The sequence below is a fragment of the Anolis sagrei genome, chromosome 1 (genome assembly GCF_037176765.1).
Source record: "Anolis sagrei isolate rAnoSag1 chromosome 1, rAnoSag1.mat, whole genome shotgun sequence".
Classification (NCBI taxonomy): Eukaryota; Metazoa; Chordata; class Lepidosauria; order Squamata; family Dactyloidae; genus Anolis; species Anolis sagrei.
In genome coordinates, this window is record NC_090021.1 from 294723456 (window position 1) to 294867634 (window position 144179).

Sequence of the window (144179 nt, forward strand, 5' to 3'; positions counted from 1 at the left end):
CGAGACTGCCTCCATTTGGAAACCAATGTCCTCACTGCAGAAGAATATGTAGATCAAGAATAGGTCTCCACAGCCACCTACGGACCCACTACCAAGACACTACACTTGGAGGACCGTCTTCTTCAGACAACGAGGGATCACCTAAGTAAGTAATATAAACCTCCCTAGCCTAATTTCCAACAGACCCCTCAACCTCTAAGGTTGCCTGCCATAGATGTGGGTGAAACATCAGGAGAATGCTTCTAGATCATGGCCACACAGCCCGGAAAACTCACAGCAACCGTACACTAACTTTCTCTTTGTGTCTTTGTATCTGCGTTAAGTCCATGGATAATGTATGTGATATAAATGTAGCAGAATTTTGTTGTTTATTTTCAAAATTATATGGTATCTCTACTAGTTACGTTTCAACTCTTCTATCTTTTAAATGTGCAATAAATATCATTTTTTTCGTTAAAAAACCACACAGGTCCAAGAAAAAAGTATCTTAAAATACCAATTTTGTTTTTGAACTCACATATGTTATAAGAATAATACCTACCTTATGAATGGTTTCCTTTATGGGAAGATTTCCGATAATTCTGATTTGTTTTTTGCCTTGAAACATCACACTTTCTCTTAAATGTATTATCTAGGTTTTCCAAAGTTTGTTAGTAATAGAAACAAGGCAGTTTGTTCAATACTGATAAGCAACTTCAGGGTTGCTTGTGCGAGAAACCAAGACTTATATAGCGGAAGGAAATTCTTTATACCTTTTTTATCTTTTCTACCTTGCACTCCTTTTATCATCGTTAAGCAGGCCTGCTACACTGGAGAAGTTTCACAAAGTCCTTTTTTGCAGTCTCTTTGTGACTGGGGTGTGTGTTCTGACGTGGGAGAGAAATGAAGTCAAGAGATTTAATATTTGAAATTTATAAACAGTAAAAAAAAAAACCAAAATACAAAAGACTTCATGGGGTTGACAGTGCAATTGATTTTACCTCGACAGGTTTTGATCTCAGAAGTGTAAATACATATGCCACAGTAAGACATTAGTTTTGAGGGCTTTTTTAAATAGATATGCAAACAAAGAAAAAATTCTGTTTCTTTGATTTCATTAAAGCCTCGGGAAAATTTACAATTTATTCATGTTATGACACACAAGGTATGTTGGCAAAGATCCCAGTGCTGCAAATGCAAGCAGGAAGAAGAGAAAACTTCAGTCTGAAAGGGAAGCTTTGTTAACAATATATAACTTGGAACTTTCTTTCTCGCTCTCTCTGTCTTCTTTCTTACTCACTTGTTCTTTCTGCCTCTGTGTATAGAAGGTGTGCCAAAACAATGTTAATAATAACAGCATATCTATTTTTCCTGCATTTAGGAAATATTTTCCATATAATTTAGGTCATGGTCTTATATGTCCTTAATTGTTCGTCCTATTGAACTGAACGGATTTTTTAGCAGACACAAAAGGGATTGCGCTGTGAATCTTTAGCTGAAGAGATGGAGGTTGAACAGAACCGCAGCACAAGGCTGCAGGAGGGAAACTAATAGGATATAACTTTGTCTTTCTCTCTTTCTGAAAGCTGTCGAGATGATAGCTACGATTCTAGTGAGCCTTTGCACTACACATGGCTGAGCTGCCATAAAGGCATCAGAGCCAATCTTCCTAGATAGGTTAAAAGATGACACTGTGGTATTTTAAGCAGGTATTATGGGGCGGGATTTCTCTCATTTTATGGGGAAGTGAATCAAAGTCTGATTTGCTACACCAGGTATCACTGGTGCATCCTTCTTCCCAAGCTTTGGGTGCCTTGTGGGTATTGAAAGCGACGCATCCCCCGGGTACGAGAGAGGTGATCTGAAGCAAGCTATTCTCCTTCAAGGATGCTCTGCTCAATCAATTACCTCTCATTGGCATGCCAGGCTCTATCAAAATACCATGATTGAATAAAACATTTGATCTGAAATAAATGAATGCACTGATTTAATAAAGGTTTCTAGAGTGTTGTATTATAGTTCCCCAGATGAACACTGAATTTTCAAAATGTGGAAGCGTTTCAAGTGGCCAAGTTAAATCACGACCGGCTCCTTGCCAACCGAAATTACTTCTACAAATCCAGTTAAAATGAATCTGTTCTGCTCTTTCTGATTAGACTCTGGTACTTATTTTTAGATAACCTGTTTTTACTATTATGTCTGTGTCTAGCACTGGGAATTCATATTAGGAAGAGTTGACAATTTATTAATTTATGATGTCTTTTCTTACATTTTAGTGTTTTTGGCAGGCTAGCCAGTGTTGATGTATTCGCTAAGCATCCCAGTTACTAAGATCTTGAAAACCCTTTATTCTATGGTCTATCTATCTATCTCATCTGATAAATGCTAGATAATTTTTATACATTGTAAGTTCAGATACATGAGAAATGAACCCTGCTATGATACGGAAATGTGCCCTTGTCTGACGGCAAGGCTTGCCTTCTTCCTCTTCACCTCAGCCCCCAAATTTTTTGGACATACTTTTTTATTTTTTTAGAACTACTCTTTTCTTCTTTCTTCAAAAATAACAAAAAGGGAAAAAAGAAGGGCATGCTAAAAAAAACAAAGACCTAATGGATTAAAATGCATCCAAAAAAATTGGGAGAGTGATGTGGAATTTGGATGACAAAATGTCATCCAAATTTCCATGTAACAACTGAGTTCATTTTTCAGCTATTTTTCTTTGGGCTTTTCATAAATGCTTCTGAGCAATATCAAGTTAGAGAATGTGCTTTTATGTAGTCTGTTTGATAATAGCATCAGTATTTTCAAAAAAAAATATCTCTATTTTGTATAAGGCTCTGGTTCTTTTTTCTTTCCTGTCTCTCCAGTTTCTTCTCTAACATTTTTTTCTTTTACTTCCCCTCCCTATTTTATGCAGTCTGCTATTTAACCAGTATTCTACCATATAGGAAAAGATTTAGCAAGACAATCTAAGATTCCCTTTATGTTTTATCATTATTATACTCTGATACCATTTTAACTGTCTTGGTTGTTTCCTACAGAATTCTGGAATTTGTAGTTAGTGAGCCATTAGAGCTCTCCAGGAGAGAATTCTAAATACCTTAGAATCTTACAATCATAGAATCCTAGAGTTGGAAGAGACCACATGGGCCATCCAGTCCAATCCCCTGACAAGAAGCAGGTTAATCGCATTCAAAGCACCACCAGCAGATGGCCATCCAGCATCTGTTTAAAAGCCTCCAAAGAAGGAGCCTCCACCACACCCTAGGGCAGAGAGTTCCACTGCTGAACAACTCTCACAGAAAGTTCTTCCTCATGCTCAGGTGGAATCTCCTTTCTTGTAGTTTGAAGCCATTGTTCGGCATCTCCAGGGCAACAGAAAACAAGCTTGCTCCCTCCTCCCTATGACTTCCCTTCACATATTTCTACATGGCCATCATGTCTCCTCATAGCCTTCTTATCTGCAGCTCTTTAAGCCACTCCTCATAGGGTTTGTTCTCCAGACCCTTGATCATTTTAGTCACACTTCTCTGGACACATTCCACCTTGTCAACATCTCCCTTCAATTGCGTTGCCCAGAATTGGACACAGGTGCGGTCTGGTATACTGTGGCCAATTCTGGGCACCACAACTGAAGGGAGATGTTGACCTTATAAAACTACATTGCCATGCATTCTGTAACTTGCCCTTGTGGCCATTAAAGTGGTATTGATATGTTACAGTTGTGAAAGAGATCTTTCTTCCATATCCAAGGATTTTGCACCCACAGATTCCATTATCCACCACTTGAGAATATCTCTTCGTAAAAAGCCAATATTTCATTTTGCCATAATTATAACGGATGTCATTTTACTACACCACTATATATAATGGAATTTCAGTATCCATTGATTCAAGGGATGCTAGAACCAAGCCCCAATGGATATGAAAAGCCCACTTTGTTTACAAAAATACCTTCAGTCACCCTCTGGCTTTTAAAAATGTGATTCAAAAAGATTGTCAAAACGAACAGTTATGTGTGCAGGATGTTGCTACATTTCTAGCATTCAGAAAGCTTTATATTTAATATGTGTTTGGATGACTACAATTACACATATCATAATTTTCTTAAATCAGTATCATGGGGGTGCATCTACTCAACCCTATGGACTTGTAGGAATTGAGCAAATGCTGGTGCCTCACCAAATATTTTGATGAGGCACCAGCACTGTTTGGCAGGGAAGGCTAAAGACTTTATAAAACTACAAGTCCCTCAATTTGATAGCATTGAGCCATAGCAGTTAAAGTAGGGTCAAACTGCATTAATTCTACTGTATAGATACTCCCATGGAATACCTTATGCTGTTCCTGCATTGGATCACAGTTAGATCTCTTCTCAGAGGACTTCCATGCAGAAGATTAGGAGAGATTGTTATTACCAATTTATCCTTCCCCATGTACACTATGATAATATCCACACAATTAGGAGATCTTCTGGAATAAGATGGGAAACAGGAAGTAATGGAGTCTGTCCACTGTGTACCAGCTTCACCTGATGGTAATCATAATCATCTTTATTTTTAACCCACCCTCTGTCTCCGAAGGGACTAAGAGTTGACCTCCCTGTTTCATCTGCTAGTTCCAGAGGAAACGGTCGTGCTGGGTATGGGGCCCCATGGGGCCCCATGTATGTCAGTGGGATGCTTAGCATATAAAATGATAGTTACACTGTTAGTATGCCAGTAGTACTGAACCTGCACACTCACCTTTCCTTATTCATCTGAGATTGTTCTCTGACTTTTCTCTCCCTGCAGTTCAGCCATCAAGAACAGGGACCTCTGATCTGTTGACTCAAGGAAAGCCACACTAGAGTGCTTCATGGGTAACTTTTCAGTTCTTTTCATCTAAGAGTCTCCCAAGGAATACACAGGAATCTTTAAATTTTCACCAAATAAACTGATAGTAACAAATTGAGTCGATAATGGATACCTGAAATGAGTCATTGGTGGGTTTCTTGCCTTTGAAAAGCAGCTTTAAAAACGATGATCGTCATACAAAGTAAGAGGCACAGGATAAATTTGGCAGCAGCCTAGAAATCCCTACAAGAGAGTCCATGACAACATCCTAAATCTTGATGGAGAAAGGAAGGATAGCGTTTTGTAGAGCTGGGCCTTTGGTTGAGTGTGTGTCTGTGCTTCTCTGCATGTGTACACACACACATACACACACAGAGAGAGGGAGGTGGATTTCAATAGCTAAACCAGCTATCCCCCACTGGTGTTTGGTTTCAACAGTACAAGATGTGACTCTCTTTATAGCACAATCCCCAGTGCAGACAAAAAGCTTTCCTGGGGTTGAGATCCTGCCGTTCACGTAATTATTTCGAGACAGACAGCTCCATTACTTTAGTGCTTGCACTTCAGAAGAGCAATGGAAACATTAGGAAAAGTTTTTTTGCTTTGATGTAGAATATGCTGCCACTTTTTTGTTATTAAAATAGGAACTAACGTTAAATAAATAAAATTTTGCCTGGAGGCTTCTGAGAACTAATGTTGTGTTTTGACAGTGTCGTGTGTTTTTTCTTACTCCTGAAAGCATTGTGTGAATTAACTCAGGACTTCATGGTTTTTGCTCTGTGCTACATACACTAAAACTCTTTTTCTTTTTATCTATTTTCCCCTTTGCATCCTCTCCCAAGATCACACACAAACTCTCAGAACTTTTATTCATCAACGGTTACTAAATTCTGCTTCCCCACCACTCACATTTCATTTTCCCCCTCCTAAACAGCAGAAAACAACTCATATACTGCTGGGAGTACATGCAGGCTGAGGCTGATGTTGTCCTTTCCTGGACAGTGGTAAATTGCCACTTAGAAACATTTTGAAAAAGAAACTGAAAATGAAAAGAACATGGGATGACCGCTATATTAAATGACTCTACCTTCCCCCAAACCTTCAGGTTAGATTTTAAGGGCACAGTTGGGAGAGAGAAGGAGAGCAAGAGAGAGAGAGAGAGTACAAGAATGAATGTAATTAGATACCACTCAGAAATTTCAGTGGGAATAACCTAGAAGTAAGTTTTATTCAACTGCAAAGGTACATGATTACAGTTCAGTGAGTAAGTGCCATTGAACTCATTGAGTAGATACATTTACTTAATTTGAAGAGATAAGTTTAGAATTGTATTGTAAGGAGACAATACAATGCACACTTGGGAATATGTCACTTTGAATGGGTAACTATAATAATATATTGACAAGGAATATCAGCAGGAACTGGGTTGCTGTGAGTTTTCGGGACTGTATGGCCATGTTCCAGAAGCATTCTCTCCTGACGTTTCACCCACATCTATGGCAGGCATCCTCAGAGGTTGAGGGCTCTGTTGGAAACTAGCCAACTGAGGTTTATATATCTGTGGAAAGTTCAGGGTGGCAGAGAAGCTTTGTCTGCTTGACAAAGCTTCTCTGCCTGGATATTCTAGAGAGATATAAACCTCATTAGCCTAGTTTGCAACATATCCCTCAACCTTTGAGAATTCCTGCCATAGATGTGGGTGAAATATCAGGAGCGAATGCTTTTGAAACATGCCCATACAGCCCAAAAAACTCACAGCAACAGAGTGATTCTGGCCATGAAAGTCTTCGACAACACATTCAGCAGGAACTGCTCACAGAAATTAATCCATAGATGAAAGTTGTATTTAATGTATTGTCGAAGGCTTTCATGGCCGGAATCACTGGGTTGTTGTAGGTTTTTTCCAGGCTATATGGCCATGTCTCTACCTCTGAGGATGCTTGCCATAGATGCAGGCGAAACGTCAGGAGAAATGCCTCTAGAACATGGCCCTATAGCCCAAAAAAACCCACAAGAACCTCATGGCCATATAGCCCGGAAAAACCTACAACAACCCAAAGTTGTATTTGCTTGTTACATTTATCGTGAGGTTTTGATAGTGAGTTCATTCTGTTGTACATTGGATGTCTTGATCCATGCAACAGCCAAACCTAAACTTTGTTTTAATTTTCACAGGCTTGTTGCATCAGGAACCAGATAAGACAACATAACATTGCAAGGTAAAATGTTAAAAAGAGAAGAATCAGAAAGAAGACATTATTTGGTTTAATTGCAACTTCATATTTTGTCAGTGAAATGGAACATACTTTGTCCAGCTACAACTCTGCTACAACTACTGACCTTTTTTTAGGTTAGACATGGGAAACCTGTGTTTCCCCGATGTTTTGGATCTATAAATTCTACCCACTCCATCAGCTTGGTCAATGAAGTAGCATTACAGGCATTGCAATTCAAAAACATGTGTAGGGCAGCATATACCTAAAACTGCCTGGGGTATGTTCTCCAACTACCAGAGTGGCAAATTGTAAAATAAAGACAAAGTAGAAGATAAGGAGCCCCCGGTGGCGCAGTGGGTTAAAGCACTGAGCTGCTGAGCTTGTTGATCAAAAGGTCGCAGGTTCGATTCCGGGGAGCGGCATGAGCTTCCGCTGTCAGCCCTAGTTTCTGCCAATCTAGCAGTTCGAAAACATGCAAATGTGAGTAGATCAATAGGTACCGCTCCGGCGGGAAGGTAACGGCGCTCCATGCAGTCATGCCGGCCACATGACCTTGGAGGTGTCTACGGACAACGCTGGCTCTTCGGCTTAGAAATGGAGATAAGCACCACACCCCAGAGTCAGACATGACTGGACTTAATGTCAGGGGACTACCTTTACCTTAGAAGATAAGGGGTAAGACATAGTCCTAAAACCGTATTATTCAGCAAAAACTAATTCCATATGTAGAACCAAACTTCAATACTTTATGCATTACAGGACATGCTGAGTCCATGGAACTATGGGGATACAAACAGGAGTAAAGATAGGTCAGACCTCACAACCTCTGAAGATGCCTGCCATAGATGCAGGTGAAACATCAGGAGAGAATGCTTCTGGAACATGGCCATACAGCCTGAAAAATTTACAGCAACCCAAAGATAGGTTGTTTCTGAAATAGAGTCATAGCTGGGTTGGGGCATTGTATTAAATAATTTTACATTAAGTATGAGTTTCAAGCATTTTCACTTCCTGTTCAGACTCATGTTCACTGCAAGTACAGACTTAAATAATATAAAACTGGATTCAGCAGTCTTTGGTTCATGTTCTAGTTTCCAGAGCAGCTGAAAATAAGCTTACAGCATGGGGTCCCTTCAGATATTTACAAATAATTATCTTATCACCTCTGAGCCTTCTTTTCTCCTAGGTAAACATACCCTGCTACCTCAGCCATTCCTCATGGGACTTGATTTCCAAATCTTTCATCATTTTGCTCACTCCTCTCTGGACATGTTCCAGATAGTCAATAACCTTTTTTGAAGTGTGGTGCCCAGAACTGGACACAACATTCCAAGTGGGGCCTGACAAAGCTGAATAGAGTAATACAGCTTTATTCTTTGATCTGGACACTATGCTCCTATTGATGGAGCCCAGAGTTGCACTGGCCTTTTTGGCAGCCACGTCATATTGTTGACTCATGTTCAGTTTACCGTCTACTAAGACCCTATAGATTGTATTGTCGAAGGCTTTCATGGCCGGAATCACTCAGTTCTTGTGGGTTTTTTTCGGGCTATATGGCCATGTTCTAGAGGCATTTCTCCTGACGTTTCGCCTGCATCTATGGCAAGCATCCTCAGAGGGTGAGGTCTGGAGCTGGGAAAAAGGGGGTTTATATATCTGTGGAAAGACCAGGGTGAGACAAAAGGCTGCTGTAAGATGGGCTAGGTGTGAATCTTTTCAATTGACCACCTTGATTAGCATACAATGGGCTGACTGTGCCTGGAGCAAACTCTTAATGAAAGGTGATTAGATGTCCCTGCCTGTTTTTCTCTCTGTTGTTTTAATTTTAGAATTTTTTAAAACTGGTAGCCAAATTTTGTTCATTTTCATGGTTTCTTCCTTTCTGTTGAAATTGTCCACATGTTTGTGGATTTCAATGGCTTCTCTGTGTAGCCTGACATGGTGGTTGTGAGAGTGGTCCAGCATTTTTGTGTTCTCAAATAGAATGCTGTGTCCAGGTTGGTTCATCAGGTGTTCTGCTATGGCTGATTTCTCTGGTTGAAGTAGTCTGCAGTGCCTTTCATGTTCCTTGATGCGTGTCTGGGCGCTGCGTTTGGTGGTCCCTATGTAGACTTGTCCACAGCTGCATGGTACACGGTAGACTCCTGCAGAGGTGAGAGGATCCCTCTTGTCCTTTGCTGAACGTAGCATTTGTTGAATTTCCAAGGACTCAGCCCACTTCATTGAAAAAATCAGCAATCTCAAGCTAAATACAAATGATAAACTGATCAGCTTCGATGTGGTGTCTCTATTTACCATGGTCCCAGTTGCAGACACCATGGCACTCATCAACCAGAGGTTCCCAGAAGACATCACGGCGCTGTTTCACCATTGCCTCACCACCAGCTATTTTCAGTGGGACAATGAATTCTACGAACAGAAAGATGGAGTAGCTATGGGGAGCCCTCTCAGCCCAGTCATAGCTAACTTCTACATGGAACAATTTGAAAAACAAGCTCTTGAAACAGCAACCAAAAAGCCCACAATATGGTTCAGATATGTGGATGACACTTTCACCATTTGGAGCCATGGAGAAGAAGAACTCAACAGGTTCCTGGAACATCTTAACAGCATCCACCCTAACATCCAGTTCACTATGGAAATAGAAAAGGAAGGAAGACTGCCTTTTCTAGATGTCCTAGTCATCCGCAAACCAGATCAACAATTGGGTCACACCGTCTACAGAAAACCCACACACACAGATAGATATCTACATAAAAACTCCAACCATCACCCAAGTCAAAAAAGAAGCACCATCAAAGCCTTGGCAGACCGTGCAAAAAGAATCTGTGAACCCCACCTCCTCCAAGATGAACTGAACCACCTCAACTGGGCTCTCCAGGCCAATGGATACTCCACCTCAGACATCAGAAGAGCTGCAAGACCAAGAACAAGCCACAAGAATAAAGATGAAGATCCACCCAGAGGAAAAGTGTCCCTGCCATACATCAAGGGAACCACTGACCGCATAGGGAAGCTGATGAGGAAACACAACATACAAACAATCTACAAACCCACCAAGAAAATTCAACAAATGCTACGTTCAGCAAAGGACAAGAGGGATCCTCTCACCTCTGCAGGAGTCTACCGTGTACCATGCAGCTGTGGACAAGTCTACATAGGGACCACCAAACGCAGCGCCCAGACACGCATCAAGGAACATGAAAGGCACTGCAGACTACTTCAACCAGAGAAATCAGCCATAGCAGAACACCTGATGAACCAACCTGGACACAGCATTCTATTTGAGAACACAAAAATGCTGGACCACTCTCACAACCACCATGTCAGGCTACACAGAGAAGCCATTGAAATCCACAAACATGTGGACAATTTCAACAGAAAGGAAGAAACCATGAAAATGAACAAAATTTGGCTACCAGTTTTAAAAAATTCTAAAATTAAAACAACAGAGAGAAAAACAGGCAGGGACATCTAATCACCTTTCATTAAGAGTTTGCTCCAGGCACAGTCAGCCCATTGTATGCTAATCAAGGTGGTCAATTGAAAAGATTCACACCTAGCCCATCTTACAGCAGCCTTTTGTCTCACCCTGGTCTTTCCACAGATATATAAACCCCCTTTTTCCCAGCTCCAGACCTCACCCTCTGAGGATGCTTGCCATAGATGCAGGCGAAACGTCAGGAGAAATGCCTCTAGAACATGGCCATATAGCCCGAAAAAACCCACAAGAACTGACCCTATAGATTGTTTTCATGTGTACTGTTATCAGACAAAACCTCAGCCACCCTATATTTGTACATTTCTTTTTTCCTGCCTAAGACACATCTCTGTATGGAAGCCTTACAGTTTATGTGGTTGTGTGTTTCATTCTTATGAATAATGCAGATAATGGTAGGACGTAACAGTATGTTCACATCATTCTGTTGACTACCACATTTCCCTGTTGTGGAACACTGCTGACACAGACAGAACGGAGCTTACCAGATTTCATCACATGATGCACAGGCAGGGCTCAGTGCTGGCTGTGTCAGTGAAGTGTTCTATGGTGGGGAAGTCTGAGCACAGGATATTACCCATGTTCAGACTAAAAATGCTGGGGACAGCTCATGAGCAAACTAGAAAGGTATGCTTTCTGGCGTGTGATGGGCAAGCTGGTGATGTAGGTGTTGTGGGGTGCTGGGCATCAGGCAATTGATTTGCCCCACTGCTCCACAATTTTCCTTGCTGCTCTACAGATTCCCCACATCAAGGACCTCCATGTGATGAGATTCTGTGTCTCTTCTTTTACTCTAAGGCAGCTCCAGTACTTGAAAGAGGCAGTTGGTCGCTTAATACCTAGGGAGAAGGAGGAGGCTTCCAGACAATATCTGGCTGCATTTCTACAGCTGGAAAAGAGAGCCTAGGTCATCCCTCTGGATCCTTACCAGGTGTGGAATTGCAGCAGGCCTGACCCACATCTACTCCACCAATAAATGGCTTTATGAGCATGTGGCTGACTTTGAACACTGCTCATGGAGGGTGGCAAGCACTGCACAAGATGGTGCTAAATGCCTCTTTTAACATTGTCCAAAAAAGAACATGCGCTTGTGTCGTCCCAGTATTCGTCAACAGGATCCTGACCATAGCACCAATGTATTGTTTTCTGTATATTTTCTATTGTGTACACCACTTTGAAATCTATAGGTGTAAGCAGTTTATAAAATACTGATAAAAATAAAGAAACTATAGAATTTGATCTCCAGCAGATATCCTTTCCTCAATATAGCTCATGCATTTCTATCTGTTTCTGGTTTTCATAATCATTTACATCTCACAGTTTTGGCTTCATTTCTGAAGCCTCACCACTGTGTGCTCTGATCTTTTCTTGATGCATTCACTGGGCAATGCTGCCTCCAAGTGTTCAAGGTGAAGAAGGGCAGATTTAACCATTGCTTAGCAATCTTGTCCACATTACTTATTGAATTTCTACCTGAATGGGTAGAATTATTCAAATAGGTGTTTCTTAAATGCCCATGTGATTTAATGCTCTTGGATTTTCCTTTTGTAATACAACACACATGTAATTTGTATGGAGCATATTATGATAAGTATCTCTGAGATTTTGCGTAACTGACATTTCACAATTGTGGACAAAATATTAGCTGTGAATCGTTTAATTTGCAGTCCTATGCACAATTTAGCTGGAAGCAAGTCCTATTAAAATACTTACTTCCACAGTTATCTGGAAGCAATCTCTGAGTGAACCTTCACAGGATTGTAGTGTTTATGTGCAATTTTTAGGAAATGTAAAATTGAAAAATAAAATCCAGTGGCACTTATTTATATCTAAATATCCCTTATTTGAAATGCTTGGGATCAGAAATGTTTGAGATTTTTGGAATATCTAGAATTGCACATACATTTATATAAATAAAAATGTAATGTTTGTTTGTGGGATTAACATAACTCAAAAACCACTGGACGAATTTGCAACAAAATCTGGACACAATACACCTATCAGACCAACGAGTAGCCATCTCTCATAAAAACACCGAAAAATACAGCACAATAGACTTACAAAGCAAAAAACAAAAAAAAAATTACAACACATGGACAAAACCACATATATATACATGCAAAAACACATATACACACACAGAACACGTGTACACAGATTGGGCCGCAGCAACGTGTGGCAGGGAATGGCTAGTACATAATAAGATATCTTGAAGATATAGCTATAGTCTAAACATGAACCATATTTATGTTTCATATACACCTTATACACACAGCCTCAAGGTAATTTTATATACAATAGTTTTCATACATTTGTACATGAAACACAGTTAGTGTACACCAAACCATTAGAAAGTAAAGGTGCTTTCAGCCACTCATATAAAGAATTTGGGGGTATTTCTGATTTTGGAATTCTAGATGGGAAATGCTCAATCTGCATTTGGTTATATTTTAAAACTCATAAAGGCTTTCACTATCACAGACACAGAATAACGAGGAATGTCATTAAATACAGCCAGTAATTGCATTTTACACAACATCTATTGCCATCCTAGTGTACATTTCAGTTCCTACCCAGCCGCTCTTGTTTTCCCCCATTATTTACAGTAGCTTGCTTTTTCAACAAAGAATCAAACTGTCAGTGCTAAGATATCACCTGGGAGCTGGCCATATTTCTGGGTTTTTAAAGGGTCAAGAAGATTTCCGTTGGGAAGGCAGAATGTAGCATGCATCAGAATAATCCATAGGCATAAAGAATACGGGAAACTACATTGGGACTTGGCCTGCCAGGTCAGAAGCATCCCAGTCCCTAAGATATCAGGAAGCAAATCTGAGATGTTGGGACAGGCCCTGTTGATGTTTTGACTCATATTATTTTCTATGCTTTACAATGAAGGAGGGGGCACGCTTTAACAGATTTGTTTATACCAATTGGTTTTAAGAACACCTGGGAGTTTAGTCCAGACAGATATTCTGAGTTCTATCTTGAAAACTCTACACTTTTCCAACAAGACTCTATTGGCTACTTCTTCCAGAGGTGAACTACAGAGTTGCGCTGGAGGACCTAAACGTTTTCAGAAAGAAAGCTTTTGTTGTTCTCCAGTACAATCTTATGGTCATCTTACAGCAAGTAAACAATAGAGTTGCATCGAAACACAGAGCAGTGGTTCTCAACCTGTGGGTCCCCAGGTGTTTTGGCCTACAACTCCCAGAAATCCCAGCTAGTTGACCAGCCGTTAGGATTTCTGGGAGCTGAAGGCCAAGACATCTTGGGACCCATAAGTTAAGAACCACTGACCTAGAGATTCCTAGAGGCATTCTTTATTCACATTTTTCCAGTTTTGCAGAGCTCTTGTGCCTTTAACCCAAGTGAATATGAAAGGATGATGGTAGTTTGGTGAGCTCAAGAGCTCAAGGGCTGAAAATTTTAAATATCATTCCCTAAACTGCCAATCCCGGGATTTTATAGGACGGAACCATGGAATCACAGCACTATAATTGTTTGGTATGAATGGGCCCACTGTTACATCCTCACCATGTAGAAATGTGTTTCATAGCATTCACGGGTAGTTAACAATGTTTGAAGTAGTCTTGAATTATATCCATTCTGAAATGTTCAGAAGACAATGGCCCAGTGTTACTCTGTGATGTATCAGTAGAAGAGAAAGAATTATTTGGAGGGAAATAGAATGGAAGAAAAAATTAATCTCTCCTACAGCAGAAATAAAAGTAAGGAGCAGAAAGTTGGATAGCAAACTCATATGTGAAGAAAGAAAACTAATTTTTCTACTTTGAAAACCACTGAAGGAATGCAGGTTACTGAAAGGTAGCTTGGAAACAGTAACTGCACACTGTCAGCTCGCTCAAGGACAGAAAAAAAGGGGAGGTAAAACAAGGTGGAGGAACAACCCAGCTTCTGGGTCGATGGGAGACATGTTTGGCAGCCCCAAAGGCTCAGTGCTCTGATAAGATGCGTTCCCTCTAAATATTTAAATGAGCTAAGCAACTGGCATTCCCTGTTGAGCATTCTTTGCTGTTGTTGCTAAGCAAAATGAGTCTAATTTCCAACCTCCTCCTCATTTAAAAATTCTTATAAATTGTGTAAGGCAAACAGATGGCTTTTCAGAAGTCATTTTGAGCTCCTGCGTTCAGGAACATGGAAGCCATGCTCCACAAACCCATACTGAATTGTTTGTGGGCATCCTTGCTAATCTTCCATTCGTGAGGGAATTTTTTTAAACCCAGCACTCACATATCACAATGATCCGCTCTCCTCCTTTTACAGCAACCTTACTACTTAAATGTGTATCGACACATATTCAGCAAAACCATATGGCAAAGTGCTTTGGGGACTCCATTCAGACTACAGATAGAGGCTGCAACTTAGTATGTTCTTTTGTATTTAAAAAGAGTGAGAAAAACACCTCTGTGTTTGTGCGTACGTACATGCATGTCTATATACACACACATATAAACAAACACACACGCACACACGGAGGTGTTGTTCTCGCAATATGTGTGTGTGTGTGTGTGTATAGGAGCACATAAGAAAAAGGACTGAACCTTGTTCCTAAAGTACAAGTAGATAAATGAGGTGGGAATTGAGTGACTGTCTAAATCACTGCTTCTTAAATTGTGGGTTTCGACTCCAAATAGGTTCCCTTAGCTCAGTGTTGGTGTCACACAAAAAATGGCAACAGTAAAAGGTTTCCAGATGCAACCCATTTGTACAAATCTATTAACGATGGCATACAGTATTTGAAGTGGACTCTGCAGAAAATGCTTCAACTGTACTCCAGAAAAGGGAAAATCAGTCTGTTCAGCATGTCTTGCAAATGCAGGTTCAACCCTCTACAATCAGTCTCTGCTGTATTTCACACACCTTGCCTACAACTCCCAGAAATCGCAGCCATTTTACTAGCTGTTAGGCTTTCTGGGAGTTGAAGGCCAAAACATCTGGGGACTCACAGGATGAGAACCACCGCTCTAATGTTTCACAGATGAAAACCATAATACCACTAATAGCAGAATGAGGTCAAGATGGCAAAGATTATTACTGAGGAATATTGCACAAGCTAGGAGAGGCTAAAGCAGTTTGCTTTTGCCTGAGTCTACTGGGAAGAGCAAAGGTTTGCTCCTCTTCCCATGGCTAAGTTTAGTATGAATTCCTCTGCAGCAATTTAAACTGAGTATAAGGGGGGGGGATCTGGCAGAATGAAAAACTGGAACACTTTAAAGCTGTGGTTCTCAATCTGTCCCCAGATATTTTGGCCTGCAACATCCAGAAATCCCAGCCAGTTTACCAGCTGTTGGGATTTCTGGGAATCGAAGGCCAAAGCATCTGGGGACCCACAGGTTGAGAACAACTCCTAAAGGCAGCTGAAAAAAAATAGGATGACAGAGGATTAATTGGGATTGTTCCTGGTAAATCAGGGCAGTTGGAGAATAGGAGGATCTGAATGACTGTGACCCTCAGTTTGAAGCAATTCTTGTGGGGGTGGGGGTTGGGGGTTAAAACATGAGAAAAGTATTTTAAAATAGACTTCAAGCCTTCATCACAGTTGTGAAAGATGAGCAAAGAGAATGTTTTTCATGCAGGTGTGGATGTTTAAGTGTGCATTTGAGGACACATGATTAATAGGTGAGGAAGCGGTACCCCCCAATCTCTACATCCACTTTCACTCCCTGCTAGATTTCCATAACTTTTGGAGTGCAGTTAATTGCTTGCACTGGAGAAAAATTGGGAGAAGGAGAGCACCATAAATCACAAAGGCAAACAGTCAAGGATTTTTCATGCGTTCCTTTCCTATGCAAATGATCTGTAACTTTTTCATGAATCAGGCCCATCCATTCTTGCTCTCTCTTTCTCTTACCTCCCTCCTTGACTCCTTGCCTGTCCCTAGATTCTCGGAATTGCAATCTAAATGGCCCTGAAACATTTGAAGACGATTAATGTTTAGCTTTGCATATCAGTGACCTACCAGCTATTCCCACTAAGGCTCTGATGTATATACTACATTTGATCTGCAGATAGGTGATTCAGAAAGAAGTGGTTCCAGAAGTACTCTGCCCCCCCCCCCCCAATAGAGTACTGGAAAAATACCCTCTGGAGACACAGCATAATAGTAGCTATTTCCTATGAGCATCATACAGGCCTGCGCGACACTTCAGCAAGTTGCCAGCCAGTGTCTTTTGGCTTCCTTCCTGTTTTACACAAAGCATAAATCATTAGGACTGATTTCTTCTGTCTTATTAGCAAGATTTAAGAAGCTTAATAAAATACATTTGGCAGGTTATACAGTTGTTCCTCTTATACCAAGCCAAGGTACTTTTCTTTTTTTTCCTTTTTTAACGAAAAGTATAACCTCTATTCTTTCTGGCAGAGAGCAAAGATTTATAACAAGACCTGCTATGCAAGTAATAACGTTATTTCCTTTGCTTAATTGGGAACCTGTATTGAACCCACAAGAAATAGCTTAACATTTGTGATTTCTCTAAGGGGGCTGTATCAGGTGAGAGCTCCATGTTTTGTGGTGATCTATGCTGGGACACAGCAAATCCTATTACAGAAACGTTTGTGGTTGAAATAATGTGTGTTATGTTCATTCCTGCTTGCAAAAGTGAAATACAGTTGCACAAAAATGAACAGGACCCCACCCCTCATTAGTTGTGGAACACCTTTACTTTTCAGCACTTCAATAGGATTTCATTATCTTTTCTCTGCAAAATGAGATATATATACACTCACACAGGCTTGTAATTATTCTCAAGACTCATTAGTTTATTTTCTGCCTCTATCAACCTATTTTATGGAGGTGGGAGATAAAAGTAAGTTTCTGAAAGAGTTATCTATGGGATTGTTTCTGGTAAATCAGGGCAGTTGAAAAAAATCATTGGAGCTTGGAAATGTTATTTATTTCTTTCCTTTTCTTTTTTTCTTTTCTTTTCTTTTCTTTTTACTACAACTCACCTGCCAGTCTGGGCAAAGGTTGCCCTAGCTGGGAGATTCTAGGAGTTGTACTCCAAATAACATTTTCCAGACCTCAGTTTAATAGTATCGAATAGTATTCAAATCTGATTGAGAAAATCTACATTTTGGTTTAATACCCAGGAAAGAAATCCAAGGTCCATTAATATATTGATTGGAATCGTCCCACTCTTTAGATCAATGTATTTGAAACAGAATTTTTTTTATAACAGAAGCAAATTGAGAACATACTACAAGTCTGGGTTGTTGTAGGTTTTTTCGGGCTATATGACCATGTTCTAGAGGCATTCTTTCCTTACGTTTCGCCTGCATCTATGGCAAGCATCCTCAGAAACGTAAGGAGAGAATGCCTCTAGAACATGGCCATATAACCCGAAAAAAACCTACAACAACCCAGTGATTCCAGCCATGAAAGCCTTTGACAATACATACTACAAGTAGCTTCTGGTGTGAGAGAATTGGCTGTCTACAGAGATGTTGCCCAGGGGAAACCCAGATGAGTTACCATTATATGGGACAACAACAACAACATTTTTTTTTCTTTTCATTGGTAATCATTCCATGACATATAACATATTATGACAATATATTGAGTTAACCAAAGACTATCATCACCTGTCACCTCCTGGACCAAAATTAAATCAAACTTCAGTGGAAGAGTTTATTGTCAGCCTCCATTTTTATGAGTTTCAAGAAGAGTCTGGAGATATTAAATCACCCTCTCTCACTTCAGCTTCCCACCTAAAAAGATATCTTGCTCTAGGGGTCACAGATTTAGCAGAATCAATGTTCTACACCCTTCCCACCAAGATCACCCTGGTTGCCCAGTAGCAGAGACCACAGGATCTTCAAGCAGAAGCCCAAAACTGTAGTGACAGTCTCGTAGCACAAAGTACCCTATTTTCAAACATTATTAACAGGAGAAAATAAACATTTTTACATACTCTGAATCAGGACCATGAAGACATATTAAGAAGGAGTAAAGTAGCAGAAGTAGCTATAAAAACCATTTCATTGGAGACTAGCTGGTCCTGATTAACCTGCAGTATTCCCTGATAGGTAACTCTCTAGCATTTCTTGATGACTGAAAGTTCCTTGTCATAAATTTGAACTAAATGTTCTGGGCGGCAATATTGGAACAAAATCTTTAGTGTCTTCAAAGACAAGAGGCCTAACAGCCTGCAGATATTTGTGACTGAAACTCCCCCAAATCTCTTAACTATTGGCTATTGTGATTGTAGGTTATGGAATGGCACCTGAGAATATCTAGGAGATGCCACATTGCTTATCTCTGCCTTACATAGATCATGAAAGTATACAATAGAAGAAGAGAGATTAGGCAGACTGAACAGGTTTATTCTCAGAACTTCATTTTGTTTATAATCACCCATGTTTCATTCTGTACTTGGTTTTCTCACCTCTCTGCAGCTTGTAGTTGCCACTGGTCCTTTGAAATTTATCACTTTGAACACTTCCCAACAGTATGGGTTGCTGAAGTTTTAATGTCAGTCATGATTAACCATACTTTCTTGCTTCCTTGTATGCCCTAGTAGGTGTAGACAATCCTCTGTCTGTCAAGATACTGCCATGTGCGATAGGTGAAAAGCTACAGTAGCCTGACAAACAGAATTATCACTAAGTCATTTTCCCCTCCTCAAGACTGAAGTCCACCTGTCTCCTCAGGAGATGGAGATACTAATATGTTCTGGGGACTGTTGGCTTGATTAAAATGACAAATCTGGCATGAACAGGTGGCATTCCTACTTTGCTCCAAATAAAGGACTTGATAGTCGGTGGGGAGTTGCAACTCTTCACCAGTAAGTATTTAACACTGAACAACTCTTCATAGAATAGGATCTTGAAAAAAAAATCTTTTATTCCAACAATACATTTTAAAAAGTTTTTTTTTCTTATTTGTGGTTAGAAACAAAAATGTATGCTGCTGAAGAAAATTCAAAAAAGAAATGCAGGATCATTTTGCAATAGTCAATGCACTTTTGAGAAAAAGTTGTAGTTAAGTTTAAGAGTGCATATTTAGGATTGACAAAGTTGGTCTTTGACCTAAAGAAAAATGCTAGAGTGCCACAAAATTTCATAAACAACTGTTACTCTAATGGGCTGTATTAACCATACCAAGATAACAATAACAAAGCAAACAAAAGTGAGTGATGGATGTTAGACAGCATTACTTGACTGCCAAAACTAACAATGTCACTTCAAAATCAGTCTTCACTCTGGCTTTCATCTCTCACATTTCATTCCCATCAACTCCACTGTCAGAATGATTCACTTTTCCTGGCGCTCAGACCACACAGCCATATAATGTCCAGTGCTGCCCATTTCCCTGTCATGAATCAAAAGCGATTTATTAATTGCATCATCTGAAATCATAGCCTGGGATTCTATTGGTGTCTTATGTATTTCTCAATTCCTTTATTGAAGGGGTTGGATATTTTTGTCTGTGAAGTTCCTGTTGCAGCATCATTGTACATGGACATGTATGCATGTTGAAGATAGGTGTTCATTACACATCGTATATTTGGTTACAGAATGTCACAATTTATTAGTAAGATGATGTTGTGCACTGTGGTATAATGACATGAACATGAAGTTATCTTTTTCATGTAAGCTCTCACACATAGTATTTTCATTGACAAGAACGGGAACACTTGCATGTGCTATTTTCTGCTTTGGGTACTATTCACGTTGATGTGAATGAGGGGAATGGAACAGTAGTCTTGTGTATGGATTCATTATGGACATTTGCCTTTGGTTTGTTTGGATGCCTGTAACTGTATAAGCTCCACCACCATTTTTTTACCAGCCATAATGGAACAGTGGCTGTCAAAAACCGGCTGCTTTCGGTGACAAATGGAGTGTGAGGAGAGAGGCAGCCACTAGAAGGAAAAGCACTGGGGGGGGGGGGGGGACATCGCTTCAGTACCTCCAAATCAGGAGAGAAGAGAGGGCTTTTTAAAGGAAGCCCAGACTAGGATACCTCCAGGTCAATCCCTCTTCCTTCCCTGGGAAATGGGAAGCCTCCTTAAAATGCATTGGAAAACTGCCTGCTGCAGGAAGAGAGCACACTGTCTTCTAAAGTAGAAACAGCTTTAACAAAGCATTAAACCCAGTCTCCTCTACAGAGAGAAAGGAAAGGATTGCAGAAATAGTGGTATCTTAACGTTGATACTTTTAATCCAGGTCTTAATGAAGGATATAAGGACAAATAATCCCTAAAATGCTGGGAAGCAGAGCCTTTAGGAAGTCCTCCCCCCCCCCCCCCCCATTGCCACCAATGAGCCAGATAGAAAACTAAACTTTCAACTTCCTGGATTGAAAATGGATTTCTGTCCTCCTGAATTTGGGAGGCTCCCGAAAAACGGATCGGGACCCCCAGTGCATTCTGGGACACCAAAACGGATTGCAGTTTACCTCCTTACACAAGCCTATGGAGTACTATTAGAACTATTGCTGTTCTGCTTGAAGTAGACTTGATGGTGTTACTTCTCAGATTGTTTGTCTGGTTTCACACTCTTTTTATTTCCAATACAAAGCTAATGTCCTTACTTTTAATATGTTCTTGTCCAAAATCCACTTCTCCCTTTTCAGCTGGCTGAAAACTCCCCCTTGCTTTAAAGGACATCCATGCGTTCTTTCCCATAATCCACTCCTCCATCTTCAGCTGATTGAAAGCTTCCATGCCTTAAAAGATGTCCCTTTCTTCCCACTTGCTTCTCCCTACCATAGACATAGAGTTGCCTCTAAGACCATATGAAACTCTTTCTTCCAGACTATAGCAAAGAAGTGAGAACTCTTAAAACAAAGAGCACAATTTATCAGCTGGCATTTCTTGATGCTGTTTTTGTGTCTTCTTGAAGTCTCCAGGCCTGATCTCTCCTTTTTTGAAATCTCTTTTCAAAACACATTTTTCCATTCTTCTCATCTTAATTATCATTTCTCATTTTAATCAAAATGTGTATAACCCTGTGGAAATCTTGAGAGATACCAGGATTACAGATGAATTCCCAAATTAGCATTACTCTTTTGTAAGCAGCCATCACGCCACACAAACATGAGAAATAGTCAGAGAATCCAGAGAATCTAGAAACCCTTAATTGTTTTATTACAGTTTATAATGAAACAATGGCAGACAGAGCATGTCTAAAGAGATACATGGGAACATTGGGTTTCAGGCCAGGAGAGAATTCTGGAATAAATCATAGTTAGAAATGCTGCAGGGACCATCTAGTCCAGCCCAGAATACACAACTAAAGCAATTCTGAAAGATGTTTATCCAATCTCTGTTTAAAGACTTCCAAAGATAGAAATCCACCACTCCGGGGATAATCTATCCCATTATCAAACAGATCTTAAGTAGAGAAGTTGTTCCTAATATTTAGTTGGAATATCTTTTTTTGCAATTTGAATCCCCTGGTTCTTGTTCTAGTTTCTGGAACACCAGAAAACAAGCTTGCTCAATCTTATACATGACATTTCCTCAGGTCTTTAAAGATAGCTATCATGTCAGATCTCAGTCTTCTCCACTCAAACTAAACAATGTCCAGCTCCCTCGGAGTAGTTGTGGTAGAGTGGGAATTGACACCCAAAATATCTCTGTTATAACTGGCAGCTGTCTTTTGTGCATCCCTTCTAGTTTCTAGTTATACAACAGCATTTCTAGCTAATTCAGTAGAGTACCAAAAATATATTGCCAACATCAAGAGTGGCACATAAAGAGTTTATCAAAAAGATTTCCTTCTCCTCTCTTTCCTTCTCTATCTCCTTTTCTATTTTGAGGGGAACTGCCCACAAAAAGTATTTGCAGGCTTATTTTAATAAAAATACTCCCCCCCCCCCCCCGCTCCTCGCCAACATGTAATCTCTTTCTACTGGTTAATATTATCAAGGGAGTCCTTGCCTGACAGAGTGTAATTTAGGATCTATTAAATATGATTACTTGGCCTCGAAAATGATAGATACTGAACAGAATTATAAGATCACTTTACAAAAGAAAGGTTCCTCTTACAGCACTTCTTGTGGGCATAAAATAATGCCTGGGAAAACTCCCAAGGGAATTATGGCACTTACAGGTTACATTTATGAATAAAGGGATTGATTTTTGTATTTAAAAACTGTAAAAATGAGAAGGGTGATGTAGCAAGTACGTGGACAGCTCTGACATGTCTGGAAATTGAGTGGTGTGTTTGCCATGTTTCACTTCCTTTAATTACTTTTGGGATGGGAGAAAGTGCATTCAATTTCATCTGAACCTTCACATTCTGCATTGGAAAATTAATCCATAATGGCATCCTAAAGTTTCTTTCATTTCCGACCACATCTGACTCTTAGTCTGATTGTGCCTGTGTGAGCCATTTGCTTCCTTCCCATATGTCCTTATGTTGATTCTTCTTTCTATTATATTCCATGATTAGTACATAAATGACTTGACTGTTGGCCCAGGTGGCATTAGAGCCTTTCCAGTGTGTAGTTATACTCCAATGTACCATTTGTGGATAAAGCTTAATCCACCTTTGAATGGGAGAGGGCTACTCTCAGCCTTGGGTTTTCACCAGTTAGGCCTCCAAATCCCATCTGTAACCATTGTTTGTATTAGTGCTTCATCATGCCCCATTTAATAATGTTTCTGTACACATCATCCAAATAGAGGGAGAAAATGTGGAGGCAGTGACATACTTTGTATTTCTAGGCGCAAAGATTACTGCAGACGCAGAAATTAGAAGACATTTATTTCTTGGGAGGAGAGCAATGACCAGTCTCGGTAAAACAGTGAAGAGTAGAGACATCACACTAGCAACGAAAATCAAAGCAATGGTATTCCCCGTAGCAACCTACAGATGTGAGATATGGACCATAAGGAAGGCTGAGCGAAGGAAGATAGATGATTTTTAACTGTGATGTTGGAGGAAAATTCTGAGAATGCCTTGGACCACAAGAAGATCCAACCAGTCCATACTTCAGGAAATAAAGCCCGACTGCTCATTGGAGGGAAGGATATTAGAGGCAAAGATGAAGTATTTTGGCCACATAATGAGAAGACAGGAAACTTAGAGAAGACAATGATGCTGGGGAAAATGGAAGGTAAAAGGAAGAGGGGCCAACCAAGGGCAAGATGGATGGATGGTATCCTTGAAATGACTGGCTTGACTATGAAAGAGCTGGGGGTGGTGACGACAGACAGGGAGCTCTGGTGCAGGCTGGTCCATGAGGTCATGAAGGGTTGGAAGCGACAACAATACCCATCGTGAAGCACAACAAGAAGATCTGAAGGACTGTCTGTATAATAAAAGCAATTTTATTAAAAAAAATGCCCCAATATTTCTCATTTACAATGCACTTAATGAGTTAACTGAGCACTGAGATGAACAACATGTTTCTTCAATTGAAACAATGCTAAATTCAGAGAAATGGCTTTCGGGTTGAAGGAAATAGATTTACATATTCTGTGAGCATATATATGTTCACTGCAGATCAACTTCACGGAAAGGAGAGTAAAGGTGAGATTTTGCAATATTGGGTTCAGGCATCTTCTTTGTCTTGTGCCATTTTTAAAAAACATGTATCTGAACCATTCATAAAATTCATTCTCAAGGAATGCTAACAAAATATATAAAAATATCTTTATCTTATAGACAGTGTAGACCATTGCATTGTATTGCAAAAGAAAGAATTGTGATAGATAGCTGAGCACACAAGTCTTGGCGGACACATTGATTAATGAGAATAATTCCTTATTATTCTCGGTCTAGTTCTCCATTGATTCATAGAATTCCCTTGTTTTTAAGTTTCCTGAAAATGAAATCCTGTTTATATTTTACTCAGAAGGAAATTGCAGAGAGGCTTACACCCAGGTAGGTATAGGATTACATCTCAATACATTGCAACTCTACACTGTTGCTATTTAGACATTTGATAACTGAGAATACATGTGTGATGAAACATAGACATTTCTGTAATTTGATATGTCTGGGCATGGCAAAGCTTGAGATGGAGACAAGCAGATATTTGCTACTTAGTTCTTTTGACCTTCCTGTAGAAGGTGTGCATTTTACTCAGCTGAGATTTCAAAGATAGTGCAAACTTATCATGATAATTTCTGGGCCTGAGAGTGTGTGATTTGCCCAACATCACCCAAAGGGTTTCCTTGGGAATCAAATCCTGCTCTCCAGAGTTGTAGTCCATTTCTCAGATCATTTCTCAGGCTGAATCCTGTAATAGTGTAAAAGTGGACAATTTCTTGCTCTCCAAATGTTAGATTCGGGATGAGTAGAGAATCCATTACTCTGGGAAGTGACAATCACTCTTGATTTTAGTGCTTTTGCTCTTTTTGCTGCTTTGAGTTGAAGAAGAGCTTTGCTGATGCTGAATTCTTGCCTTTCAGAGGTTTGGTACCCATAAAACATGGAGCAGCTGAAGTAACAGCTGGTGGCAGAAGCAAGAGCAGATTCATTGACATTTTCTGCCTTAGTTGAATTACATTCCTCATCAATGGCTATGCCCAAGTCGGCCAGTGGTGAGGAATGCTGCCAATTACAGTCCAGTAGGACCTGGAGTGTCATGCTTTAAACAATACTTCTCCCTCATTCCTTCTTCTCATTCTCAAAAGACTGTTAGGAGGGAAAGCAACAGGCTTGAAGCTATTCTTTTTGGAACCAATACTCAGCTGAAAAAGTGCTGCCTCCTAGTTGTAAACTGGGCATGTGAATGCCAACAGCAATCTAGGTTGGTGGTGGAAGTATGCTACTCTCTAGTTTTCTTGGGAATTCCCTTCCAACTCAGCCGAGTTTCATTTCAAAGAGGCCTGCAAAGATCCAAATGCGAGTGAGTGCAAAATCTCTCTCTCTCTCTCTCTCTCTCTTCCTTGCCTCCCTTGCTACTATCGTGTCTTTGGTTTTAACAGAGCTGTAGGTCTATTCTAGTACAGAAATAGATCTTCAGAATGATAGCATCTTGTCACAACGACCAATGCTCCAGTGACTGCTCCTTTGAAGGAGCTGTGCTTTGAAAACTTGGCAGTGAATTGTCACTGGTGGGGAGGGGAGGGAGTATTATATGGAAAGCAGACCTGTTTATTGTTACAATCACATTTGCCTTTGCAAATCTGTCATGGAATTCCTCAGTACTGTACCCTGTCATTGAAAAAATATGTTTTACATGCAAAGCTTTATAATAATGAAGAATAGACCTAGAGCTGTAGGAGTTGCTAAACAAATAGTTTAAAAAAAAACTGAGATAAGGCTCTGACAAAACCTCAAGTTTTTTAAAAAGACCATTGACTCTATCCTACAGGCAGGAGGAAAGTGGGAGGAACAAAGCGGGGGGAAACATCCTTAAGAGTGGGGAAAGATGGAAGAGTCTTCTTCCAGCTTTCCCCCACTGTCTTCAACCAGGTGTTTCCCAACTTCTGAAAATGAAGTCTTCTGACTGTCTTCGTGGCTGTGCATCATGGGATGACCTCAGTAGGACTCTGTTTTGCCACCATACAAAGATGATAAGAAAATGGGGGAAATTTGAGTGTGATAAGGTCACTGGTCTGGTGAAAGTTTCTGGAGAATTCTTGCCTACTATTATGAAATTGTAGCTGCTCCTAACAATGTTGGTGGGTTTTTTGGGTTCTCTTTTTATCACAGTTTTATTTTGAGGAAGCAAAGAAGGCAAAAGTTTGCAAACTCATAGCATAGTTTCCTTGACTGAGTCTCCCCACCTGTAATCTTTTCCTACTACCTCCCCCATTGCCAAGCATTGTCATCATTTCTAATGGGTTGAATCATTCCATTATACATCTAAATTAGATTTTACTATACTTGCATCCAAAAAGAATTCCATACATCTGGAAAGAGCCATGCCACTATGTGTAGTAATGCAAGTGAAACTTCTTTCTATGCAAATGACCTTGCCTACCAAGGCTGAGTTTTAAACCAGTGACATAAACCTTTCTCAGAAGGAACTTATAATGGAAATGCTGGCATTACCTTAGCACTTCAGGTATGAAGGGTGTAATTGAATTTAGGAACAATGTAACTCCTCCATTAAGTCATTAAGTGGATTGCTTCAGTCTATCTGACATATTCAGTAAGTACTCCATGAGTGGTTAACAGTGTCATGAAAATAAAATCATTTCCCACTATTAGCACATTTTATATTGTGTTTATTAAAGCTGAATATAGTATTATAGTTCCTTCAATGCTGTGTCATTTTTGAGCAATTGGAAACACGAAGCTAAATTTCTCTTAGAAAAGGTAATGGCTATCTCCCAAATCTTGGAAATGATCCCTCCGAAGAATAGCAAACATGAGGGAGAAGTAATAAGAGTCTAAAATTCAAGCCTTTGCTCTGACAACCTGTTACCACAATCTGTCAACTGTCTATAATATCTCACCAGGCAACTATTTTTTTTCTTATTCTATAAACTGAAGATGGGCAAAATCCAGTGATGTAAAGAACAATCAAATACAGGAAATGTAATTTTGTATGGACAGTCATGGTATGAAGAATTATGCATTAAAAAAATAGAAACATGGATACGACAACAAGGAAGAAGATAACGAAGAATCACAAGATGTCACCTTGGACCCTTTCATGCTCCACAGTTATAATATTATGAAACTACTTTAACTGCCATGGCAACTTTCTGTGGAAACCTGGGATCATAGTTTGTTAAGACACTAGAGTTCTCTGGCAGAGAATTTGAGATACTCTTCCATAAACTGCAAATGATGCCAAGGCAGTTAAGTTGGAATCAAAGCACTATACTTGAACTCTGTGATCACAAAGATTTTGAAATAGGACAGAGAGCTTCCAATACTGCAAATAAGAGAGCATGCACAATTTATCACACCTTCTCATGAACCTCTTTTACTTTTGCTGGGATTTGTCTGGGGATGAACTAATAATGTGGAAGAAAAGAACAAAGCAAGAAAATTTGCTCATCAATAGGCTGATGTCATGGCTTTTGGAACGGGCTCTCGTAGCACCTTTGATACTGAGAAAAAAAGCTTGTGACATAAGTTTTCATAGACTTAAGTCTACTTCATAAGATGCAGCTTCTGATGTATCTCATGAAATAAAGGACCTGATCACACTCTTCTTCAATCACCAGCGAAATGGAAGGCATGAGAGAAGGACGGCCGAATTGCTGCAAGGCAGGTTGGCGCTTTCCCCCATAATACAGAGGAAAAGCATAGAAACAGTGCATAGCTCCATAGCTACCAAAAAGATGGGAGACTCACCATGGTGGCAAGGAAGCTTCTTGCAACACTTTCTCACCTCCTCACCCACTGATGGGGTGGAGCCTCAGACTGCATCATCTGATGAGATGTATCGGGATCTGTGACCAAAGAGGAGCCCCAGCATAATAAGTGGTAAAAAAAAGCCCTATGTGTGATGAGGTGGCTAACAACTTATGCTTATGCTGTCAACTTCTTACTCTCAGAGCACTTCTATACAGCCTCATAATGCATCTTGGGCCAGCATAAAAAATGCTGGTGCCAAGCCTCATTGTGGCTACAATTGGGGTGCTAAAAGCCGCCTTATTGGCAGGGGATCAGCCATACAGTCCATCCATGCCAACACTGGTTCAACATAGCTGGTCATAGGCAGTGTCCCCTGAGCCTTCTTGCACCCTGCTTCCAATCCTCAAACAACAGGGTTGGATAACATGATGGAGCTTTGTAGCAGGGAGCTCCCTCCCCTCTGTTACATCATCAGCAAGGGTAATCCAGGAAGAGAGCAGCTTCCTGCAATGGCAAAGATGAGGGAGGAATCTGGGTATAGGGAGGCTTAAGAGGCACTGCCATCCCACCTTTCCTGGCCTGCCCGAGTCTGAGGAGCATGAGCGGCTGTGGGGATGCCATCTGGGATTGTGCATAGTGATTCCAGGTGGCAGTCTCCATTGCCACAGCATCCACAAAGGTTTGGAACTTCCTCTAAGATCTGGGTTTTTGCTGGTGTTTATTTAACCTGGGGTAAAGCCGAATTAAAATACTTACCCTGGTTTAAACAAATTTTGGATGCAACAGGCTAATGCTACAGCTACATTGTATTACATTGCAGTGTAGATGAGGTCCAAGTTAGATTAGCATCGCATTACACAGATATAGTGCTATTATATTTATTGATTGATTTATTGATTAATTTATATTTAACTGCTATGGATGGCTCCTGTAGAATTCTGGGGTTTGTAGTTTAGTGAGGCTTAAATGCTCTCTGACTGAGAATTCTAAAAGCCTCTCCCTAAGTTGCACATCCCAGAATTCCATAGCAGGCAGAAGTAACAGTGGAACAGTATTGTTATAACAGTATAATGGGATATTGGCCACAGCCTCAAAGGTGCTACAAGAACTATTTGCATTCTGATTCAAACTATTTCTATTTCTTTGAATTCTACAACTGTTTTAGAAGGATTTGTGTAAAATCATTCTCTTCACAAGAAACCTGAAACCATTTGTGTATTTGCAAACAGAAGTATCAGAGGCTGTATAAAAATCTATGGATGTCTGCCTAGGAAAATTTCATTTGATGAATCACACATCTGATGGTGTAGAATGAGTCTACAAAAGCTCATGCTACAAATTTCTTTCTTTAAACCAGTGGTTCTCAACCTGGGGTCAACAGATGGTTTTGGCCTTTAACTCCCAGAAATCCCAGTAAAGTGACTGGGACTTCTGGGAGTTGCAGGCCAAAAACTTCTAGAGACCCCAGCTTAAGAACCACTGCTTTAAATGGACTTTATTACACAAACCTAATATTCCACCACAGCCACCAATCAACTGTCCAGGAATCGTATTTCCTCATACCCACATTATCCCAAGGCTTGCTGACCTGAAAAGGCAATTCTTGTTTCAAATCCTTTCTAATCCTTTCTTCGAAGATGGAATCACAGAATAATAAGAGTTGGAAGAGACCACAAGGGTCATCCAGTCCAACCCCCTGCCTTGCAGGAAAACAGAATCAAAGCAGCAGCCTCTGATTAAAGATGAGTGGAACCATTCAGGCATGCAGAAATATCTGATCTGAGAACCATAGATTATCATTAAGTTACAAGGATATATAGCACATTTCATGTAAATGACACACTTCAATTGACAACAAGATTGAAGCCCTCATGACAAATCAGCTTAGGTTCTAATTTGTAGCTGATTGTTTATTATTAATATTACTATCATTATCATCTTGTATTAATATTTTAGAAGGATTACTTGTGTCATTTTCTTTCATATTTGAAGCCTAGCTATGACTTCTAACCAGGAAAAGCCCAAAGCCCAGCTCCCATGCCATGCCTGTACATATACATACCTTGAACAGGCAGTCTAACCATTCCTGATACACACATTTTTTTCTAATACTCTATCTAGATAATAAGTAGCATATGTGCCTATTATGTCAAACACTTTTGTGAACTAGAGATATGCTCTGTGCAGGGTAATACAAAACTCTTCATCCAGCAGAATGTAAGCACTGAGTTCTTCAGCAAGCAACTCTAAGCAGGCATCAATTAGAAATGTTCTATTTTTTAATATCCTTTCCTGGATTACTACTGAATCCCTTCCAGCTGAGTGATTCTGAGACCACATAATGATCTCCTCTTTGTTTCAGACACAAAACTGCAAATCCAGCAGGAGAGGAAAAAAGAAGAAACTTTCCACATTTACTACCAATGGGAAATTAATTAATATACTCATTACATTTGAAAGCCTGAATGTACCTGTCTTCCCACTGAGATGCCCACAGTGCAATCAGTGGTAATTTAAAAATCAATTTCTCTTCTGTAGTAATTAAATGTGTCCATTTAAACAGATATAATTGATAGTGCCTGAGACTCATTCAAAACGGGGAACCTTCTGGGATTCTAGACATTAACGGAAATAGGTTCTGCTTTTTCTTCCAAAAACTCGATAAATAGAAATGGCAAGTAAAGTGTTGCTTCTGGACTTAACTATATGCTACAGATGTCACATATTAGATGTCACGTATTGAAAGACATCAGAACATACAGTATTAACTTCTTTGCTATAAGAGCAAATGGCTGAGATACTGACACCTTTATTTTCTGATGGTTCAATGTACCCAAGTTTATATTGTATAAAACTACTTTCAGGGTATTTGTATTGATGCCTTATGAAACATAAAAATAAATATCATATTTAGACTTGGGTCCCATCTCCAAAATATTTCATTATGTACATATATGCAAATAAAGTATTCCAAATCTGAAAAAAAATCCAAAATCCAAAACATTTCTAGTCCCAAGCATTTTGAATATGGGGTATTCTGCCTGTGTTTTGATCATTCAAGCAAAACATCAAATTGTGATTCCCCATTCCTGCCATAAAGTGAAGGTACATAGTAACCAAAGCCAACCAATTTATTTTGGCACAGATGACAAAAAAAATCTAAAAACATTTCTTCTCTTGCCGATCAATAAAATTTACTATAGTTACAAATTAAATAGCACATTTATACAATTTCATGATGCCCTGACTGAAGCCCTTTCATCACTGCCATATAATCCAGATTATCAATGCATCAACAGATAATACACACAGTGTGAGATTATGGCAGTGTGAGTCTACACTGCCATATAATCAAAGCAGACAATCTTGATTTTATGTGGCAGATCTGCCTTTGCTCTCTACCAAAACAGGACAGCGGTAGCTTTAAGATTTATGGGATCTCTTCATTCTGTTCACCTTACAAGGAGCCAATGGTACACTCTCCATATTTGATGTGTTCTTCTGTTTCAGAGCAGAGACAAAATCAGCTTCTGCTACAAGATGCCAGAAATCTCTTTGCACCACCCCCTGGCTTGATCCTGTGCCACATAAACAACTACAACTGCACTTTTACTACATTAAAATCACAAAATAATGTATTCATGACACATTTTACTGGGATTAAACTGTGCTCCTAAAATATTGAATGATTTTAAAATTGTTTTGAATGCTATTGCATTGTGCCATTCCCAGGTGGAATATATATGTTTTCTACTCCAGTCTCTTGCATTTTCTGTATCATTTCTATGGCGGTATTGAGCAGAGCAACTTATATGAGACACAGGTATGTTTAATTCAAATGGACTATACTATTTATCTATGCAGAATCCCAATGCATGCCTGAGGATTTGTTAAATAGCAGTGTTCCACTAGACTATTCATTATCACGCTTTAGCAATAATTGTGGGAAGGGAAATAAGCTTATAGTAGTACAAAAATTTTAAAGAATTTTGAGATGGGGAGATGTTCTGTAAATAAATCTGCAAAACATTTTTCTCTGCTATATTTTGTTTCACAAACACATTTTAAAGAAAGAGGAAGAATAGTACAGCAGGAGAAGAATGGAAGATTTTTAGATGTGGAGTTGTGGACTATTGCTCATTGGGCTTCAAACCTAACAAATGAAGAAAAAATGACTGTTCTCCTGGACTTCAAGCAATTCCTAAACTAAATAAACTGTCATTAGAGCACTTGAAATTGCAGAGATACAACTGCTATAAATCTAAATAAAATTGTCTCAGGATTTCTTGGGGTAATACAAATGATGTCAACAGTTGGGACAACACTAGGTCAGTCATGTGTAGTAACAGTTGTAAAATGTTAACCTGACATTATTGTTGTGTGTCTTTAGATCAGTTTCAACATATGGTGACCTTAAGATGAACCTTTTACAAGAGGTTTTTGGGCAAAATTTGTTCAAAAATTTGCCTTTGCCTCTGAGGTTGAGAGTCACCCAGTGTATTTTTATAGTCAATTTGAACCCTGTTCTCCAGAGTTGTTGTCTAATTTTCAAACTATTATATCATGGTGGCCTACGATATGCAAGCAACTAATTGGCATAAAACAAGTTCATGCAGTGTTTCTCAACCTGGGGGTCGGGACCCCTGGGGGAGTCATGAGGGGTATCAGAGGGGTCGCCAAAGATCATCAGCATATTCTGTTGGTCATGGGGGTTCTGTGTGGGAAGTTTGGCCGAATTGTATCATTGCTGGGCTTCAGAATGCTCTTTGATTGCAGGTGAACTATAAATTCCGGCAACTACAACTCCCAAATGTCAAGGTCTATTTTCCCCAAACTCCACCAGTGTTCACATTTGGGCACATTGAGTATTTGTTCCAAGTTTGGTCCAAATACATCATTGTTTGAGTTCACGGTGCTCTCTGGATGCAGGTGAACTACAGCTCCCAAACTCAAGGTCAATGCCCACAAAACCTTTCCAGTAGTTTCTGTTGGTCATGGGAGTCCTGTGTGCCAAGTTCGGTTCAACTGCATCATTGGTGGAGTTCAGAATGCTCTTTGAATTTAAATGAACTATAAATCCAAGCAACTAGAACTCCCAAATGACAAAATCAATCCCCCCTCCAACCCCAAGATTATTCAAATTTGGGCATATTGGGTATTTGTACCAAATTAGGTCCAGTGAATGAAAATACATTCTGCATATCAGATATTTACATGACTATTCATAACAGTAGCAAAATTACAGTTATGAAGTAGCAATGAAAAAAATATTATGGTTGGGGGGGGGGTCATCACAACATGAGGAATTGTATTAAGGGGTCAGCATTAGGAAGGTTGAGAAACTGGGTTCATGTACTGGATTTATCCTTATTTTTCTTTCTTGGAAATGCATTGTTCCATGTGCATAGATATGGCTTGTTTATGTGGAAAACATGACTGCCTTTTGATGTAGCTCTGTTCACAATGCATAAAATAATCACATATTGAGGTTCTCTAACAAAAGCTTGTATTACTTAATCAGAGGGATTTTTTCTTTCAAAATCGCAAACTACTAGGTAACTTGCCATTTCAGTATTTGCTTAGGGCTTCTAGCTTCCATTGATCTTTTAACCTTTATTCTCAACACTCTTCTTCCAAAACAAATAAGTAAAGGAACCCTTCCTGCATTTAAAGTTCTCATAAATAATTCCCACTGCTTTTCTTGCTAATTTAAATTCTTCTGGAAGTAAATTTGGGATGGCAGTGCCGCCATTTGATGTATGTTTTGTTACCTTGCATGAGCCATTATTTAGGATCTTTGCAAACAAGAGGTCCTGGCTTGATTTCTAGCACTGTCAAACTAAGGAAGGGTAAGTACACACCGGCAGTAAATTCTGTGCTTTGCAAACACCTGCTGAGGACATTCCTCGGGAGATGGGACTTCTGAATTTTTAAAGATGATTATCATATGCTTAGGCCTTTAAATTATGTCTCTAGCTTTCCTTGCTTCTCTCTTTTTCTTATTGTGAATTCTTATATGCAAGCTGCAATGTGAACAACACATCAACAATAGGAAGAAACTAACTGGGAGTATATTATTTCTTAGTTAGAAATCCAATCAAAATTTAGCTATATCGGAGCCCAATATGCTACTAAACAATATAAAACTATGATTAAAATTGTCTTTAATTGTATGCTGCTAGGCATGATACTATCCAATACACAGTTTTGCAGATAACTGGTGGGATTGGTAAAGCACACTTACATTCCTTGTTTCTTAAAAAGATAATTATAGACATGTATTCTAGGTAAGGCTCTGTGTGTTCCTGGAGGAAACTCTCTATTGTTTCAGCAAGACATCTACTTCTTAAAAGAACAATAAATAACACAGGAAGTTAAAAAAGAAGCATTTTTAGAGCTGGGATTGGAAAATGTTAAGCCTTTCTGATTTTGTCCGACATCAGACCTTACCAGTGCCTGTACTAGCTATTGCAGCTGGCAGTTATAATCCAACAACATCTGTAGGGCTACAAAGTGCTCAACTCAGCATTAGAATCTACTCGCATAAGTTTTAGTTGAGGTGATTGGGTTTTTCCAAACAATAGAAATGGAGGTGGCAAACTGACATAGAAGCAGGTACTTTAGTAATGCCCTCTATTTTATGTTGTAATGCAATATGCAATGCCAGTCCCACCACCTATCTACAACAAAGCTGTCCCCTGCTACTGATGTACCAAACCCTTCAATAGCCGATGATAGCACCTAAATGCCACAAGCTGCCTGGTGTGACGATCCCAAGAGCTTCTGTGGCATCATGTCAGGGACATCAGGGGGCAGGATTGTCCTGCTCTCATATTAAAGACTATATTCCTTTTCCTTTTCTTTTTTATTTTCACTGTGAGAAATAGTGAAGTATCTTTAAAAGCTTTTAAAAATTTAGGAAACGTGGCAAAGGCTGAGAGTTACAACACTCATCTTGGATCTCGTACTGCCAAAGTGCTGCAGTTGCACAATGACAGCACCAGTGTGATAATGAGGACCCCATGATGATAACTGGATACTTATCTTACCCTATTGATGCCTTTTAATGTATTGTGTTTTAATTGGTTCGACTCCTTATTTTAGTTTGTTTAGTTTATTTAGTTAGTTTAATTTATTTAGTTTGACCCTTGGTTTTGGTTGTTTATAAGTTATATTAAGTTTATTTTATTTCATGGTTTGTCTTGATAGTTTCTTATCTGTTTTGGCCATTGAATGTTTGCCATTTTTACTTTTGTAAACAGCCCCGAGTTCCTTCAGGGAGAGAGGATGGGTTATCAATAAAGTCTTCTTCCTCCTCCTCCTCCTCCTCCTCCTCCTCCTCTTAATCACCACTATCCCTGATCGCACAAATGGTGTGGGATAGCCGCATCATGCAATAAAGTCTTTTGTGATTTGTAAATGTTTTCCTATTCTAAAACTTCCATGATGAATTTCCAGGGTCTGAAATTTTCACCTGTACTCCTGTTATGGTGCTGTTCAAGTTACTGACATAGGATATGTATCCCATATCAGTTTTTTTGCTGAGGCATTTAAAGAAGGCATAAGGAATATGCATCCCTCCAAAATGAACCGTAGCTCCCAATGATTTTATCATGGGATGTTGTGCTTGCCAAAACTATTTTACAATAAAAGACAAGAGTACATGCAGCTATTAGTATCTATATCTGGTAATCTATATGGCACCAGAAGGAAGACAGGCATTCAGAAGTGTATGACATGTCAGAAGATGTTTCTTTTACAATCTAACTGGAATAAACACTTTCTCAACAACATGAGCTCATAGCCATTCAAGAACATTTCATGTGAAAAATTTAAAAAAGCCAATAGAGATGAAAACCTATGAGCACATGGCAAAATTAACAACTTCATGGTGTTTCTTTCTCAGAAGCTCAGAAGGAATTTAAATTTTAAGAAAACTTAAAAATCACAAAAGGCAACACTCTCAAAACAAGATTTCCTGTAGGGTTGTAGACAGAGGAAAATGTCCCAAGGGCCTCTATGGTATGGACAATTTTGCAAGAGATACATGAATATATTTATTGACTACTCCTTATCTGAAATGCCTCAGATAAGGAGTGTTCAGTATTTTGTTTTTTCTTCTTCACCTTCAGATTTTGGAATATTTGAATATACAGTACATATTGAGATGTCTTTGAGAAAGGACCCAGGTATAAAGATGAAATACACTGATATTATAAATAGAACTTATATACATAGCCTGAAGGTATTTGTATACACAATATTTTGTGCATCAAACAAAATTTGTGTACACAGATTCATGAGAAAGGAAAAGTGTCATTATCTCAGTCACCTATGTGGACAATTTTGTATTTTGAATTCTGGATACGGGATGCTTTATCTGTACTATTGTTGCCTATAGTTTCTAGCAGGGAAATATGGCTTTTCAGTGCTGTTCCCTAGCTCTGAATTCAAGCTATATTTTGAAAATGGGTAGAATTTGAATAGGAGAATAAAGTATAAAAGATGTCAAAAATATCACAAGCAGGTAGATTGACTTATCACTACAAAGCCCACATAGGTATGATTATGGGAAAACTAAAGTCATGTTGGGAAAAGTATGAGAATTTTCCCATTCAAATTTTTTAAAAAATGCAACACTTGAGCAGTTATGATCTCATTGCATCTACCAAGCAGAAATCTGGCACCAGAGAACTTGTCATCCACAAGACAAGAACCACACAAAGAGATTTAAAAATTAATCAGAAAGATAAGCTTACCTGTGGAAGTGTGTTAAGCATGGATGACTCAATGCATAATAAAGATGACTTACTTAATGGTTTATTGGATGATGGTTTCTTTGATAATCCAGAAGCACTTCAATGTACTTTTTTAGCTTTCAGGGAAAAAAATATACATAACAGACATAAAGTGTGCAAATGTGACAGATAGGGGGAAAAAAAACCTTCCCTTTTTCTCCCAAGCTTCAAAGGCATTATCTTGCTCACACAGGACAGAAGCCCTTTGGCTGTACTCTTTTGCAGGAAGACATTTAGACAGTCAGCCCACTTAAAAAGATATCAGCTCGCCCATACTGAAGAGAGACCATGTAAAAGCTCTGCATGCCAGGTGGAATTTGAGAACCTGAATTTACTTGTCTGTCACCTGGGAGATTGCTTTGAATTTAAATCTTTACAAGCTTTGGCTCATCCAAAGACACTTTCACAGTCCTCTGACATTAAAGAATCACAGTCAAACCATGTAGCTGGAATCAAAGTAGAGATAGAATTTGGGGATCTATGTTTAACATTGATAGAAATGACATTTCATTGTGTCTAGGCAATCAAAAGCTGGAAGTGGACCAAAGTGCTGAGCTGGTATGATTTCTTCTCTGGCAAAAGAGCAAAACAGAGCATTCAAGAGGTTTTAGCAATGTAATGCGTGCCTTAAGACATTCAAAGCACTCAAATCTGGCAAACATTATTTGATACAAGCTGCATAGAAATCTTTAGAAAATATGCATTGTTTGTAGCAAAACATTTTCTGCCCTTTAATTTATTTTACTTTTGACAAAAGTAAAGGATACTCTTGAATCTGCAAAAACTCTGGATTATCTTGGGGCTTTGTAGCCATTCTGACAGCTGGATGAAGTCTGTTTTGGTCCAATCCACTGTCCAGAAGAACACTGCCAGCATCCTTTCTCTGTACTGATCAGTGCCAGAAAAGGGAATGGCTTGATCCCATGTTGCCACTGCTGCACTTTGTTTACCACAAAGTTCCCGGAGAATGTCTGGCCATTGAGGTCATGTCTGCTGATATCAGAATGGAGCTTCTGCATGATCAGTAAGAAAGAATGGGTTGATCTACCCCTCCTTCTGATCATGCAGATGCCCCATTCTGACATCAGCAGACTCAGCCAGGCACTTGTAGGAAGCTGCATGGCCTTTAAGGAGCAGTAGCAGTAACATGGAGATAAGGGGAAGTGTCAGCACAGGAATGGGTTGGACCATCTAGACACTGCCCCCAGATCAAGCAAATACATGCTAGATCTAGGGCAGATATGAATAAAAAATACCCAAAGTAACCTGCTTAGTGTTGACTCAGCCTTTGATTCTTAGAATGCTCCAACCACCATTCTGGCTGTTTCTGTCTTTTGCCTTGAGAGACTGAGAGCACATCCACATAGCCCTTTATCACAGGAGCATCCACATTTAAAAAACACGGATGTTCCTGGGCCCCTATCCACACACACACACACACACCCCAAAGCTCACACTTTCTGGGGTGAGTGTCCAGATGTTCTTTCTGGAGACTCAAAGTCCCTCCCCCAAGCGATTTTCACACAAGGCAAGTAAAATGATATTGCAACTGGACCATCACCTTTGCATGATGCCATACACATCCCCCTACTAGTCTGCATGCCATTATACCATCCTTTGCAATTGATATATAAACTTCATCAATCCTGCAAGATTCTCATCTCCTGCCTTAGTGTGATGGGCCATTCCACTTGTGCATCAACATGCCATCAATAAAGTGATATTTGGGACAGAATTCTTCTCCTTTCCCCCCTCTCCCTCACTATCCCAAACTGTCTTTTTTCTCTATGTTTTTCATCTTATTTGGGATTTTTTTCTTTGATTTTTAAAGTTGGAATTGCAAAGCTGATCTAAAATATGAATAGAAACATTATGAACAGCGTGGCAAGGTAGTGTTACAAGGGTTTGTAAAAATATGATTGTGGTATTATGAATAGTCAAATAATTACAGTTGAATGATTGAAGAGTTGCAATATTGAAGGTACTCAGCCTGGTATCTATGATAGCACCAATGCAGTAGAATAGCAAGTCCATGCAATAAAGTCCTACGAAAATGCGTGTATGTTGGATGTGTATATGCCCAGGAGTGTAGCTACTAGGTATGTCTGTACAAAATGAGATCATAGACCTGGAATATTGTGTCCAATTCTGGGCACCACAATTCAAGAGAGATATTGACAAGCTGGAATGTGTCCAGAGGAGGGTGACTAAAATGATCAAGGGTCTGGAGAACAAGCCCTATGAGGAGCAGCTTAGGGAACTGGGCATGTTTAGCCTGAAGAAGAGAAGGCTGAGAGGGGATATGATAGCCATGTATAAATATGTGAGAGGAAGCCACAGAGAGGAGGGAGCAAACTTGTTTTCTGCTTCCTTGGAGACTAGGACGCGGAACAATGGCTTCAAACTACAAGAGAGGAGATTCCATCTGAACATTAGGAAGAACTTCCTGACTGTGAGAGCCGTTCAGCAGTGGGACTCTCTGCCCCGGAGTGTGGTGGAGGCTCCTTCTTTGGCAGCTTTTAAGCAGAGGCTGGATGGCCATTTGTCAGGGGTGATTTGAATGCAATATTCCTGCTTCTTGGCAGGGGGTTGGACTGGATGGCCCATGAGGTCTCTTCCAACTCTTTGATTCTATGATTCTATGACCTCTGCCAAGTAAGAATCCTGCCATCATCCAAATTAAATGTTCTTCTAATCCTAAAATTTCTAGCACTGCAAATAATTTACTTGAGAAAGAAAAGAGGAAGGCAATGTGACCTAGGGAATCTGAACAAAACAAATAGAAGAGTTCTGGGTGTGAATTAGTTCCCATTCTCACTTTCTGCAATGCTAGAAATCTGGGAACTGAATGAAATTTTGGGGGGGGGGGGGGGGCAGAATTTTTATTCAGTCAAAGTTTCCATTCCTGCCTCCAGCTACATTTCTATACATATTTCTATTGTGCCAAATACAGGGTGAAAAATATGCAGATAAAACAGGATGGAAGTATAAAAACATGTTTTGTCATTTTTAATTGGTAAATATCTTGTGACCACTGAGGAAGATTTGGGATTTGATGGAATATTTTGTATGTCCTCTAGTTGTGCTGTTTTCTGAATCCCCCACCTCGTGTTTTGGGGTTCTTTTCCCCTGGATATTTTTTGTATTTGCACAGAACTTGGGTTTCCCCAAGCCTGCTCATTTTTATCTTTTGTGTATAGGTGACATAAATGCAAAATATGATCTTCAACCAATGGCTGGATGATTTGTTTGCCTGTCTGCATTTACACAAGTGGCTTGGTTTTGTCTTTTAAAATCTAGATTGGGCATTATCCTCATATAAGCTCTTCAGATGACATGAAGTTTAAGCACAGACCATCTTTAATTCCCTTATCTAATGGGCTTCAAATAGGTATCCAGTTCATCTGACAACATGGCCTACAGCAGTCTATCTAGTCCAAGGTAAATTTTCAAAGAAGCAAAGTGTGAATTTTAGATACAAATATCAAGGGTGGAATGTTTTTCAGAAGTTGTCCTGAATAAATATTTATACACAAATCAGAACAGCACAGAAGGCTTCCTTTAAAGTACTGAATATTTCAGAAAGCATCTGTTACTAAACTGAGGCATCACGTACAGCCAACCATTACTGTTTAATGAGCTAAACAAAGAAAAGAACTTCTGCTATCTAAAAAAACACACACCAATACATTTGACAAATCCCATTCATCTGAGAAGGCAGAATCCAAGAAACTGAGCCAACTAGCATAAGAGATTGAAAGGCAAATATAAAACATAGCCCAGTCTTTACAATTAAATAAAGCTTTGCTGATATTTTGGGTTACATGCACAACACCCACTGAGCTATTTTAATTTATGTGAATTCGTGACTTCAGGATTTGTAAAGGCAATTCTCTATTGATTAGCACCAGTGTGGTAAATGTGGAAACATTCAAGTTTGGTTTTAGAGATTTAAATGGAAATAACTATTTGGAAAGGAGTTTCATTTCAACATACAGATATGTTTATTTGGGACCACAGCTATGAATGTGCTGTAAGACACCTATTGATACTGGATTGTGACTAGTAAGTAATTTAATGGAAGAACAAAAGCAAGCAGGAGTGTGAGGAACTAGCTCAGGCATGGGCAAACTGCAGCCCTCCAGGTGGTCCACACTCTGGTTACATCCCGAATAGACTACTGCAACGCATTCTACGTGGGGTTGCCTCTGAAGACTGCCCGGAAGCTCCAACTAGTCCAATGCTTGGCAACCAGGTTGCTCACCAGGAGTGCACAATATCCTTGCTACGCCAGCTCCACTGGCTGCCTATTAGATTCCAGGCACAATTCAAAGTGCTGATTTGGCCTATAAAGCCCTGAACGGTTCTGGCCCAGTTACTTGTCCAAATGTATCTCCCGCTATGATCCACCTAGGACCCTAAGATCATCCAGGGAGGCCCTGCTCGTCCCCCCATCATCACAGTCACGTTTGGTAAGGACAAGGAACAGGGCCTTTTCTGTGGTGGCCCCTCAGCTGTGGAATTCCCTCCCAAGCAAAATTAAATTTCCTCCATTCCTCCTGACCTTTCAGAAACAAGTGAAATCCTGGCTATGGGATCAGGTCATTGCAGACTAGGCTAACCTGCTGGAAAAGCGACAGTTTTAATTGACTTGATGGACTGCTTTTAGGATGATGACTCAAATCGGCGACTGTTTGAATGTTTTTATATTGTTTTTATTTAAATTGTATATTTATGCTTTTGGTTGAGGGCACCATGGTGTGCCGGTTGTTGGCTACCCTGAGTCCCTCTGCGAAGGTCAGGATAGGATGGGATACAAATGTCCGAAATCTATATCTATCTATCTTTATAATAAAAGTGAATGTTTGTATGTGGAGGGAGGACCGGAGGGTGTTGTATGTGGCAGCGTTCTGATTGGCTATTTATTTATTTATTTATTTATCGTGTCAGGAGCAACCAGACAGTTGTATTACATTTTTAACAAAACAAACAGACAGACAAAACACAAAGTTTGCAAGCTTGGTAGTTGATTAAATGTCCTTTGACCAGTATCTGGCCACTTGGAGTGCCTCTGGTGTTGCTGCAAGGAGGTCCTCCATTGTGCATGTAGCAGGACTCAGGTTGCATTGCAGCAGGTGGTCAGTGGTTTGCTCTTCTGCACACTCGCATGTGTGGACACACTGATTGGCTGCAATTGTGGTACAATTTGCATATGGTTTCTGATTGGCCATCTTCAACATTCCAACATTCTGAGGTGACAGAGAGAGGAAAAAAAGGGCCTGGGACTGTGGCAGTTTTCTGATTGGTTGCCACTGTGGAACAATTTGCATATGGTCTGATTGGCCAGCCTCAACATTCTAACATTCTCAAGTAGATGAGAGGGGAAAGGAAAGGGATTTGCAGGGATTTGCAGTACCTTCACTCACTTTCTGTGTCCACTGTGGCACTCATCCAATGACTGATCAAGACCAAACTTGGTACACAGAGCCCGCATGACCCACTCTACATCCTACTGCAGTTTGGAGGAGGATGGACCATGGATGATGGGACTTGCAGTACCATTACTCACTTTCTGAGACCACTGCGAGCCATATAAATAACTGATAAAGACCAGCCTTGATACACAATTCCTTTCTCAAATAACCCGGGCAGCGCCGGGTCCCCAAGCTAGTATATAATAAAAGTGAATGTTTGTATGTGGAGGGAGGGAGGACAGACGTAGGGAGGTGTGTGTGGCAGCTTTCTGATTGGCTCTCACTTTCACAGGCCACTGTGACCTGCACGAGCAACGGGCCTGGACCAAACTTGGCACACATAACTCCATGGCCCCCTTTACATCCCGGTGAGGTTCGGGGGAAGGCAGACAATGGATGATGGGATATGTAATACTTTCAAATCCTTCGGTTGGTCTTTATCGGTCTCTTTTGGCCCCCAACAGAGACCTATAAAGACCAAACTTGGCACATAGAGCCCCCATGACCCATTCTACATCCTACTGCGGTTTGGAGGAGGGCAGACCATGGATTATGGGACTTGAAGTACCTCCAATCACATCCCAAAACTGCTGTGACCCTCATCAAATGACCACTCAAAACCAAACTTGGCACACATAACCCCCAGGACCCTCTTTACGTCCTGGTGAGGTTTGGGGGAGGACAGACAACAGATGATGGGATTTGTAGTACTTTCAAACCCTTTGGTTCACAGAGACCACTGCAGTCCACAACAAAGATCGATACAGACCAAACTTGGCACATAATTTGATGGAGTCTTGCATCAATACCGATTTGCCTCCCTTGTCTTCCTATGCTTAGTAAGGTGGAAGACAATAGAAAAAGAAGGTCACATTATAGGTGGGTAAATTCAGAATATATCTACACAGGTAGGAAACCCTAATACTGATGTGGAATACAGAGTGCAGCAGCTGGATGGCCACCCTTACAATGGTGGCCCTGTTGCTATCGTTGCGGCAGCCATAGAGGTCCAAAGAGCTTCCTGGCTATCCCTGGGTGCCTTTGCTGATGTTTGCAAGGGCACTCACAACTTGGGGAGAGGAGAAGTAGGGGACAATCTCCCTTCCCTTGCTGAGTCACATGGGCCATCATGCAAACATCAGCAGTAAAGCCCAGGGATGGCTAGGAGCTCTTTGGAGTTCTGGTGTCATTGCAACAAGAATGACAGGATAGTCAAGGTAAGTATCGCCCCCAATCCTCCATGGCACAGAACCTAGGTAAAGCGAGATGTCCATGTGAAGAGCAGACCCAGTTCCAATTCAGAATCATCCCCAACCGTTTACACTACTCCAAGGTGTGGGGCTGCTCTGAAGCTTAAGGAAAACTCTGGAGCATTCCTCAACTTTATCTACTATGGGGCTTTATTTTTTATTTATTTATTTCATATCAAAAGCATTGCATACATAAGTATAAAACTGATAAAAATGGAAGAAACACAAGCAACTAAATATTTTGACCAAAACTGGGCAACAGAGACTGCACTGTCTGCAGCTTTAAACAATTCTTCCTTTGTACATGAGGCAGGGCATTGCGAACAAGCATTTAGGTGCAGAGTTGTTTGTTCTGCCCCACAGTCACACAAGGAGGAGGATTCTTTTAGGTAGTTTCATTTTGCCAGGTTGTCTTTTGATCTGCCCACTCCACTTCTGAGTCTGCTCAGGGACTTCCAAATTGCCCATTCTTGATTTCTCCCTGGAGGCAGGCCCTTGTGGGGGACCATGCAGTTGAGGTTTCCTGGTTTAACTGCCAAGAGATATGCTCTTTCTGTTGCTGGGGGAGCATTAAGAGGAATGGTAGTTATCAAGAGGTTTTCCATTATTTGAGTCTACTGGGAGGAGGCTGATAGCCATGCAGTGGATGGCTTCACAGTGTTCTTTTTTTTTTTTTTTAACTTTTTATTTTTACAATACAGAAAATACATACCTTGCACACACAAAACATTTACAATTCCCACCACCAACATGAGGATTATTATCTTTCACATATTCATTTCTTTTTGAGACAATCATTATTTCTTTATCTTTATACATTTCCATCCTGTATGCTATATAGCATTTGTATCTTATTTCTTATGACCTGATCTCCAGAATGATTCATAATATAGTTCATTACCCTTGTCCATCTATCTTCCATTTCTCTCATTCGATTTTCATTGATTTTTAAATCATTTAATTTCACATTCATAATTTCGAATTCCATTTGCTCCACCATATAATGGTACCATTTATTTATTGTCCATTTTGATTTATCTTTCCACCCTAATACTATTACTGCTTGTGCACATTCAATTATTGCTTCTTTTATTTCCCTTTTATTTCCCATTTCCTCTCTTTTCCCTAATACCGCTAATTCCTTTGTTATGACCCACTCATTTCCTAATATTTGATTTGCCACATTTTGTATAGTCTGCCAAAAGTCTTATACATATTCACATTCCCACATCATGTGCATAAAGTGCCCTTTCTGGTGACATCCATGCCAGCACTGACTACTCCCCTCTTTATAGTAGTATGCTAATTGGCAGGGTGTGCGATACCATTTGTGCAATATTTTCCTCCTCGTTTCTCGTACTTTAGTATTCCTTTCCATCCCTATTATCTCTACCACATTTCTCATTTCTTGTTCCGAGATTTGTAACTCTGTTTCCCACATAGTTTTCAAGTCCTGTATTGTACATCCATCGGCCTCTATTAGCATTGTATATATTTTGCTGGCCTGTGCCTTCTTTCCTTCCCCTTTTTCTCTTATTATCTTTTCAAAGGCGGTATCTTCTCTCTTAACCATATTGATATTTTCTTTTGTTTTGCAATATGCACAAATTGCTCTTATCTGTAACCAGTTTTCTTGCCCAAGCCATTGTTTAATTTTATTCTCCCTTACCTTTCCCTCTCTGTCATATAATTGTTCTACTCTCTCTATTCCTTTTTCCTTCAATATCTGGATATTTCTATTCATATTTGATTCCTTATCCTTGTTAATTATCCATACTGTTGACATTTTGGATTTTAAACTACTTATTCTCCCTTGCCATTTCTTCCACACTTGCATTGTTCCTTTCATTGGTCCTGTTAATTTATCTATATTTCTCTTATCCCATTTTCTAAAAATTATTTCTTCACAATTAACTCCATTCATTTCCTTTTCAAATCTCACCCATTTTTTATTTGTCACTTGTAATTCTATTGCTCTTTCAATTTGGAAGGCATCGCTATATAGCTCTAGGCATGGGCAGCCCCATCCCCCTTTCATTTCTTTTGCAATTCTCAATTTTTTCCTTACTCTTGGTCTTTTCCCCCCTTCAACCCAATAATTTAGTTTCCTATCCCATTCCTTTAATTTTGCTAAGGGAGGGATTCCTGGGAGAGCCTGAAATAGATATATAATTTTTGGAATTATCAATATTTTCAATGCCCTTATCCTAGACATCTGTCTCAAATTTTTATTCTTCCACCTACTCAATTGTTTTAACATTCTCTTCCATGCCATTCTGTAATTTCCATCTATTATTTTATCAAGTGTCTTATATATCCAGATTCCCAAATACTTAATCTTTTTAATACCCAATTTTAACCCTGATTCCTTCCTTATCTCCAATTGTTCCCTTGGGGGTGTATTGATAAATAATATCTCTGATTTCTCCATATTAACTGATAGCCCTGATTCTTTTTTAAACTCCCTCAAAGTTAATTGAATTGATTTAATCATTTCCCTTGGTCTCTGTGTCAAAATTATTGCATCGTCCGCATACAGGTTCAATCTCAATTCCTCCTTCCTCCCAATCTTATACCCTTCCCATGTTTCATCCGTCCTTATTCTATGTGCTAGGGGTTCTATTGCCAGAGCAAATAACATTGGAGATAACGGACACCCCTGTTTGGTCCCATTTTCAATTTGAATGTTTTCCGTTCTTTGTCCATTCACTCTAATACAAGCTGTATTTTCCCTATATACATTTTTGATCATTTCACAAAAGTTATTTCCCAAATTTAGTTCTTTACATAATCTGTACAAATATACATGGTTTACTTTATCGAAAGCTTTGTACACATCTAACTTTAGAATTGACAGTTTTCTTTTCATTTTTGTCGAATGGCAAATCGCGTTGACAACATTCCTTATTGGCTCATTGATTCCCCGCCCTTTAACGAACCCATATTGGTCTTCTCCTATAATCTTTGGTAGAATAACTTCCAATCTATTGGCTATAATTTTCATAAATATCTTATAATCTTGGTTTGCTAAACTGATCGGACGATATGATTCTGGGAGCTCTGGTTGTCTATCTGGCTTCAAAACTGGAATAATTTCTGAAAGTTTCCATGTTTCTGGGACAATACCTCTCAAATATACCTCATTAAACATTGCTGTCATATATGGTACCAACTCATGCATAAAGGTCTTATAAAATTCTGCTGTGTATCCATCTATACCCGGTGCCTTAAATTGTTTCAGTCCTTTAATTACCTGAATTACTTCTTCCTGTGTAATTTCTTCGTTTAGCATGCTTTTATCCTCCTCATTTACTTTATTCCCAATTTTTATTTCTTCATTTTTCACCTGTTCTTTTTGGTACAAATCCCTGTAAAATTCTCTCATTATGTTTTCTAGTTCCTTTCTCCCTTCTTTCACCAATCCATTTTTGTCTTTAAGTTTTGTTATGCATGACTTTTTCTTTCTCCTCTTTAAATATCTCACCATTTGTTTCATTGATTTTGTACCCCATCCATTGATTCGTTGTCTCACACACTGTCTCATTTTATTCCATTGCACCTCATCCATTAATTCCAATTCTTTCTTTTTCTGCTTTAGAATACTATTTATATTTTTTCTCCTTGTTATTCTCAGTTGTTCCTGTATTAATTCGATTTCTTTTATACATTTTTCTCTTTTCTCTCTCCAACTTTTCCTTATATGGGACTCAATACTAATACATTGTCCTCGTAATACACTTTTAAATGAGTCCCATACCACATCTTTAGATAATTCTCCAGTATCATTTATTCTGTAATATTCTTTTATCTCCTCCTGAAGCTTCCTTTTATATTCATCTTTTCCTATTACCACCGAATTATACCTCCAAATTCTTTGTCTTATCTCATTGCTCAATCCCACAGTTGCAATCAGGGGACTATGGTCCGACAAAAATATTGGTTTCCTTTCTACCTTCTTTATTTGAGCTTTACTTGCTTTGTTTATTAGAATATAATCTATACAGCTAAATTTATTATGTCTTGCTGAGTAATAAGTATCTCTAATACTCTGATTTGCATGTGCATCCACCATATTAAGCTTATTTACATTTACTGCTTTATTAATTTTAGTAGTTAAGTCCAAATTGAAATCACCTGCCCAAATCAATGTCCCTTCCGCATAATTATCCAGCTTCTTTTTTGTATTCAGTATATACTGTTTTGTGTTTCTGTTAGGTGCATACATCACAGCTAATGTTATTTTAACCTGATTTATCTTCCCTTTCACGAATACAGTTCTGCCTTCCCTATCTTTTTGAACATCAAGCACCTCAAATGGAACATTTTCATTAATAAGAATCGCTACCCCTCGTGAGTTCCCTGTCCCCCTAGATTCAAAAATTCTATTCCATGTTTTATCCTTAATCAATTTATCCCTCCCCCTCTTTTTATGAGTTTCCGATAACATCATCACATTTATTTTACAGTCCCTTGCCAATTTCAACAATCTATGAATCTTGAGATCTGCATTTCCATTCAAATTTAGTGCAAGAATAGAAATATCACACATTTGTTTTGTTTGATTTCATTTTTGTATCTCCCCCTTGTCTCTTCAGCTTCCTTTCTTCTCCTCTCACCCTTTTTGCCCCCCTCCCTGGATCCCCAATGTGCCCCTTCCCCTCTGAGTCCAGTGCTTCCCCTTCTCTCATCAGAGAAGGATCTGAAAGAGTTATATTCTCTTCCCTTCCCAGAGTCCTTTTGGTGGCTGCGTTGCCCTTCTCCAGTTCCCCCTCCTGCAAAAAAAAAGATTTTTTTTTTAAACCCAGTTTGTCAAAAGTTTTTTTTTTATGCTTGCATCTTGGATCTTGTCTCCATTCTTCTTGATTCCTCTTTCAGCTTTTGCTTTTTCAGTTCTCTCAACTGTTTTTCTAAAGTTCGTATTTGATCCAAGTCCATTTGCTTCAAATTTCTTAAATCTATAGTCTCTTGTAAATCTTGTCCTTGCTCTCCTTCCCTGTTCATCGAGTCTCCAATAACAAATAAACTCTCAGTCCGCTCGCCTCTGTCTGCAGCTTCCAGCTCTGTTGATGTTATCAGTCCAGCTGGCTGTAGAGTGTCCTTGGCCTTTTTCCTCCCCTTCTTTCTTTTGAGACTTCTGTGGGCCTCTTCGTTGTCTGATTCCTCTGTCTCATCCGACACTCCCCCTTCTGTACAAAATCTCAAAAGTCTAAGCATGGTCTTACCACTAGCCAAATCTGTAGCTTTAAATAATTTGCCATCTTTATAGACAATTAGGGTGGCTGGAAAAGCCCAAGTATAGCGCTGGTTCTTTTCCTCCAGGACTCTTGTAATTTCCTTCATTTGTGCTCTTTTATCTAATGTCTCTGATGATAAATCCAGGAGAGGCCAGACCGTTTTGCCTGCCAAGGTAAGGTCTTTTGTTTTTCGGAGCTGATTATACACTCTTTCCTTCAAAGCCTCTCTTGAGAATTTGATCAAAATGTCTCTGGGTTTTTTTCTGCCTCTGTAAGCCCAGTGCACTCTTTCTATATCGTCTGGTATAATTTGGGTCAAGGTCTGCAGCCAACTAACAATATTTTGTTTTAAATTGTCATTTATCTGAAGATCCTGCCCTGCTGTTCTCAGACGTATATTTGCCCTTCTAGACCGATCTTCCTGGTCCGCAATCTTGTTTAGAAGATTTTGCTTTGCACTTTCTAAATGTTGTTTTAAGTTGGCTATCTCCTCTTTCTGTTTTCTAGTCTCCTCTTCCACCTCCATAAATTTTCCTTCGTACTGCTGCACCTTTGACTCCATTGATCCCAGCCGGGTATTAATCATTTTAACTTGTTCTTTTAATTCATCATTCCCCTTCCTTAAGCTTTCAGTGCTTATCTTAAGTTCATTCAATGTTTGTAATATTTGGTCCAGCTTCTGCCCCCATTCCACTCCCTCCGTCATTATGGAACTCACGTTCAGTTCTTTCCTTCGCTGGTCTTCTGATTTATTCTATGAGGATTCAAGTTTCAGTCACTCAAACCTCGATCTGCTTTTCTTCCTCCTTTTCCCCGACCGGGTCCAAGTTGGAGACAGGTTTACGGTCTTCCTGGGCTTTTTAAAGTAAGCTTTATTTATTTTGCAGTTAGGGAGCTCTTTTAGGCACGTCTATCTTATTTGACGCATGCGCAGCTCCCCCCGGCTTCACAGTGTTCAAACATATTTTTCTCACAATTAGCAGCAACTTCCTGTTGCACATGGCGGGGAGGGGGCAGCACCAGCTAGCTTGTAGAGTCTATCAACAGGTGTAGGTTTGAGACATCCTGTGATTATTCTGCATGTTTCATTCAGTGCTATGTTCACCTGCTTCGCATGAACTGACTTATGCCAAACAGGGCAGGCATACTCAGCAGGTGAGTAAGACAAGGCCACGGCTGATTTTCTTATTAATTTTGGGTCTGCTCCCCATGCACTGACAGTAAGTTTCCGCAGGATGTTATTGCGTGCAGCTACTTTGTGCTTGATGTTCAATGGGGCTGAACCACATGAAATAGCCTTATCCTGCACTGAGTGTGGGAAAAGGCATGTGGGTCATGTAGATACCAAGATGTAGATTCTCATAGGCCCCAGGTTATATTGCCTGGGTAGGTATGCCCTGAATCAAGGAAGACACAAACCTGAATTTGCAAGACCTCAGCTGGGCCTGGAGATCTTTCATTCATAGGGTTGCCATAAGTCAAAGTCAACTGGATGACAATGAACGACAACAGTGTATATAAGGTTCCCTGTTTTCTTTTTCCCAAAACGCAAACCAGGTCAAGTAGCTTTAAGAACAGAACTCTTTCACCAAATGCAACTGTTGGTCCCAACTAGAGTAGACTCAAGAGAACTTAAGGTATATAAGGAAAGACTTATCATGTTCCTATTCATTCAGTGAGTCAAAAAGGAGGACTCAAACTGGACTCAGGTTAGGAACTGCATTATATGGTCAATGAAGACCCATATAATGTAGTTTAACTGTATAGAACTCCATTATATGGGTCTACGCTTGTTGCATTATATGGCAGTTTGAGTTCCTTCCCTGATACTTCCATTCCTGAGAAATCTTTTCCTATGCATTTTTCTAATCATTTTCCTAATCATTTCCTTTCCCTCTTCAAAACATTTCAATGTAAAAGGATTTCTTTCTAAATGTTGAAAAAAAAAAGTTTGTCAGCATTTGTCAATATTTGATACTGTTTTATAATGCAAAGCATTCATGACATCACTAGGTTCTTGTGGGTTTTTTCGGGCTATAGAGCCATGTTCTAGAGGCATTTCTCCTGACGTTTCGCCTGCATCTATGGCAAGCATCCTCAGAGGTTGTGAGGTCTGTTGGAAGTAGGAAAAATGGGTTTATATATCTGTGGATCTACTTCCAACAGACCTCACAACCTCTGAGGATGCTTGCCATAGATGCAGGCGAAACGTCAGGAGAAATGCCTCTAGAACATGGCTCTATAGCCCGAAAAAACCCACAAGAACCTAGTGATTCCAGCCATGAAAGCCTTCGACAATACATATTCATGACATCCCTTAAACACCATGTAATGCATATATAATTTAGAGAATTTGTTTCAAGAATCTCAAAGTGAGAGTCTAATTTAGAATATAAGTTTTAGGCTAATATGAGAACTGATATAAGATGGACAATATATATATATATATATTCTAAAAGAAATTATAAAAAGAAATTGTACAGCATCTGCTGCTACACCAAATGCCCACAAGAGGGGAGCATTGATCACAGCCATTTCCACTAGTTCAGAAACCGTTTGGAGTATTTGGCCTCTAAGGGACAATCAGCTTCTACCTATTGTTAGGGATTATGGGAGTTGAAGTCCAAAACGCCTGGAGGGCCGTAGTTTGCCCATGCCTGTTCTAACCAGCCCATGCCTGTTCTAACCCCCTGCCAAGAAGCAGGAAAATTGTATTCAAAGCACCCCCGACAGATGGCCATCCAGCCTCTGTTTAAAAACTTCCAAAGAAGGAGCCTCCAAAGAAGGATCCATAATATCCATCATGTTTTACAGCCAAAATGCATTATCAAAAATGTTCTATGATCCGAAATGCTTTAACTGCCATGGCTCAGCTCTATGCAATCCCAAGAATTGTAATTTGGCGAGACCTTGTAAAACTACAACTCTCAGGATTCCATAGCAATTGAGCCATGGCAGTTAAAGAGGTGTCAAACTGCATTACCTCCACAGTGTAGGTGGACCCTGAGTGAAAGACAGGGATAGCAGAAGCTCTGGTAGAGTTTAGGACAGGCATGGGCAAACTTTGGCCATCCGGGTGTTTTGGATTTCAATTCCCACAATTCCTAACAGCCTACTGGCAAAATTGATGCAGTTTGATACCAATTTAACTGCTACAACTTAATGCTATGGAATCCTGAGAGTTGAAACTTGGTGAGACCATGTAAAACTACAGCTTCCATAGCAATGAGTCATGGCAGTTAGAGCGGGGTCAAACTGCATCAATTCTACAATGTAGATGCACCCTGAAAGACAGGGATAGCAGACGCTCTGCCTTAGTTTAGGGTGTATCTACACAGTGGAAGTAATACTGTTTGACATTAGTTTAACTGCCACAACTCAATGCTGTGGAATTCTGAGAGTTGTAGTTTGGCGTGGCCTTGTAAAACCACAACTCTCAGGATTAAATAGCATTGAGCCATGGAAATTAATGCTGTTTGATATTAGTTTAACTGCCACAACTCAATGCTGTGGAATTCTGAGAGTTGTAGTTTGGCGTGGCCTTGTAAAACCACAACTCTCAGGATGAAATAGCATTGAGCCATGGAAATTAATGCTGTTTGATATTAGTTTAACTGCCACAACTCAATGCTGTGGAATTCTGAGAGTTGTATTTTGGCGTGGCCTTGTAAAACCACAGCTCTCAGGATTAAATAGCATTGAACCATGGAATCAGTGTCAAACTGCATCCATTCTACAGTGCAGATGCACCCTGAGAGGAAGACTGGGATAGCAGAAGCTCTGGTAGAGTTTAGAGTGCATCTACATTGTGGAATTAATGCCGTTTGACACCACATTAACTGCCACAACTCAATGCTATGGAATCCTGAGAGTTGTAGTTTGCTAAAGCACCAGCCATATTCAGAGCCATGGAAGCCGTCATGCCTCAAGAGGCTATGCAATCCTGAGATTTGTAGTTTGGTGAATTTGGCACAGAAGGCTAAACACCTGGAATATTGTGTCCAATTCTGGGCACCACAATTCAAGAGAGATATTGACAAGCTGGAATGTGTCCAGAGGAGAGCGACTAAAATGATCAAGGGTCTGGAGAACAAGACCTATGAGGAGCAGCTTAAGAAGCTGGACATGTTTAGGCTGAGAGGGGATATGATAGCCATGTATAAATATGTGAGAGGAAGCCACAGGGGGGAGGGAGCAAACTTATTTTCTGCTTCCCTGGAGACTAGGACGTGGAACAATGGCTTCAAACTACAAGAGAGGAGATTCCATCTGAACATGAGGAAGAACTTCCTGACTGTGGGAGCCGTTCAGCAGTGGAACTCTCTGTGGTGGAGGCTCCTTCTTTGAAAGCTTTTAAACAGAGGCTGGATGGCCATCTGTCAGGGGTGATTTGAATGCAATATTCCTACTTCTTGGCAGGGGGTTGGACTGGATGGCCCATGAGGTCTCTTCCAACTCTATGATTCTATGATTCTATGAAACTACAGCTCCCAGGATTTCAATGTATTGGAACATGGCAAAGAATTCGCACCCTAAGGGCCTTCCACACAGCTTTATAACAAGCAGAGACTCCCACAAGATCTACTCTGAACTGGGTTACCTGAGTCCACATTTCTATATATCCCAGAATCAATCCAGAAAATGTGGGATTTCATTCAGTTGTGTGGAAGCGCTTCAGGCATTTGAGGAGTCAAGACTTCCGTCTACGCTGCCATGGCAACAAGGAAAGGCGGAAGGAGGAGGGGAGCATAAACTTGCGGGACCGGAAGTACGCGAGGCCGCTTCAGGCAAGGCGCGGGATGCTATTCGGCGAAGGGGGAAAGGGGCGGGTCCAAGCGTAGAGCGTGGAAGGGGGAGGTTCCCGCCCGGAAGAATCGTAGAGGGAAGATGGCGGCTCCGACGGGAGCCGTGGCGGGAGCGTTTCCCGCGCCGGCGGCTTCGCCTCTGCCTCCTCCCAAGAAGATTGTGGCCCCCACCGTCTCCCAGATCAACGCGGAGTTCGTGACGCAGGTGAGCATCTCCGCCTGGCCCTCAGGAAGGAGACCTTGAGACCTCTCTGGCGGCGCCTCAACATCAGCCAGGCATGGGCAAACCTCGGCCTTCCCTCCGGGTGTTTTGGACTTCAACTCCCACAATTCCTAACAGCCGGTTAGGAATTGTGGGAGCTGAAGTCCAAAACACCCGGAGGGAAGGCCGAGGTTTGCCCATGCCTGGTCTGCACTGTAGATATTCTGGGATTTAAGCCCTAGTTTCCACAGTTAGAGTCCAATGCTCAAGCCCCTACATCACATTGGCCTTATTTAACTAAAGGTCTTTGAACGCCATTCAAATTCTACAGCACTGCTGGTCACAGCTGACCTCCAGCTGAGCGCTCAAGAGTTTTTAAGGTTGGCTTTGAGCCCATCTTTGAATCTCTTTTCCTGTCTGCCAACATTCAGTTTTCCGTTCTTGAGTTCGGAGTAGAGCAACTGTTTTGGGAGACGGTGGTCTGGCATCCGGACAACATGGCCGGTCCAGCGAAGTTGACGGCAGAGGACCATCGCTTCAATGCTAGCGGTCTTTGCTTCTTCCAGCACACTGACATTTGTCCGCCTGTCTTCCCAAGAGATTTGCAGGATTTTTCGGAGGCAGCGCAAATTGAATCGTTCTAGGAGTTGCATGTGATGTCTGTAGATAGTCCACATCTCGCAGGCATATAGCAGGGTTGGGAGGACAATAGCTTTGTAGACAAGCACCTTGGTATCCCTACGGATGTCCTGGTCCTCAAACACTCTGTGTTTCATTTGGAAAAATGCTGCACTCACAGAGGTCAGGTGGTGTTATATTTCATTGTCAATATGAGAAGCTCTGCCTGTCGTTGAACATTGAGAAAACCAAAGTGCTTTTCCAGCAGTCACCAGCCAATCTCTCCCCAATGCCAGAAATACAGCTTAATACTGTAACATTAGAAAATGTCGACCATTTCCACTACCTTGGCAGCCACCTCTCCACAAAAGTCAACATTAACACCGAGATTCCAAGATATTTAAGGCCTGGGTCAGAAAATAGATTTTACTTCAGTGGATTTTTGCTTAGTTTCCTTCCTGTTATCCTGGAAATTCTAGTGTTTACAAGAGAGATGACTTTCACCCAAATGTCAAAGGGGCATGTGACATAATGTCCACAAAGTTGTAGAGGGGTTTCTTAAAGTAGGGTCCCCCTGTTATGTTCTGGTCATCGACCGTAATAAAGTTTGTTTACTAGAGGAGGAGAACCAGGTTCAGATTCCCATAAACATGACATTCACTGCATGACTTTAGGGCGGTCAGTCTCATATTGGCCTACCTCACAGGGTTGTTGTGAGGACAAACTGGAAGAGAGCAGTTTGCACTGTCTTAAACTCATTAGAAAAATGTGAGATATAATATTATTCAAGCAAACATGTTCAAAGTGGGGAGATGCAAACTTTCTCTCTAGACCAGTGGTTCTCAGCCTGAGGGTCCCCAGATGTTTTGGACTTCAAGTCCCAGAAATCCTAACAGCTGATAAACTGACTGGGATTTCTAGGAGTTTTAGGCCAAAACACCTAGGGACCCACAGGTTGAGAACTAGTGCAGTCATAGATTCATAGAGTTGGAAGAGAGCTTGTCGGCCATCCAGTCCAACCCCCTTCCATGAAGCAGGAAAATCGTATTCAAAGCACCCCCAACAGATGGCCATCCAGCCTCTGTTTAAAAGCCTACAGAGAAGGAGCCTCCATCACACTCCAGAGCAGAGAGTCCCACTGCTTAACAGTTCTCACAGTTAGGAAGTTCAGAATCTCAATTCCTGTAGTCCCTAACTGTCTTACACATTTGTGTTGAAGAAATGTTGAAGAAGCCATTGTTCTGCATCCTAGTCTCCAGGGCAGCAGAAAACAAGCCTCCTCCCTATGACTTCCCCTCACATATTTATACATAACCATCAGGTCTCCTCTCACCCTTCTCTTCTGCAGGCTAAACATACCCAGCTCTTTAAGCTGTTCTTATTCTCCAAACCATTGATAACTGTAGTCACCCTCTAGACACATTCCAGCTTATCAGTACCTTCCTTCAATTCTAGCGACTCAATCTAGACTGAGTAGCTAGAATTGACATGGTATTTATTCACTTTGACAATTTAGAGCACTTTGACAATATGGTAAAAGCTTGTTTGGATTTCTGTTTGCCTATTTTAATATTAAGTCAATACAGTGACATATTTCAATGCCATAGTCTTTTTTTCCTTACAGTTGGCCAATAAGTACTGGGCACCACATGTCAAGAAAAAGCTACCATTTGAATCAAAGGTAATAATTTAATATATTATTAAATTTAATATATTGTTCGGTATTTAATTGTAAATGCTTGACATTAATAGGAATCCTGTTAAAATTATGTTTACTTTTAAGATAATTAAGAATATTGATTTGATTCTAGCTTTTCTTGATGTTTTAATGCAGTTTTAAATATTTCTGTGTTTGCTTTTTTATAATTCTAAATGTATCATCATTATTCATACTTTCTATTATTGTTATTATCCTATGCTACTTTTTTCTCTGAAAGAAACTCATAGCAGTGAATAGTGGCAAAAGCAATACAATATACTATTTAAAACCCAGGGACTATAAACATTAACATAGAATTTAACATAGTACAATTTTAAAAAGGAATAATTATCACCATTAAAAGCAGTCAAATCAATTTAAAATACAGAAAAATATGAATACCTGTTAAAGTTATTATACATTGAAGATGGTTTGCTTTAAAAGAAGGGCTTTAAAAATATTTCTGTCCTTTATTGTTCTTTCCCTGTAAATTGTTTCAACTTTATTGACGTTTCTTCTACTTCCATATCATTGGAAAGATACTAATCTTACTAAAGCAACCATCCTAGTGCCTATCTAAAAAAAGCTCTCTCTCTCTCTCTCTCTCTGTAGGTTATTGAAGATGTCTATGGCAAAGAAATTGTTAGATCAAAGTATGTACCCTAACTGTCTTACACATTTGTGTTGAAGAAATGTTTCCATTAAAAAAAATCCTAAATTGCATTCTCTGAACTACCTAATTGTATGATGTTGTGACCATAACCATTGTAATGTGCAGTTGAAATTGCTTAGTATGATAAAAATGTCAGGGTAGCTGTCTTGACGGTTGAACAGTTTCCAAAATGCACACCCAAATTACCATCTGGCAAAAGGGAGGGAATACTACAATTGGACATGTTTAAGATGCAAATGTAAAATGTTAGATTGGAAGGTGTCTCTGGGAGCTTTAAGCTGAGGACCATATCTGAACAAAACTGGCCCTATGACTAGACTGGGAAGATGGAGGCAGCCTCCTCAGACAGAAAGATGTTGGAGGTTGTAGCGTGCCTTTAGCAATGCCTTCTGACTCCTTGCCCCTCCAGTCATTTCTCTGTTTTGTTCAACAGAATCTAAAATACAGTAAGACTCCCATACCTATGAGTGATGCCTTCCCGGATGGATCTTGGTTGCATGCTTCTGCCCAGTCTAGTAGTTGGAAAAGCCCTATTCCTCATCTTAAAGCTTCCACAGACTCCAAGGCATGCTGTCAAATTGTCTGGAGTACCTGGTAAATTACAGAAGTCTACAACATTGGAATATAATTAAAAGATAAAAGGATGCTCCACAGCTTGGGAGCAACCAGCGAGAAGGTTATCTCTCATGTCCTCATCAAACATGCCTATGATGGTGGTGAGGATTGTGCAACTACTTATGCTAATTATTTTTATGCACACATATTTTGTAAAACTTTGTGTCTGTTTTGGTGCAATTCCTTCCTGAGACTTTTCACTCCAGCTTATGTCTGTAGAATGGAATTGTCCCAACAGTTAAGCCATTGAAGTGTATGAGATGACATGACAGTGTTGCAACATGAGACACGCGTTCAAAGGTCACAGACTTTTTAATCAAGGCATTTGTGTTTGAGTACAAATTACGGAAAACTGATGTAGACCAGAGAAGGTTTCATCTGTGTTTATTTGTTTTTGATTTCAGATTTGCTATTCGGAAAATAATGCTCCTAGAATTTAGGTAAGTGTTCTAAGTTATCTATCATGGTTTAGAATGTCCCAGGTTCAAATATGTCCTTAGCCACACACTCAGTAAATGAATTCTGCAAGCCACCATTTCCTAACCTTCATCTGCAGCATGGAAATAATAGTATTAAACATACCTTGAAGAGTTGTTGAAGGGATAACTAAGATAATCTTTAGAAAATATTGTCTGTATTCTATGTCTTGACAACTGATTTTATTAGTTTTTAAGAATAGAATGTACAATGTGTGAAGCATTGTAGTTCATTATTTTAGTAAGCTGTATCCTAAAATGTAAAATCTACTGTTAGCTCTGTATAGCCATCATGGCCATGCTGGTTAGCAAAAAATGGGAGTTGTAGTACCTCTGCGCCTCTGATTGTCATTTTTCTATTTTGAATAGCATAGGGAAGGGTTAGCACCCCTGAAATGTTTGTTTTGCTGTCTGTGCCCCTGTTCGAAAGATTTCACCTCACTCTCTGTTCGTGACAATTGGATTTTGAAAATTTTGGGTTGCCATTGAAACAAGGATTGGTGAGAAAACTTCAATGGAGAATCCCATTTCCCATGATGATGCTTACAGGAGTGAATTTCCCTTCCGGGGAGCAGATTTCCTCTCACTTCCTGTTGCCTTGCCCCTGTTCGTCACTGAGGGTTGTATTTTAATTCAGATGTTTATAGGTTGGGGACTGCCTGTAATTGATTTAATTCACACAAACTTTTGTGCATATAAACCCACTTTCTCAGTTGAATATTCAAGTTTTGTTGCTCAGGAGAGGGCAGCCCAAAATTCTGAGTAATTTTCTCTCTCTAAACCAGTCTGTGCTGGTGGTGATAATAACCTGAAAGAGAAGTGGAATTTAAATGAGTTATCGATAAAAAGTTTGTGCTTGGGACTATCCTATTCGTAACCCAGGGACTCGTGTTATTACGCATAGTCAGAGATGTTTATTTTATGTACATTTTTTCATAGACCAGGATCAATGTAATAAATCTGTTACAATAAATGCAGTCATATAACTTCAAGTTGGCTCTCACTAATGAAGACTGTATCATTAACTTGACAACATTTCATCAGAAGTTTGTTATTACCTTCCTCTAAAGCTGAAAGAGTGTGACATGAGAGAGGGTACCCAGTGGGCTTTCACAGTTGAATGGGAGTTCATATTCTGATCTCCCAGAATCATAGTCCAATTCTCAAACCACTTCACCTTATAGTCAGTTAATGCTGGGGAGAGGGGAAGGTCATTGTTGTTATATAATTAAATGTATAGAGCAATACTACCAATGTGCTTCTGAAAACACAAAAGAAATCATTTTGAGTCATTCTAGGCTGATTTATTTGTAGCCTCTCAATTTTAATAATTTTCACTGGCATTGTGGAACCAGTGCTCAATTTTAGTCCTTTTGTTAAATGTCTGTGGTGTTGGCACAGTTATCTCCTCTCTACTGCTTTATTTGGCATAATTATGATTTGTCTAAACCAGATTTCTTTGTCTTGGGAGGCAGTCTTTAGAGTCTTCCAGCAAGTGTGTTGAAGTCTGTCCCTTATGTAGTGCAGATGCATTTTCTCTTCCCACCTAAAGTCAGTATCAATTAGAGTTCAACCTAATATGAAGCTTGTACAAGCAGATATAATACTTCTTTTTAACAAACGGAACCTTCCAGAGGGCTGATTCATCTGCCATTTGTGCTTAGATTGATTTAAATAGCCTCGGTAAGTTTTATTGTAGTGCCTTGTGTTGGATAGGTAACAATGGAAGCCAGTCACAAATCATGCTGATAGGTCTTATAGATAATTATGCTTCCTATCCCCTGACGGTGATATATTATATGGATGGTAACTCTTTTGTCTTTTTACTGTTCACAGCCAGTACCTAGAAAATTACTTGTGGATGAATTATTCTCCAGAGGTGTCCAGCAAAGCTTATTTGATGTCAATCTGTTGTATGGTGAATGAAAAGTTCAGGGAGAACGTGCCAGCATGGGAGGTAATAGATTTCAATTATTGCCAACAGTAACTTTGATCCATCATTTGTAACTTCAGCATTGCCCACTTAAGGTGTTATTGGATGTCAGAAGGTTGGCTACTGGCTGTCACTATGCCTTGTCTGAGATCTTGCACAGCCTTTTAAATAATAGACTTCTCTGGTTGGAAACTAGTCGTGGACAGTTGAAAAAGTTCCACACTAGAAGCAGGAGCAGCATCAGACAAATTGTTATAATGAATGAGTTGCTCTCTCTTGTTGCCAGGCACAAATGGTACAGTTTTATACTGTCTTAAAATAAGAGTAAGATAACTTTTGTTTTTGAAAGATGAATTCATTGCATAGTAAAGATCAAGTTGATCTTAGGGATATTCCAGATTGGTGTAATTTCTAACGACCATGGGTCCATTTAGTGTCACTCCATTAACTGCTAGAGAAATGTGATGACGGGAAGAATGGTAGCCAAAGTAAGAGGAAGGAAGCAACATCTGCAAGGGGAAATGGTGAACACATTTACTTTCTTCTATATTCTTTTAAATCTGTGGTCCAGTTCTCATTTGTCTACATGATAAGTAGTAAAATTGTGCCCATTGGATCATTTCTTTGCATCTGCTCATCTTCTCTTGTCTCTCATGTACTCAGCAAGTGTTGAGAGTATGTATAGCTGCACACATGTGTTACTTGTGAAGCAAATGCAATTGTTAGTCTCAGTTGGAGTGGGAGCCGTAGACTCAGTGAAACCTACATAACTATTCAATTTTTCTACCTTTCTCTATAACAGGCACCACGCCCTGCATGTATTTGCTCAGTATGTGGATGTAACTGTGAGAAAAGAGTTCATAGCTCTCCCTGACTTTCTTTTCTCCTAGAAGAACTAATTTGAACTTAATGGTTATCTTTTTGATCCTCTCTTTAGACCTTCAAAAAAAAGCCAGAGCACTTTCCTTTCTTTTTCAAGCGAGTTCTGGGTGCTTCCTTGGCTGAGAATGACAATGAATTTTCTTTGCAAGAGCAGACCATACTATTGCTCTTCCTCGATCACTGCTTCAATAGTTTGGTAAGCATATATGTTTGATTTCTTCTTGTAGTTTTCCAACTTTCTCACATCACAATCTGTCTTTTTGATGGTACTTAAGTTGCCCATTCCTGAGGGAGATTCTTTCCCAGCAGCTGCCTCTGTGGTACAGATTTCCTTTTCCTTGAGACACATTAGGATGTAGTTTTGAGTATATTTTGAAGATCTGACATGCACTCCTTTGGCCAGACATGATAGTGCAAGTGACATTTGTCATGAGTGTTTTAATTTCATTTTTATACTGTTCACTAACTTGCATTGTTTTTGGCCTTTTAAACTTTTAATGGGAAATCAAAAGGGTATTATGAAGCTGTTCTGAAGAGATTGCCAGCATAATTCCAAAATCAAATGATCTGTTGCTACAGTGGATGGCATATCACAATTTATGGCATATGCAATCAACAGTGTGACCTTTTGAGTGCATCTGCACAGATTTGGCTCAATACTGGGAATCTTGGAAATTACTTTGGTGATACTCTTCAATCAACTGCAAGAGGCCCTTGTAAATAAATCTGGAAGATATTCCATTTGTTAGGCAGGCTGTTCATAGCAGATTTGCCATTTATGGTAGCCCAGCAAGACCTCAGTCAGTCTTATTTGCTTGCTCACCAATCAAAGAACTGAAAGGCCATAATTATTGTTTAATTAGATGCTTTGAACTCTATTGCGTAGGCTTTGTTATTTAACCTGTAAACAGATTTTTGTTCTGCATCCTCCTAAAGATTCTTTTGAGTGTTGGTGTATATGTTTTGGAAATTAGTTTTTATCTTGTCCACCTCCAACAACTCATAAACATGGGGTATAACAAAATGGGACTGCAGTGAAAACTATTGCCAAAAATTAAGATCATCTATTCCTTCTCTGGGCAGAATGGCTTTCTCTCCAAACCCTACCTGAGTATCCATCCTATACAAATATCCTAACTGTGAGTTTAATTTCTTGCGACAGGAAGTGGATTTGATTAGAGGACAAGTCCAGCAGCTCATCTCCCTGCCGATGTGGATGGGCCTGCAGCCTGTAAGTGTTTCAGACTTGAGGGTTCATATTGCTGACTCCTAAAGATAATTGCGGTCTATGAGAGAAATGTGATGATTTTAGTAGAGTGTCCTAGAACAACGATGGCCCATTTTTGTTCTGGATGCTATATACTCCTTGGGTATATTTAACTTCTTGTGCAAACATATTTTAGTTTCATATTGTTTTTTCCTACATTGTAATGAATTGTTGACTAAAATTAAGTTCCAGTTTCAAGGTTATCTATAGTCAGTCAAAGGTTTTGAGACACTTCATAAATGAAGTTTTGCTTCCTGACTCCCTTTTCCAACAGTCATGTTGAAGAAGCCTAAGTTCATGTCCCGTTAGGGTTTTTCAATGGTTATGGAAAAGATACAGGTTAGATTGAAAGCACAAAACTGAGTGTCACCTTACCATTTTAGGCCCGCCTGGAACTTGAATTGAAAAAGACACCAAAGCTCAGAAAATTTTGGAATTTGATAAAAAAGAATGATGCCAAAATGGATGAAAATGCACGAGCACAGTAAGCTAAAAGTGGCAATGAACTGTATCTAAAATATGGGCTGTTTATGTATAGTATCTCTTGTACTTTGGGAAAGACTTATGTGTGTCCTATGCTGGGTTGGCAACAGAATTTGCTTTGTTCATGCATCAGTTTAGTCCTGTGGGAATTTTGAGCCATCTTAAGCCTCACTATTAGATTATGTTTGAACTTTTAATCTTGTTGGTTCAAACTGAGTCCTAATTTTCAGCCAGAAAACTCAAAATAGTTTTATCATTATCGCCTCTTAGATATTATACAATACAGCTGTTCTGCAAAATATTTCTTAGTTGTATGCAGGTGTATGCAATTGTACATCTAAATGGGGAATAATGGGGGGGGGGGGGATCTACTGGGAACAGGCTAAAAGATACATTGATGTAAAAGGTACATTCATTGCATGTGTGGAAAGAATACCTTTCTTTTCCCTCGTCCTCTGTCCACCAGCCAATTAAAACAAAATGGAGAAAATAGTGTTCTCTTTTAAATGGCCATAGTTCTGAAAATCTTTTCCACTTCTATGAACACTGGTTTTTTTAAAGATAGCACTCTGTGTCTGTTTTGTTTTCAGTGTCATGTAAAATTGTGTCACTGTGTACAATTTATGGACCTTACAGAACTTGACTTCTTTGGATGAATTCTGTTTTTGTGTAAGAATCTTTTCTGACTTTTCAGCAAACCGCAGACTTTTTTCAGGAAACATTTTGAGATCCAAATGCATTTTGAGATCTACATGCATCTAAATTATTATCATGAAATATAGTGAATAATGATTTTCACCACCATCCAGCCCTTGTCCGTTTATTGAATACGTACTTTATAGGAAAGTAACATACAGTATTTAAGAGGGCTACTCATTCAAAATATTTATTGTACAACCTTCTGTGTTTTAGGGCATACCAAGAAAGAAGATTTCTTTCACAGTTGATTCAGAAATTCATCTCCGTGTTAAAATCAATACCCCTTTCAGGTATGTCAATTTAAAGCTGTATTTGTTCTAATAGTCTGTTTCACTTCTACTGTGTCCTTTCTTCACATATATTTAAGAGTATGATACAGAAGTAGTAGGGTGTGCTTTCAAAGTTGCCTGTCAACTTCTGGTGACCCCATTCATCTCAATGAGTTTTCTTAGGTAAGGAGTACTCAAGGGATACCTTGCTATTTCCTCATTGTGAGGTAGCCTACAACACTTGATATTTGCTGACTTCTGGGTACTAATCCTGTTTAACTTCCAAAAGCAGAAAAGACTGGGAGCCTTAGGAGATTTAGGTTAAATTCAGTATGCAAAACTATCAAAGTTACATGAGTTTGGACTTGTGTTTTGAAGGAATTGCAGACAGAAGAAAAGAAAAATGAATGATGGATACATTTAATTCACCTCTCCTTATGATCTGTTAAAACTACCGTTAAACACCAGCATTTGGATACTGTGAGAACATTATTAATCAATTCCATTTTGTCATTCTTTATCTTTGCTTTTAGGTCCTCTCTCTATGGATAAGGTGCACTATTGTGAAAGATTCATTGAACTTATGATAGATCTAGAGGTATGCCAACTTCAGAATGGTATTTGATAAGCCATCTGTACTGGATAAGTAGGATATGTACATTTGTGTTACGATAGAAATACAATTAACTTGGAATGTGAATATTAGACAAAAGAAGCTCTCTTATACTGAGTTTTACTGATGGTGTGTATATCCTGGTGTTATCTGCATACTGACTGGCCATAGCTGTCAAGATTTCAGAACATTTTCCCTACCCCACCCCTTCTTTAACATGCTGGAGATTGAACTTGGATCCTTTAACATAAAAGTGTGGATTAGACCACTTAGCTACAATTCTTCCTCTGTTTATGATGAACAAAATCTCATCTGCACCCCAGATTTCCCATCTATGATGTTCTCAAGTCCAAATTTATTAGGCTTGGGAACATCAATCCTAGTCATGCAAATCACTCCTTATTTCAGAGTGTGTTTTGCTGGTACCAATTTATTTTTTATTTAGAAATAGATTTTAAAGCTCTTGTGTCAGTTTAGTTATGTGTTCTCTTGAGAAGCAAGTGATGTGTGATAATCAAAATATTTTTTCCCCTACTACAGTTGTATTGGCAATTTACTATTTACTCAATAAATAGTAAATTGCCACTAGAATATAAAACCAAAGTACTCTTGAAGGAGATAAAATACTCTTTATTTTTGGAACCTCAGGGACAATTCACATTCTTCTGATTTTTATGTTTCTTGATTGTACGTGATGTTTTTAATGAGATGTCTTGATCATGATATGTAAGAAAAGTGACTTATAAGTATACACCCTTTGTATCTGTGTGTTGAGCATTTGTGGATTTGATTATTTGCAAATAACTGTATTTAACACCACCTCCACTGCTGCTCTATATGTGACCCCCCCCCCAAAAAAACATTCTCTAGGCAATATTGTGGGTAACTTCCACTAGAAGTTGATCATAAAAATAACCCTGGGGGGCTTAAAAATGCTTGGAGAGAACACCTTTCTAGACATTTCTAGATCTTCAAGTGTGATTCTATGGTTAACGTTCATTAGACGTGTAAAAGATTTCCCCTTGACATTAAGTGTAGTCGTGTCCGACTCTGGGGAGTGATGTTCTTCTCCATTTCTAAGCCAAAGAGCCAACATTATCTGTAGATGCCTCCAAGGTAATGTGGCCAGCATGACTGCGTAGAGCGCTGTTACTTTCTCGCCAGAGTGGTACCTATTAATCTACTCACATTTGCATGTTTTTGAACTGCAAGGTTGGGAGAAACTGGGACTAACAGCGGGAGCTCACCCTGCTCCCCGAATTTGAACTACCATCCTTTTGGTTAGCAAGTGTAGCAGCTCAGCAGTTTAACCCACTGTGCCACCAGGGTGCTCCCATTAGAAGTGTACTCTCCAGTTAAAAAAAAAAGTGTACTTTGGGGTAAAAAAAAAGGCCTATATCACAATTTCCTCAGTTTTGTAGGCATCCTTCATTCCTAATTCCCGTAAAAGTTTAGGACTGACTCTATATCTTTGCCAAAATGAGATTTCTTCTACCCCTGTCCACCTTGAGTAGTTAGATTATGTCAGGGATTTCTTCAACCTGAAGCAAAGTTTCTCAGCTCAAACCTCCAAACAGTATTAAAGTACTGCCTGTAGTTTAAGCTGTACTTGCAATGAATAGGAGGCGCAGGAGCGTATTTCTACAGGAAGACTTTCGTTGCAGCTATTTACAGTATTCACAGCCCTCTTTAGAATCCTCCAATTCACAATACATCATCACATCACCCGACACCAACTTATTCTGTTTGCGTTCTTATATACACTTGCATGATGTAGTGTTCAATTCATGCTTTCATTATTTCATATGCCTGATACAAACTTAACTTCAGGGTCTCATTATCCTCATGCTTAATCACTGTAACTGTGACTAACAGTAACCCAGCATTTTATCTTCAGAATAGGTTAGTATTGATTGGTTTACTAAATTTATATCCCATCCTTCTCACCCCGAAGGAGACTCAGGGCATCTCACAAAACAGGCACAATTCAATGCCATATATACATAAGATAATACAACATATACATTAAAACTAATAATTAAAACAAATCAATCTTAGTATATTTTAAAACCCCAACAGATTAGTAGTATTGATAGCCTTACTCTCTCATAATTTATCTAAAGCCATTGAAATAGCTAGCTGTATTTATATTTTGTGGTTGTAATTTGCAGAGTTTGAGAATGTACAGAAATATTTCTTTTTGAACATCCTGAATCCCCAGCTATTTAAACTCATTGGATAATCCCTGAGTTGTAATATTGTGAAATAAGGATTTCTGCTTTCTGATAGAATCATAGCAACACAGAGTTGGAAGAGACTACAGGGCCATCTAGTCCAACTCCTTGCTATGTAGGAACACACAATCCTGACAAATGACAGTGTTTGCTTAGAAATGTTCAGAGAAAGAGACTCGACCATACTCCAAAGCAGCATATTCCATTGCTGAACAGTTCTTACTGTCAGGAAGTTCTTCTTAATGTTTAGGTAGAATCTCTTTTCCTTTGCTTTTAAATCCATTTCTCCATGTCCTAGTTTCTTGAGCAGTAGAAAACAAGCTTACTCCATTGTTAATATGACATCCTTTCAGCTATTTAAACATGCCTGTCATGTGACCTCTTAAATCTCTCTTCTTCAAACTAAACATACACCAAGCCACTCTTCATATGGTATGGTTTCAACCCCCTTTACCAATTTGATCACCATCATATGTTCGGTGACCAGAATAAGACAACATCAAAAAGAACTGCCCATTTCAAGCAACAGTGATTCTTAAAATTAAATCAGTGGAAATCATGGTATGAGCAGTGTCTTTCTGGATTTCCAAAGATTTTATTTTTAAGTACTTTATTATTTTAATTACTATTATCTTGTAAACCATTGCTTGAACCATATTCCACCAGTTGTTTTTTGGTTGTTTCTGGTGCCATTCTTGTGTCTGACCTTAAATCATAAATGTGGCATTGTGGATAAATGGGGAATGGTTTACACAAGGGAGTACTGAATACCTTCTTACACAAGTGGGTAAAAAGCACAACAGTTGGCATAATACACCCAAGATGATTATGGAAGTATGCAGCATCTATTATTAAAACAGTTACCTAGAAAGCATAGCAGTTTTAATCTCTAAATATCTTCTTGTGTTTGGCTAAGCAAAAAAAGAAAAGAAAGCACAAAACCCTCTGCACTTCATACTTGGTATCATTGAGTCCAACCACTTCAACTTGCAGGATTTTGTCCCCAGAGAAAGGGTATGTTAGGTATTCAGCTGGGACACTGTTGGATTGTAGCCAAAATGCCAAGCAGCAGAACATTTCATGTTAGTTCTTTCTATGCTGAAGGCATTACAGGAGAGTTAAAAGAGTTCAGATAGTTTTTGAAGACTCTTGTTCTGATTGGAACTGGCAAACCAGAAATAGGCTATAAAAAGCCATCACATTTGTTCTCTTGCAACTTGTCCCATATGAACGGAGTGTCTTTACATATACTTAAGATCCTTATGCTCCTTCAGGGCGTTTCAGTGTTTCGTATTCGGTTAGGTCTGTGTTATGATTGAGGCTAAACTATTTGAACATTTTGCCGCTGAGCAGTGATGTGACTTGGGCAAAAGCAAAGCATGTGCTCTGACCATTTTTATTGGTGACAAATATACTCTTTCCCACACCAATTTTTTTTTTAAAAAATTATAACTTCTGGCTGTTTTGTACTTGTAACAATATTTTATCTCGCCAAAACCTGAGCGTCATGGTTTGATTTTGCACTTCACGTTTCTTGTGCTAGGCTTTATAGGTTGTTGATGTAACGGTGCAGTATGATATTTAAACAAACATGTTAACATTCTGTGTTGAATGGAAGTTTTGGGAAGTTAGTGGCTTATCCATCATGGTTTCATGACCTTCATCAGGTACTTCAGAATAAAGAAAATAAAAACAAAATCTTTGCTTGCAACAGTTTGTTGTTGTATCCCTTTAAGTCACTTTTGATTTACGGAGGTTCTGAGGTAAACATGTTGTGGGGTTTTCTTGACAAAATTTGTTCAGAGCAGGTTTTCCTTTTCCTTCCTCCAAAGCTCAGAGAATTTCCTGAAGGCTCGTTTATTTCAGTTATCTTGATTTTGCTGAACTTTTTAGTTTGGTTTTCTTTGTGATAGTTTTGTGTTTTGTCCTAATCAGTGGTTCTTAACCTGTGGGCTGCGGACCATCAGTGGATCAGATGAAAATCTGGTCTGCGAGCTTCCTTCCTCTTTATTTTATTTTATTTTATTTTAGCACTTTTTGCACCACCTGCCACTCCTTCCCTGTTGCTGACCATGGCATATGTTCTATATCAGAAACTAGAACTAATGTGGTCTATCCAATGCAATTTTCTGAATCAGCACTCCAAACTGAATCTAAAGTTGACCAAAAACTGATTCGTAACCCTTTTGGTACTAATATTGGTGAATGGTCCCTGGTAAAAATGGTCCCTGCTCAAAGGGGCCCCTTGTCAAAAAATGGTTGGGAACACTGGTCTAAATTGTACAGCCTGCTGGACAAGATATTCCACCTACCCCCCCCCCCCCCCAAATCTCTAGAATGGGATGGGAAACTGCAAACATAGCGGGACAGCAGGGCATTTCAGCGCAATGGAAGTAATATAATGTTACTTTTGTACATTTATTTTTTCTACTTTGGGGAGGTGGGAGGATTCGGGGAGCAAACAGTTGCCCTCTCTGGCAGTATTAGGGGAATCAGGGCAGTCTGGGGGCAACTTACTCCCCCCCCCTCCTCAATCATCCTGAAAAGACTTTTTTAATTTGAGGGGAGTTTTGGAGTGCATTTAGGGCTCTCAAGGATGTAATGTCAACACAGGTCTTATGTCACACCTTGCCCACCCCTCCTTTTCGAAATGTTGCATATACTGTATGCCTGTTGTATCTCACTTTAGAGGTCTATTGGGTCAAGAACAATACACAAATATAATAAATATTTGAATGAATTAATGAATAAGTACAAAAGATAAGAACGACGAAACTGGATCATGATTTTAGTTATGAGATGCATTGGGTTGTTATTGCTGTGTCAATATTGTGTATTATGGTTTTGTGGTTTTAAATTGTATATTGTTGATTGTTGTACCTTTGTTGTAAACCGCGTTGAGTCGCCGTTAGGCTGAGAAACTGCGGTATACAAGTAAAGTAAATAAATAAATAAATAAGATGGAATGGGCATCTTGCACCTTTCTGGATGTTTTGAACTGCATTTCCCAGATGCTCTTGTCAGCATGGTGCATAACGAAGAATGCTAGGCATTGCTGTTCACCCTTTGAAGTGCTGTATTATTTCAGCCCCTTGCTTAAAGCTTCAATGGCAAAATATGTGGTCTTCTCATACTATTTTTACACAACAGTGCCCAACATTTCCAACCAGCATAGCCATGATAGGAGTTGTCGTTTAACAACATGTAGAGGTCTGTACATTCTCCCTCCCTGCCATAGAGCTCCCTACCATCACTTTTTGGAAAGTGCTGTATTCGAAATATTCTTCTCATTATAGCTGCCCATGCAAGATTGTACATATTTATAATGTGATATTACTTCTTCCAGGCCCTGCTTCCAACACGTCGCTGGTTTAATACTGTTCTAGATGATTCCCACCTAGTTGTGCATTGTTATTTGTCCAGCTTAGCTAAAAGGGAGAAGGAAGGACATCTCTTCTGCCAGGTGAGACTTGCTCTTATTCTGCAGCATATTTCTTGAATCACATTGACGTAGTCACTAGCCAATACAGTGTGGCATTATTATCACAGTATTGCAGCTTAGAGCTCATGATATATGATTTCTTCATTAATAATAAAATAGTCAGTATGAGAGTGGTAGAATAGCCCAATTCCATATTTTAGAACTTTCCTGTGGTCTACTTGTCATCAAAATTTATAAATTATTTTTGCATCATAACACTTTGAAATTGTGGCTGTTCTTTTAGAAGCTGCACTGACCACTTAAAAGATATGTAAAAATGATGATATTGAAACTTCCCTAGATTTGGTGGAACAAATTACAAAATTATCTTGCCTAGATAATTTTGATATACAGTGGACCCCATGGAGCTGCAGTTTCTACAAGCAATGGATCATCACACTCTATCATTAAATGGTGACTGTGTGAATATGAGTGTGCTGAAGTGTATGCATTCATATTATTGACCCTTCATATTATGGAGCATGATCTTAGTGTTTTTTTCATGGGGTCATTGAACTGAAGGACTCTGCAGAGTGGTATTTTTTTAATTCATCTGTAAAGACAGAATGTGCGCAGATCACTGAATTTGCGGTTCCTGGACACATTAAATTTTAGTCTTTGCTTGGTAATTGAAGATTCAGATTTTCTTAATCCATCATTTCTCACAATTTTTGTTTTAGCTTTTGGACATGCTCAAGTTCTATACTGGATTTGAAATTAATGATCAGACTGGAAATGCACTGACTGAGAATGAAATGACTACAATTCACTATGATAGAATTACCTCCCTCCAGGTAAATCACCATTCCACAAGCTACATTTGTGATTTCTTTTGGTGTCTTCTGAAGCAATTGCCAAGTGTTTTCCACACACTGAATTGGGAACAGATTCTGATTTAATTTCACTGGATATCACTAAATATTCCTAACATTGTACACTTAGTTCAGGGATGATGATAAATTTCAAGAGGACTGTTAGTCCAATTGTTAATCTTGAAATTATGCCAATTTCATATGTAATTATGTCCATTTTTATTATATGTGATTTTTTTATTGTATCAGAAGCAGCTAGGGAATATACTGCAAGCTGCTTCTGGTATTATATGTGATGATATCTGGTCTTGATCAATTAAACTTTCAATGTTTTGAAGCTCTACAATGGTTTATATGATACAAAAGATTAGTTATGGGTCGATCCTAGTTGGTGAAGCAGGGGATACCTGTTTGGACCTGTGGCCTTTGACTACATGTGGCGGAGAAACATTAAATTGGGAACTTTTGAATTTTCCATTAGTGCTGAATAAAGAATTTGCTATTCTTCCTGCAAAGCCCAGCTAATTTTGTTTTTTAACATGTCTGCTCATTTAAGTTAGCAGCTAGAAAGAAGTCAATTTATGTCAATTTCAGTGGTAGTTAGTGACTGAATTATTATTTTTATAGTTCCATCAATGTTTATGACATTTTATAACATCCACATTGACAGATGTCATCAGGAATCCTGGGGAAGAAAAAGCAGTATTTTTATTTATTTGTTTAATATATATCCCACCCTTATAAAATCTCAAAGTGGCCAGCAATCTTAGAATAAAAACTGCTAAAATATGACATTGAAATACAGACCAGTCATCACATGCTAACCCAGTTTTTTTTACCACATCTGATAGATTTCATTGTGTGTTACCTCATTTTAAATATTGTTCTTGGAGATTTGTTCTTGTCTTGTTATATTTCAGTGTTTGTTAAATTGTCAGGGAAAGATAGCTTTCGATACTCATCTTGGATTTTGGTTGATTTCAGAGAGCAGCTTTTGCACATTTCCCGGAACTTTACAATTTTGCACTCTCAAATGTATCTGCAGTGGACACACGCAACTCCCTTGTCAAGCTGTTTGGGCCTCTAAGGTAAGTTTAGGATTTTTTAAATTCATGTTTCATAGATATTTTTTTTTCAGAATGTGATTTTCTCTACCCATCAGGATTTTTCAGTAACAGTTGGAGTAATATATTGGTTTTTAACAAAAGTTACCTATTGTAAAAAAAAAAAAAAATGGCTCATTGGATTGCTTAAGCAATTGTTGCTTGTGATTTGGGTTGCCAACGACTATATAAAATTGATGATCAGTGCTGTAGTGAAATTATTCGGGGGGGGGGGGCATTGTGTACAAAACCTCTTCAGACTAGAAGTGTTTTGGATTTGGGGACCCCCCCACCCCCATGGTACCCAAGTCTAAACATAAGCAAAATTTCAAAACAAGCAACTTTCAAACCATGGATTGTGCTGAAGTTTATTTTAAAATATGATTTCTGGTTTGAACGTGTGAGGTTTTGTGAAAAATGAAATGTATCTTCCCAAGGATCTTCCCTCTGTCCAGATTGGAATAGGAAGCAGGGAATGGCAAATCCAAGTTAGTTCAAATTTCTTCCAGCTCTTGTATAAATTGCTGAATTAATCCTACATTATCATTGCATGGGTACAAGATAATTATCAAGAATGTTTGCACTGATGTGTTACTACAACAAGAGAAAGGGTACTGTTTAGGCCAGTGATTCCTGACCTTTGTTCCTCTGTATGTTTTGGACTTCAGCTCCCAGAATTCCTGATAGTCATGCTGATTGGGGCTTCTGGGAGTCAAGGACACCTAGAGGAACAAAGTTTTGGAACAGCTTGTCTACCTTATGACTTCTCTTGGTCAGTAGGTCCTCTAGATAGTTATGCGTGCCTTTCATTTCTGAATATTTAAGTGACCAGACGCACAATTTGAAAACAACGAGCTCTTTTTCTTTGTCGCAAGAGCTATATGACTCCCTAACCCTTATGTTTTTTTTTAGTCCAAATACACTCCACCAGGTGGCATCATATCTCTGCTTATTGCTAGCCCTACCTGAAGGGGAAGATACAAATTATGAACAAGAGTTTCTGCTTGAACTACTGGTAAGTGTGGTCTATTTCTTTATTTCTGGGGTCGACAAGTTCTGGAAGTTCTCTCCCCCCCCCCCCCCCTCCACTCACAATAATATTTGCTGTTGAATTATGGCTTCATATTATGGAACCTCAGGGGCAGATTTTCCTTCAACTACAGCACCGTATTTGCCCAAAATGTAGCTCAAGGCCTGTAGAAGAATGTAGGGAAGAGGTTGTGAGCTGAACCAGAGGCCTGGTAAACCCTGGTGTGATTCCTCTTTTGGCATCACTGTCTCAATGCCATTTACTAGGGACTTGAAAATCCATTCTATATAATTGGAAGATAGAATTAAAAGAAATCCTAACAAATCAAATTAGATTCCAAATGTGCAAAAGCCATAAAGTTGCATGTCAGCATTGTTATGTTATTAGAATTAATGTTTAATTTTGTTGCATATTTAATCTTTTCTTTCTGTGTGTGTTTGCATTTATTTAAATGAGATAATCCAATGAAATATTCGTGTTAAGCACAAACTTTCAAAAGGAGGGATTTAACATCCCTAGGTACTAGCTTCTAATTTTTATTCCTTTTAACATGGGAGATTTATATTTGCAATATGTCACGTATTAGACTATGGCTCACAATACAAATTTCTAAAGTAATTTTACACATTCTTCTATTTGGTTCAGGAATGGAATATATGGTGACTTCCAAGTGTTTCTGAACTGCTCCTCTAATCTGCTCCTGGATAGGATTGCTTGGAGTTGCAGTCCAACAGAAAGACACATATTATGCACCCTGTTCTCATCCAATCTTGGTTAAGAATAGTTTTCAGTAAAAGTATAATCTAGTTTTTAAATGTAACTTAACTAAGCACCTTCATTTTTAAAGAAAAAGTTATATTAATATCTCAATGTTCTTCCATTGAGATTGAGTAAGACTGCATGCATCTTCTCCTCCCCCATTTTAGTCCCACATCAACCCTGTCAGGTAGATGATGCTGAAAAAGAATGATTGGTTGAAAGTTAACTAGTAAATTTCATAGTTCAGTGGGAACTTAAAGCTTGATGATGATTATTATGATGATGATTATTATTGTTATTTACTCCCCGCTTTTTCTCTCCACAAGGAGACTCAAAGCAGCTATTGTTCAAAAAAAAACTTGATCAGTGTTTCTCTTGCTATCTAGCACTTTTTTGTCCCAATGCATCATGGACTGGTACTATATATGTGCCGTCTTGTGATTGAATTTATATAGTTTTGCAATAACCTGTTACAGACTGGTTTTTGATGGCTCACAGACTGACATTGGTCTGTGGACCACTATTGGCACTGTACTAGACTGCACTGGCTTCTTAAACATCTTATGATCTTACATAATCTGTAATATCAATCATACTAACATTTCCTTGGAAAAGCATCACAGTGACTCAGTTGACTTTACTTAATGCACCAATGTGCCTAAGAGCAGTTTTCTTTAATTCTATAAATATTGTCTCACACAAAGCAGTATCTCCTTGGTATCTGCTGGAGACTCTTCATGGATACACAATTCCATTGATGCCCACGTCCTTCTATAGACAAAGCCAAATAAAATGTCCTTTCTGTAACATGGCAAAATCAATTTTGCTTTTTGGATTTTAAAAACTATTTTGAAGCAGTGGGTGGTTGAATCTGTGGGTGCAGAATCCATGGATATGAAGGGTCAACTACTGTTCTGGCCATTGTCTATTAGCTTCTCCAGGTTGTGGTCTCTGAAAGATAATCAAAGTTCAGCGGTGAGAGATTTGAGATTAATGAAAGGAAATCCTTCAATTGTGCATAATTGTATATAAAGCAGGATATGGTACCCTCTGTCAAATTTGATTTCTTTAGAATGAAATCTGACAAAAAACACATAGAAGTCAGGTTGTTGACAGCTATTGCTACCTCTTGGGTTAGAGGCAGCATGCCACACTATAACAGCTGCCAAAGAACCTGTCTACAGGTTGTCAGCGACTTCTAGTCATGATAGATGTTTGCTATCTCTAGGGTCAGAGGCAATATGTCTCTGTATATCAGTTACTGCAGGAGACAAGTAGGAAATTAGTTTTGTCCTCATGTTCTGCTTGTGATCTTCCTATGGGCATCTAGTTTTCTGCTGTTATAGCGAGACTGTTAAGAGCATCCAAACCGGTATAGGCAACTTGCCTTTATGCTGTGGTCAAATATCAAATTTGACCACAGAGACCAGTGCTAATTGTTGTGTGACAATGTCACCCGGCAGATTGACAGCAGCAGAATTTCTAATGTTGCTAACGTGTCACTGGATGCATGCCACATTCATTGAGGAACATATTCCTGGCTGTGTAGTCTTTCAAGTAACTTCAGTGGATAAAAAAATTAAAAAGAGAGAAAGAGATTTTGAAAAAAAAAATACAGGCTGACTCATAACAAAGAGTCAAGCCTAATGGGTGATTCAGTATTTGTATAACGCTTCTGAGAATATTGTGTTGTAAATTAAAATGAATGTCCTAAAGTGTATTAAAACAACCATCCAATGGTGAATGTCAAAACTCATTGAATATTAATGCTAATAATGCACATGCATGTTTGCACACAGTGCATACATTCACATACAATATGTATGAGAGGATGATTGATAGCTTTACATAGGAACAAACAAATGCATAGATGAGCAATTACTGTTGTCTACTATATGAAACAAATATTTTTGGTGACAGTGTGCCACAAAATAATATATGGAAGCTGTAGCAGCTATTGCCGCTTGTGTCCTGCTTGTGGACCCTTCTCACATGCAACTTCCTGACTACCTTTGAAAACAAGATGATGAACTAGTTAAGTTTGATCCAGTAGGGCTTTACTTATTATCTTAATTTTGTGACTGTCCTAAACTAGAAGAACTTGCAAATACTACTTTTGGTCTATAACTCCAGGAATACCCCACCCAGTATGGACACTGGCTATACTGGTTGAGTGCTTCTGAGAATTGTCGTGTAAAAAGGTAACTCTTCCAAGCTAACTGTAACTGTTGTATATTATGAGCATATTGGAATATATATAATTGATTGTTTGTGGCTGCACTTAGGTGATTGACAGCAGTAAGTCAATGTCCAAAATCTGGGTTTACCAAGTCTCTCACATGGTTAGTAAAAATGTGATTTGGTAGCATTACATCTTATGAAACATCTGGTTGTATGCATAGTGGACACATACAGATAGATTTATCTTCAAGGTTCTCTAAGGTATTTCCAAGTTTTGGCTGTCATTTTTTGTCCAGCATAAAGGCAAAATAAACAATTTTGAGAGTTTAGACTTTTGTTGTTGATAATAGTTTATGCTTTCAAATCAGTTCTGATTTATGGCAATGTTAATAGGATTTTCTTGACAAGATTTGTTAAGAGGAGATTTACCATTGCCTTCCTTTGAGACTAAGAAACTGTGGCTTGACCAAGCTCATGTAGTAGCTTCCAATTTGTCTTCTGTGGCAGTTATCAAAAATAAGTGTTTTCTGTATTTTTGTTATATTTTAATATGCATTTCCTTTAAGACATATTATAAATTTTGTTTTTTAGGTATCCCGGCATGAACGTCGCATTTCTCAAATCCAGCAACTCAATCAGATGCCTTTGTATCCCACTGAGAAGATTATTTGGGATGAAAATATTGTCCCGACTGAATATTATTCTGGAGAAGGTATATTTGTTGCAAGATATTTAGTTCCGTTTACTCTCAGAAAGAAGGAAATTCTTTAGGGTGATTGAATAGACTGCTAATCAGGAATTATATTCTCATCTTTGTTAACTATCCCTTTTTTTTTAGCCCTGTTTTTGAAAAGGTTAGGTTTTGTATTTCTGGAAACAAAATATATTTTACCTGGTTTATAATATTTATTTCTTGGTAGGAGTTGTTCTATACCAGTGGTTCCCAACCTGTGTTACATGAGCCACCAGTAGTCCCCAAGAAGTAAAATATTGTTCTCTCCCTCACCGTTACTACATTGTTGCAACGAGAGCAACTGGTCTCATGAAACTCTCTTATATTCCTGAAGCAAAGGGGATGTTGGGAGGGGAGAGGCTGAGTAGCCACAAAAGGCATGAGAACAAGCCTCCTGATTGCTGCTTCTCCTCCTCCCTCCCCCCTGAGTGGAGTCTTTCCATGTGGCGCTTAGAAGCAGAGGGCACCTTGGTGTCTGTTCCTGGGGTTATTTGGGGTGCTGATTCAGAAAATTGCATTGAATAGACCACATCAGCTCCAGATTATTAAATATGGTTTTCTGTGGGCAAACAGATGGTGGCTACTGGATGGCCTATCAGAAACTGTATCATAAATTAGAGCTGATGTAGTCTATCCAATGCTATTTTTTGAATCCGCACCGCAGAAAACCAAACTGAATCTAAAGTTGACCAAAAGTTGATTCGTAACCCTTTTGGTAGTAATGTTGGATGGAGAGTGATCCCTGGTCAAGAGGTCCCTGATCAAAAAAAGGTTGAGAACCACTGTTCTATACTAAAATCAGAGTAAACAGATGTCCAAATTAGACAACTAAAGGAGCTTTAGGGACCATGAACCTGTGAATGTATGCGAAATCTGCTTTGTGTCAGCCAAAAATACAGTTCCTAAAATAATATATTCTACCTCCATTTTCTTATTTCTAGGTTGTCTTGCCCTCCCAAAATTGAATTTACAGTTTCTAACTCTCCATGACTATCTCCTGCGGAATTTCAACCTCTTTCGTTTGGAATCTACCTATGAGATCAGGCAGGACATTGAGGATAGTGTCAGTAGGATGAAACCATGGTAATTAATGCCGAGTTACTTTGATGTTGTTGCCTCAGGAAAGACTTTTCCTTGCATAGGTTTTTCTCTAGTTAGCTGTTTGTCTACTATACCTTCTGTCACTCCAAATACTTCCTGGAACATCAGAAATGACCCACAATTGAAAGGCTTTATGTGGAATAAAATTACCTCTATCATGATTTTCAATCTTGAACAGGGCTTGGCAAGCTTAATTGCTGCTACGTAAGAAATTTCCCTGTGGCCAAATTGCCAAGAGAAATAGCAAAAGGGGAGCTTATTTTTTCACTGTGAGCTTTGTTTCTTTTCTCCCACTATTTGACAGCAGGTTGGATTGGTGGCACATGATCCCTTCTAAGTCTGCACATACAGTGAGCTCTCAGTATCCACTGCAGTTTGGTTCCACGACCGCCCACCCATGGATACCAAAATCCTTGTATTCTAAAATCATGTTTATATACTGTGGCATAGTGAGATTGTGTCCTTTGCATAAAATGAAAAATCAAGATGTGCTTTTTAGAATGAAAAAAAATCAAACTAGATTGTTGAATCTGTGAACGAAGAACTTGTTTATACAGAGAGCCAGCTCTATTTCCAACTAATCCATTAACATATTTTAGGGAGGTTCACTTCTACCTCCTCAAAGTCATCAAATGCAAAAGTTAGGGTCTCATTCCTACTATTCTTTTCAGGCAATCTGAATATGGAGGTGTTATCTTTGGAGGATGGGCTCGAATGGCACAGCCAATTGTTTCTTTCACAGTCATAGAGGTCGCAAAACCCAACATAGGAGAAAACTGGCCCATGAGAGTTCGTGCAGATGTGACAATCAACTTGAATGTTAGAGACAACATCAAAGATGAATGGGAAGGTATGTAGGTTGCAGTAATGTTATAGCTACAGTAGGTGATGCTTTGGGGTGAAGGGTGATTTGCTCTTCTTAGGCATTTTTATAAAATTGTCAAAAAATAGTTCCAAAGATAGTATTGCACAACTGAATGCAACAAAAATAAATCAATATAGTGACAAAAATGTTTAAAGAACAGCACAACATAAATTATTAAATTACATTTGAGAGCAATGGTGTTTGCTATGTAAAATATGCACACTTCATATCTGTATATTGTTTCTACCATTTTTACTGGAGCCCCAGTGACACAATAGGTTAAACCCTTGTGCTGGCTAAATTGCTGACTGAAAGGCTGACAGTTCAAATCCGGGGAGCAGTGAACTCCCATCTGTCAGCTCTAGTTTCCCATGTGGGGACATGAGAGAAACCTCCCACAGGATGGCAAAACATCAAAAAACATCCGGGAAATCCTTACAGACAGCCAGTTCTCTCACACCAGAAGCAACTTGCAGTTTCTCAAGTAACTCCTGACACACACACATACACACAATATTTGTACTCAAAAAGAGTTCAAGTCACCTGATTAGAAACACTTTTTTAAGAACTAACTCGTAATAGATTTTAAAAACTGAACTATAAAATAGTCAAATAAAAAAAGCTAAGACATGCAAATAGAAAGCATTCATACAAGTTAGAAGACTAATGCCCGCAAATCAGTTAAAAGATCTTTGTAATCAACAAAATGTCATAGGCCGTTGGTAATCGAGATCAGCAGCGGGCAAAGTGTGTCCTGCAGGCCACATGCACCACCAGGGTTATTTTGGATACCCCAACCCATCCACCCCCTGGAATTTTTTAAATGGGAAAAATAAAAATAAACTACCCCCATTCCCCATGTCCTGCCAATCCTCTAGTGAGTATGATGTCCAACTTTGCAATTTTACAGACTTTTTAAAAAACAGGAAGTGAACTGGCAGTTTCTTCTGGTTCACTTCCTGTTATAAAAAAATATTTCTTCGTGGTCTAAAATGGCCCAGGGAAACCCATAGAATGTATTGTGGCATTTGGGAATAAAATAAATGTTTTCCTTCCAAAGTGTAAAAACTTCTATGGTTTCCTAGAGAGTTGATCAGACACCCTGATTCACAAAAGCTTCTCACCAGTGTGTCCCCCTCCCCAGTCTGTCACTGATACAACTATATCTTTCTCTGCCTTAGATCACTGCTTCTTAAACTGTGGGTCCCATTCCTAATAAGGTCCCCTTAGCCCAATACGGAGGTGAAGAAAAATTTGGTGACAGTGAAAGATTTCTGAACACCACACATTTACACAAATTTGTTAGCACCAGTGTGCAGTGTTTACAGCAGAAAATGCTTCAGTTGTACTCCACAAAAAGGAAAACCAGCCTGCCTTTTTAGTAGTAAAAGCTTGATTTGTATACTTATTTTATATACTTATATACCCGAAGTCACTTAAAAGTTTCTCAGATGGAAAGGGGTCACATGTGGAAAAGGTTCAAGAAACACTGTTTTAAATAGCCACCAAGAGTTTCCTCTCTTAATAAATTTGTTGACAATGGAATTGAGCAAATATGGGACAAATAATGATTGGAAACTGATAAGCAATAACACAGAGATATATAAAATAAATAATGAATCCAACATATGTGGGGCATATCTGATTTGGTAGATATAAAAATCAACATGTTTCTGCTCCCCCTTATACCAGGAGACATAGTATACCTCTGCTGTGTATTTAAATGAGATTTTTAGATATTTGTGTTCGTGTTTAGCAAGCAGGTCCTACGTTTCAAGCTCCCTTGAGAGGAACAGTCATTCACATTTCAAGACAGGGGGCAAATCCTTCACCTCTCAGTCCTGTATGAAGGGAGAAATTGAGGGTTAGTGTGCAAGGGACCAAAAAGAGATGTTGGTTTTGCATTTTAGAGGAATTATAGAATAATAGAGTTGGAAGAGACCTCATGGACCATCTAGTCAACCCTCTGCCTTGTAGGAAAAGCACAATAAAAGTACCACCAACAAATGACCATCCAAGTCTTTGTTTAACATCCTCTAAGGTAGGAGCTTCCACCACACTCCAAGGCAGAGAGTTCCACTGTTGAACAGCATCTATGGTCAGGAAGTTCTTACTAATGTTACTGTGATTTTAACCAATTTCTCTGAGTCCTAGTCTCCAGCACAGAAGAAAACATGTCTTCCTTATGACATTATTTCAAATATTTAAACATGCTCGCAAGCAATAAGAAATCTTGGCTTCTTCTGATGACATCCAGTCTTTCTTTACCTGGAGGGAATTCCAGGACCTTTCATTAGCTTTGGAAGCATAAGAACTGGCAAGAATATTTTTTGCTACTTTTGCCCACTTCCCATCATAGTTTTAGAAAACAGCTCAGCTTATCCTCTTGTCTCCTGCTGAGTTCACCTCAGGAGCTTCAAATAGATTTTTGCTGCCCTTGTGTGCCTCCCAGTTCAGTGCAGGGTTACAAGCTGGTCATTTCTTTCCATTGGTTCTTTGGTGGCTCACATCAGGCAAAGCTTGGAGGCACGTGAATTGGCAACATGCTATTTCTGAGCATGTTCCAGCCTGGCACAGTGGCTGAGCCTCTCGGCCTGTTGCTTAAGGATAGAGTTCGACTTCCCACCTTATACTGAAAATCAGCATTTCCTGGACCTAATAAGAGGCTAATGCCATCTGACTCATTCTGTGTCAAAACACAGACCAAACAAGAAGATTAAGAAGAACTGGAAGTCACAAGATGACTACCAAAACTAGCCAAAATTTATAAGTTCTTTTGCATTCTTAGCTAAGATCACTTTGGGAAGTGGACTGTTCATTTGTATAAATAAATAAATGCCACTTGATGATCAAAATAAACTATATAAATCTATTCCTGTACGATCTAACTTTCTAGCACTGACTGAAGTTATTTGTCCATTGAAGCAATATTCTGTAAAACTGTATATAGCAGCAAATGAGTCAAATAAATTGTAGTATTTTTTCACTCTGTTTAGGGCTCCGTAAACATGATGTTTGTTTTTTAATTACTGTCCGACCCACGCAGCCCTATGGCACAAAAATTGATAGAAGGCAACCATTTGTTGAGCAGACTGGCCTTATATATGTTAGAGGATGTGAAATCCAAGGCATGCTGGATGACAAAGGACGTGTCATTGAAGAGGGTATGTTAATACTCACATTTACAATTGAAATACAAATATGCAATCTGTATTGAACAACCATTATATAACTTGTCACAAATGGTCCCATTCCTGTTGCATTGTTATGATGGGTTGCGATGAGTTTTCTGGGCTGTATGGCCATGTTCTCTCCTGACGTTTCACCCACATCTATGGCAGGCATCCTCAGAGGTTGTGAGGTCTGTTAGAAACTAGGCAAGTGAGATTTATATATCTGTGGAATGTCCAGGGTGGGAGAAAGAATTCTTTTCCAGCGTGGGAGAAAGAACCCTTGTCTTGTCTGAATGTTGCAATTGGCCACCTTGATTAGCATTCAATGGCCTTGCAGTTTCAAAGTCTGGGTGGTTGCTGCCTGGGGAAATCCTTTGTTGGGAGATGTTAGCTGCCCCTGATTGATTCTTGTCTGGAATTACCTTGTTCTTTGAGTGTTGCTCTTTATTGTTATGATTGTGGAAAAGCCCAGAAGGGCATATCATATTTGCCCCAGCAAACTGTGAGTAGCTTGTTGCAGAATTGACAAAACAAAACTTTGATTGCTTGGCACACCTATCTACATTGTTTTGAACAGCTAGGACACCTGTGAGAGTGATGTCTGGGCAGGTAGCCTTTAGGCCTCCAATATCTGATACTAGAAATACTGAGAAAATACTGCTCTTCTAGGTTTCTGGCAACATGAAGGGGCAGAGTTACTAAGTCCAGAGCAAGAAGCAAATGACTTACAGGCATCATGAACTGCCATCTGTTTTTGTGATCATAAAGTTTCTTAGGTCCTGGATTATTTACAAAATGCACAAAACAAGAACAGCTGTCACTTCTGCAAGCCTTCTTTAAGCAAGCAGTTTTAATCATCAGACAGTTCAGTATATTTTAATAACTTTTTATATGATCTCATCAACATAAGTTTTGCATGCAGTTACTTTCTTGATTTTTAGATTAGTGAAACAGCCAAGTGTCCATCAAATACAATAGAACAGAAAATAAATAAATTAATTGTAGAGAAAGGGTCGTACCTTGAACTGGTTTTTCATTTGTGATTTTGTACAAATCATTTTCTTTGTTTGAAAAACTTTGCTTTCAATGTGAGCAGGACCAGAACCTAAACCAAGGCTTAAAGGTGACTCGAGAACATTTAGAGTGTTTTTGGATCCTAACCAGTATCAACAGGACATGACCAATACCATCCAAAATTCAGTAGAAGATGTGTATGAAACATTTAATATAATAATGAGAAGAAAGCCAAAAGAAAACAACTTCAAAGTAAGTTAAAATACTGTCTGCTCCTTTTGCAAGTATTTATTAGTAATGTTTGTCCAATCAGAAAATTGTGGAGGGAATTTGATGTGCATATTGCCCTGTACAAAAATGACAGTAAACAGTACTTCTTTGGATTGATTAATTGTGAAATCTTTGATGTTGTTCATGGGAGATATGTAATTTTGTAGTTATAAATATAAATCTATTTAGTATTTAATGGCAGAATAATGTATGTTAGAAATCTTCAAGTATTGACAGAATTCACAGCAACAGGGCATATTAGCATAGCAGCCTAGCCATTGCATCAGAACTAGGAATGTAGGCAAAATAATTGTATCTTATAATAAATAAGATAATAATAATGGTTCTGATAAGAAAAAGATCGGAATGTGATGCATATTGATCAGATTTCATCAAATATATTTTAGAGAGTGATAAGGGAAACCAATACAACCTTGTTGGTCAAGGATATGACTTTTTACTGGTTGACTCTTAAATTTATGGCAAAGAAAATGATACTTGTAGGGTTACTCGTTTGTAAAATGTTCATTGTTTTGTGTTCTGTTTACACTGTAAGCCAGTGGTTCTCAACCTGGGATCCCCAGATGTTTTTGGCCTACAACTCCCAGAAATCCCAGCCAGTTTACCAGCTATTAGGATTTCTGGGAGTTGAAGGCCAAAAACATCTGGGGACCCCGGGTTGGGAACCACTGCTGTAAGCTGTTAATGTATGTATATAAACACATACACACATAAAGATAATAATAATGATAATAATAATAATAATAATAATAATAATAATAATAATGGTTAAATTAAGTATATGCAACCAGAACATCTGCATGTTTTACTAGTGTTGTAGTCAATTCTTTCCCACTGAAAAAATTTTAAGCTCCACTGAATGATTCAAATGTTGCCCAATGTTCTCTGAAAGCTAAAGTTTGGCCTTCGAAGTTTTAAAAGGTTATTTGCAAGCAAAGCTCACTAGACAACTAGATAATACAGAGATGATTTGGCAGTGTCTCTTAAATTTCACATTTTTCTCATGTTAAACATTAAGCCAATTGATAAGGTCCAGCCTCCTTTTCAGGATTCTTATATCCTGGAGGATAAGTTATCCCTAGCTGCTCTGTGCCTCCTTGTTTGCTTAGTAGAAAAGAAGGTAAGTCATTCTCACTAATGACAAATGTTGGTAATGTGTCAAGCAGATAGCAGACAGCTTGGTTTCCTTCTGAGCCTGTAGGGAGAAAGATGTGAAAATCCTATGTAGACTCCAGACTTAAACAAACATGACAGCTGTAGGAGCACAAACATAAAGCGATGGCTAAATATGACAGTCGGCACTTCTTTTTGGTAGGTCAGCCCTCTTGCCTTTTATTGCTTGTAGCCTCCACATTAGTATTTTGGAGCTTGCTTCCATTTATACTAGTCATCTGTTGAATAATACATTTTTGAAAAGCAGAATGTTGCCATTTTTTACAGGCCTTCTAAAAAAAAAAAACCCTCCGCTACAAATTTACCATTGCATCTTTTCCTTTCTATCAACTGCTGAGATCACTTGTTATGCAAATCTCATGCAATGTCGTGAACATGCTGGCATACCAAGCAGATATTTTCACTGATTCAGGATAGCAGACCACTCTAAAAGAAAACAAACTAAAATCAAATTTGCATACCGTTTTTAAATGGATCAAATTACCCTTTTAGAACAGAATGCAAATTCTTCAAAATCGTACACAGGAAGTTTTATGGATTCTGTTTAATGTGGCTTTCCTGCAGTATCTCTGCTTGTAAAACAAAGCAAAACAACAGCAACCAAAAAAAGTCACAAAATAGAATATGAGAATTTTATTGAAGCATCATGTGCTTTTTCCTCAGGTGAAGAGAAAGAGGGTAAACCAACACCTTATAAGAGATACGAGCACATACATAAACTGTAATAACAAATCATATGGGGAAACAACTTTTATCTCATAAAAATGTTTCATTCTTATTTTAAAATATATATAGGCAGTCCGCAATTTACGAACAAGATAGGTTCTGTAGATTTTGTTCTTAAATTAAATTTGTTTGTAAGTCAGAACAATTTGTTTTAAGTGTAGCTCCAGCCACATGCACACATACACACCACACACACACACACTCTTTGGATAGCATAGTAGAAGGTTAACACTCCTGTGGTGTTTGTTTTGCTGTCTGTGCCTCTGTTCAAAAGATTTCCCCTCATTTTTTGTGCCGGTGATAATTGTATTTTGAAAAAATAGGGCTTGTTGTGGAAACAAGGATTGATGATAAAGTTCCAGTAGAGACAGCTTTTCTCCATGATACTTCTTTCAGGAGTAAATTTCTTTTACTAGAGGCACATTTCTTAGACTTCTGTTGTGTCACCCTCGCTCTTTATTATCAGTCATTTGTAAGTCAGATGTTTGTAACTCAGGAACTGGTTGTATGTATATATGATTTATAAGATAATAATTTACATTTCCAAGATTTGTTATTTCTTGTTATGTTCACAGTATACATTGCAACTGACACACTAACATGCCACACACACAGTTTGGAAGCTATGCTCTCAACCCATGTTTCTCAAACCTTTTCTGACCATGGCCCCCTTCCGACCTTACTCCAAGGGGGCCACAGGAGAAAATCATATATTTACAAATAAACATTTGAATTTTGGTGGGGGAGGGGAGTGATGGCCCCAGTTTGAGAATCACTGCTCTACATGACCTCAACTAACAATAACAAGCATTATATTGACAAAATGTAGACCTATGACTCTTAACATCATCATTTTCTCCCTTCTGTATGATTTTAACACCTTTGCCTGATAAAGAAGCCAATGCAGTTTTTAAAAAATTGCATTATGAATGTCATACATTTTGTTCTTGTGGGTTTTTTCGGGCTATATGGCCATGTTCTAGAGGCATTTCTCCTGACGTTTCGCCTGCATCTATGGCAAGCATCCTCAGAGGTGAGGTCTGAGGATGCTTGCCATAGATGCAGGCGAAACGTCAGGAGAAATGCCTCTAGAACATGGCCATATAGCCCGAAAAAACCCACAAGAACTGAGTGATTCCAGCCATGAAAGCCTTCGACAATGTTATACATTTTATTAGATGGATAAAGCTATTGCTGATTTTGGATGTTATGATTTGTTGCTGTATCACCAACATGGCTAGCTCTGTTTATCCATGTCTCTGATGGATACTGTTTTCTGGCAAAGATGGATAGAATTACACCAGCACATTTTCACTACTACGGTCCTGCAGATCTCTTCCCCAAAGCATTAGCTATATTTTGCAAACATCCTACATAAGTTTTACAGGCAGTCCTCGAATTACAAGCTTCCAACTTCCAAATGACTCATACTTAAGAAGTGAGGTGAGAGAACAGGAAGTGAGAGGTCTACCCCTAGGAATAGAAATTCATTCCTGTGAAAGTACTCATGGGGAAAAGGGGTCCCAGACTTCCCTAGCAAGCATGCCTACTTGCCATGCGACTGAACGACTATGAAAGCCATAGTTTTTCCAACTCTGCAATAAAATAAGGGGCTTTCTCTATCCTTATTTGGAGCAACTGCAATAAAATGGGAAGTTTTCACTTCTCATTAGACCATTTTGGCATCCCTTAAACAATGATTTCTTGACACAAATCATCCTGTAATCTAAAGATTTTAGGTTTCCTTAAATTAGAATTAAGTCTAATCATAGTTTATCATATTTTGAACAGAACAAAAGCTAGTCAACAATAGAAAGCCTGATTTCCTTATGGTGCTTGCAAAGAAGTTGAGGGAAGTGGAGCAGAGGAAGAGCCCATGGCTCACAGTGCTCTTACAACAATAAACTGTTGTTTAATTCGATAAGACATTGAAAAGATCTTGAGCTACTCTGTAAGCAATCCTGAAAAGGGCAAACTTAAGTTCCTGCCATATTGTTCTCTGGCCAGAAATGGCTAGAAGAACAAAAATGTAGACAACAGATGATGATACAATGAGGAAAATGCGAGACTTTTTATTGCGAATATTCACCCTGCAGTGTTGCCTACAAATAGCATATTCGCTGATATATATGTACAGCAAAATTATTTTTCTGGCATGTGTTTTTCAACAGATGATATAAAAAGCAGCATAATCATTTTTTGTGAACTGAACTGAAACTACTGTCACTTATGGGCTAGTTCTGTAGTTAGAAGCTGTATAAATACTGCTGATTTTGCTGAACAAGTGCTTTGTTGGGCTGATGTCAGCAGAAATATAGCAACTGATTCAATTCTTCCAAAATAAAAACCTGTCAGTAGAAACGATCTTCTTTCCTTTGAAACATTCAGGAATGCCTGAATAGTCCATGACGTTAACTGTGTTTCATGCTGGGTGACAAACCAGTCACTTACTTACATTTTATGTCATTACAGGCTGTTCTGGAAACGATTAGGCATTTGATGAATACTGACTGCGTGGTTCCTGATTGGTTACATGACATTATCCTTGGCTATGGAGACCCAAGTAGCGCTCATTATTCAAAAATGCCAAATCAGATTGCCTCCCTAGATTTTAATGATACTTTCCTGTCCATCGATCACTTAAGAGCCAGCTTTCCTGGATACAGCATTAAAGTAACAGTTGAAGACCCTGCCCTTCAAGTCCCTCCATTCAGGTGATCTTAGATCCCTTTGACTGCTAATCTTCATTTCATTATATAATTCCCTATTTTTTGTCAGTGTAACAGTCACGGAACTGAAGTGCAAACTGAAGTACGGAGCTTATCAATAGATTGTTATATATTAAATCTTCTCAGCTAGGGGAGTGTGTTGATGAGTTATGAAAATCAGAAAGAACATTTCCAGAAGTATGATTGCATTTGATAATCTATATGTGTGTTATCTACTGATTATCAGGGTTCCTCTCTTCTGATTCTCATTCTTCTTCGCATGAGGATGTCTATTTTAGAGCAAACAAACTAATTGATGCTAGAATACATGTGACAGGAGGCTTAATCCAGTAATATGTATTCAATAGCATTCGATCTTTCCCCCATTACTAGAGCCTTTCTCAGTGCCGAAAACTGGCTCCACAAGATTTCCCTCTAAGAGCAGGTTATTAGGGGCACAAGGGATTGAGGAATCATCCCCTTCTATTTTCACTCAAAGAAACATGTTGCTGGATCCTTGCCAGGTTATGTCCCTGTAATGTGTACATTGCTTTGGAAAGACGGCACTATATCACTCTCAAAAGTGATCTTTCACACTGCTAATTTAATATGTACCACCTTCTTTTGGTGGATGGGACTCCTGAATGCAAGTTGCCATTATTAAAACTTTGCAACATCTATTCCAGAGGAGTTTCTGGGAATGGCTTCTGTGTCATATTATTCCAGGCAACAGAACATGACTCATGAACTGGATAGTTCTTCCAGTGCTCCTCTCATTACTATAAGAATGCCAGATAACATCCATTCCCTTAATTACATTTTAAGATTTGGATTGTGTGACCTATTAGTATTCCGTTCCTATATTCTCTCTGTTCTGGGAAGTTTTATTGTTCTCTTAATGTCTTTCACAGCTTATATCTCCAGCAACAGCTCCCTGTATATAGAACTGCCTCCTGATTCCAATGGCTAGTACTAACCCTTTAAAATAAAGAAACCGTATTCTGTCCTCATGGTGTGTGTCATCTCAGATCACATCTTCCCTTTATCATAGTGTCGTCTCCATTTTGCTATAAAGGTCATGAGGTTTGAGGGTACAGAAAGCCACACAGTGTCTGGAAAAATTGTTTGTTGCAAAAACAGTCTTACTTAAGGAATATTTCAGACTGAAGAATAATTTTATCCAATAGAATAACATTTCCAGTCGGATGTGATGCGGGAAAGAAACGCAAAGAGATTGATGAAGAAACGGCAGAAGGTCCCAGAGTGTTGACTGTTGAGCCACATGTTATCCCCAACCGTGGACCTTACCCATACAATCAACCCAAACGGTAAAATCCCTGTTAGCTCTTTGTGGAATAATTATATGCAGTGTGTGGGGCATTTCCATAAATATTTATATGTTGGTAAAAGAGCTTTAAAAAAAAGAAATGTATTTATGTGATCAGACTTATCCTCATCTTATGTCAAGATTTAATTTCAAAAGACTCCGACTATTTAAAATATCTCCTTATGATTGAATTAGCAGTAATGGTAAAATCCACATTAGCTAAAAGTCAATAAAACAGAAATGTGTGTTTTTAATACTGGTAAATCACAATATTGATAACTCACAATTGTTTTTATTTTTAATTATTGTTCTTGCATTGTTTACTAATGACTGCTCTGGATAGATTGTTAAAGTATTTTGGGTGTCCATGAACTCATGCATAGGGAAATTATATTTGGCAGCAAATATCCAATCCTTTCAAGCTTGGTGATAACATATGACTTCTGACGTTGATCAAATTAGCTGTTTTGGTCAGTGGCTTTGCGGTATCCTAATTACATATGATGAACCGTAACATAATAATTTTGGAAGGGTGGTATAATGATTTGGGAGTGCAATGGTGTCATCTCAGCCTTCAAGGCAGGAATAGATTTCTCGTGCTACATGTGAATTCCCTCATCTTCACACATCTTGAAAAAAGCAGTGGCCAAGATCCAACACATACTAGCAGAGCACAAATCTCCCTTTGGGTATTTGTGCTGTCATCACAGATCTTTTGTCCAGTTGTGCACCATTCCCCAGCCATTGTTCAGCTGTGAAGCTACACCATGGTTCAGTTTGGTATAGCTTTGGAGGAAAATTATAAGGCTGCTCCTTCTTCCCTAGCTGTGCAAGGGCCTTTGGAACATGCCTAGGGACAGCCACATAGCTGAAGAGTTGCCAAGGGATGGAGATGTAATCATAGCCACACTTCCAGCAATTTAGAGGAAGTACTGGGTGTTTCAAAATGATAGACCCAATTTCAAAGCATAATGTTTTGTTATGGTTACACAAAAGTTACAAACAGTTTAATGACATATCAAGTTTTACTAACCATTTTGAGCCAGAAACAAAATAACAAAATGAAGAATATCTCATTAGGCCTCAAGTCCTAATCCTTCGGGGTGAGAAGGGCGGGATATAAATATGGCAAATAAATAAACAAATACATAAGTTGCGGGGTTGCCATTTTGCGAATGGCTGAATCTGGGGGTTGCTTGTGTACTGGGAGAGGCATCTAATGGTCATCATTTGAAACTCTGCTCCATCTTTTCAAGTGGTGAAGGTTTCATTCATGCGTTGGTCATACAGCAAATTCAAATCCAGCTCTTCTTTTTGAAATACCCTGTACATATGCTAACATAACCAGGGTTTATGCTTGTGTATCTTTTATATAGTGTCTTGGCCCTTTAATTCGTAAGTGCAGGTCTCCTAACTGAAAAGATTGACAAGTCTGAAAAATATGTTCATGAAGGCTGTCTTGAAGATATAATTACTGACCTGTTTCATTCTCTGGATTAAATATATCTTTTTTTCAATTTGCAGCAATACAATTCAATTCACTCATACCCAGATTGAAGCTATACGAGCAGGGATGCAACCTGGTTTGACTATGGTAATATTATCATATCTCTTCATGCTGATTGTTCAATTGACAACTTAGTATTTGCTAATCTCGAAATGCATGTAACTTAAACTTCTTTCCAACTCCAATGGTTTGATGTTCTCTTTCAAACTGATTTTTTGTCACTGAAGAAAATGGAAGAGAGAAGAAGAATGCTGGGATCTGTGCCAGTTGACCATATGATATATTGTCGGAGGCTTTCATGGCTGGAATCACTAGGTTCTTGTGGGTTTTTTCAGGCTATAGAGCCATGTTCTAGAGGCATTTCTCCTGACATTTCTCCTGCATCTATGGCAAGCATCCTCAGAGGTAGTGAGGTCTGTTGGAATTAGGACAATGGGTTTATATATATGACCATATGATACTTCATTGGTTGAAGATAGCTGTGTCATTCTAAATTGGACGGTCAGGATGATTTTTCAGTAGCTGAAATAGTAAAAGTAGCTAGGAAATACTTCTATTGGTTTTTCATTAGTAAATTCTTCTTGGTCCTTGTTTGTTTGTTTTATCCATTTCTCTCTTTGGGAAATCTGATTCCTTTAAAGGACGGCCTGCAGAATTATTTCTGTATTTGATTTATATGCTGCCGTTCTCCTGGAATGGGACAAAGGCACTTCAGAGATAAAACTGGTTCAAACGATTTAAAACAACAGTATTCAATCATGTTAAAGGATACAATATACACATATAGACAAAGCACACATGCCAATACAAAGCCTTTGTGAGTTGTTGTCTTGCCACCTATAACTCACTGATGCTGATGTAACCATCTTACTATCTACAAGCCTCATTTTAGAAAAGCCATGGACTTCTATTCTGTACTTGGGGCCATTAGTGGCAGAATGGGTTAAACCTTTGTGTTGCTGAACTGCTGAACTGAATGTTGGCAGTTTGAATCCTCAGGATGAGGTGACGTCCCACTGTTAGTCCTAGCTCCTGCCAACCTAGCAGTTCGAAAACATGCAAATGTGAGTAGATCAATAGAGTAGATCAACCGCCTCGGAAGGAAAGGCAAAAAGACGCTCCATGTGGTCATGCCGGCCACATGACCAGGAGGCATCTATGGATAACACAGGCTCCTCAGTTTGGAAATGGAAATGAACACCTCCCTCAAGGAAGAGGAAGAGGAAGAAGAGGAGGAGAGAAGAAAAAGAAAAAGAGGCTGAGAAAGGTGGTAGAGCAGATCTCTAGAAGACCCCAGGAAGTCGAAAACAACTGTTACTTTCTCTTTTTCTTTTTTTTCTTTTTTTTTAAACTTGGTTGGGGGTTTCAAATCTATCTTATTTACCTTTTCTGTCTCTTTCTCTCTTTCTCTCTTTCTCTTTCTCTTTCTCTTTATTCTTTCTCACATTCCACTGTTCTTCTTTTTTCTTTTCGGGGTCATATCGTCTATTTACACTTTACACTTTTACTCACACTTCTTAGTAGCTTTGGCTACATATCTATATTTTAAATGTAAACTGAAAATTTAATAAAGATTATGAAATGTCGAAATGAGCACCTCCCTCAGGGCTGAAGATGAGTGCAACCTTTGCCTTTGTTTGTGTATTGTGTGTCATTGTATTACTTTGTGACAAGGCATTGAATGTTTGCCTATGTCTGTTTATATACTGTAATCTGCTCTGAGTCCCCTTCGGGAGAAAAGCGGGATATAAATAAATAAATTATTATTATTATTATTATTATTATTATTATTACTGTTCATGCCAAATTTATGCTTTTTTAATTGTTCTTCATTCCATCAGATTAAAATATTGTACTTAATTCTTTTTCTTTTTATAGGTTGTTGGGCCACCTGGTACAGGGAAAACTGATGTGGCAGTGCAAATAATATCTAATCTCTATCACAATTTTCCTGAACAAAGAACCCTTATAGTTACACATTCCAACCAGGTAAGTTAGCTTACAGTATCTTTCAATTTAGTTTCAGAACAAGTAGTGAAACTTAGCAATAGTCCAGTTGGGAAGGAAACCAGCTTATCTAACCTTCCTATTTAATAATTTGAATTGATAAGTTTTTTGTCTACAATGGAGCCTTTCAGCAGATGAAGAGTAGCACCACATGTTCATTCAGGAGGCACATCCAAACAGCATCCCCTTGTATGTAAGTTCAATTATCCTTGTCATGTTACGTCTGTTCTTCACTTCCGCCCTCTTCATTGGCTTGCTAGGTCAGAGAAACATGTAATACAGTGATAACCGTTCTGGGGATTGGTGACCCAATGTATGGAGGAATCACTCAAATTTAGACTACTGATATCAACCTGTAATCATTAAATGGGTTGACTTGAAGAAATATCTCCTATATATACCTCATCCTCTTTAGTATTCATACTTACTTCTTCTGTTTTTCACAGAAGACACTCATTAAAGGATGTGCTGCCATGACAAGATGTGGTGATCACACATATATGTGGTGCTTCAAAGCACAATTTTCTTATGGTAACTAGTGTTATGCTGAAAATGTCCCCTTCATAATGGCTTCAGTTTTGCTTCTTACCAAAATAGGAGTGATTCTGCTGGTATGCTGGATTTCCTGTTAATAGCATCTGGATTGCTAAAATTTACATTTTCTTTTGTTCTTGTCAATCTTTAGGCCCTGAACCAGCTGTTTGAGAAAATCATGGCTCTCGACATTGACGAGCGTCACCTCCTGCGTCTTGGCCACGGAGAGGAAGAACTGGAGACAGAGAAGGATTTCAGCAGGTGAAGACATAGCTTAAAAAAATCAATAATGCAAACACATAACATTTTTAAATGTGTGCCTTTGTAAGACATTGCTCTTGTTCTCCATCCTATGTTGGCAAAGGGGTGGTGGAGAAGATGGTTTGCTTTTGTGTTTATGGTGATCATTGTCTACTGAATGAAATCTTTGATTCAAGGTAGCTTCATTTCTGTGAACTACAGCCTGTCTATAACTTCAGTGATAGCTGGAAGCAGAGTACTCACTAGAAATGTTTATCCTTAACTGTCAGAAGGGAGATGCCTTGTGGATAATGTGGGGCCTGGAATGGAATAGGGTCTTGTGAGCATGGAAAATTGAAAGGAAAAGAATATCATCAGAAGGATTTGTATCTAGAAAATTGTAGCTTAAATAACAGTAATGTTTAAAGCCTTAAACAAATAGCAATGCTAAATATAAGCTTTATGACTTCAGTCACTCAAACATTTTTTACTCCCCCCCCCCCCCCCCCCACCTTTTGTAACATTTTGACTAGTTAATACACAGTATTGTTGAGTCAGATTTTCTGGCTCCGTAGTTTGCCTGTAATTCAATAGTTCTCTTATAACAGACCTATTGAATTATACAAAAATGGAAATCTGATTTTGCTAGCTACATTGGGCAACCCGTGAACTTGCATTTAATTAGTGAGTCATTTGCCTTTTGCATTGAGGATTTCCATGCCCAAATGCAAACTGCTTTTGAAACATCTACAGAATTATTTTACATAATTAACAGCACAGACAGAAAGCAGATCTACCACTTCAAGAAAAGGCGGCTTTAAAAATCTGTTCTGACATGATTTAGGAAAAATTTGGAAAGTTATTTCAGAAATTCAGATCCTATTTAGGGTGTGATGTTAATCACATTAATTTTGGGAGCAGGGGTTAGCCATGTTAGATTATTGTGACAAAAATAACGAAGGGTTTTTATAGTTATCCCTCAACACTTGTGGATTTGTTCTTTGAGAATTGGCTTATTAATGGATTTGTTACTTCTGCCTCCATAGCTGCCCTACCACATTTTTAATAAGGGTACTGTTACCATCAATGTCCATTTTGAGGTGTGTTCACTTAAATCAGGCTTAATCAATGGTCAAATCTTTGGTTGCTGGGAGGAATTCAGACTAGTGGCTGACTGGCCCAGCCATTTATCCCCTTCCTTACTCACTCTCTCATTTGTTTGGGTGGGGAGGAAGAAGGGGATGGGAGGTGGACTCTGTGCTGTGCAGGCCTCTGAAGCAGACAGAGAGATTACTGCTGCCATAAGAACAACTGCCTCCGCCTCTTGTCATTCTCTTGGCCCTCTTCCCACTGCCCTTGCTCTCTTTCTCCTCTCCCCTTCTCCCCTATCCCATGAGTGGTGAATGTGTCAGGGAATTTGTGTACCCTTCTTTCTCTCACTCCCCTATACATTTTTCCCTCCTGACTGAACATACATACTGGCAAACCTATTTCTTTTTTTTTTATTTATTTACCCTATTTATGCCCTGTCTTTCTCTACCCCAAAGGGGACTCACGGCAGCTTACATATAGGCAATTATTCAATGCCTTAAAACATACAATTCCAGTAACATTAAAATTAAATTAAAATTAATACATTTTAAGCATTTAAAATGCTTAAAAGCATTATATTGAATATAAAATCACGCCATCCATAATTGTAGTCCAAAGACATTTCGTAGTCATTGCACATATTCCAAATCTATTATTGCACTGCTCTATTCTCCAAAAGCCTGAACACAAAGCAAAGTTTTTACTTTCCTTCTGAAGGCTAGGAATTCCATAGCCGAGGGGCCACCACTGAGAAGGCCCTGCCACCCCCAGAAGCACAGGCACTTTTATAGGTGTATTTAGTATGTTGGGGAGATGGGCTAAATATACTCAACTTTTTCCCACTTTCATGAGGATCCTTTTCCCCAACTCCCCACTAAAGTTGAGGATTCACAGAATTTTGTTTAATCTTTTGTGGATTCTGACCAACTTTGTCAAATGTGTTGTTAGTTACATGATTCTTTGGGTCTTCACCTTTGTCATAATTCATGTATTCTTTTTCATTACACTACATCATGTCGTGGTAGCTAACAAAGGAAGATTTAAATGCATCCATCATTCTTACTGTGTTACTCTGATCTGCAGGTATGGAAGAGTAAATTATGTTCTGGCTCGAAGGCTTGAGCTTCTGCGGGAAGTTGGGAGATTGCAGGAGAGTCTGGGAGTCCCAGGAGACGTTTCTTATACTTGTGAAACAGCTGGCCACTTCTTTTTATATCAAGTAAGGAATTTGAAAAGCCATCTTCTATCTTGGGTCCTAAGTTGAGAAATGCCATGTTTTGAACCAGAGTAGGAGATAAGGGGAAGTTGGTTTGTCACTAATAGGAAGGAAATTTACTAGACCACTTCTTGGACTAAGATTATCCATTGGGATGCAAGATTAAGTATAGGTGAAAGCCTATGGCTGAGCGGGTCATTGGTCATCCTTGATAAGCTCCTGAGGTTCCTTTATTTAAAAGACTCAGAAGAGAACCAGTTACAAGTAAACATTGAGAGAAGAATTTTTAACTACCAACCATGTAGGACTTTGGTAGATGTGCTTGACTCTCTGTTGGCAAAGAGAAACATCTGCCATGAACAATTGTTTCTTGGCCAATTTTCCAAGGAGCACAGACTTGCTTACAAACAAAAGTACAGGAATAAACATAGCATATTAAAGGAAAAGGCCACAAATCCTCAGAATATGGACTGATAAAACAGTTGTATTTCACTTTTTAAAAGAAGTGACAACTGAATCATGTTCCTTTGTTTTTGGCGCTGTTGCTTTAATGCTACGTACAATGAGTCATAATTAGAAGGCCAACTTCTTGCTTTTGCATGAAAGTTACTGTGGAGTCTGAGCAGACTTATCCTCAGTTCTCTGCCCTGATTATGTATTTCAGAGCGATAACCCATCTTGAAGGTTGAGAGACATGTTCTGACTGAAAATGAAATATTTTTCTTGTGTGTTAGCTATTGTGAATACCTGTTTAAAGTATTCATGACTTATTTTTTGAGAGATGCATCCAATGGATTTGTAAACATTTTAGGATATAGCAGTAGTTCCCAATCTTTTTTTGACTCTCCAACATCAGAAAATGACACTGGATAGATAGACCACATCAGCTCTAGTTTCTGATACAGAACATATGCCATCCAGTAGTCGCCATCTGCTTGCCCACAGAAAACCATATTTAATAAGCCTCAGCACGATAAGAGGGTTTCCGGAGACCAGTCACTCTCGGTGTAGTAACTGTGAGGCTGGGGTCCATATTATAGTTCTTGTGGACCATATTTTAGTTCTTGCAGACCACTGGTAGTGCATGGACCACAAGTTGGGAACCACTGGAATATAGATTATCCCTGCTAACCAAAGGTGGACATTGTATGCCCTAGACCAGGTGACAAAGAATCTCATGAACAAGTAGAAAGTAGAGAGTGCTCCCTTGAGTACAAAGGGAGATCACAAATTTTCCCATCCACTTGTCTGTTCCCACACACCTGGGAATCCCCTGATCTTCAGAAGTGAGGGAGCATTAGAGGGTGAGTGAGTGTTGTGAGGAAAAGCCACCATTTTCTTGCAGTGTACAAAAGCATCTGGAGTCCGACCACAGTAAATAGCAAAATGTCACATGTTAATATTATTTTGATGTTTCTCTCCCTCTTTTTTCCGCAGGTAATGTCTCGTTGGGAAGAGTACATGAGCAAAGTCAAAGTGAAGGGCAGCAAACTGCCTGATGTTGCTGATATCTGCAGCTTCTTTCCTTTTCACCAGTATTTTGCAAATGCCCCACAGCCAATTTTCAAAGGCCGATCTTACACTGAAGACATGGAAATTGCTGAAGGATGTTTTAGACATATCAAGAAGATATTTACTCAGCTTGAGGTAAGACTAATAAAAACAGAAAGTACCCTGGCATCCATTTGTAGTTAGATGAAAGAAGGGAAATAAGTCATTGGTTAACTTTATGTAAGATTCTGTGCATTAGCTTTTGGCAGTTAATGGCTTTTAATTAATATTTTAAACTATATGTACAAATATCATTCAAAGTCCTTTTGTAAGATACTTGGATGGGAAACGTTTAAAGAAATTTTAAAATGTATTTGTGGTGAAAACTTAGTTTTATGCACCACATTTGGTCTATTTTGTTTTAGTGCTCATACCTATTCTGGTATGAGACTGGCCATATTTTAGTGCAATTGAAAATGTATAACAAAAGTCAGGAGGAATAGAGCGCCTTTTAAAAGAAGACAGTTTGTACCTGCAGAGCTTTCTCTGTGAATGAGGGATGTGTATATTTTTTATTGATTAAAGATGGTTCCAAATCTCTCAAGTGCACCAATTTCAAAATTGATTCTGTATAAAAGCAAACAGAAGACAGGTATATTGGTACATCAGTCACAGGAAATCAGTGGAGTCTTGTTGTTGATTTTAAGGAGTAAGAAACTGCACACCAATATCTGAGTCGGATATCAAGATTAATGGGGAAACTTTGAAGTACCTGGTGGGTATCCAAACAACTGGAGACCCCTGCCAAACAGCAATTACATTTAGTAGCTGGTTGACAGTTATGTTTTGTTATTTTTCTTCATTGTTACACAAAACTTCAGGTGTTTTCTTGTTTCCTGTAGGAATTCAGAGCATTTGAACTGCTCCGCAGTGGCCTGGACAGATCTAAATACCTTCTTGTGAAAGAAGCAAAAATCATTGCAATGACTTGTACACATGCTGCTTTGAAACGCCACGACTTAGTTGAGTTGGGTTTCAAGGTAAATGCTAAGTATTCCCTGTGTGTTGTCTGCAAATCTAGAACCCAACTGCTTTATGACTAGCCTCTCTTTGTATCAAGAAGCACAACAACATTCGTGAACCTGTTCCACACCTGATATGATTCACTGTTACAAGCTTGCTGGGTTAAGGATAACACATCAAACCAACAAAGGATCTTTTGGCATCCTTTAAAACTGATAGGTGTAGTTTTTGTGGTCTTCTTGACATGCATCAGAAAAAATTGGAAATGTGCAGAAGCTCTGATGAAATCTAATTCAGTGAACTTTGGTTACGTGCAGTTGTAAAGTGTAATCAGTAAAAAGAAAAAAATGCACAGATCTGTGTAGCATTCTGTCAGATTTGGGATTTGTGTAAGTATGTAACTATCTCTAGTTACATAGTAAATGCTTGGTTTTCTTTCAGTAAAGGACCTTAATTTATGCACATCAGAAACCATTGCTCTACTACTCCGATGTTAAATTTTAAAAGTTTTCTTTATGCACAATCTGGTGCATAATCGGTTATTAGAACCATCTATATATAATGCATAATTATTGTCATGAATAAAATATTTTCCCATTAAACAACATATATACACACTCTGTGCACTTTCTCTTCTTAGAGTCTACTCTGTTTCTTTTCCTTTTCCTAGTATGATAACATCTTAATGGAAGAAGCTGCTCAGATACTGGAGATTGAAACTTTCATACCACTTCTCTTGCAGGTGAGAACACTAGCACCAATTCAATATATGGCCCTTTTAAAATATTGTTTTATTCTTGTGTGTTTCAGAATGCCTTGGGGAGCAAAACCGCTTTCCAGTTTATTTGTTTTTCGTGTTGACACATTTTTGCAAATAGTGGAAGGATGAATCTACTATATCAGAAAGTAGCAGTTTGATATCTGGTATCAAACATCTGGGATTGAATTCAGATTTCTTCATCACTCTCATGTGAATCATTTTACAAAGGGAAAGAACGCATTCCCAACTTAGTTAGATAGTTCTTACAGACACAGGGATGGAAATTATGCTTATTTATTTGTTTATTTACTATATTTATATCCCGCCCTTCTCAACCCCGAAGCAATTTGATGCCATCAACAGACAATAGAAATTAGACATATCGATTAAAACAAAAATTTAAAAGCGATTTAAACACATTTTTAAAGTTACATAATCTGAGGACATAGTCAAAGACCGTTCCGGTCGTTTTTGCATGTAATTCTACTTCACTTATTGTACAACACTATTGGCCAAAAGCTCTCCAGGTGTTGAACTGTCTCTCTTAACAATCTTTTTCAGCCTGTGCAATAGTGAGAATGCTGTAAGTTGCAGTCAAACAACATCTGGTGGCCTATATGATTCCCACCTCTATGTGGCTATCATTTAAAATGATGTAAGGAAAATGGCATTCTTATTTTAAAATAGATATGACATAGTTTTTAATATAGCTATGAAGAAGAACACTGAGGTAGTGCAGTGTATTGATCAGTCGTTTTTTCTCAATTATGGTTATATGACCTTAATTTTTGAATTTTGCTTGCATTCAATAGAATCCACAAGATGGGTTCAGCCGATTGAAACGATGGATCATGATTGGGGACCACCATCAGTTGCCTCCAGTCATTAAAAACATGGCTTTTCAAAAATATTCCAACATGGAGCAATCTCTTTTTACACGATTTGTTCGTGTAGGAGTGCCAACTGTTGACCTGGATGCTCAAGGAAGAGCTAGAGCAAGGTAAAGCATTAAGATAAATAAGTTACCAGTGAAAACCTTAAATAAAGGAAGAAACTTCACACCAGTACTGAAGTCTGTCTTAAGGGATATACATGCAATAGGTTGCTATATTATTAGAACTGTTTTTCTCTGCCCTGAAATGGACCTCATCTGTTGTCACTTTATGTTTTATATGCTGTCTTTGCCCTTTCGGATTGTTAGCATACAATAGTCTTATTTTTCTTACTGTCATATTGCAATAGTCTTCCAACAGACTTAGGTGTGTTTATAATGTTGGGATTATTAAAATATTTTAAGAAAGCAAATAAGCCTTTTCACATAATACTTTACTTTGGTTAGCTTTTAATGCTGATGAATATACTTATGGATTCTGCTTAGTGACTAATGCAAGTGATTCTTGGGGGGATCAACAAGCACAAGGCAAACTTAGCAGTGTTTTGTTAGTGAATAATGAATAGCAGCTTGAGTCTTTAAAGTACGCAGACACAGGGTAAGAATTGCAATTCCACTCAGATGGCAAGCTGCCATTTTGCACATCCTATCATGTGTCACTATGTGTTGCTTTACATTTTAGCCTTTGGTATGGTCCATTTCTGCTCCTAGCTACTGTCACATGTCATTTTAAGCTCTTGCTGCCATCTCTTATTCCTCTTTCCATACTTACATCCAACTATTTGCCAGACTGACTCTCATCTGTCCCCTAATGGTTGTATCCCATTCCTTCTCCATATATCATGTGACATCCTAGAGGAGTTTCATTGAATCAGCATTTTAATGAGGTTTAATGTATTCACTCTCTTCTTTAAAAGCATGCCCCACTGTTGTACAGTGACACATGGCCTGATATGGATGGGATTCAGCCTCCGCTGTTTACCTCAAGTTATATCTCCAGCTCTGTTTCAATCGCTGAGATGTGGTCCTTGTTAGGCGTGTCTTTACCAGATACATTGGTGAAGAAAAATCCGTTCATATATTCACTTTTGTCTGTTCAGCTATAATTGAGATCTTCACAATTTTAGGAAGAGTCTACAATGTATTGTGTATTTATTTGGCTGTTTATGAAATATATTTGGAGAATCCACTGGAACAAATATAAAATAAGTTTCTTAAGATGAGCAGATCCATTACCTTTTAGCCTGCTTCTCAGTAAAGCCACCGCTGAGAAGGCCCTCTGTCTCATTCCCACCAAACGTTTCAGTCTCCTAGAAGGCAATGATAAAAGTTCCATTTTGTCATCACTAATTTTCCTCCTAGTTGTAGTCCTGTTTTATTGCTTTTTAAAATAGTATTTTGTTCTTGCCTAACAGCAATCCAATATAATTGTTCTATTACAGTGTATTTACTTTTCATGCCTCTGCAATAGTGGACTGGTGACATATTTATATTAATTGACACATTATTTATTTTTTACTGTATTTATACCCTGCCTTTATTTATTTATTTATTTATTTATTTATTTATTTATTGGACGTATTTATATATTGCCTTTCTCACTGCTGGGGGGACTCAAGGCAGTTTACAACATACTAATGGCACAAATTCAATGCCAACATCCAGTACACAGAGCAATCATAGTAACTAATTACCACATATAACTATGAACTTAAAATCATTAAAACCATTAAACATAAGACATATATAAAATTTAAACACCAGGTCTGTAGCACAGCTGGCTGGGAGTCAGCTGCATTAAGATCACTACTGACCGAAAGGTCATGAGTTCAAAGCCAGCCCGGGTTGGAGTGAGCTTCCGACCAATTTGTGTAGCTTGCTGTCGACCTTTGCAGTCCGAAAGACAGTTGCATCTGTCAAGTAGAAAATTTAGGTACCGCATATGCAGGGAGGCTAATTTAACTAATTTGCTACGCCATAAACAAAATCTCCAGCAAGTTGTGTGTCTATGGCATTGAATGTTTGCCATATATATATGCATTGTAATCCGCCCTAAGTTCCCTGCGCGGTGAAAAGGGCAAAATATAAATACTGTAAATAAATAAATAAACATTCAGACAAAGCATTGAAATCACATAATCCAGAAATCGTATACCATAGCCATTCCAAATTGTTATTGCACATGTTCCTTAATTATTCTTTGTACTGCACTATTTACTGGCCAAATTAAATCCCCCAACCACATCTTTGTTCTTTTTCTAAAGGTCAAGAGGGAGGGCACTGATCTAATCTCGCTGGGGGGGGGGGGGAAATCTCTCATCCCTACCAACTGCACTTGCGACAAAGTTGGGACTGAGAGCAGGATCTCCCCAAGTGATCTTAACCTCTGTGATGGCTCCTGAAGCAGCTCACAAATCATAGCAAAAATTCAGTGTCACTAACACACACAATAAAAACTCAATTTATAACAGTTAAGACATTTAAATGCAACACACAGATTAAAACAAATTAAAACACATTAAAAACAAATTGCAACATACAAAGTGTCAAGTTTTAAATTCCATACTCCTTGACTTTCCGTAGTCCTTATCAAAGCTATTACATTGAAGTTGGATTCCATGTTACACTGTTCTCCGAATGCTTGTGTGCAAAGCCATGTCTTTAACTTAAAGGGGGAAAACGTACAATAAGACACTGATCTATCAATAACTGTCTCTTTTTTCCCCCCATAAAAGCTTGTGTAATCTCTACAATTGGCGTTACAAGAACCTGGGGAATTTGCCACATGTACAGCTTTTGCCTGAATTCCGAACAGCAAATGCTGGTTTCTTGTATGACTTCCAACTTATAAATGTAGAAGATTTCCATGGCGTAGGAGAATCTGAACCGAATCCTTATTTCTATCAGGTAAGAGAAATAATTTTAGTTCATGTATTCATAATTATTTATTTGTGTAATATCCTGTCTTACTCTCAGCATGGGATCCAAGGCAGCATATAATGTTTTAAAAGCACAATACATTTTTGTATTGTCGGAGGCTTTCATGGCCGGAATCACGGGGTTGTTGTAGGTTTTTTCGAGCTATATGGCCATGTATATATGGCATTCTAGAATGCCTCTAGAACATGGCCATATAGCCCAAAAAAACCTACAGCAACACAATACATTTTTGTTAAAAAGTTGAGGCACAATAAATTAAAGGTAAAGGTAAAGGTAGTCCCTTGACATTAAGTCCAGTCATGTCTGACTCTGGGGTGTGGTTCTCATCTCCATTTCTAAGCCGAAGAGCCAGCGTTGTCCGTAGACACCTCCAAGGTCATGTGGCCGGCATGACTGCATGGAGCGCCGTTACCTTCCCGCCGGAGCGGTACCTATTGATCTACTCACATTTGCATGTTTTCGAACTGCTAGGTTGGCAGAAGCTAGGGCTGACAGCAGAAGCTCACACCGCTCCCTGGAATCGAACCTGCAACCTTTCGATCAACAAGCTCAGCAGCTCAGTGCTTTAACCCACTGCATTTAAAATATGCTTAAAATGTAATAAAATGAAAACAACAAACACACACACAGAAAACACTGGCAGAACATGCTACAACCAAATAGCTTGATTGGAAAAGTCTTCACCTGCCAGCAGAGAGATGGCAAGGTAGGGGCAGTGGACATCCCAGGGAAGAGAGCTCCTCAACTGATGTCTTCATCAAATCTGCAGCGATGATGATGATGATGATGATGATGATGATGATGATTATTATTATTATTATTATTATTATAACCTGCTTTCTCTCTTGAAGGAGAGATTATGGGATCAAAACAAAGCTTCCCCTGGGAAGTCTTAGTGCACGGTTAGATTCATATAAGGAGAGAAGATTTTTCAGACAGTCTTGACCTACGTCATGTAGACGTTTGCTCTGAAAGCATTGGCTCACAGTAGGATTGTTTTAGCAAGGTGATTATATGCTTTCTATAACCACCTCAGTCTGCAACCTAGTTACAGCCTTTTGGAGCTGCTGGTGTTTCCAAAAGCAGCCCTCCATAGAATGTGTTACAATATTTTAAACAGGATGTAATGAGATACGTGATTTTCCTGAGCTTTACCTATGAAATGAGAATAACATGCAAGTAAAAGATTTTATGCCACTCAGTTAATTGAAATTAAGTGACAGAATGTCTCCTCTCAGTGTTTAGAAAAAGAATTCTCTTGTAAGTGGACAGGATATTTTCAATTAGGTCTTCTTGGCTAGGAGTAAGTGTGCTGCTTTCTAGGGATGTACAGTAGTACTTTTTAAGGAAAATTCCAATACTAAAATATGCAATTTTTTCAGGCTTTTTAAAAAAGGAGATGATTTCTTTTAAGTAAACCCCTAAATCTGGGCACCAACCACCTGTTCTTGGCACTGTGAGCCAAAAGATTGCTCAAACTGCTTTTTAGGAGATAAAGTACCGATGTTTAATACGATCCATATTAAACAAAGAGACACATTACACTAGTAGAATGAGGTGAAAGTAAAAGAGACTACCCTAGTGTCACTACTATTTTAATTTTCCCTTTCTGAGCAGTGAATCCTATCATGAAGTTAAGTTGGGTGGGGTGGTCTGTTCATTTTCTCAGATTGTGGTGATACAGATTTCCTTTGTTCAGATGCATAAAACAAATGTGTACTAAAACTTTGCAGAATCTTGGAGAGGCAGAATACGTTGTCGCACTGTTCATGTACATGTGCCTGCTAGGATACCCTGCGGAGAAGATAAGCATCTTGACAACGTATAATGGACAGAAACACTTGATTCGGGATATTATTAACCAGCGTTGTGGGAATAACCCAATGATTGGAAGACCAAACAAGGTGATGTTCCAGATAATAATAAATTCAATTTTCTTTAATTTCAAAATAAATTCTGAATAGGGTATCCAATGCTTACTAGAAAAAAATCTTAAGGTTTTACTTTGCTTGTGTTTACTGTTGCCTATGGACATGTTGTGTTTGTGCTCATTGCAGAGCAGAAGTCTTTTATACTTTTACTTAGTTAATGATGAGCATTTTAAAAAATAAATTAAGCTTTGAGTTACTGGTGATTTGTAAAATAAATGAAATTAAGCTTTGAGTTACTGATTATTTGTAGGCAATAATATAGAAAGTTAGACATCAGATTGAATATGCAAATACATTTTGGGTTTATTAGTTTATAAAAGGCGTAATTCTGCATTTTGAAGGATTTTCTTATACAGTATTTAAGACTCCAATAGAGCCCCAAGGAGTATATAAATTACAGTGGCTTACATTTTCTAATTAGTTTGTTCCACTTTTTGCCCAGAGGCAGTTACTAAAGGCAACAGCAGCTAAGATTAGAACAATTACAACCATGAGAAGTTCCATTTCAGGAATCACATTATTATACCAGTAAGAAGATTATATATGGAATTTCTGATAAAGACATACATTTGTGATAAGCCAGTTAGCCACAGAGTTTTTTTTAACATTCTGACCAACTATGTCATTAAGACATTATCCTTATTGAATATTTAATTTTCATTTTCATGACATAAATGCATGCCTATTAAAGTTTTTTTGAAGCCATTATATACCCAAAAATGCCCAGTGAAAAACACCCAGCTTATTTATTAATATATATCTGTACATTTAAGTTATTGCACTTGGTCATTCTCATAATCTTGTTATGCAGACATGAAATTTAATATAATGGTTCTAATAATACTGAAATATTTTATGGTGCAATCCTGTGGTCTCTGAGAGAGCTACTTAAGACCCATGGAATAGTATAGATCGTCTTTTTGTGAACCTGTTGGGTTGTCTGTCAATGGAAACAATGGCTTAAGAGTGGTGTAACTCTTGCTGTCACTGGGGGTGAAGTTGATCAGGATCTACAAATTCCAAGGCCAACTGATTTCTCCAAAATATTGGGTTTTTTTTAAAAAAAAAAAATCCCAAATATGTGTGCCTAGCCTTGAAGTAAATTTTCTCTTATTACAGTGGTTCTCAGCCTGTAGGTCTCCAGATTGTTTGGCCTTCAACTCTCAGAAATCCTAACAGCTGGTAAACTGGCTGGGATTTCTGTGAGTTGTAGCCAAAAACACCTGGAGACCCACAGGTTGAGAACCACTGGCTTATTGAGAGCAAGAGCAAGAAACAAATGTTTTTCACCACCAATGCCCTGGATCCAATATGTGCTAATTTAGGAAGCTTTTCCCATCACCTTAAGACCATTCAGCCCATAGTTTAATACTCATTTAATTTTCAAACATTCTAAATACTGTTACTCCAATAGTAATAAAATAAAACTGTCTGGCAGTTTTATTTTTAGACTAAAGAAGCTATTGTGATTTAGAGCACCTCAAAAATGGAGTAAATGACTTTGGAGGGCCGCATCCACCTTCCTAGTTTGGGGACTCCTTTAGAGTTTCCATTGAAAGCAGAAATCTGATTAGTCTGATGTATGCCAAAAAGGTTGTACTTTGATGTATGTTCATCTGTAAACTCATCAGCAATTACTTTCTAAATTCCCCATTTTCCAAACCTGAATGGGGCACGTTGCTTTTAATGGAATCAGGTAGAGTAGACAGACACTGAAGTCCTGCTTTTTCTCTGGAAAAGTTGTTTTGTCTGCATCTCACAAGTACTTGATTTTTTAATTTTGATTTTAAAAAAAAAGAATTTCATCTGCTGTCTGGTCATGTTTGTCATTAAGTACATATTTAATATTTTTTCAGGATGTTACTGTAGTTCCAAAAGGGCAGGGTGCCTTTACCAAAGTGTTCTTTTGAAATCTCACTGAGATGCCAACAAATTAACACTCTCTCAAATTTTCCATTAGGTGACAACTGTAGATAGGTTTCAAGGTCAGCAGAATGATTATATAATCCTTTCCCTTGTGCGAACTAAAGCTGTTGGACACTTGAGGTATGTAATAATGTACTTCGTTATGGGGCACAATCCAAATCAATGGCTTTTTCAAACATGGAGGAGCGGGGTAGGTTCATATGGAGGGCTAAAATAGTCCAGTCCCAAATCCACAATACTACATCTCAAATAAAGGGGCATTTTGACTTTCAGCAGATTAGTGATAATAACTCACAAATAGTTATAAACAAAATTATTTAACCCATATTAATCAGAAATGTATACATTGAGCAATTAGTTTGGTTGCAGGAAGCACAGAAGTTTTATTATGTAGATTCTAATAGGGAGTTTAAAAGCTGGTATAAATAAAGCAGAGGGGGGTCAGTGAATAATACAAAAATCCATACACAAGAATTTTTTTAAGGCTGCACAATTAAAGGAACTTTCCTAAGGGACTAGGCTGGAGTTGTTTGTCTGGTCTGGCTTCTAGGAACTACTGGAATTGTGGATTAGCCAGAATTGTCAGCCTTTGGGTTTCAAAGAGACAAAGAAGAGAAAAAAGGCAAGAAGGAATAAAAAGTTGTAAGTTCACAAACAATAGACCTGGCCTGAAACCCCAGAGCGCCATTATTTATCAATGTAGATCATAGAATCAAAGAGTTGGAAGAGACCTCATGGGCCATCCAGTCCAACCCCCTGCCAAGAAGCAGGAATATTGCATTCAAATCACCCCTGACAAATGGCCATCCAACCTCTGCTTAAAAGCTTCCAAAGAAGGAGCCTCCACCACACTCCGGGGCAGAGAGTTCCACTGCTGAACGGCTCTCACAGTCAGGAAGTTCTTCCTAATGTTCAGATGGAATCTCCTCTCTTGTAGTTTGAAGCCATTGTTCCGCGTCCTAGTCTCCAAGGAAGCAGAAAACAAGCTTGCTCCCTCCTCCCTGTGGCTTCCTCTCACATATTTATACATGGCTATCATATCTCCTCTCAGCCTTCTCTTCTTCAGGCTAAACATGCCCAGCTCCCCAAGCCGCTCCTCATAGGGCTTGTTCTCCAGACCCTTGATCATTTTAGTCGCCCTCCTCTGGACACATTCCAGCTTGTCAATATCTCTCTTGAATTGTGGTGCCCAGAATTGGACACAATATTCCAGATGTGGTCTAACCAAAGCAGAATAGAGGGGTAGCATTACTTCCTTAGATCTAGACACTATGCTCCTATTGATGCAGGCCAAAATCCCATTGGCTTTTTTTGCCGCCACATCACATTGTTGGCTCATGTTTAACTTGTTGTCCACGAGGACTCCAAGATCTTTTTCACACGTACTGCTCTCGAGCCAGGCATTGTCCCCCATTCTGTATCTTTGCATTTCATTTTTTTCTGCCAAAGTGGAGTATCTTGCATTTGTCACTGTTGAACTTCATTTTGTTAGTTTTGGCCCATCTCTCCAATCTGTCAAGATCGTTTTGAATTCTGCTCCTGTCCTTTGGACTATTGGCTATCCCTCCCAATTTGGTGTCGTCTGCAAACTTGATGATCATGCCTTCTAGCCCTTCATCCAAGTCATTAATAAAGATGTTGAACAGGACCAGGCCCAGGACGGAACCCTGCGGCACTCCACTTGTCACTTCTTTCCAAGATGAAGAGGAAGCATTGGTGAGCAGTCTCTGTGTTCGTCCACTTAACCAATTACAGATCCACCTCACCGTAGTTTTGCCTAGCCCACATTGGACTAGTTTCCTTGCCAGAAGGTCATGGGGGACCTTGTCGAAGGCCTTCCTGAAATCTAGGTACGCTACATCCACGGCATTCCCTGCATCTACCCAGCTTGTAGCTCTATCGAAGAAAGAGATCAGATTAGTCTGGCATGACTTGTTTTTGATAAATCCATGTTGACTATTAGCGATGACTGCATTTGTTTTTAAGTGTTTGCAGACCGCTTCCTTAACAATCTTTTCCAGAATCTTGCCCGGTATCGACGTGAGGCTGACCGGACGGTAGTTGTTTGGGTCATCCTTTTTTCCCTTCTTGAAGATTGGGACCACATTGGCCCTCCTCCAATCTTCTGGAACTTCTCCCGTTCTCCAAGAACTCTCAAAGATGGTTGCCAATGGTTCCGAAATGACTTCCGCTAGTTCCTTCAATACTCTGGGGTGTAGTTGATCTGGCCCTGGGGACTTGAACTCATTAAGAGCGGCCAGGTATTCCTGGACGATTTCTTTCCCAATTTGGGGTTGGATGTCCTCCAATCCCTCATCCACTCCATCTTGCTGAGGTTGAAGACTCTCTTTTTGTGAGAAGACCGAGGCAAAGAAGGCATTAAGTAGTTCTGCCTTTTCCCTATCCCCTGTCAGCATTGCCCCATCTTCTCCTCGAAGAGGTCCTATCGCCTCCTTGTTTTTCCTTTTTCTACTGACATAAGAATAGAAGCCCTTTTTATTGTTTTTAATGTCCCTTGCAAGTCTGAGCTCGTTTTTTGCTTTAGCCTTGCGGACCTTTTCCCTACAGGTGTTGGCTATTTGTTTGAATTCTTCTTTGGTGATTTCTCCCTTTTTCCACTTCTTGTGCATGTCTCTTTTGTGTCTTAGCACAGTTAGAAGTTCTTTGGACATCCATTCTGGCTTCTTTGCACTTGTCCTATTTTTTCTCTTTGTTGGCACGGTTTGCAATTGCGCCTTGAGTATTTCACTCTTGAGAAATTCCCATCCATCCGTAACTCCCTTGTCTTTTAGTATCTGTGTCCACGGAATGCTGCTCAGCGTTTCCTTCATTTTTTGGAAATCAGCTCTCCTAAAGTCCAAAATGCGGGTTTGACTTGTCTTGGTTTCGGCCTTCCTTTGTACCTCAAATTGCAGGAGCACATGGTCACTTGCCCCTAAGGATCCTACTACTTCGACCGCATCGATCAGGTCGTCCTCATTTGTTAGGATGAGATCAAGAGTAGCCAATCCCCTTGTTGCCTCTTCTACCTTCTGGACCATGAAATTGTCTGCAAGGCAAGCGAGGAATTTGTTGGACCTTGTACTCTTGGCCGAGTTTGTTTTCCAGCAAATATCGGGATAGTTGAAATCGCCCATGACTACTACATCTCTTCTCTGTGCCTGTTTGGTCAACTGTTGGCAGAAGACTTCATCAAGTTCTTCCTCCTGGCTTGGGGGTCTGTAGTAGACGCCTACAACGACATCTTTTTGAGTCCCAGTTCCCTTGATTCTTATCCAGATGATTTCAAGCTGGTTTCCCAGATTGCTGTCTTGAATCTCTTCTGCAGCATAAGAGTTTTTGACATATAAGGCTACTCCGCCTCCTCTCCCCTTTGTTCGGTTTCTGTGAAAGAGGTTATACCCCTCGATATCTACATTCCAGCGATAGGAGTCATCCCACCAGGTTTCAGTGATCCCTATGATATCATATTTGTGGTGTTGTGCTAAAAGTTGGAGTTCGTCTTATTTCCCATGCTCTGTGCATTAGTGTAAAGACATGTGAGCCCCTGAGATCTTCCCTTGAGCTGTTTAATTGGGATTATTGTGCTTTTGATACTTGGTCCTTGTTGAATTAACTGCCTGGGAGTAGGAGTGCATCTTCTACACTGTAGAAATAATGCAGTTTGACACTACTTAAAATGCCATAGCTTAGTGTTATGGTATCATGGTAGTTGTAGTTTTACAAGGTCTTCAGCCTTTTCTGCTAAAGAATGCAAGTGCCTCGCCAAACTACATCTCCCAGGGTTTCATCACAGTGAGACCTGGTAGTTAAAGTAATGTCAAACTACATTAGTTTTGTAGTGCAGATGCACCCAAAGGCACCTTCTGATTTTCCTTCTCTCACTTTAAAAATATTACTCAGCTATGATACTTCATGCAGTCAGAGAGAAGAAACTGCATACTTTGACTATATTGCCTAAATTGCCAAAGTAGGTTTCAATTGAAGGTAAGAACACAGTATGTCAATTTCTTTCTTTCTTTATTCTTTTTTGAAGGGATGTACGGCGTTTGGTGGTTGCTATGTCAAGAGCCAGACTTGGGCTTTATATATTTGCAAGAGTTTCACTGTTTCAGAACTGCTTTGAGCTGACACCAGCTTTCAGCCAGCTGACCGCTCGTCCTCTCCAACTGCATATAATCCCCACAGAGTATTTCCCAACAATACGGCAGGTATGACGTTGAGAACCACTGGTGTAAAGGTATATAAATGTGGTAAATAAATTAAATAAATAAATAAACGACTAGCAGAACAGAGTTATAGAAAAAGAGTATAATTATGACTTCAGTGTAAGAATTGAAACTGCCTTTCTTTTCTTTAAAGCTTAACTTTCATTCGTGAAATGTTCTTTTTATCTGTGTTCTTGTCCTGGTTTTCTTTTACACTTTCCTAAATAGCACCTCTTTTCCCTTTTAGAATGGAGAACATCCATCTCATCAAGTCCACATTATAAAGAATATGCCTCAGATGGCCAACTTCGTGTACAACATGTATATGCATATGATACAAAGCACACGGCAACACAGACAGGTATGGAACTCTGAAAGTTGGGGGAACATTGTTTTATATTAAAATGCACTTGAGGGGAAACACTTTTAATTATTTCTTAGAACTAAATACATTTATAAGAAAGTGTTAAAGATATGGTTAAGAAAAATATAGTTGAGTAGGCCTTGGATGAAGTTTTTGTCTCTAGAGTAACAAATAGCCTGGGACCTATAATTTTAAACATTTTTAAAAAATAAAGTTATTTAATAAGAGAAGAAGAGATAGCATAAAGTCCTAAAATTAGTTGGGGAGCCAGTATGATGTAATCAGTGGTTCCCAACCTGTGGGTCCCCAGGTGTTTTGGCCTACAACTCCCAGTTTATCAGCTGTTAGAATTTCTGGGAGTTGAAGGCCAAAATCTGGGGACCCACAGGTTGAGAACCACTGGTGTAAAGGTTTGAGTGTTGGAATAGAACACTGGGAGACTAAAGTTGCCTGGCTACAAGGAAATCTACAATTTTAAATGACAAATAATAATCTGTTGTTGTTATGTGCCTTGAGCTGTTTCTGACTTATGGTAGCTTAAAGTGAATTATCATGGCTTGTCCTTGGCAAGATTTGTTCAGAGGTTTGGCTTTGCCTTCCTCTGAGGCAGAGAGTGTGACTAGGCCAAGATCTGCCATTGGGGTTTTTTGTTTTTTGTTGTTGTTTTTGTCATGTCAGGAGCGACTTGAGAAACTGCAAGTCGCTTCTGGTGTGAGATAATTCGCCGTCTGCAAGGACGTTGCCCAGGGGACACCCAGATGATTTTTGATGTTTTTATCATCCTTGTGGGAGGCTTCTCTCATGTCCCCGCATGAGAAGCTGGAGCTGATAGAGGGAGCTCATCTGCCTCTCCCCGGATTCGAACCTGCGACCTGTCGGTCTTCAGTCCTGCCGACACAGGGGTTTAACCCACTGTGCCACCGGGGGCTGCCATTGGGTATCTATGGCTGAATGGATATTTTAACCCTAATCCAGAGTCATAATCCAATACTCAAAACTTTACACCATGCTGGCTGTCTAACAAACGGTAATGGTAGTGGCAATACCTAAGACTATCTAGTACAATACATGGATTCTAGCCTTTGCCTCTAAACATTTCTAGAGTATTAATCAAACATAATATAGGAAAACTGGAAAGAACAAACTTTGAACAGTTTCTGTAACACCAGAAGTCAGTGAAACCGATTGACAGTCAATAGAATTAGGGCAGGGAATTAAGTGCCACACCCATAAATAATTTACAGAATTCACCATGACAAAGTATGATCATGACTAGTTTATATGGCTTTAAAGGGGGATTAGTCAGATTCCTGGAGTTAGAACTGTCAGTGGCTTTTGGCCATAATGCTAAATTACAGCATGTTTCAAGATGATGGGCCACTTTCAAAGCAGTACATTTCACAATAGAAGCATGTTACAATTTCATAAAAAGTTAAAAGCAGGTTAATGACTTATTAAGTTATCAAGTTTTACTAATTGTTTTAAGCCAGACAAAAATCTTTAAAATAACTCCGCTAATGGAAAATATCTCATTAAGTCTTTTGTTGAAAAATTGCCATCTTGCAAATGACTGAAACTGGGGGCAGTTTGTGCACTGGAAGAGGCATCTAGCGGCAATCATTTGAAACTTGCCCTTTAAAGGAGTAAGAGATTAATTCACGGTGGTATGTGTTTGCAGAAATAATAGCAATTTCAAATCGGATCCATCTTTTTGGAACACCCTGTAGAATTTCTACTTCATAAGTAACATGATTCTTAATGCAACTATGTGGAGAGAGCACAAGAGGAAGAAGGCTATTAATGCCTTTCTTGTGACTTCACAGACTCATCTGGTTGGCTACTATGGGAAGTGAGATTCTGGACTAAACAACCCCAGAGTGAGCAGAGTTCCTCCCCCAAACTCTGGAAATTGTCCATCCCCTAAAAAAATGTTTGCTCTAATTCTCTGAAGCTTTTAATAACCTGAAATCCTTTCTAGAAGTTGCCTTGTGTTCTGGTTTTGTGGAGAAAGACCAGATGTAAATAAATGAAATTACCCCCATCATCATCATCATCATCATCATCATCATCATTTCATTCCCAATGTGGCCTACCATGAGTTTAAAAATATGATTAATCCAAAATAGAAACCACAGCTTTCTAATTCTTTCCGATGTTTTGCTGGAAAAGAGGCAGAGGCGGAGCAAACAAAACCAGGGGAAATAAAGCGCATTCATATCTACCTTAGAAGCTTTTAAACAGAGGCTGGATGGCCATCTGTCAGGAGTACTTTGATTGTGCTTTTCCTGCATGGCAGGGAGTTGGACTAGATGGCCCATGTGGTTTTTTCCAGCACTATTATTCTATGATATTACCAACCTTACATCAGTATTATTTGATAAATACAATTCTATCCTGGTATACAAGGCATGTGTGAATATGGGTAAGCAGGGCTGATCCCTTTGAGGTCCATACATTCAGCCAAATACACAAAATATTAACTTGGAAGAATCAGGTAGTTTTTAGGGATTCCAAAGATACTCGGGGTACAGGGAGGAATATGCTTGATGCCATTGACCATCCTGAAACAAGACTAAATTTGATTTATTGATGCAAATTGTAAGCGATTATTCTGAAGAGATGACTGCAAATCCATTTTATATTCAAAGCACTCACATTATAGTGCAGTGAAGGATACCCTTGTGAATCCAAATGCATACTTAATCCCATAGACTTGATTTGGTGCCTGTTCTTTGTGGTATTCTTTAAGATGTTATTTTTAGTATGATTTTAGTCAAGAATTACAAAATGAACTGAATGACAGTAATCATGCATGGATAAAAATCGAACCAGCTGCATTGCAGAAGGAGCCCTTGTTTTATCTAGCAGCATTTATATATTATGCCAGGGACAAAGAGATCCGTAATTTGAGAGGTTCAGATTTTCTGAATGCCCGTAATTAGTCTCCCTTGAATAATTTCAGCCACAGATTACAAGTTTTAGATATAGTAATTTGAAAAGTTTTTTTCTCCAAGTTGGCTGGTGAAACGTCAGATCTTTCTATGGCTGGCAGAAACATGAGCTTTTTTAAATCACATGCTTGAATGCTAGTGTGAAGCAGCTCCTTAAAAACTATGCAGTGGCTGAAGTGTGTGTATGTGTGTGATACCAGTATCAAGACCAATGAACCTATCTCTTTTTCAGCATAAAGGAAAGGAAAATAGAAAGAAGAAGGGGGCTAGTGTAATATCTTGCTGGAAGATATTATTTTAAACTTGCTAGCAAACACAATAAAATTATTTAGAATCATAGGGATGAAAGAGAACACGAGAGCTGTCTAGTCCAGCCCACCGCCATACAGGAACACACATCCTTTCTTCCAAGTTCTAAACAAATTATTTGCATTTTATGAGTTCTTCTCCCAAGATCTGCAGGTCTGGAATTCAGTTTTGTGATTCCTTGCATTCTTCTTTTTTCCCTTTTGGCATTAAAGTAGGGAGATACCTAGCTTGCTGGATCAGATATTCATCATACACTAAAGAGAAAAGAGAGAGGAAGCATGAGAACGTTTCCCCTAGTCTCTGAAGATTGAATTACAGGGAAAGTTGAATATCTGAAGAGGTTTATAGTGATGAGATCTCTATCAGAAAAACACAACTCAGGCTGCAGTTATGGGAATGTTCACTTGCAACAAGTCAAAATGAATATATTCTAAAGGTAGAATTATGATGCCAGTAGAGTTCATCTTCCGACTAAGCACTATGTTTTTGTAATACTGTGCTTTCTTGATTCTAAGACATGCCTTTTCCTTCACATAAACATCTCTATGGGTGGCACTGAAATTAATGTGCATCTTGCAATCGATGTAATCTTAGAATCAAAGAAATACAGTAGTGTGATAATTAAATGATTTTTTTCAAAAATATGTGTGGTAATTCAGTTTGTATTCCATGCAAAATGTTTAAAAAAAAAGATCATTTGATAATTTGTGGTGCTTTGTTTAAGCAGTTAACTTTTCAACCATTTCGTAAGTGTCTGGTGGTTTTCCAATTGTGGAATTCCTCATTAGAGTAAATATTGAGGCTGTCATAAAACTAATGGTACTAACTGTAGATAAGCAGTGTGCAGAAAATTATTTATAAGAAACATCAGAACATCACTCCAGTAGCTGTATTGTATCAATGAAATGTATGTAAGTCTTGTCTTACCATTCAGTCGCTGATTCAGTGAATCTCCACTAGTGGGGAGAAATCATTGCACTTAGGCCTCTGATTCTGCAGGCAAGCATATTTGGTACTGAAGTTTTTATATTTAGCATGTCTAGTTTGACAAGATGTCTTGACTCTTGAATCCCCCCCCCCCCCAATGCTTTCATAATGCATTCTTACATTTTCTTATTAGCAGGATTTGTTGCCTCCTCCAGCACTTGTTGAAGAAAATGAAACAATTAATTCTCAGGAAACTGAAATAGTTCCAAGCAGGGATGCAGAAATGGAGACAGAAGATGAAATCAAAACCACCCCAGTGGAAACGGTGGAGGAGAAAGTTCTGGAGGAGAAACAGAAAGCAGGAGAAGAGGAAGAGGAGCATCGGAAAATGCCGGAGCATCCTGGAAGAGACAGTGATAGTGAAGATAGTGAAACAGAGGAAGACGGTGGAAAATGAACATTTGTTTTTCAAGTGCAAGTTGGAAAAATGACTAAATTTTAAATTGTATATATATATCTGTTAACTAGTGAAGTGGACCAGACATCTGAATGTTGATGATGCTCGAAGTATCATTTATTCACAACAAGTAATGAATAAATATAGCCAAAGGATTGTCCATGAAATTGCAATTTATATTTTATTTGTATATGATGTATTTAGTAAAACAATTTTAATCTTAGTTTGTATCTTTTTCTTGTACTATAAACATTTGTTTGGGTTGATAGACATTTTTCTGTTGCATGTAGAAGCCATCAAAATTGAGAAAATTGCTAAATATATGTCTTTGCAAACAGTGGGGAACTGATTCAATACCTGCCTTCGGCCAGCATTAGGGAAGGCTCCCTGTTTCCTAGTTTTGAGTTATGCCCTATGCAGCACAGTTTATCTCATCAACAAAGTCCTATTCAAAGAGAAAAGGTGGATGACTACCCTTTTGCTAATCCAGTATGGTCCGTAATAATTTGGATCTATTCCAAGATCTATGAAATCAACCCATGTTAGATTGTACCATTTTGTGCAATTGCTTCCATTTGAATACTTTTAATGTTTGTTTTTAAACTCTCTGTAAATTCAAATGTCAGCACCATAGGAACAAAGCTAGACTTGGCAACCTTTCCTACCAGCAAGGAATTCCTTTTAATTTACAAAAGCATTCAGTCATAGTATCCTGCTGCATCTATGTTCTGGAAATAGCGTATTCTAGGAATGGTTTTATCATATGAGTTGCAGTTTGTATCTAAAGGTATATGAATGGAGTCATTAGGCTTACCAAAATGTTCTGCTGAGTCAGAAGTGCTAGAAAAAACACTATTTGCATTTAAATACTGGCCTGTATCAAGCAAATCTGATGCATGCATAATCATCAGGGTTTGAGGGGCAGGGAGAGGGATATAAGAGCTCTGCAAAGATTTGACTTGTAGCCATTAAGAATAGCAGGAGTGTCAAGGAAAAATATTTATATTAAATATTGATTTCCTATACAACTCACAGACTATTGGGAAGAAGAGCTTACTTGTTACCTACCTCTCCCCATGGATTGAGGCAGGGAACAACAACAAATTAAAATACAATACATAACATTAATAAAAAACACAAACCAATTTAAACACGTTTTATTTATTTATTTCACTTGATACGGCTTTTCTCACCAAAACATAATTATGGCGAAATTTAATACCTCACATACAAAAGCTTAACATAACGATAATAACATAATATCCATTTTAAAAAACATAAGACCAATGCATATTGAAACAATTGGATCATTGTGTAACATTTGTAATTTAAAAATAACTTAAAATCATCTGCATAAATCTGCCAGAAAAGACTGGTCTGTAATGCTGTTTTAAACTCAGACACCATATTCAGTCGTCATATCTCTTCCAGTAAGTCTTCAATTCTAAAACCCACTCCCCGCCCTATGTAAACTTCTCTAACAATGGGATTTGTCTTAGAATCATAGGTGCTTTTTCACATATATAAATACAGCTTTCTTCTGTTGGTGGTACTGAAATTAGTGTGCATCTCAGAATATATGGCTTCTTAGAATCGAAGAAATACGGTATCTTGTAAATGAGAAACAATTTGTTCTTTCTTGTGCAGTATATTATACACTATCTGGATTGGTAATTTATTCTTGAAATCTGTAAAAGGGAGGGAGGGAAGCTTTTAGATGGTTACAGAGAGGGGCCTAATGACGGAGATTGTTGTTTCATGAACTATCGGGGATGAACAGTAGAAGGACTCTAGCCATATAATCAACTATGGATCCTCAGTCTTCTAACATGTATTTCTTACCGTGTTCCAGTACCTAATTTTAACTAATATAAATATCAGTATGAACACCTGTTAATAGGTGTTTTACTGAAGCAACTTGATATAGATCGTTCACTTTCACAAGGGACAGAGAGTTTCATCTATGCTGATGATCGTGACTTCACCGCTCAAACAGGGAGTTTTGAGATGGTTGAACAGAAGCTCTCCAAAGCTTTAAGTGCTCTTACTGCCTATTACAGGCAAAACCAGCTGATTCCTAATCCATCTAAGACACAGACATGTACTTTTCTTCTTAAGAACAGATAAGCATCTTGAGCTCTGAGGATTACCTGAGAAGGAACTCCACTGGAGCATTGCAGCACACCCAAATACCTGGGAGTTACCCTGGACCGTTCTCTGACCTACAAGAAGCACTGCCTGAATACTAAGCAAAAAGTGGGTGCTAGAAACAATATCATACGAAAACTGACTGGCACAACCTAGGGATCACAACCAGCTACAGTGAAGACATCTGCCCTTGCACTTTGCCACTGTGCTGCTGAGTACGCTTGCTCGGTGTGGAACACATCTCAGCACACTAAAACAGTGGATGTGGCTCTTAATGAGACATGCTGCATTATCACAGGCCATCTGCGCCCTACACCACTGGAAAAATTACACTGTCTAGCTGGTATTGCATCACCTGACATCCGCCGGGAAGTAGCAGCCAATAATGAAAGGACAAGGCAGTGACATCTATGGCCCATTCCCTATTCGGATATCAGATATCGGATATTACACCAAGAAATAGTTTTTTAAGATCTACAGAGATATTTGCAGAAACACCTCGGCAAATGAGAGTCCAAAAGTGGCAGGCTAAAACCCAGCACCACAATCCATGGCTGATACCAAATGAGAGACACTCTCCTGGGCACACAGAAGACTCAGCAACTTGGAAGGCGCTGAACAGACTGCGCTCTGACACCACGAGATGCAGAGCCAACCTTAAGAAATGGGGCTACAAAGTGGAGTTTATGACATACGAGTGTGGAGAAGAGCAAACCACAGACCACCTATTACAATGCAGCCTGAGCCCTGCCACATGCAGAATGGAGGACCTTCTTATAGCAACACCAGAGGCACTCCAAGCGGCCAGCTACTGGTCTAAGGTCATTTAATAGTATGTCAAGTTTTTAAACTTTGTGTTTTCTCAAATACATTAGTTCGTTCCTGACGCGATAAATAAATACTTTCACAAGATATCAGGACATGGGTCTCTGCAGTAAAAGTACCTTGCCTAAATAAGTGCAGGAAGCAAATCCTCAAAGGTTGCAAAAACTTCTTGCAATCGATTGGACCAAAGCTATCGCAGCACATTCAACATTCAGCCTAGACTTGGCTGGAGGTGCTCAGACAATCAGCATTTAACAAGCTGACAAGCGGGGATCAAGTTTTGAGGACTATAAAGCAGAGCCCATAGATTCTCCTAGGAAATTAGGACATTTATATATTTGCATCGTCTGTTCTAAACAATACCTGAATACCTGTATTTTTAAAAAATGCACACAATTGGCTGGTATTTCTGTCATCACAGTATCCATATTATGGAAAACTCTGCAGCATCCAGGTGAAAAGCTCTCTAATAATAAAAGCCTTGGCACTTCAAGCCTTACTGGAGATAAATGTGACAGGGCCTGCCCATTTATCAGTGATGAATTCCTGAATTACCAGGCTGCAACATTAGAGTAGTCCTGCTATGCATCGCCAGGCGCTTCAGCATCCTGCTGCTTAAATTTGACATCTCTATGTTGTCAAGAGAACTATTTTTAGACTGCTGGTCTGGGGCATGGAATGCTTATTAATTACTTTAAAGGGAAAGGAATGGGCTATAGGGAGGGTGCTATGCTTTAGCATTTCAGATACTGTTCCAAGTGGCAGGACAGATTGACTCTGTTAAAGGGACCATTTTTCAAGTGTTCGTGTAGCAGCAACAAAACCTAACTGAAATGCTAAGAGTACAGAACAAGTCTAGGACAAATGTAGTCCTTCAGATGTTGATAGACTAATTCCACTGTTCTTCACCATTGGTTATGTTGGCTACAGTTGTTGGGACTTACACTCCAACAAAATCCGGAAGGCTGCATTCTTTAAAAGTGCTGGGAAGCTTGTCCTTCATTGAGGAGATATAATGTACCTGGCTGGATACTTGAAAAGTCTTTTTAAAATATGCTCAGTAACACGATGGGCACTTTACAAGTAGACTTGAGTGACCTTTTGACAATTTAATGACTAAATTGTTCTAAACATATTTGTGTGTGTGTGTGTGTGTGTGTGAGCATACATACACATGCACACATACACATACAAACGTTTAAGGCGTCTGTTGTCTTATAATGACCCCATGAATTCAACAGTGTTTTTTAAGGCAAGCCATGAGGTGGTACTTTCTGAAATACAGCCTACAGCATCTGACAGTTTCCCATTCAAATACTAACCAGGACTGACCATACTTCGTTTCCACAACCAAGTGCCTTTAGGGATTTATGCTACACGTAGGTATGAATATCTACTTACTTATTTTGATATTTATTTACTTTGTTTATATTTATCAATCTATCAAAGCAACTAATCTTGTATTCTCATTCAAATTATATTTTTACATGAAAATCCTAATGAATCTAGCTAGTCTTTTTGGTTATTTAAGTGGGCAACTCCCAAGCATAAGTAGAAATCACACATAATAATAGCTGGTCCATGACAGTAATTCGAAAAAGCTATTCTTGTCATTTGTGGGAAGGGCAGCATAACTGCTGTGTGCTTTAGTCAAAAACAGGAGGAATGTGCCCCACTGATCCCTCAAGAATCAGTTGCTTTTAGTACTTCAGTTGTAAAATCTGTCAGGCATTCCTGGGGTTACTTTTAGATCATTGTGCACCACCCCTAGCCTAACGTGCAATAAAGTTCTGGGTTCAAATCAAAATAATATTCAAATGCTTGGGACATATGGCTTGTACCCATATAATTCCAGTGGAAAATCCTATATTTGTGAGGAATGCATTCATTTCAAGGACATTCAAACACAATTGTGCTGATCCTTAAGAAAGCAACAAAAATCTGTTCTCAATACCTTTATTAAGGTTGAGCTGAAATGCTACAAATGTATTTTATAGAATGTTGGTTGGTCATGGTAGTTTCTATTTTAGTTGTACATATAAAAATAATGAAATGATATGTTGATAACTTTATACTATGCATTTCAATTATCAATATATATCTTGACAGCACAGTTTAGTCAGAATTAATTTATAGCAATACAACGCTTATCAGTAGTGTATATTCCTCTCCCTCCTGTATCACAGTTCTCATGATTTCATGAGTGAATGCATAACAAAATTTTCAACATTCAGTGACTGCATCTGAAGTCTGCTCTTTTGATCCCAATACAATCTCTGTAGTTTACAGTTGACTGAAAAGACAAGAAGGTTGGAGAAATGATCTAATCACTGTTCACTATCGCTCTGCCCCTTTAAAGAGAGGTTGCTTTGTTACAGTGAGTGAACTTGACCTTTTAAATGCCGCCACAATGTGTTATAACCTGAGAAAGTGCAATCAGATTTACAATGGTCTACTGGGTGGGGTGGACGCATTCAATTGTGGGAGCTAGCTGGTCCCTCGCTTTATTCTTGAATTCTATGCATTCCGTGATAGGTAGCAATGAGACTAAACAGATTAAATTATTGGAATTTGATGCTCCCTATTTTATCTCTAGCTTACCTTTATATTTTTAGCAGTGTATATACTGTGCTTTCATCTCTCCTCAATTACAAACGCAGGTCAAATTTCATTGGTAAGCCATTTGTCCTAAATTACTCCCTACTCATACAACATTCACCCACTGGCATCCTGTCAGCCTAAACTATGCAATAAAAAGGCGTTGAGGACAGCTGCTTCTTCTGACTCATCTCCTCTCCCAGTCTTACAATCAAGATATGTGTGTGTGTCTATGTATAAATTTTTTACATGAAACAAGGAAAATTACTGATGCAGAAGTACTAGCAAGGAAACTCTAGGAACTATGAGTTGCATCTCACAGACATGCATATATATTTATGTTGTTTCACTGTATATACTTAGTTGCCTATTTGTGATAAGTTGATAGCTTCAGCAAAGTTGAAAAACAGATACCGAGCACTTTTTCATGAACTATTTTCATATACTGCTCTAACATTTCTGTGTTGTTCAGATGGGGAAATGAGCAGTTTTATTTACTGGGGAGATAAATAAGTTGCTGTGAGGTCCACGGCATTGTCACCCAAGTTTATAATATTGAATTTATTTGGTCATGGAAGGAACTTCTCAGTTTTGTGATATAGCTATTTCCCAGTTCCAGCAAAAGCCAAACAATAACATCATTTATTTATTATTATATTTATTTGCGGTATTTGTAGACTGTCCTTCTCAACCCCGAAGGGTACTCAGGGCAGTTCATATAACAAATCATTTAGAACCGAGATTAGCTTTCAATGTTTAGGTTACTAGATGATCTTTTGCACTCATGGGTAGACACTTTGCACTTGCTAGATAACAAGGAAAATGAGAGTTAAAGCATGTCTATCTGTTTTCCTAGCTTTTCTGTTCTGATCTCCTTTGCTTCAATAAAGATGCTTCCTACCCTGGATGAAAGACAAGGGCTCCTAAGGTATTTTGAACCCCCTCCATAGATGACATAGCCCTTGAAAAAACTGCAGTTCCAATTCTGGAACAGGAAAGAAGCTACTACTGTGATAAAAGACAGTTTCTTTACCATGTCAGATGGTATCTTCTGGGAGGCAATTTTGAGATAACTCCTTTTAGGCTCCTTGTGTCTATTTTAACAATCAAAACTTATACATCAAGCTATGAACTTAATGTAACGTGGAGTCTGGCCAAGAATTTACCATTTTATTAATCTTGAAACCATAGTGTGATTTTGAAAGTGTAGTTAAACTTATTAGGAAATAGCTAATATTGATTAAATAATTTTACACAATTTGCTGGAAAAAGCATAGGGTTGAAATACAAGTTCTTAAATAAGACATCTCCAGTCTTGCCATGCATATAATTTATAAGATATTTGGAATAGGTATTTACTCACCCACCCTTTAGAGCAGTTTCTTAAAAAGCTGGAGATGAAGGTAGACTCCAGGGTAGACACATTAAAAAATAAATTGCTATAATGAATTTTTGGCATTAAAACGTATTTAACTAAAAAGAAATTCTGGAAGGTCTGATAATAAGTTTGGGAATTTTTTATTGTTGACTGCAAATTTGGTTTGCACTCTGCATTCAAAAGATTTCACAACACAAACTCCCAAATTAAGATTTTAACAAAGCCACAAAGGTTTGTTGGTTTTTGCCTTTGCCATTCCTAAATATATATCTGACAGAGGTCATATAATCTATAGTGAGCTCTAGAAATTTGTAAATTTCTAGCAAGGAATTTGCTGACAGCATTCAGTAAAAAACAGGTGACACAAAGAGTTAAATAGGAAAAAGAGGTTCTTTGTTTGGAACTATTCTTCTGGACACAATACAGGTGCAATAATGTTTGTGATTATGTACTTTGAATCCACAGTTTGTGATGTGTAACTTTATAATGTGTCCAGCCCATGGTGTACATATTTCACATCCCTAGTCTAGACAATATAAGATGGACCATTAATCTTTTTGCAGTAAAATGTAGCTTCCCATTCCAGGAAGGTTTAGCTGCAATGTGACTGAGAAAAGTGGTTCCTAACTCTTGGGTACCACTGGTGGCCCACAGACCACAGGTTGGGAACCACTTTTCTCAGTCACATTGCAGCCAAACCTTCCTGAAATGTTAGCCATGCTGACATTCCAGGAAAAACAATATCCTAGGCTCTTGTTTAAAAGAAAAAGAAAAAGAAAAGGCTAGAATATTATCCTAGTGTACTTTCTCATTCCAAGATAAAAATTAGAGCAGGTTTAGGTAAATGCCACAGTATTAGTCCTTGTTGTGACCCAAATTCAAATATTCAACATCCTTTATGCAATTGTGCAATATGAGGACTGTGAAAGAGAAAGTCTGAACTTACCTCTTCTTGCTGACAAATCTGTTGTTTGTGTATCTGTACACTCTTGACTTTTTCCCAGTGAGGGTGACCTCTGGCAGCAGCCTTCTAGGAAAGTACTGCAAATAAAGACTACAGTAAAGCAGTTTTTGGCAGCTCACAGCTGGTCAAAGTGGATGTTGAATTTCTTCTGTCTTTTTCAAGATTCCCTGCCAAGAATTCCCAGGCCTTTTGTTATCCTGAGAACTGTGAGTGAGGGAATGGGAATTTATAGAACTCTCTTGCCCACTTGTAATGGAAAGCATTTTAAAAGTCAGCTTGTTTTTTTTTTAATGGCTCCTTTCCTTTTTAGTTTTTTATGTTATTTGAAAAAATAACTCATGTGAAAAAGGAAAGGATCCTGTAGTGATGGGGTCTTTCAAATAAAATTCTGGAAAAGATTGCTAAGGAAGTGGTCTGCAAATACTTAGAAATGAATGTGGTCATCACTAACAGTCAACATGGATTCACAAACAAGTCATGCCAGACTAATCAGATCTCTGTCTTCGATAGAGTTATAAGCTGGGTAGATGCAGGAAACGCCGTGGATGTAGCATATCTGGATTTCAGTAAGGCCTTCGACAAAGTCCCCCACAACCTTCTGGCAAACGAACTAGTCAAATGTGGGTTAGGCAAAACTACAGTGAGGTGGATCTGTAATTAGTTAAGTAAACAAACCCAAAGGGTACTCACCAATGCTTCCTCTTCATCCTGGAAAGAACAGACGAGTGGAGTGCTGCAGGGTTCCATCCTGGGCCCGGTCCTGTTCAGCATCTTTATTAATGACTTAGATGAAGGGTTACAAGGCATGATCATCAAGTTTGCAGACGACACCAAATTGGGAGGAATAGCCAATACTCCAGAAAATTCAAAACGATATTAACAGATTAGAGAGATGGGCCAAAACTAACAAAATGAAATTCAAGAGAGGTAAATGCAAGATAATCCACGTAGGCAGAATAAATGAAATGCAAATATACAGAATGGGGGGGGCGCCTGGCTCGATAGCAGTACATGTGAAAAAGATCTTGGAGTCCTCATAGACAACAAGTTAAACATGAGCCAACAATGTCATGCGGCAGCTAAAAAAGCCAATGGAATTTTGGCCTGCATAAATAAGAGTATAGTGTCTAGATCCAGGGAAGTCATGTTACCCCTCCATTTTGCCTTAGTCTGACCACACCACAATTGTGGTGTCCAATTCTGAACACCACAATTGAAGGGAGATGTTAACTCTAAGCTTGAATGTGTCTAGAGGAGGGCAACTAAAACGCTGCATGTTTAGCCTTCAGAAGAGAAAGCTGAGAGGAGACATGGCAGCCATGTCTAAATATATGAAGGGAAGTCATAGGAAGGAGGGAGCAAGCTTGTTTTCTGCTGCCTTGGAGACTAGGACATGGAGCAATGGCTTCAAACTACAAGAAAGGAGATTCCACCTGAACATGAAGAAGACTTTCTCTTCAGCAGTGGAACCCTCTGCCCCAGAGTGTGGTGGGGGCTCCATGGTGGCCCCTCAGCTGTGGAACTTCCTCCCTAAAGAGGTTAGATCTGCCCCCTCCATCCTGACTTTTTACAAGACACTTAAGACTTGGCTGTGGGACAAGTGTTTGCAGAATAGACGGTTTTTATTGGCCTAGATGAGATTGTATGGACCACATTCTTTGGACTGATTTGGAGCATGCTTTAAGCATGCTTTGGTGAACTGTTTTAAATGTATACTTATTATCATTTTATGTAGGAGCCCCCGGGTGGCGCAGTGAGTTAAACCCCTGTGCCGGCAGGACTGAAAACCGAGAGATCACAGGTTCGAATCCGGGGAGAGGCGGATGAGCTCCCTCTATCAGCTCCAGCTCCTCATGCGGGGACATGAGAGAAGCCTCCTACAAGGATGATAAAAACATCAAAAATCATCCAGGCATCCCCTGGGCAACGTCCTTGCAGACAGCCAATTCTCTCACACCAGAAGCGACTTGCAGTTTCTCAAGTCACTCCTGACATGACAAAAAAAATCATTTTATGTAATTGTGTATTTTATTGGTGTTTTTATATTGTTGGAAGCCACCCTGAGTCCCTCTTCGGAGGTTGAGAATAGGACGGGATACAAATGTTCTAAATAAATAAATTCTTTGGAGGCTTTTAAACAGAGGTTGGATGGCCATCTGTCAGGGATGCGATTTTCCTGCTTCTTGGGAAGGGGTTGGACTGGATAGCCCACAAGGTCTTTTTCAACTCTATAATTCCATGAAATGAGGAATTCTTCCTCTGTTAAAATATTTAAAAATGACACTAGCCCTAAGCCTATTTAACTTGATTTAGGCTCAATTTATTTCTATGCCTTTCCTTCGACATTTCTTTGTTTCACAGGGGAGAATGCATTGTTGGAGTTCAAGAAGGTATAGGTTGAATATTCCTTATCCAGATATCCAAAATGCTGCTAAGTTCAAAATTTTCCACATTTGGGGGGGGGGGGGGGTTTGAGGTAGTGGCACCTTTCCTTTCCGATGTTTTCATGTTTCCAAACTTTGTTTCGTACGCAAAATTATTTGTAAAATGGCAACAAAAAAAAATCTCCGTCTCATTGCCATAATCGAAATCCATTGCCATTTAACCCAGGCCCCTTCCATACAGCTGATTAAAATCCCACATTTATCTGCTTTGAACTGCGTTATATAGCAGTGTGGACGCAAATAACCCAGTTCAAAGCAAATATTGTGGAATTTTCTGTCTTGATATTCTGGGTTATATGGCTGTGTGGAAGAGATCCTAGCTATTCATTGTCTTGCCCCAAAGACTTACTTCCAGAGAAAAGTTTTGTTTTGGTTTTTGTTTTTTGCTTTCTGAACTATGCAAGGGCACTTTCAAACAGCACTCTGCGTTCTGATCTATAACATGAACAGACTTCTGGAAAAGGAAGACTGAACCTCCAATATGACAGTTCCTTTAAGTTCTAGCTTTATACCCATTTCAGCTGAATGGCTAAAACCCTTATCCAGAATTACAAAATCTGAAATACTCTGAAATCCAAAATTGTCCACATGGGTGGTTTAGATAGTGACACCTTTGCTTTTGGACGCTTATGTGAGCACCACCTTCTTTTAGGCTGAAAAGTATTAAAAATATTGTGCATAAAATTCCCTTTGGGCTACGTCGATATAAGATGTTGATGAAACGCAAACCAATGTCATGTTCAGACTTGGGTCTGAACTCCACAATGTCTCAATTAGGTATGTATATGCAAAAAATGCTTAAGTGGCTGAGGGGGGAAAGGAAGGGGACTGAGGCTGTTAGGAATGATGGGAGTTGAAGTCCAAAACACCTGGAGGGAGAGCCCAAGTTGGCCCATGTATGCTGTAAGGCAGTGTTTCTCAACCTTCCTAAAGCCGCGACCCCTTAATATGGTTCCTCATGTTGTGGTTAACCCCCAACCATGAAATTATTTTAGTTGCTACTTCACAACTGTAATTTTGCTACTGTTCTGAATCGCAATGTAAATATCTGGTGCGCAGGATGTATTTTCAATCACTGGACCAAATTGGCACAAATACCTGGTTAGGGGGATTGATTTTGTCATTTGGGAGTTGTAGTTGCTGGGATTTACAGTTCACCTACAATCAAAAAGCATTCTGAACTCCACCAACAATGGAATTGAACCAAACTTGGCACACAGAACACCCACAATGAACAGAAAATACTGGAAGGATTTAGTGGGCATTGACCTTGAGTTTGGGAGTTGTAGTTCACCTATACCCAAAGAGCACTGTGGACTCAAGCAATGATGGTTCTGGACCAAACTTGGCACGGATATTCAATATGCCCTGATGTGAACACTGATGGAGTTTGGGGGAAATAGACCTTGACATTTCGGAGTCATAGTTGCTGGGGTTTACATAGGACTCCCATGACCAACAGAAAATTCTGGAAGGGTTTGGTGGGCATTGACCTTGAGTTTGGGAGTTGTAGTTTACATATATCCAGAGAGCACTGTGGACTCAAGCAATGATGGTTCTGGATCAAACTTGGCACAAATATTCAATATGCCCTGATGTGAACACTGGTGGAGTTTGGGGAAAATAGATCTTGACATTTTGGAGTAATAGTTGCTGGGATTTATAGTTCACCTACAATCAAAGAGCAACTGATCCTCACCAACAACAGAATTGGACCAAACTTCCCACACAGAACCCCTATGACTAACAAAAATACTGTGTTTTCTGATGGTCTTTGGCAACCCCTTTGACACCCCCTCACGACCCCTCCTGGGGTCTCAACCCCCAGATTGAGAAACACTGCTGTAAGGGATGCCCAACCTCCAATGCTGGCTTCAGGCCTTCTGAGAGTGGGAGGGAGGCGGGCCTACAGGCTTCTTCCTTCCTCTTGGTTCCTCTGAAGGAAGTAGGCCCAACCATTGCCTTGCTGCTCTTTTGAGGTAAGGTCAGCCATCTCTGAGTGGACTCTGATCTGAAGCCTGCCTTCATGTAAGGCTGGCTCCATGGACTTTCTTCTTCTTGTACTGCTTTTTGTCTCTATTTTTGTCACAGAGATGCTCACTCTGCTTTCCATTCCCTGAATGCTTGAAGGCTTCAAGTCCTGTCTGAAGTAGATACAACTTTCCTCCACTTTTTTCTTCTGTGCAGGCCATTGTGAGGCAGGACATTCTGAATTGGAATCTTTGATCAAAGATTCAGAAAGAAGCCTTCTACACAGACCATTGAATGCAGTTTCAAACTGCACATAATCCAGTTTGAAACCGGTGTTGGGGAAAAAGTGTTTTTGCTGTGCAGATTACTACATTAAAAATCCAGTTGGAGGTTCAGACCCCTTCCACACAGCTGAATAAAACCCCACATTTCCTGCTTTCAACTCGAATATATGGCAGTGTGGACTCAAAAAACCCAGTTCAAATCAGATATTGTGGGATTTCCTGCCTTGATATTGCAGGTTATATAGCTGTGTGGAAGGGCTCTCAGTAGGTGATTCCACAAAGCACAAATGCGCTTTCTTTTGCACGCTTCTTGTGGGGGTTTATCATCTGGCTGTCGCAGATTTAAACTGCATCAAATGGTCAGTGTAGATGGGGCCTCGGTGAAGATGAGAGGAGCAGTTTTTTAGGGCCCTTCCACACGGCCATACAATGCAGAATATCAATCCCACAATATCTGCTTTGAACTGGGTTATCTAAGGCCCCTTCCACACAGCTGAATAAAGTCCCACATTTTCTGCTTTGAATTGGAATATACGGCAGTGTGGACTCAGGGCCCTTCCACACAGCCCTATATCCCAGGATATGAAGGCAGAACATCTCACAATATCTGCTTTGAACTGGGTTATCTCATAATGTGGGATTTCCTGCCTTGATATTCTGCGATATAGGGCTGTGTGGAAGGGCCCTAAGTCCTCACTCAGATAACATGGGATTTTCAGCCTTGATATTCTGGCATCTAGGGCTGTGTGGAAGGGCCCTCAGATAACTCAGTTCAAATCAGATATGGGATTTTCTGCCTTGATATTCTGGGTTAGACGGCTGTATGGAAGGGCCCTGAGTCCACACTGCCATATATTCCAGTTCAAAGCAGATAATGTGGAATTTTTGGGTTGTTGTAGGTTTTTTCGGGCTATATGGCCATGTTCTACAGGCCTTCTCTCCTGACGTTTCGCCTGCACCTATGGCAGGCATCCTCAGAGGTAGTGAGGATGCTTGCCATAGATGCAGGCGAAACGTCAGGAGAGAATGCCTTTAGAACATGGCCATATAGCCCGAAAAAACCTACAACAACCCAGTGATTCTGACCATGAAAGCCTTTGACAATACAATGTGGAATTTAATTCCTCTGCGTGGAAGGGAGCTAAGGCCAATGGGGAGCTTTTAGAAGTTCAGCTTACATTGACTTCATACCACATTCAAAACATGTAGATAAAGATTAGTTTAGTTTTCACAAGAAAATTTGCAGTGCCATCAAAGCAGAAAAACAAAGGACAATGCTTCAGTTATATAGTCGTTAATTGGAATTCAGAGTAATTTGATTTTCATAGAATCATAGAGTTGGAAGAGACTTCCTGGGCCATCTAGTCCAACCCCCTGCTAAGAAGCAGGATAATCGCATTCAAAGCACCCCTGACAGATGGCCATCCACCCTCTGTTTAAAAGCCTCCAAAGAAGGTGCAACCCCCACCTAAGGGGAACCTATTTGCGGTCAAGATTCACAGTTTAAGAAGCAGTACTCTAGAGAATCACATTGGAAGAAGCTCCAGAAGAGAGAAAAAATGGGTCCTACATCTATTAAATGGTGTAACTACTAGGCAAGTGGGACATAATTTGCCCCTGTTCTTTAGCTTTATTCCCTTGCGACATGGGTTTGGAATATTTAAAATAAGTGAATGGCATTCAGTGTGATTACGAACTAAGAGAAACATAGTGAAAAGGTGAGCCGGGGGTTGCATGTATATATTGTAGAATAAATGCAGTTTAACACCACTTTAACTGCCATAGCTGAATGCTGTAGAATCATGTCAGTTGTAGTTTGGTAAGGCACAAGCATTATTTGCAGAAAAGGCCTAGGACTGTAAAATGACAACTCACATAATTCCATAGCATTGAGCTATAGCAGTCAAAGTACTTTCAAACTACATTAATGCTACAGTATAGATGCACCCACAGATAGACATTTCAACAGGACAGCTTTAAGAGCAAGCTACCATGAAAAACAAAGGAGATCTCCCCAATGCAGTAAAATAAGAATACTTTAAAAAGAGGAACAAAAATACAGTACACATTTTTGAAATGTGCTGGGTTTATTTAAATGTCAGTTACTATCACTTCCTCATATAGTTTTTTTTTTCATCAGGATGTGCCTGATTGGGACATATTATGAATCCTGTCTCTCCTTCTATTGCTTCAGTGTATGATCTCATTTTACTGAGCATGTGGCTGTCTTTCTGGTACATTTTCAGTATCAGCTGACTTGAATAAGAGGAAACAAAGACATGCTTGTAAGACAGTTGCAGTGGTATTTAGCTTGTGGGTGCTGCATTAGTTTGCTTGTTTACTTGCATTTTCTTTAATGCCTAGAAAAGAAAGCCTGGACTTCTAAAGGCCACCCATCCACTACATATAGCAAAGGTAAGCTTGTTGCTGATCTGTTGTCTTGCAACGAATAGTCACAGATGATTTTGGTGCCAGTTGAATTAATTGCACCATTCATTTAGAGAAGTACAGGCAGTTCCCAAGTTACTGACAAGATAAGTTCTTTATTCCTAAGTTGAATTTGTATGTAACTGCAGCCATATATCTATCTTTCTTTCTTTATATTTGAGCTTTGAATAGCACAGGGAATTTTGAACACCCCCGTGGTGTTGGTTTTGCTGTCTATGCCCCTGTTTAGAAGATTTCACCTCATTTTCTGTCCCTGTTATAATTGGATTTTGTAAAGTTTGGCTTGCTGTGGAAACAAAGGTTAGCAATAAAGCTTCTGTGGAGACACCTTTTCCCCATGATAACTCTTTCAGATGTGAATTTCCCTTCCTAGAGGTAGATTTCTCTCACTTCCTGCTGTCTCATTCCTATTCTTAATTATGAGCCATTTGTAAGTTGGATGTTTATAACTCGGGGACTGCATGTATTTGCATTTGTGCAGCCAAACAATCTATAAAGTGAAAGGATACCATAAACTCTGAGCCCTTCAACACAGCCATATAACACAGAATATCAGATAATATACAGTATCTGCTTTGAACTGGGTTATCTGAGTCCACACTGCTGTATAATCCAGTTCAAAGCAGATAATGTGGGATTTTATATAGCTCTGTGGAAGGGGCTGCTGAAATACCAGCTTTATTTTAAAAAAATAATGTACATATTTGAAAATAATATTTGATATCATATATAGATATATTCTTCATTTTCTAATAGAAATAGAAAATAAACAATGAGATTTATACAATTTATGCAAATACCTGGGCATTAAGTAGAGTTTATTCTATTAGTGTCTGCTATCTCCTCCCAGTCTCTGAATCATGTGACTAAAAGCAGACTCTATGGATTAAGCTTCATCCAATATTTTTCCTACGTTTTTTCCACCCCACTTTGTTCTACAGCATAATAAAAGTTTTTGGAAGATATTCAATTTAATTTTTCATCAATTTGGTTGGCCTAATAAAAGTTTGTTTTGATTTGGATTTAGGGTTATTCTTATGTATTTGCTTTTACAGTTTAAACTAATGAGACATTCCAGAACACATTCTGGGAGTGGGGATCTATTTTCATGAATCTGAATATACCTGCTTTTCTGTTTTAACTGTTGATATGTTTATACAATTTCTTTACAAATTGCTACAGGTTGAGAACCCCTTGTTCAGAATTCTGTAATCTATAATACTTCAAAATCCAAATTTGGTGTTTTGCTTAGCTTTCTGGCAGTTCAAAAACTCTTTGCTTTCTGGTGGTTCAGTGTGCACAGATTTTGTTTCATGCCCCAAATTATTAAAATACGCTATACAATTATCTTGTGTATAAGGTATCTATTTAACAGAAATTGATTTTGTGTTTATACCTAAGTATGAACTCCAAGATATCTCATTATGTACATACACGGAAATACAGATATTTCAAAATCCAAACCAATAAATAAACAAATATGCCCAAAATCTAAAATACCTCTGGTCCCAAATATTTCAGATATGGGATACTCAACTCATAAGAGTTTTTCATTTGTTATAATATTGGTACCTGCATTTTCTATTGCCTTCAACTTTCAAGCTTCATATCATCAGTAATCAATCAATAATTTAAAAACATACCAAGAAAGACATACCCTGCATTTTTCCTACCACATTTCATATGGCAGATAAAAATACTTCTGCCCCAATCATCAAAGCAACCCATGGGACTCAGGACCCCTCTACACTGCCATATAAAATTCAGATTATCTGCTTTGGACTGGATTATATGCCTGTATAGACTCATATAATCCAGCTCAAAGCAGACAGTGTTGAAGGTGCCTTGGGGAAATACTAGATCCCATATGAACCTAGAGCGGGTTTAAAAAACTGGCTTTGGTTTTTATCCTCACAAAGGCCACCAAACCAGGGCTTTCCCAGGCAGAGTGTCTGGATCCCATTCCATTAATGACCAGGATGTCACTCAGAAGCCCCCCAAAAGAAGCTCTTAAAATTTAAAACAACTTACCCAGCCACCATCCAGTATGGAGGAGTACTCCTCGCATATAGAAATGATGTACCAGGAGATGGGGGGGGGGGCAAAGTTTGATTTTCCTCCATGCCCTCTTCCTTGTCTCCTGGCACATCATTTCTATGCACCATTTGGACTCCAGGACTACCTTAATGGCTGGGTAAGTTGATTTAAATTTTAAGGGCTTATTTTGGGGGAGGGGGTGGGTGCCCTCTAGTTTTTCCGGGCTCCAGGAGCCTGGAAAATTGAAAAGGCAGTGTGGATTGAGCCGAGGCCCAATTCACACAGGGCCCATACATGGTAAGGCCTGGATCTTACCAAATATCTGAGTGTTACTAAATATCTAATTAATTTGGAACAAATGAATTAATTTGGAACAAAAGCAGGGAAGCCTCAGAATTAATTCACTGTTTTATTATTGCTGTATTGTTTGCTTTTAGTCGAGTTCTTTGCTAGAGGACTGTGCAATATGAGTACAAAACATCTTCTGTACAAGTTGTGCAAGTTTATTTTGTTGATTCGTTGAAATAAAACAACCAGTATGTTGATTTCTTATTTCTAGATATCTCAGCTGCAGCCAGAAGAGTTGGTCAGCTCATCTAGAAAAGGCTGGTTAGAGTGAATCCAAAGAAACGGTATAATTTTATTTAAATTGACATTCCATTTTGTACTAGAGCACAGTCAGGCTGGATCTACACTGCGCTTTTTCCCAGGAACTAATCCAATCTGCTTTGAACTGGATAATTTGAGTCTACACCGCCAGGAGATAGGCAGATCAGGGATCAAATTCTGTGATATAGGGCAGTGTAGATCCAGCCTCGGGCCTGACCCATAATGCGGTTTGAACTGCATTTTATGATTCTACATGGCCATATAATTAAGTTCAATGCAGCTAATCTGCATTCTAAAACTGGATAATATGGCAGTGTAGAGTCTACACTGGGGTTAAGGGCATGGAACCACTGTAAAAGTGAAAAAAGCAAATAAAGAAATACAGAATACCTCAGAGAGAATACCTTTTAGCATGACTTTATTATGGCCAACTTCTGCTGAAAGCTGAACATGGAATCACATTGGAGGATCTAGAGCAATGGTTCTCAACCAGTGGGTCATGACCCCTTTGAGGGCCGAACAACCTTTTCACAGGGGTTGCTGGGTCCGGGCTTGTTTCTTAACCCATTTCCAAAACACACACACACATCATTTTAGGCTTGATTGATTTTGAAGGGAGAGAGTGGGAAAGCCAAACTTCAACTTGTACAGCAGCTCCTTTTTCTGGCTTCTTTCATTCCCCCGCTCCTTTTAGGGGGAGTCTGAGGCTGGGTCTCCCTTCTGGAGGGCAAGGAAAGAAAGAGGAGGTGACACCAGGCGGCTGCTGGATCATGGGAGGGGGCATTTTCACCGTTCTTCTCCTCCTCTCCCTGCTTTCCAAGTCTCCCTTCTGGAGGTGGGGAGAAAGAAAGAGTAAGCAACCCCAGGTGACTGCTGGATCGTAGGAAGGAACATCTCCACGCTTCCGTTCCCCGCCCTGCTTTCTGGATCTTTCTTCTGGAGGGGGGGGGGGAGGAAGAGGAGGCAACCCCAGGTGGCTGCTCTGCTGCTGGCCTCGAAGAGGAGGAAGAGCAGGTGGGCAGGCAGGCAGATGTGCCAGGAGCCTTGGGGCTCAACATCAGCCCTGTCTCTGTTGCTCCAGCGCGAGCCCCTCAGATTCCTCACAAAGGCAGGTGGCTCTCCCAGGCAGTCCCTTCCAAAGATCCGAAGGAAAGAAACCCCCCCCCTCGCAATTTCCCTCCCCAGTCCTTCCCACCTCAGTTTTTCCCCCACTTTTCCAGTATCCCTTTCCCATCCCAGTCTTTCCTTTTTCTAGTTTTCCCCCTTCCTACCCCAATCCTTCTCTCCCATTTACCCAGCTCTCTTTCCATCCTAGTCTTTCCCAGGTTCTAGTCTTTCTTTCCCATTTCAGTCTCGCCCCTTTTCCCACCTCAGTTTCCCACTTTCCTAGCCCCTCTTTCTCACCCCAGTCTTTCCCTTACTTCCCAGCTCCTTTTCCCAACTCAATCTTTCCCACTTCTCCACTTGCCCCTTTCCCACTCCAATCTTTCCACCTTTGCACCCCCCCCCCAATGCACTGTAGTCTTGCTCATTTAGAAAGCTCCTTTCCCCATCCCAATCTTTTCCTGCATATTAGATATTTACTTAACAATTTATATCAGCAGCAAAATTACAGTTATGAAGTAGCAATGAAAATAATTTTATAGTTGGGGTTCACAATAACATGAGAAACTGTATTAAAGGGTCACAGCATTAGGAAGGTTGAGAAACACTGATCTAGAAATTCGTAAATACATGTTCTCTCTAGAAATATCAAGGTCCTCTAGTATGACTTTATAAGTCATAAGCTGCACTTGGAATTGTGCCTGGAAATTGAACTATTTTCAGCAAGGGAGTTATATTCACCCTATAACTGGGCCCAGTCCCCTTATGGGAAGAAGGGTGGGATAGAAATGTATGTAATAATGTATATAATAATATGGCTGCAATATTTGGGATCCACCATGATTGAGACCAGAAATACACCTAAGTTTCAAATGCACCAAATTATGTATGATGTTTTGGTTCTATCTTAAAATGTGGGTGTCTGCCAGATTTCTTTCTCTTCATGTTGGAGATTGTTATGTATTTTCAAGTTTCTAATCTAAAAATATTAGATTTTATTTGTGAAACTTTCCTCTGTAGTTCTTTGCATTTAAAACAAAAATCAACATACCTAAATATTAAGAGGATTTCAATAAATAGCATGTCTGTACCTGAGGTTTCTGAATTAATTTATTCAATTATATCATTAGGTGCAACATGAATGGTACCTGTATCCTGTGGGGACTCATTTGGCTGATCGTACTCTTCTTCATTGGATGGCCCATAAGCATTTTCTTAGGAGGACTCTATGGATTCTTCTCTCCTCTTACGACTTTGATAGGTCTAGATGACGTCAGTGATTTTTTACTGAGGGGAGTAAACGTGGGAAGGGAGTGTGCTAAGAACGTACACAATGGAAGGCCTTTGTGTTAATATTGAGGACCAACTAACAATCAATCTTCTGTGTTCAGTAGTGGGTTTTACAGCTGTTTAAATGTATTACAAATGTTTCTGCCTTTTATAACATACGATTGACATTGGTGTTTCTATTGTCATTTCAATCATTTCTCTGTAACCCTGTGTACTGAAACTGGAGATCTCTAAGTTTTGTAAACAGAATACCATGATCTTAAACCATCAAAATTCAAGACCTTAGAAACAAATACATTATATTTGCTATGTCCACAGTCTACAAATACCTATCCCAAATCTTTCCTAGAAAGATAATGTTCTGCTCCTTCCAGTGGGGAAAACCGATTTCTGGTTTTTGTCTTTTTACATATAGTACATTAATTACAGTTCAGAGTTGAGTTGCTCATTGAAAGCTAGTACTTCATTTCTGCATTCAGTTACTATGTTATCTATTAATCTGCAGTAATAGCATCACAGTTTATAATTAAATGCACTATGAATTTCCTTTAGAAGACATCGTTTTATAGGGGTTCTTTATTGTACTTTAATACATCATTTATAATAATAATAAAAACATAATAAAACTACTTCAACCTGCTGTTTCTTACTTGTGCCCTTACAACTGATGTCGTTGGTCATCAGGCACCAACTTCAGGATAAATGTTTTTGCTTGTGTCTTTTCCTCTCAGCAGGGGAAAGTAATTGGCTGGTTTGAGGCATAAATATACGGCAATACATTTATAACTTGTACCCCAACTACACTGAGCCTTTATGTTGGTGTATAGATGGATCAGTCTATAGATGGCCACAAAACACATGTTGGATGATCTGGATTAACTAGGGGAAAGCGGCCGTATCCTGGATTCGACATGGCTGGGCAGGGGGAACACCCTGTCACCACTGAGGTGACTCAGGATAGCCCTGTTGGACCACAAAGCAGGCCGGAACCAATGTTTTAGATGCCAGTTACAATCCACTGTCTTATGCTGTGTAGAACAACAACAACAACAACAAAACTTTATTTGTATTTCCTCTTATCGCTCCAAAGGGTTTCAGGGTGGATTCCAACATATAACTGCAAGCATTCAATGCCTCCAAAAACCAGCCTTCGTCTTGAAAAGGTTAACCAACTGCCTTTTTTTAAAAAATGGATCTAGGGTATAAATGCATTATGCAAAAATGGAAGGAAGCTTGTATCTTATGATAACATTCTCGATGAGGCTCATACAAGAATTCATTTCCACTCGTTTGTTTAGCCATTTTGATATTACAGAAACAAACCCTGATTCTTTCAACCTAAACAACACATTACGCCGAGATAAAGGTAAAGGTTTCCCCTTAACATTAAGTCTAGTTGTGTCTGACTCTGGGGGGCAGTGTTCATCTCCATTTCTAAGTCGAAGAGCTTAGACGTCCGGAGATGCCTCCAAGATCATGTGGCTGGCATGACTGCATGGATCATTACCTTCCTGCTGAAGCAGTACTTATTGATCTACTCATATTTACATGTTTTCAAACTGCTAGGTTGGCAGAAGCTGGGGCTAACAGCAAGAGCTCACCCTGCTCCCTGGATTTGAACTGCTGACCTTTCGGTCAGCAAGTTCAGCTGCTCAGTGGTTTAACCCGTTGTGCTACCAGGGGCTCCTATGCCAAGATACATAACATAGTTACTTACTGATCCTTCTGCAAATGCATTTGGTAAGAAAATAATGCATAAAATATTTTCTGAAATATATTATTTTCTTACCAAATGCATTTGTGGAAGGATCAGTAAGGAATGGAAGACTGATAGAAAGAAGGGTTTATTTCGGTAGTAGAACTAATACAGCTTGACACATCTTTAACTGCCGTGGCTCAGTCCTATGAAAACATGTGCGTAGTAGTTTTATAAGGTCTTTAGCATTTTCTATCAAAGTGTGCTGGTACCTCATCAAACTACAAATCCCAGGATTCCATCACATTGAGCTATTGCATTTAAAGGCATGGCAAACTGCATTAATCCTACAGTATAGATGCACCCTAAGTTTTGAGTGTCTTATCAGATGTTCCAAGAATGTTAGCAAGAAGTCATACGTATTGTCTACAATCACTGCTAAGATATATGGAAATTATGAGGCATTGCCCGTGTCTTATCTCTAGAAACATTTTTTTCACCAGGACAGCTAATGCTGCCTTAGTCCCCATTCCCAGGCTAAAAGACAAATTGAAACCCTCTTTCCAAAAGGGTTAGGAAAGAGAAAATCTAGCTGTACACCTTGCCCATATTGTATATTCTCTGGGCTATGAATGATTCAGCTTGGATTTCTTTATTTTTATAAGGATTCTTTGTAGAATGCTTCCATGCCCAAGCATAGGATTTATTCAATGTCTTTCTATATTGAAAAAAATAGATTTTTTTCATGATATTTGATTAATGTTTTCTGATCACAGCACGTGTAGATCTTTCAAATGAACATTACATTGATGCTTCTTGGCTATTACTACAACATCAATATCAGTTGGGTATTTTAAAAATATATCCATTTGCTTATTCTTTCAAAAGAGCAAGTCAATTAAATGCTGTCTTTGTTAGCTTTTTGTGGGACTTTCTACTCCATCTTGCAGTGATTGTGTAACATGCATGTAAGTTTGCTATATGGAAGGAGCCCATGATGTCACTCCTTTCCATATCAGGAGCAACTGCTCTGGAAACAAGGAAAACAGATCTGATGGGAATTGGTTGTTCTAGCAGGGGCTCCTTTCCTTGGCCTTGGAGCAAATACATGGATAGAAGTTGTACTATCTACAGTAATTCATATTTTGCAAATGCAATACAAGAAAGAAGTCTTTACCCTACTTACTTCCATGCAACATGTGCTTGCCCTAACATCACAAGAAAAGGTATACAACATCTGCTTTGCCTGAAGCAACAATTCCTTGACATGAGAAATATTCATTTGGATTCCTGCTCCTATGCTGTTCTCTGCACATAGGCTAAAGCACATTATAGACATCGGAGAATGTTGTTCTTACCATAGTAATGTTGCCCATTACTGAATATGGGATAATAAATATATTCTAAATGAGTGGTTCTCAACCTGTGGTTCCCCAGATGTTTTGGCATTCAACTCCCAGAAATCCTAACAGCTGGTATACTGGCTTAGATTTCTGGGAGTTGTAAGCCAAAACACCTGGGGACCCACAGATTGAGAACCACTGTTCTAAACCCAAATGAGAAACCTGGAAATTGTGATGGAGAAAGTCAGTAAACCAACTACACTAGCAAAGCGGAAACATTTTCAACCCATTTTCAGCACAATTCACACCAACAAGGTAAATGTTGTTTATTTGTTGACATATGCCACATTAAATTCAATGGTACTTATGTATAAGCACATTCATGTTTTCCCTTCCCTTTGTGTAAACTTTTCCTGATCACAACTTTATTTTCACATTGGTTGTAGGGCATACGGTTACTTTCTATATTTCTAAACTCTGCCAAATTGAATTCTATGGTATTAGCAGCATGATTTGAAAACTTTTGTACACAAGCGTTTTTAAACCTAACTGTTAATTCTTTGGGCTAATGGTTCTTTTCCCAACATATCTTTCTCTATTAGCCTGATCCATTCCTGCCTTGGCAGCTTTTAAGCACATTCAAACTTTGGCACATTTCTTAGCATTGAAGCTGCATTTTATTTTCAATGTGGCTATTCTCAAAGAACTCCATTTATGTTGGTTCTTGTGCCAGTAATTTAGCCACTGCCAGCACTGGGTTATAGATAAGAGAGGAATGAATAATTTTCTCCTTTCACACTCTGTCATCCAGATAGTTGGATCAGAGGTTGTAGGAGGAAAGCATAATGCAAACATAAGGTGCTGTTCTCACAAATAAACAGGTCACTATCAGACATACAATTTACTCTGTGCAGACTTCTAATCACGGGTTTCCAGTGTCCATGCATAGAATGACTGAAACTATCATTGCAGAATATCACACGGATTTTATCCAGATTAAAATTCTCAGTCATTATACATTAATAAGTCACTTGAAAAGATATTTGAAAGAATACAGCTAAAAATACATTATTATTATTATTTTGCTGAAGTAAAGCTTTTTTTTGGTTACTTTTGCTCATGCAGTAAGGCTGTTTCTGGAGCAAAACAGGTCATTTACAATTACACAGCCATTCCGTATTTCATAGACACGGGCAGCCCAGGGAAGTAGGATGACACTCGCTGTACCCCCCCCCCCCTGCTCTTATTGCAGTGCCCAGAGGTGCAACAGGGGTTGTGCTGGGTGTCTTATTGCCTGGCATGATGCCAACAGAAGTGATAAGTTGATCAGAGAAGGGAGGTGAGAGAGGAGGGGATGATTCTTCCTCTCCTCGCCCCCCCCCCCCCCCCCCACTGCTCTGGCACCTCAGCCAATGTCACTTTAGGTAGACAATGAGTCATCAACTTGAGTTATGCCATGCCAACTGTCCACTGCAATTAGAAGAAGAAGACAGTGATAAGGGTGGCCACCCAATGGTGTTGAACTGAGTTTGGCACCCCAGAAGATCAGGACTCCCTCCTGCTTCCACAGCAGCAGGGGTGATGGTCTAAACAAGGGCTTCTACAAGTTTTCCACTTTCAACCCCTTTAGGCCCGAGAGATGTATAGATATATAAAAGAAGTATACAAATGAAACATTTACTGATGACAAATCAGCATTTGCAAGGCTTGCTGAACACACTGATTTTCCCTTATAGGAAGTACAGCTGAAACATCTTCTGCAGAGTCAACTGTAAGCAGTGCACAACAGATTCAATTAAATGTCTAAAGCAGCCATTCGGTGACATTCTGGACCCAACATAGAACTAAGGGGAACCCATTGGGGGTCAGGATCCACAGTTTAAGCAGCAGTGGTCTAAACCGTCCCAGAGTTGATCCAGGACCACCACTCTGATTAGGCCCAGAATAAGTGATCAGTGTAGATCCGCTCTGAGTTGGAGAGACAAAATGGATTTCATAACAGTCCTCTCTATTACAAGTCCTCTAAACGTCGGGCACAGAAAGATACGGAAAGAGAGAAAGACAGATGAAAACTACCTCAAGATGCTATTTATGTTCTCTGATGGTAACTCTGTTATGAGACAGCACTGGTCTCATGGAACCAAGTTGTCTTTACATATTTGAAGTGAACAGTTGCAGTAGAGTGATGCTGTATACATTCTTTTAGATTTCCTTATGTATGACATCATACTGGTTACTTGGAAACAATGATGCTTTGAAGGACATGTAAGCGCTGTGTGTTTTCATTTGGAAACACATGGATTTTTTGTGTAGTCCTTTTCTTTTAAAGGCCTGCTGATGTCTTCAGATCACAGGGGAACACATGAAAACAAAATTAGCCATTTTAAAAGAGGACGGCAAGAGTCTATATCAACCAGGTAAATCATTTCTTTATTCCTTACTAATGTTCTACATTTTGAGAATGTGGAAAGTACATCTCATTGAATAAGTAATTGGGGATAACAATAAACAGAAATAAAGTCAGCTTCTATTTCAAAGTCAGCAGGCATACTCACTAGACCTGCTGTGTTCTTCACACATCGAGATTGGGAATAAAGAGATTTGCACAGATCTTTACTTAGGCAGCAACTTTTATTTCACATGCATACATGTATGGATAAACAGGCAGGAGGGCAGGAGACTTTCCTTTTTATGGCTTTGATTTGCCCAAGACACTGCCTATGCTGCTTTTGTTTTTCTTGGGGTGCATCTACAATCTGGAATTAATGCAGTTTGACAACACTTTATTGACATGGTTCAGTGTTATGGAATCCTGGGAATTGTAATTTGGTGAGGCATCAACACTCTGACAGAGGAGGCTGAAGACCTTGTAAAACTACAACTGCCATTTTTCCATAGCATTGAGACATGGCAGTTAAAGTAGGATCAAACTGCAATTATTCTACCAATGTAGCTGCCCCACTAAACTTTTTCTCCTTTTACCTACCAGGTATTTGATGGTTAAGAACTGCATATGTTTGTATATCTTGGTTAATGTCCTCTGCAAAGCTTTCTGCCACCCCCACAAAGTAACATGCTCTTCCCTGACCATTCTTGATGCATGAACAAAATGCCTTCTGGCTTCCAATCTGATGACAAGTTACAGGCAGACTTAATGAAACCTATGAACCATGTAAGAAAATAAAACCCCAGTCCCACAAGTCCCCTCCTCCCACCCTTTTTTGGCATTGCTTTTCTGTTGTTTTGAACAGACTTTACCAGATGATAGCAAGTAGTATATCCTCTTTTCGCCCACAATATCCAGTGTAGCTCTTATAAAGACCATCAAATGCTGAAGAATTACAGCTTTTTAAACAAACACATGTATGGTGAGCATTATATGCATCTGAATCCACAAAGGATGCAAAACTCAACCCCCAAGTTGAAACTGAAACATTTAAAGACTTGGGGAAAATAAAAGAGACAGATCTATTGATTGTAAAATACTCCTCCTCAATTTTGAAGGTGCATATTCAAAACTGAATGTGCACTTTAATGTAATGTGTCCAAAAGCACAGGGATTGGACATCAGGGAGGCACGCAACATGAATGAGAACATTTGGAAGGCAATAACCCTCCATCAGGCCGTGGCTGGACATGATTCTCAACTGGCTTTATCCACAAGGCCTCCAAAACTGATGGATGGGTGAAGGTTGAAGGCCTTGTGAATGAGGCCAGTTGGGAACTGCATCGGACTGAGCCTTGGGGTAGGAAGAGGGGAGACTTCCCAAGTGTCAGGATCTGTGGCTAAGCAGCAGGAATTACTGCTGCTTAGCCACAGGTGATCCTTCTCTTTCACTGGGTGCCATGGAGCCACCATTGGGAACAGCCTCTTCACATACTTCGCCTCCCCGTACGGCCTTTGGGACTACATGGGGAGGGTTTATTTGTGAGAATCGAATGCACCCTCAAATCTAACGTGTGCCTCATTTCTGGCAATGTAATTTAGCCAAAAAGAAAAAGAGGCATTGTAGTCGTGTGAATATGGTATTTCGATTTGTTGTTCTTGTTGTTGTATGTCGTCAAGAAATTTCTGACTTGTAGTGACCCTAAGGTAAACCTACAATGGTATCTTTCTTCGCAAGGTTTATTGAGAGGGGGGTTGCCACTGCCTTCCTCTGAGGCTAGGAATGAGTGGCTTGTCCAAGATCACCGAGAAATACTAATTTCTTGGAAAACTGTGTCCATTGAATAATGATGACTCTCCGCATCCACTGAATCAAGCTTGAATATATTACCACCCTCAAAAAAAATCCCAAACGCAAACTGTGATTTTACCATTTTATACCAGGGTCACTCTTTAACTCTGTTATTGAATATTATGGGACTTGAGCATCCTTGAATTTCACTCTCAGAAGCTCTGAATAGGACATGGTAGTTGACAAAACACCTTAGTCTGTAGGTGTATGGAAACCTTGTAAAATCGCAAACCATTATTGCAGCAGTATAAAGCAACACTGGAATGAAGATCTCTGGATAAGATATTAGCAGCATCTATATGTCTATTGCCCAACCCTCTCCCCTGCTACTTGATTTTACAGAATGAGTAAATAATTTCTATAATATGCAAATCAAGCTGGATGTGCAGAACTAGGTTATGGCCAACTTGGGAGAAAGCAAAACTTCTGGTGTCTGGTAAGGATGGGGAAATAAGAATTAGTGAACATGATAGATAGAGAAAGCAGGGTGAGGAGGCCCATTAGCGAAGAAAAACAGTCATAGTGAAAGGGGTGGTAATCCAGGAAAAGCTAATAAAGGTCCAATGGGTACAAGGCGAGAGAGAGAAAATGAAAATGAAGAACAGCTGGGTCTGCTTTAGTTAGAGAACTGGACTTGGTGGTCCATGAGACCCCTTCCAATTCTACAATTCTATGAAATAAAAAGTTGAGAGTGGAGATGTGAGAAAGGACACACAGTGCTCAGGAAGGGATTAATGGGTTTAAAACCTGGTTGAAACTGGTAATATCATTCATCTGTCCTTCAAATTGCCTGTTTTCTTATGTTTTCTTATGTTGGCCCCATAAATTTCATAAGGTTTTCTTAGACAAAGAATACTCAGAGGTCGTTTGCCATTGCCTTCTTCTGAAGTCTAGCCTACAGTATGCCATATTCCTTGGTGGTCTCCCAATCATGTGCTAACCAGGACTGACACTGTTTAACATCCAGGATCGGAAAGAATCTGGTGCTTGTGTTATTGCTAACAGGGTGGTGTAATGGTTTGAACGATGGAATATGAGTCTAGAAATCAGGGTTTGAAGGCCTGCTTGGCTATGGAAACCCACACTCCCTCAACCTCAAAGGGAGACAAAGGCAGCCCCTCTCAGAACAGTTAATGCCAGTTAAAGCCATGATGATTTTGCTATAGTGTCAGCATAAGTCATGAACGACTTAAAAGCACACAACAACAGATAATTTATCATTTCTGTTTTAAAAATTGTACATATTCTAAATGCTGAAAACATTGGAATACATATTCCAAATACAGCTGGAATGGTACATATTCCAAATGCCTGGCACTAACATTAACGACATTTTGTTGTTATTAATAGCATATTTGAGAGGAAACTGCCCAATACGCAATGTCTGCTATTGGAGATGAAGAGGGGGATGAAGGAGGAGCACCATATGAAGATCTTGAAGATGAGCCACAAGCTGCAAATGAACAACTTCTACCACCACAAGATCCTAAAAGGTATACACTTTAGATGGTGGAGGTTTGAGGAATTGGTATACAGTTACTATATTTTGTCCACTGC

General features: G+C 39.1%; 1 protein-coding gene and 1 long non-coding RNA gene across 3 annotated transcripts; both read left to right on the top strand.

Annotated features, from left to right (window-relative positions):
* The first annotated feature begins 53364 nt into the window (after nt 1-53364).
* Nucleotides 53365-115468, top strand: AQR (aquarius intron-binding spliceosomal factor). Of its 2 annotated transcripts, none has more exons than XM_060759851.2 (35): nt 53365-53535; nt 55775-55831; nt 56462-56502; nt 57542-57577; nt 59450-59570; nt 60484-60624; nt 61591-61659; nt 62079-62179; nt 63091-63167; nt 63680-63744; nt 69340-69456; nt 70155-70268; nt 71271-71374; nt 72302-72404; nt 75951-76071; nt 77034-77175; nt 77865-78043; nt 81055-81222; nt 82328-82497; nt 86908-87149; nt 88331-88471; nt 89995-90064; nt 91856-91966; nt 92670-92779; nt 94934-95069; nt 96504-96713; nt 97460-97597; nt 98251-98322; nt 99153-99340; nt 101968-102139; nt 103906-104076; nt 106064-106149; nt 110066-110240; nt 110485-110598; nt 114982-115468. In XM_060759851.2, the coding sequence occupies exons 1-35, from the start codon at nt 53413-53415 to the stop codon at nt 115243-115245; spliced, it is 4449 nt and encodes a 1482-aa protein (XP_060615834.2). In that variant the 5' UTR covers nt 53365-53412; the 3' UTR covers nt 115246-115468. The 2 variants fall into 2 exon arrangements, with proteins under 2 accessions (XP_060615834.2, XP_060615841.2); XM_060759858.2 differs by having other exon boundaries at nt 114985-115468.
* Nucleotides 115469-130042: 14574 nt separating this feature from the next.
* On the top strand, nt 130043-135974 carry LOC132765560 (uncharacterized). The gene is made up of 3 exons (XR_009630420.2): nt 130043-130272; nt 132902-132974; nt 135186-135974. It is a non-coding gene; the product is annotated as an uncharacterized lncRNA (long non-coding RNA).
* Nucleotides 135975-144179: the final 8205 nt, after the last annotated feature.

Excerpts from the sequence above, each read along its gene's own strand:
- AQR (XM_060759851.2), top strand. The coding sequence starts at position 53,413 with ATGGCGGCTCCGACGGGAGCCGTGGCGGGAGCGTTTCCCGCGCCGGCG. Across the intron at positions 88,472-89,994 it reads CCATACAATCAACCCAAACG|CAATACAATTCAATTCACTC; the intron begins GTAAAATCCCTG and ends TTCAATTTGCAG. Across the intron at positions 91,967-92,669 it reads TAGTTACACATTCCAACCAG|GCCCTGAACCAGCTGTTTGA; the intron begins GTAAGTTAGCTT and ends GTCAATCTTTAG.